At 44.8% G+C, this 110,915-nt stretch overlaps 2 protein-coding genes and 1 pseudogene across 2 annotated transcripts; 1 reads left to right on the top strand and 2 right to left on the bottom strand.

Annotated features, from left to right (window-relative positions):
* Positions 1–2,479: 2,479 nt before the first annotated feature.
* LOC142560813 (FAS-associated factor 1-like) lies at positions 2,480–67,210 on the bottom strand. The gene is made up of 18 exons (XM_075673179.1): positions 67,054–67,210; positions 59,215–59,283; positions 55,272–55,404; positions 53,822–53,907; positions 52,697–52,791; positions 49,989–50,073; positions 49,123–49,212; positions 46,247–46,327; positions 45,679–45,775; positions 43,212–43,275; positions 41,388–41,469; positions 30,483–30,631; positions 28,318–28,454; positions 12,339–12,427; positions 11,317–11,397; positions 9,742–9,852; positions 6,552–6,773; positions 2,480–2,601 (listed from the first exon to the last, which is right to left on the bottom strand). The coding sequence occupies exons 1-18, from the start codon at positions 67,090–67,092 to the stop codon at positions 2,503–2,505; spliced, it is 1,809 nt and encodes a 602-aa protein (XP_075529294.1). The 5' UTR covers positions 67,093–67,210; the 3' UTR covers positions 2,480–2,502.
* Positions 14,678–23,140, bottom strand: LOC142559835 (uncharacterized; annotated as a pseudogene).
* Positions 67,211–67,825: 615 nt separating the features above from the next.
* Positions 67,826–101,662, top strand: lft (Limb expression 1 family member lowfat). Its single transcript, XM_075673177.1, has 4 exons — positions 67,826–68,446; positions 75,282–75,424; positions 82,115–82,255; positions 91,778–101,662. Exons 1-4 carry the CDS (start codon positions 68,188–68,190, stop codon positions 92,180–92,182), a joined length of 948 nt encoding a protein of 315 aa, XP_075529292.1. The 5' UTR covers positions 67,826–68,187; the 3' UTR covers positions 92,183–101,662.
* Positions 101,663–110,915: the final 9,253 nt, after the last annotated feature.

The following is a 110,915-nucleotide window of genomic DNA, read 5'->3' as shown; positions in this document are numbered from 1 at the left end:
TTAATTTCTCGGATCTTTTCAGGTAAACCTTCTTCAGTGAGGTAACTCCAAAATTGTGCTGCATGCTCAATATACTGATTTGTTGTTGGTTTGTGGACATTCTGATGCACAGAAAATAAGTAGTTTTGTTGTATGTTTGAGTCTTGTTTAGGTCATATTACTTAAAGATTGTCACTTATGTTTACCATTCCTGTGCATGTCCTGTACTTTATTCGTCTTGTTAACGTCTTAATTTTTCTATGCACTAACAGCAAAGTTATTTTAATGTCTACAATGTTATATCGCTAAATTGCAGTGTGCCATCTCAATTTATGAAGAAAAATAATTCGGTTGTGACCATGGGATTTCGCTTTTACAAATACCAAATTCTGCACTGGTTCAGTGTAGCGAACTGTTATATATTCTTATTTCTTAGCACTGAACCAAAACTGAACTGGAATAAATCACAGTGCACCAAACCTTAATCAAAACCGAAGTTCTTTTTTTTTTTTTTTTTCCGTTTCAGCACCCTGCTATCCATTGCATGCAGCAGAACATAGTTGAACCTTGATATAATGAACAAGGGTATAATGAATTATGAGATACATTGTAAATGTGAAATCATTTTTGCTAATATCAGCACAGTATGCTTATAATTAAACTTTTGTGCTAGATGAAACTTCATTACAATGAGCTTTGATTAATATGTGAATCGCATGTTCACGGCAATGTTGTCTACAAATCTGGAATCTTTTCTTACTGTGTCCAAAAAGTGTTTCAGTGCCCCTTTAATATAAAGTCCAATGATATTAGAATTGCGTTCTCCAAAATGTGCTGCAAAACACGCCCTCATGCCACTAGAGAGAAAGCTTAGTCTCAGGAGCTCCCGCATTTGAACGCATAAGAATGCAAAATTAATTTTGTATAGCACTACTAAACTCCATCCACTACATATATACCACATTTATTCGAATATAAGGCAACATTTTTTCCCCAGAATCTTTAGCCTCGAAGTCACCCCCCCCCCCCCACCCCTTATATGGAGTCTGATAGATTCAGTTAATGTTTTAATATGGCGGCAGCAACGTTACATTTCCAGTGATCCTGATTTTAGACTGCAGCACAAGCTGTTGCAACACATAGGTAAACCTTGGCAGGTTAATCACTACCAAACTTTTGCACACACAGCCTGCACGGAGAATTTAACTATAATTAAGACATGGGGTGTGAGTTATATTGATGGCAGAGCGTGCTGTGCTACCGCGAAGCCACACCTCGAGGTACAATTTGCGCCCAACACCTCAAGGCACCAATTTGCACCCGCGCCGATCATTCCAAGGGCTTCTGATTAATCAGCATTTCAGGCAGTCCTCGTAGAGTTTGAATAATCCATCAGCTACATCTCATATTGAGACTGGTAGTATTGGTCATTTGTCAGTTATCGCACCATTCGGATATTTTTGCTAGTGTGTGATTGAGCAGGGCGTCATCCTCATGATTACGTATTTCTCTGTATATTATGCTGTCATTTACAAAGAGTTAAAGTCAATGTTATTTGTAATGTCATTGATAAAAATAAGAATAACAGCAGACTCATTACTGAGCCCTGTGGGACCACTGATGTAACAGGCACAGGAGCAGACTGGATGTTTTTGATGACGAAAATCACGATTGGTGAGATGAGTTTTTTATCCATGCAGTAATGGGTCCACTGCCAATCACAGCTGTAAATTGAGCTGTTAGTTTGGTATGGCACACACAATCAAATGCTTTATTGAAATCTACTAAAAGTAGGTCAGTTCAATTATGATTATTAATACTTAAAGCAAGATCATGTACCAGCCCTGTTAGCCGAGTGACTGTTGAAAAACCTCTCCTAAAACCATGTTGGACATCAACTAGAATATTTTATTCGAAATACTGTATGGTTAAGTGCTTGAGAATAATGTGTTCCAAAATTTTACATGATGTGCTGGTAAGTGAAATTGGTTTGTAGTTAGGTGGTATGCTAGTGTCCCCTGACTTATGAATCGGTCCAATTTTAGCAATTTTCCATTCTTCAGCTAGGTCTGACATCAAAAGTGACTTGTGGTAAATAAGGTCAAGATATTTACTATTACATTCAGTATATCTTTTCAAGAACTCATTCGGGATGTTATCGGGACCACTTGCTTTCTTTAAGTGTAGCTCAAGTAACTGCTTAAATATTCCAGAGTCGCTTACTGTTAATGCGTCAATCGAACAAATACGAAAAATTCATCACTATACGTTCCAGAGCAGCTGGAAATGCCCCCATCAATTAGTGGCTCTCACTGGCTCAAATTACCACTCTGTTAAGCTATGATAGAGCCAGCAGGTCTTGCATGAGAGCAAGGCCTTCACAGGCTTAGCGAAAATCCCCATCACCGGTGAGCAGTAAAACAACTCACACGTGGAAATACACAAATGTAGCAGGGTCAAGTGGCTGCAGCCAGCTGAAACAAATGCACAAACGCACACGACAGTGCCATAATGTGTTTAATTTCAATCGAGGCTGACGGAGGGTCGTTCTTCAAGTGTCAGCGTCTCCTTCGGGAACAGCTGAAGCTCTTTCAAGGTCTTGTTGCCGTCTACCTCCGACAGCTGCAAACACATCGGAGAAGCACCAGTCATCACACCACTTACAACTCTAGCAGGCTCACCAGTGCAAAAATAAAAAAAAATAAAGAAACGCATGGTAGAGAGAGCATTTCCTTATGAAAACTGAACTGTTTTGAAAACTATCCACAAAAGCTGTTCGGTCTCATCAAGCATTCGTCAGATCATCAGCCAGCTCTATTTTTGGATTGATACATGGAAAAAATGATGTGAGTTGCTGGAGAGAGGGTTGTGATGGTTCAAGAGATTCACCTAACTGCTATCAAATCAATTGCCTTCGAAATTCTCAAACTCCAGTGAGTTGAAGAAGTTGTATTGCTGCAACGTAATAAACATGATCGCTGTTGAAATGCTTCTGTAATCTGACACCACGTGCTTGTAGCACCACCTTTGATATGTGACAGCCACCCGTCCCTGAAAGTGACCAGCCATGAAAATCATTCCAAACACGTACCACAAGAGCCCCTTTGAATTGCTGTACGATTCTTAAATGTCACGCTAAATCACACCATATTTGGTTAGGCTATTGCCGTGTTCATATGTTCTACGCGGAATGTTGTTGCATTCCTTTGAGCAATCCATCAACATGATGCTGTATGTTGCAGCATTTTTCATGGTGCGAGACAGGCATTCATTGGTGCTGCAAGGAAAAGATGTTTACAAGGGAAACAGTTTCTTGTTCTTCTTCTTCAGATGTCTTGCTTAAGTGCGGCACACTGCTAGTGTAAGCACACTGTTGAAGAGGGTCCCACAACCACCACACGAAGGCCTTTGAGATTTCAATAGAGTTCCACACAAACTCCACTGAAATAATGTGCTATTGACTCAACGGCCATTAAAAATGCTCATATAGCAGGGCCTACTTTGCCACTGAGTCGATGGGCAATTGGTTCAAGGGCCTCCAAGAGGTCCATGCGACTCCAATGTAATCCTCTTCAAGTGCATGGGTTCAGATTCCACCACTGCGTTCATGCCACATAACCAAGAAATATGATGGACTGTATGGTTCTAGGGTGGATATTTACATTAATCTCAAGAACTGCATAGTCCTAACAATGGCTGTGAGAACAGCCGGTTGTTGCAGGGAATGCACGCTCATGCACACTAGGTTATTTTCAGGGTAAAAAAAAAATGCATGCAAAGCAATTTGAAGCGAGAAGAACATACAGCAGCAAATTCATTCTTAGGCATAGGCTAGTCACACCATTAGAAATAATTGTTAGTTGAGTACCTCCTATTTAAAATATGCAACAAGCTTTGTCCTGTGTATATATTTAAACATATGGTGTCTGTGCATGGTGTTCACAGTGGAAATAAAAAGAAATGTTGGAAGTGAAAAAATACGGATGAGGTAGCCGCCTCCGGTGCTGCTAATACACTTGTCCTCATATTGTCAGGATTTGCATAAATAAAGCGAAAGTATGAATTGAAATCCGTGCATGTCCGCGCCAACTATGATGCAGTAAGCATTTAGCCACAATAAAATTTTAACTGAAATGGTAGAAGCAGTTCAAAAGAAACCTCAAGTGATGTGGGTAACAAATCTATGGTAATGACACTTCTGGACAATTCTCGATTTAAGGCCACGAAATGCTTCATAAATGATTCATAAATGAACAAACCATCTCACGGAACAACAGATTCCTCTGGAATGAATTTCAGAAATGCATATTGCTTTCAAGTAAGCAAAACGATCCTATAATCACTTTTGCGAATACCATTCCACTTTTATGCTGGGATACACTGCATGTTTGAGCGGCTCCGATTATCCAAAATATAATACAGTCAACTCTGGTTACAATGGACCCTGATAATACGACAAAAGACGTCCGTTTTATCCGGAGTCCTAATATCCGAAATGTCTCACTTGCGAAAATATTGTCGCAATGTTGAACTCTGTTGCAAAGAGGGAGTGACGAATGTCCAAAGTAAAAAACAAGCAAAAAAGTCACAGTTTCGCCCAACAGGTGAAGCATTGATTGCGATAGCAAGCTAGCAGACAGCCATATGAAGCAAGGATAGTACTCTTATCGGCCGTATCAACTCGTAAACGTTCGCTCGTTAACTAAACGTGTCAGTGCGCAAAGCAAACACGAACACGTCACATTGAATGACCGCGGGCACTCGGTGTCAAAACGCTGGTGTGAGAGAACACGGCAGCAGCAGCGAGCGAAGTGACATTCGTCCCCTTTATCGCTTCAACGCAAAGCGAGCCCCGAGAGCACACAGCACGCACAAAGCTACGAGCCGCTGGCACACCTAGACTCTGCCTTCCATGCAGACCGCTCTCAAGATACGGCCGGGTGACCGCGCCCACCTGCCACATGCGCAGTTGCAGCCAGAGTAGAATGCCGACCCCCCCCCCCCCCCCCCGGTGCCTCGCAACGCTAAGATGGCAAGCTTCCTCTTCGCTTCCGTTCCTCTCGTGCGGGTGAAACTGAGCTGCAATCATCATGTCCCCTCAAATGCTTTCGATCGCACACACAACGTAGCATGCGCAGCTATGGCGTTATCACCCTTGGACTTTACACGGAACCTCACGGCAACGACGACACCGACAACAGAAATGTGCTTGGAGTGTCCACATAATTTCAACTGCAATAAAGTCAGCATTGATTGCAATATGTAGTTCATCTGGAACCGCAATGTACAAACTACAGAGAAGCTAATTCCGGATATTACTTCGGTTTGATAATCGCCTCATTAAATATATAATAATACGTATTAGTACTATATGCTGTACTATATTAGTACTACTATATGAGTATTATGCTCGTAAGAGTTCTTTGTAGCCATCAGTAGAAATTGATAAGTGTTACTGCATCTAGATTAGAGCTGTTGCCAACTAGTGAATGTGGTGAAATGGTACATTTATAATGTTTTGTCTACTCCAGAACTTAAAAGAAAGAAAGAAAAAGAAAAGAAAGCTACATAGACACCAGGAATTGGATCCATACGTTCTGTGTGTGGGAGGCAGAGACGCTACCACTACACCAACATCCAACAAAGAGATAGCAGCTTTCTGACGGACCTTTTGACACATTTAAGGCACGTTCAGCTGCCTTTGCAAAGCTTTCTTGGGGGATCTCGGCTTGTTAGGGTATTTTTCTCCTACGTTCTGGGCAAATTCTGCACAAAGCATGGCACTCTGACAAATGCTGAACCTGTGGTTACTGCTAACAATGCCTTTCTTTTCACAACTGCAGGTGATCAGTGTGTTGAGCAAGGAGGTTGGTGTCGACATCGACGTGGAGCACTCGCATCTTCGACAGCGTGCAGTTGCTGTAGTTTACTCCTCGCACATGCCTGCAGTGAAAAATAAGCGCGATACAGCACTGGTACCATTAACGTTCCTGCCGCCAAGGTAGACATAGCTGCTCCTATTTTTATGTAAGAACTACCTCCGCATCCTCAGTCAGTTGAGCTTGCCAGAGCAGCAGCAGATGATCCACATTCTCAGGTGGAAGTGGGCCACCGGTTTGATGAAACGTCTACATTTGTTGCATTTCTGTGCTTACTTTTAAAGGTGCACAAGTTACGATCCATAATTATGCTATTAAAAATAGGTTTAATGCAGCAGCATCTTTCAAGCATTCTCGATGACGTTGCATGGGTGGTCAATCAGACTGCTCGCCTGAGTGACATCACTTTCCCACAGTACGTAGCAGGGGAAGGAGCGACTGAAAACGCAGGGGAGTGATGCCGCAGCAATCGTTAGCGATGCCACATGTTTACAACCTTAAATAAATTACACGCTTTACGCGAACACTTAAATCTGTCTCTAAATGATCAGAACTTACCGTACCGACTCAGTACGACTGCACGCAGTTGTTGAAATCATTTCAAAGTCCCTTTAAAGAATGCATAAAGGTTTCAAGGGACAGAAGGCCCCGTACTGAAAGAGACATCAGAGGGGGACAGAAAGGAGTACTCACATCTCGTCGGGGCCACGAAGCCAGCAGACGGTAGCGTTGCATGGGGTAGCCGCAGGAGGCCACGTACAGCATCAGCTGGCTGAGCGGGGAGCTGGCCAGAAAGCGCCGCGTCAACACCTCACCCGAGGGTAGCCGCACCCGCAGGTGTGTCACGGGCTCGTTGTTGTACCCGTCCTCGGGTGGTTCGGCGGGAACGAGCGCTGCTAGGGACTCCAGCATTGCCTGCATGCATGCAACAGGAGCATGTGACCTGTAGTCTGATGACAGGTTGTACTGCAGCAATGTCCTAATGGCACCGCCAAAAGTTTACATGGCATGGGGTTTGTAGAAAACCTAAGGTCCAATGCAATTTGTGCCTGCAGTTATTAGAGCTTTAGTTTGTTTACGTAGAGTACAAACTCATTAAAACACCAAGGGATGGAAGAAACACCTAGGGACTGACTAATTGGTTTCATCCTTATACATGCTTTTGCGCTTTCCATACGTGCTAGAGCCACATTGTCGGGTGATCACCTTCGGAGATAGTTTCACTTTTGCGAGACTTGGCAATGGACGCACCGATGTATGCAGCCAACAGTGCTCTTGGCACGGGGGCAGAAACGCTGTCAGCAGCGTACGTGAACACATCATACGTGACAGGTGCTGCTGAGGGAAAACACCGAGGCACAATGAGACGGCAGCGAAGGGACAAAAGCTGGCGGCGGTTATGCAACGTGAAGAGGCGTAGAGAACTAACAATGAGAAGCCAACGAACCAGGAGGGAAGAAAAAAGGAGGCTAGGGGGGAGCCCGGGAACAAGTCGGAGCTTTCCCCAGGTGAAGGGGCACTCTCCTCTTCCTGTCGGAGGGGACAGTGAGGGAGCTGCCAGAAGCTGATGGCACTTCTCAGGCGTCCGCCACTGGGTTTGCAGTTTCGCGCAGGTCGTTGTATGAGACGGGATGTGCGTAATCTCGTGTCATATAATCAAGATTTTGAATGCATTGCCTCTATGGGGAGTTTTCCCGGGACTGCACTAATCCGTCGTAAAACTAGGGACATCGTAAAATCGGGGGACCTATAACCAGGGTTTCACTGCATCTGGTTCACCAAAAGTGCGTGTTACATGATTAAGTCGTCCTCGGATGCGGAATTGGATGTTTCGCCACATGAAAGGTTGCACGATGAAAAGGCTGCGGGTGTCTTCACTTAAAAAGATAGCCCCTACTTATGTTTCTGGCGAGACGGGAGCATAGAAAGCTCACTGCACCAATGTATACAGTATGTACAAAGCACTAAACCTAATGCAAGGTTCGTACAGAAACTCCAACGCAAAATTCAATGACAATTCAAGGATTTCCAGTTTGCTGAACGCCAAAATTCAAGGAGGCTGAAACAGACTTCAGTCATAATAAATTAAAAATAGTCAAATCTCCTTCTTAGCTTCAATTCTTTATAGCTAAGCAGCTATTAAATTGCAAACCCGTTTCAAGCTTTTCAGGTGACCTTCGAAAGTCGAATTCTCCATTTGAATCATGTCAATCACCTTGCCACACATCACAAACGTCGCTCAACAAGGATGAGCGCTGTCCGGCTTCGCCCAAAGATACTCCTCATGTTAACGCCCAATGGTTGAAACTTGCTTTCCCCCAGGTCTAAAACACAGAGACATGTTGGCTGCAATGTAGACCAGCTAGCAAAACAACAAAAATGCTGGCACAGCTTGGACACTTGATCCGGCTTCATCTAGCACCATGATGGCAATGGCCGTTTAAATGAGTCTGTCACCAGTGGCTGTGGACACGCTACACTGAGATTGCTTAATGAAACTCTCAGAAAGGAATATAAAGGATAGTTTCCCGATAGACATGGCACAGAGTCAATGCAAACTTTGTTACTTTAATGTTCCGTTGCCCCCAAAGCCAGTTTTCAAGGAAATCAAGGAGCGCATTTCTTTTTAAGGAATTTTAAGGGCCCTTGAATCTCTTTTCCCAAATTCAAGTGTTTCCAAGGATTTCAAGGAGGTATGAACCCTGCCAACGTGAACTTGGCATGAACTCAAACACAGTGCTACACAACAAGTCATAGGTTGCCAGGCTATGAATTTTGCTGGTGCTTAGTCGACAACTGCGGAAGCAACCAAAGAGGAGGCTGTTGGCCGTACAATACATCTCTGCACCGTGCTGATAGCATACAGCTCAAAAGTGAAGCTGTTCTCTGATGCTGTGCCTAAGGCTGAATAAAATACTTTCAGGGCATTAAAGTGAGATGCGGCAGGAATGTTGCAGTTGAACACCCACGTAGGTCTTGGGCAATGGCGTACACACAAAGCAAGAAAAGCCTTGTGAGCATTGTGCGTATACAGGGTGGTACAGAGCTCCCTACAAGTGACGGTGAAGCCAGAAAGTGCGACTGCACAAGCCACAAGGTGCCAGGAAATGAATTTCGAGACAACAGCAACAGTTAATTCAATTTCCTGCCAGAAGATCATGAACTGCGATAATAATTTGGAGGGCGCTTGAGCTTCCAAGAGTGGAACGCTTAAAGACCCCTTACTGCTTTTCATGCTTCCCGGCAACTGCAGCTTATGCAACCGTAACGTTTACTGGGAAATGCTGGCTGAGAACGCTATACATGACGGCAAGCTTTCTGGTAAAAACACGGCCTAGCGTGGGTCAATCTCCCATTATTGCTTCGCACTTTTAATATTTCAGTTTGAGAAGAGCTAACATAAAGGACATGTGCTGTCGGTGTATTTTTTTTCCCGTTACATTTGTTTGCGGGCTGCCATTCTCAAATTTCGAGGAATAACTTTGTAAAGAATGAAAGAAAAAGTGTGAGCCACTTCGGTGGTAGAGGAGTGGTTAAGTATGCATGTTTCGAAATTTGTTTCGAAATTCTTTTTGCCAAAATGACGTGCAACGCTAACGCGGGACGCAGATGCGGGGTGCCGACACCGGATTTCCTGCGACACAGGTTCCTTAACGCTGTCGCGTTAATAACTCAAGACCCATACGCATCTGTGTGCAGTGTCAGTACCAATGTGTCCATGGCGTATGAGCTGAGTGCATGCTAGAAAGAGGCTGCAGGTCATGCAAGAATAATTTTTTTTTCTGAAATATTCAGACCCAAATTTATTGGGACGGCCCTTTACACAGGAAGATATGGTATTTCTTCAAGAAGCCCCAGCCAAGGGGCTTGAGGCACTGCTAACCTTTTGCAGTTCCTCCTGGTGGAGCTTTTCGTCCCGCTGCAACGCCTTCTGTCGTTCTTCTTCGGTCTCCTTCTCCAGTTGCGCCTGCTCTAGCTTCTGCCGTTGCTTGTCCTGGGCACATGACGATGACGATTAATGGCACAAACCCACTGCAGGGGATAGGCCACGAACCGGGCGGTAATGATTCAAAAATGGAATAAATTAGTTAGTAAATAAGTAATAAAAAAGGGAAAATAAATGAATAATCGAAGATGAGAAATAAACTGATAATAAATGAAATAAAGTAGTGTATAATAACGTAGTTAGCCTTGCCTAGATAGGAATAGTAACATGAACTTATTAATAAAGTACATAAAGTAAAGGACAGACGTAAAAATGAGCAATTAAACTTTGAATAAAAACATTATGTTATTATAACAGTGAATTTGTGTTTCTACTTTCTGAATTTTCTAATTCTTTAGTTTATTGGAGCAGAAATAAATCAATCGTGGTAAATGCAAAATATTAATAAGGCAGTCTTTTTGTGTCACAGAGGAAATTATAAATGGCTCGCCAAACGTTCCTGTGGCTGCATCCTAAATACATCATGCTTCGCTCGAACTTTTTTTTAAATTTTTGCCAAGGACAACAGGATGCGTAAACACTAGATCAGGAAAGAACAGTGGGCGTTTCATTGGTACAGGCCAAGCAGCAAGCAAGAAACATGAACAAAGGCACACATAAAAATAGAAATTTCTTGAATGTTGTCACCAACCCTACATCGAAAGAGCCTCGTCTAATCAGAGTGACCAGCAATGCAAATACCGCTCGTAATTTTCAAAGGTATAGGAGCGTTAGCAACAACTGTGGAATGTACTGTTAGACGTGTTCAGATTATAGATGGCTCGGAGTTCAGATTCGACGATCGACGGCTGTGCTCACTAACATTGATATTTTAATGTTGCTTGTGCGATAAGTTCGCCTCATAAAAGAGTTAACTCATAACTCACACTTTTGGCAGTCTTTTGTTCTTAACAACATGACAACATGTGGCAGCACTTGTACCACAATCTGCGCAGGCAAGAAAGAAACAAACAAGAACCGTACTTTTGCAAATCTTCTCAGCAGGCAAAATTTTAATGTAGCCACATTTTCAAAAATTACACAACTAAGAATGTTATTCAAAGCTGCAGTGAACAGCAGCGAAAAGTCTCAAAGCAGTCTTCTGCTCTTTCTTTAGTACTACGCCTGCTTGTTTAGAATAATGCAGCTTGTCTACATAGTACTAGTAGTTTCTTTTTTGTATCAGTAATTTGTCAATCACAAATGCGAAACATGTGACCTGTATTTTGTGCCCCCGTGACACACTCTGCGAAGACTAGCAACTCTTCCGAGAACTGCAGAGGATAGTATAACTGGCACAATGCATACAACTGATAGAAGACCCGCTTGCTAGAATCCGCTACGATGGGGAACACAATGGCGCAGTGAAAGAGAAAAACGGTGACAATCGGGAAACCCAGCAAGAACACATGTGGCAACGCTTTTGACACGAACCGAATGCACCAGACACGGTGACAGGCATCTGTTACCCACCTTCTCCTGGTCAGCCTTGAGGGAAGCCACGTAAGCCGCGTCCTGCTCCCTCCGAACCTGGTCTCGGGCTTCCCGTTCTTCCTGTAAGCATGAAATAACAAACTGTTATCTTCAAGTGCACCAGAACGCTCAGGCAGCATGGGACAGATTACATTCGACCGATTGAAATCAAGCGCTCGGGACACGTTCGGCTGTTTCTTTCAGAGTGCTCGGAGGCGCTCTCACTCTCAACCTAAAACCGAGAGTTAACGGAGTTCTGGTCAAGTGGCTCCTGCAAAAATGTAAATTGAATCTCATCTTGCCAAACACCATTGTTCAGGCTGCGTGCGCAATTATTCGCGCTGTCGCTATGCCTTGTCTGTCCCTGAAAGTAGATTGGAGACTGCAGAAATAGTCAACTCTTAATTCAACCATTGTGGGAGTGCAATATTTGGGTGAATTATGTGAAAGATCAAATTACCAAACAGTAGATTTATGAATGAATTCAAATTTTTTTCATTGCTTGAAGATGCCTGTTGCAGTCCACAGACTACTTCAATACAGTATTACAATAACTATACGTCAGCATCAGTCACTGGCCAAATGAGCTCAACACTCGCGCTCTGAGGTCCTGAAAACACAAATTTCTCGTTTTAAAGCTTTTAGTAACCCTTGCACACATGAAAGGGAGCTAGAAAGATGGGGGGGGGGGGGGGGGGGGGAGGTCCTGAATTAACCAAAGCAGCACTTTTTTTTTTGTGTTCTAACCAAACAAGTTTTTGTCCCATAGGCCCACAGTGGTATGGTTTCTTACTGGGGCTTTCCAGTGCGATCAACCTAAGTGAAAAGTCGAATTAACAGGATTCGACCGTATTGCTTGCACAAAATTTCACCTATGATAATGCTTTTGGGAGCTAACATGAGGTTCACTTTAAGTGCTCTTTTACAATGCCTACTTCTAGCAGCACAGCATGCAAGGGACAAATGACAGAGCTTGGCAAACACTCCTTGTCATCAGACCAGACACATTGAGCAAAGCTCACCTCTTCCCTGCTCTCGCTGGCCATCTCGCTGGTGAACACTTCAACCACTTGCATGAGCCTTGTCATGAGATCATCCAGCTCTACATTGCCTGGAGGGTGAGGAGAGGGGAACAGAAAAGAAGTCAAAACCAGATCACACATGCGCAGTTCTCCATTTCTTTTTTCTACATTATGTGTACAGCTTTTTGTAGCAGGCTTGACACATCTATCAACGAGCCTTCTCGCAACCCTTACGTGGCAAGTGCGTGAACATACTTCCATATCCTGGCACCCACCACATCAAGCTTCCATCGCTTGTCTTCGAAGCAAACGTCTGATCAACTGGCACAGAGGAGAGGCAGACAAATATGCTGGTTCTATTCCTTTACAATGAACTACTGTTACTGCCATGGTCGGTGCCAATCATGTCCATCACACTGACCGTGTGGCACGGTCCTTGTCCCTTCTGTCTAACTATGTTTAGAGCACACTGCCAAATGGCGCAACCTCTCTTGGTAAGACGGCAGAAAAGCATGGCAACAGATTATCATCCTACAGCCACAAAACAATTTAGACAAATATAATTCATCCACTACAGATCTGAAAGGTGAAATGAATACTTTGATAAGCAGTACCCATACAGCATACCTCTTTTCAAGCCGAGTTGAAAGGCACAAGAAAATTGAGCTTTTTCTACTTCTGCACTCTAAAAACTTCTATTATAGGGCATATATGCTGTCGCTGATCAATATTCTAAACAAGGATGGAGCTGCAAAAATGTCCCAATAATCAGGCAGTCTGAAAAAATTAATCTCGACGGTAAAATCAATTTCACTGTCTTTTACAGTGTCAGCACAGACAAACATTATTTCACAGAAACTCACTTTATGTTTTGATCCCCTGAGATATCTCTGACATTTCGTGATGGTCAATTCCATGGCTGCGTATTGCATTCGCATGTCATGTAGCTCGTTCCATCTGTCCCTCCAGCCCATATTATCCCGCGTAATTGCCAATGTAGTCTGTGGGTGCTAACATATCAAGGGTGAGCTACCTGCGACTATAATACTACAATCAGGACAACTTGCCACCTGCCAAGCCAAGCATAACTTTGATGGGAGTTGGTCACCTGAGACATCGCCTCAACAATGAAAGTGAAGGAACGGGCAGCAACTTTGTTCACGAGTGCCATGTTTATGGCATTGTGCATGCAAATGTGAAAAACTAGGCGACACACAGTGGGGCACCTAAAACTGTGGTCGCTGTTACATTTTACAATGGTTTTGTGGTATTGGCAGAGGTGCCACAAATAAGTCTGAATAATCGAAGTCTAAAAAATCAGGTGCCTGAAAAAGTGGTTTGTTTTTAATCGTGCTGGTTTGTTTCCATTTCACATAAGAAACTGAAGGAGGTGCTTGGAATAAACAATGAACTTAAGTGGATTTTCTCTTTTTGGCTATGTTATATATAGCTTCAGCCCACCAGCATGAACTAATCTAAAATAAAAAATCATGACTAGCTACTGGACTACTGACTATACATTTTTAATGGTGAGCATTTGGTATGTGCTTTTGATCCTAGATACAACGACGTAGTACTTTTCGGAACAAATTTCGTTATATCACACACTTTGTTGCATTGAGGTTTGTTTATCTCAGTTGTACAAATGATGCCACCGCATTCCTAAAGCCCTCCTGTTGCACTACACTTTGCGTATGTGCATTCGTGAAGATATTACTAACGATTTTAGAAGAAACATGAAGCAAAGGAAAGGGCGAGCATAGTACAGTCAGCAAAAAAGTATCACAAGCTTCCCGTTATGCTGCAGCAACTTGACAAATGATAAATGTTTATTTTGCAAAGTTCGCACAAGGCAATCCACTTCATACTGTGTTTATAAAGTCTGTCATTTTTGCCTGACATATGCTGAAGAGCGTCAGCATTATGTGGTGCTCGTAGGTTGGTATGGCTACAAACGCTTGTTAATGTTCTTGCACTCTGGCATACCTGCACAAAATGTCGATGGCATTCAGCACTTTTGTAGTCATAGACACGTTTATTGATTCCTTGGGGCGTTGTTCAATGTCGGCCCCATCCTACACTATGATTTTTTTGGACGCTTTAAATTATGGTGACTAGCAATGACTGTCTTAGCATGTCTTTAAGTGCAGACAAACAAAATGGAAGCTCTAGACATCCAAGATGTGACTCTCAACGTCAAAACATCACATGCGCTATTTGAACGTCTGTACGTCTGGGTGCCGCAAAGGGGGAAATCCCCCCCCTTTTTTCTTGTCTCACTTGTGCAAACAGCCTTCATTCTTTACAATAAGTAAAAATGCTTTTATTTTACAGATGCTGGAATTTGGCGAAATTAGCTTTTTATGCTCATGAAAACTTCACTGTATAAAAACTGAGGTGCAGAACTACTTCATCAAATTGAGGGAAGAAATACATGCATTTCAAAAGAAGCCAGAAATGCAAATGAAAAAGTTCATCACATTGTGAACTTCGTTACATAGAGGTTCGACTGTACATCGTAATGCAATTGTAAACCATAGGTGCTCTCATCGGATTTCTGCTACAAAAATAACTCTCTATTTCTTTGTCTAGCCTGACAAGTTATAACTGCCATAGTGCTCTGTTATTCAAACAAGGCATAAAAGCAAAAAAGGCTGGCCACAGCAGCACAAGCAGTGCAGCTGATCAATTTAAGACCACCTCGGCTTTTTTATTGTACACCTAAATGTACACAAGTGTTTTTTTGGATTTCACCCCCACTAGAATATGAGCGCCACAGCTGGGAATCAAGGCCTCAACAACATGCTCGGCAGCAATGTAAATCATGTAACAATATTTAACTTCTGGTCTCCTGTGGCATCATTCAGGCCCAATACTATGAACAAACTAACAAAGTGGACTGGCACAGTCCCAACACTCAGTTCAATGTGAGTGGGTAGTGAAATAATAACAATATGCCTGAGAAAGCAAACAGCCTCACATATTGGTCGCTGGTTTCACAACTGTGTCTGACTGGATAATGCCGGAAGACTCCTTGAAGTCTGACCCAAAACCTGACCCTGGCAGCAGCCAGTGAGAGATCAGATGCTGCCAAAATTAGCACCCGCCATTACACTTCTTCTTTCTCGTTCACTACTCAAGCACATAACTGCCAGCACTTCCTCTTCTTTGCTTGCTCGAAATTTTCTTTCTCCTCAAATCTGACAGCACTTATTTAGCTATTAATCACACACTCACATGCACATATTAAAAAAACAAAACAAAAAAAGAACCGTCAAGCTTTTAAATTTATGGTGGTGATACATGTAGTGAAGATGACAACAAAGTATGGAATGCTACCCTATTCTGTGGAGATGTTGAGATGTTTGCTATTCTTTCTTTGTCGGCATTTCTCTAGTTTAAGGCAAGGCATTTTAAATGTACTGTTTGGCAATGTGATGTTAGGAATTTCTTCGCAGACACACAGATTTTAAAGAAGGGCACTCTTTAATAGATAAATAAAAGAAAAAAAAAAGAGTTCAAGACAGCGTGACGACTGCCTTCCTTCGTGGCCGCGACCTCCCCTCCTCTAAGCTGCCAGCCTTCACTTCCGATTCCGCTAACACTCGGCCATTCTGACAGCAAACTGTCCTCAGTTTACACGGTATAGTCCCGCAGATACAAAGGTCTTTTGGACACACGCGTGCTACGTCTTGGCACGCTGTCTTCCTCATCGGTGCTTCATTGGTCGGACAATTCTTGGCATCTTCCACCCCATCTCTTCAGTTGGCTGACGTGGGCAGTAGTCGATTAGACCCTTTTCTTTCCATTCATCTCGGTCAATCTGTAGGTGTCCGCTGGGAGTATTTCAATCACAGTCAGTGGACCTCTGAACTTCTGGGTTTTCGTTGGTGCGCCGGTGTGCTCTGGAACGCAGTTCATGACCACTATGTCTCCAACGCTCAGCTTGTCCGCTGTGAAGTGATGCTTGTCGAGTACTGCTTCGACTTTCCTTGCTGGCTCACTATTCCTTTTTGAGCCGTCTCTTGAAGTTGCTCCAGAATACCCACTCATTATTCTCCCTGTTTAGCCATCTGAGGATACCATCCTGCATCCTTGGTTGATATCCATGCAGAAGCCTGAAAGCGCTACTGTATTTACACGATTGTAAGTCAACCACATTTTTTAAGTTTGAAAGTCTGAAGTTGGGGGGTCGACTTACAATCGAAACCAAAACATGGCCCCGCCAAAAAAGCGAGACCAACGGGAGCTACAATGTAGTTACAATTTTATGTTTGCTCTATGGCCCTACCCGTGTCTTTTTGCTATACCGCGTGTTTGTTCGCTTTTTGGAAGGGTTTTTCAACATCTTTGAGAGTTTTGCAGTGCATGCAACACTCATGGGGGGGGGGGGCGGGGTCGATAATTGATGGAAGCGCCGCTGTTCCCATTTGCGGCGGCACCCTCAGAACCATAGAGAAAGAAAAATCAGAATGACGGCGCTTGCAGGGAGTATCGGTAGTTCGTGGAAGAGCAGAAACCGCTCGCGGGTTTCTCTTTCTCTGTTGAAATGATCCGTTCCACTTGGCTGCCGAATACGTGCTACTTTTATGCTTCCCCAGTCGTCATGAGTGCTCCAGGCCCACTAATCGTTCGGCACTCGTTCACAGCAGCGTTCAAGAGAGCTGCCATCCTTTACGCCGAAGAAACAAATCACTGTGCAGCGGGCCGCAATTTCGATGTTTCTGAACGGGTGGTGCGAGAGTGGCAACTGCAGCGAAGCGAAATTTTCACCTGTGACGGCAAGTGAGAAATTTCCCTCGTGCCGAAGTCTGGACGCTTTCCGGAGCTGTAGGCTAAGCTTGCGGCGTACGTCGCTGAAATGCGTGATTGGTCCCTGCCAGTGAAGTGCGACATGGTCATGAAACAAGCCCGGACCTTCGCCTTAATTTTAAGGCCCTGCTCCGCCGTGAGTATGAGTGGCTGGTGGCAGAAGACCGCGAAATTATGCCAACCGGACCTGTCAAAAGAGCCTCCTTGACGGCTGCGTGTGGTTGGGTGCATTCGGCATGGGCTGCTGTTCCACAAAATGTCGTGGTGCGGTAATTTGCAAAATGCGAAATTTCGCTGGACCACGACGCGCTGTTGGACCCCAGCAACGATGACGATGGCAGCACTAGTGAAGACCAGTAGTCCAGTGACCATGTCGGCTACTAATAAATTTTCATTATCGAATGCGCCCTCGGGTATACTCTCTCTCTATTTTTTTTTTTTCCTGTCACGCGATATGGGGGGTCGATTCGAGTCGACTTACAATCGTGTAAATACGATAGTGCCTGTTGAAGCACTATATGCAGCATTTAGGTAGCTCTCTAACTCCTTGATGTTCTGATCCCAGTTCTTGTGAGTTGTGTCCTTGATTGTAGCCATAATACGTGGTACCAGAGTTTGATTCACACGCTCCACCTTACCGTTAGCCCTTGGATGGTGAGCACAGTACAGTCTGTGAGCCAAACTATTTTCTTGACAGAAGGCTTCGAAGCTATGGGACGTGAAACAGGAACCACGGTCTGAGATTATGCGCTCCGGTAGTTCGAACTCGGGTGTAAAACTCTGTATGCACCGTAGTACAGTTCTCGCTGAGGTGTCTCGCACAGGGTAGGGACATACAAACTTGGTCAGATTGTCCACCAACACCAAGATCCATTGGTTTTTCTTGAAACTTCTCACAAATGGACCAACATGGTCCACGTGTACAACTTGAAATGGTCTCTTCCCAGGTGGTATCGGGTGCAGAAGTCCAGGTTTCTTCCCTCCTGGAATCTTTGTGAGCAGACACTCGCAACACCTATGGATGTGCTGGTCCATATAGCACTTCATCCGAGGAAACCAATAAATTTCCTTGATTTTTGCCACTGTTCGGTCTGTACTAAAATGTCCCTGTAAGCTGTGAAACTTGACACAGTGTTTTACGCATGCTCTTAGGCATCACAAAAAGAAGTCGTCCGTCTTCTACCATGTAAAACAACCTTCCATCCTTCAGTCATAGGTTTTTGACCTTGACACTTTCTTCCTTGGTCCTTTCCTTGATTGGCTTCTTGAGAATTCGTGCGAGGTTAGCCAAGTCCGCATCAGATCGCTGGATGACCACAACTTGGTCCTCTAAACTTAAGGCAAGGCACACTTCGATCCTTGTCTCGACAACCTCATCAAGCGTTTCCTGCGGCGCTCCCATGGGTTCATGACTCAAATAGTCCACGTGTGCCATTTTCTCATCTGCTCGGTGCTTCACCTCGAAGATGTATTCTTGAAGTAGTCTAACCACCTTGCTATTTGTCACTTAAGAGTCCGTATTCAGATACACAATTGCTTGGCAATCTGTTACCAGCGTGAACGGAATGCCTAGGAGAAATGGACGAAGTCTTTCCACACTCCAGACTACTGCCATCAGCTCCAGTTTTCCCACATGGTAATTCTTCTCAGCCTCAGTGGTGTGTTTGCTGACAAAAAACACCAAGTGCCAGCATCCTGACTCATCTTGTTGAAGGATCATTCCCGCAAGTGCATGTTTCCTTGCGTCCGTCTGGAGTTCTGTTGGAGCCGAAGGGTAATACAACTTCAGAACCGGAGGCACTGTCAGTTCTCTTCAGAGCTAGTCGAAAGCTTCCTGTTGCTCCACTCCCCATATAAACTTTCTGTCTTTCTTGGTAACAGAAGTAAGTGCTTCTGCCTTCAGAGCATAATGGGGAATGAACCGTCTGAAAAATCCTGTCAGGCCCAGAAATCTCTCGACATTGTGAAGATCAGTTGGCGTGCTGGCATCTTATAGCTTGTTGCTTCACTTCACCTGGCTGCAGGTAGCCCTTCACAATCTTGAAACCTAAGTAGTCGAGTTCGTCACTTCCAAACACACACATGGATAGCTTCAGGGTTAGACCAGCAGTTTGCAGAGCATCCAGAACTTGTTTGAGCTGAACCAGCAAGTCTTCCCAGTCCTTGGCTGGAATCAGCAAGTCGTCCATGTTACACAATACTACAGTGTTACGCAGAGATCCGAGGACCTTGTTCATTAGATGTTGAAATACAGCAGCAACGTTTCTAAACCCGAACACCATACGTTCAAACTGCCCGGTCTCATCAGGCGTGATGAATGCAGTTTGGGCCTTCGATTCCTCACTCAGTGAAGTTGAAGGTATCCGTTTGCAAAGTCTAACACATAGTACATTTGTGCTCCGGACATTCATTGCAGCTGGTCATCAATGTTTGGCAAGGGAAAGTGTTCTGGCACTGTCTGGCTATTTATCCGTCAATAATCTATGACTAGACGATTTTCTCCATTTTTCTTTTTCACGAGTAGCACAGGACTACCGTATGGCGAGGATGTTTTGGTTACAATGCCAGTCAATTTCTACTCTTTAACAATTTCTTGGATTGCTTCTTTTTCCTATGCATTAGTCATGTACGGTTTGCAGCAGACTGGAGTGCTTCCGGAATACTCTGTGATAGTCACCTCCAGTTGGTTACAACACCCCAACTCTGACAAATTCAGTGCAAAGCAGTCCCTGTATTCATTCAGCATCTTCACCAGTGCATCCACTTGTTCTTCACTGACATCTTTCCCGACATTCAGCATGCTACGATCAATGGGCTTCGGCTGAGGCACAGGTCTCACGGGGCTTAACTCTTCGCTCCCTGAAAGCAGTTCAGCGTGAGCCAACAAACTTCCCTTGATCAGCTGTTGGCCTTCATCCTTGTTGTTCAACATGGGTATCTCAACCCTTTCGTCTTCGATGTGAAGTTGCATTCCCTTATGGTGGATCCACACGACGGACGAAATCCATCTTTTTCGCGACGCACGGCGCATCATGTGACTGCGCGTCACGGATTTGTGCCATCCGCGCGTCATCCGCGACCCCCACGGATGGAAAATGCCGAGCTATTTTTCGCATACGGATTTTGGGGGTCGAATGCTGCGGATTTAGCCTAGCATGCTCTACAGTCTGGCAACAACTTCGGCTTTGGGATCTTTCGGAAACAGCTTCATCGCTGCTGACACCATTCGTGTCTGTTCGCGCGCACGCGACTTGCACACGAGCGACTGAAACCGACCTGCGCGACGAGGCAACTTCGTTCTTCTTACATCTCGTGGAGCAGTTCCCAGCATTGTGGGACGTGACTCTCACCGATTACGCGGACACGAGAGTGTAAGAAGCCCTCTTTCGATGAAACAAGCACTCGTCATCATCCAATTCGGACAAAACAACAGCCGTTGCGGCCAACCGTCGTTTCCTTTCGATCTCCATTTTCATTCTGAGTGAAAAACATGTATGACAAAGTCTGGATGGATGGATGTTATAAGCGTCCCCTTTGGAAGGGGGCGGTGGGTTGCGCCACCAAGCTCTTGCTACTATGCTGCCTAATGTCCTACCTAAGTTAAACAACAAAAAATAAAAAATAAACACTATGAACTCCCACACCATAATTTTCTGATCCCCCATTGCTGTGCTTTTGTACGTTTCCGTTTTTTGTTGTTTCCCTACTTTTCGTCCACCAATCCTCCAATCGCATCTTACTTAAGTCTTTGTTACACCAATGGTGCCATCTAGAGCAAGTAGAAACAAGCAATCATATTAACTTACGGCCACCGAGATCCACCCGGGCCGCTGCAACATCTTCGAGGCCATGTTCAGCCTATACATCCACTTTAAGCCTACATGCCAAGAATCTGAGTATCTCTTCCAGAAATGGTGCCCACTCATTACGAATACATTGCTGTAGAAGCTTCTGGACACAAATTTAAACCAAATACAAGCCTCAGTTTGAAAGTTATGGGCCACACAGTGGACGACGACGACTTGACAGGTTCGAGGCGGACGGCAGTCACTTCGGGCAGTGCCGCCATCTTTATTTTTCCGGCGAGGTCGTCTGCTCAGTCCGTCCGTTGTCTGGATGCGCTTCGCAGCTGGACGGGCGGCGGAATAGGCATCCACGGCACAGATTTGCGCGGAGTCGTCTGTTGTGTGGACACACCATTACCAGGCCGACTAGGTAAGATCAGATTTCCTTCACTCTTACCGGTCTCCACTGTCACCCAACACACAGTTCTTTTAGGCAGTACAATGGTTTCCTTAACACGAAGTGGTTCCTTGGAAGGCTTCCCCTGGGCAAGGTCGATGTTACAAAATGGAAGATCATCTCGGTAGCCAATCCTGAGTTCATCTCCTATGCGTAGGTATGCAATGTGGTCTTGTTCCATCCAGGTTCTACCAACCAGCATGTCCATGGGCAAGGCACTGTTGTTGACGACAATCACCTTGACCTTGCGGCATACCACGTCATCGATTTCTACATCCACCTCCGAGGTCCCGATAAATCGAACTGTAGATGTGCCAGTGTTCCCAAACCCATACAAGTCTTCAGCCCTGCACACAACTTGTAGGCTGCACTTTTCAGCCGCTTGATGATGCAATATACAGTCTGAACTTCCCAGGTCAATCATAACTGAGAGCTGGTGAGTTCCATCGATGGTCGCAGTTTTGAGGAATTTTGATGGACCACTGTCGCTTGTTGGATTCTCATTCACCACGAAGTTACCAACAGGGTGTGTTTTCGGACAGTCTCTGGCTATGTGCCCATACCTTCCGCAACTGTAGCATTTTCACTCTGCTTGATCACACTTCGGTGGCTCTGGCGTTTTCTTCGGTGGTCCATCATGACTTGTTTGGTATGTGACACATGCATTAGTGATCACTTGCTCAGGTGGAGGCACGACAGTGCAAGATCTTGAGGTCGGAAGCTTGGCACGAGGTGTTGTGGCACCTGGATCACCACCTTGTGGCTTGGCCCCAGGTGGCTTTTGCATTCTAGCTTCACTTATTCGCTCCAGTCTTCGCAAGTCTACCAGCAATTCATCCTCATCCTTGTGTTCCTTCACCGTCATGGAGATGCATGAGTCTCTAAACTGCAGCGCCACCAAAACTTGCTCCTTGGTATCTTGCATACCGAGGCCCAATCCCTTGCATAACAAGGTCTTTTCAAGGAAGTATGCCGTGATGGACTCTCCCCTCATCTGGACTCTTTCCTGCATTTGCTTCCACTTTTCGGTCGTGCTTGTCTGGCCCACAAATGTCTTTTTGAAGGCAACCTTGAAGTCCTCCCACATAGTGAGGTCATCGATACGGGCCTGAAGCCAAAATCGAGCAGGTCCCTTCATGTGAAGCCTGACGTTTTCTAGTCTGAAGCGGTCCAACCAGCCGTGCAGGACTGCCATGGAATCGATACTCTTCAGCCACGCCCCGGCTTAACGGGATGAGCCCTCGCCATCGAAATCGGGGACAGCTTTATTCAGGTCCGTCATAACGTGGAACACTTCAGGCTTCCTCTCGAGGAGCTCCAGTAACCGCCGGTTTTGCTCCAGCAGAGCTTGCATCATTTGGTTTTCGTGAGTTCCACCGCCGTCTGCCATCTTCGGGGTTGTCTAGGCGGCTCCCTAGCGTACACACAGTTTTTTGCCTCCAGCTGAGCGCCTAGGCTAACGACGTCACACAGAGCGTCCGCACACTAATTTCTGAGGCGGCACGAAGACTCACGTTTTCGATGTCGGCACTTCACAAAGACAGTACCGTCGCCTCTTGTAGACATCGCACAGAGCGTCCGCACGCAAGTTTTCAAGGCAACACAGAGGTCCCTTTTACGGTCAGTACCTCACGAAGACGGCACTAACGCAGCATCCGTTGAAAAGTCGGCGAGAACCACCATCCACACAATCCCACGACATGGGCTTCCAGGATCGCTTCACCACAAAGGTTTCGGTGTATCCCACTTTTGAGATGTTAGGAATTTCTTCGCAGACACACAGATTTTAAAGAAGGGCGCTCTTTAATAAATAAATAAAAGGAATAAAAGAGTTCAAGACAGCGTGATGACTGCCTTCCTTCGCGGCCGCCATCTCCCCTGTTCTATGTTGCCAGCCTTCGTTTCCGATTCCGCTACTAGTGGATATAAGTTTTGCATGCCTAACATTCTTTCTCCAAGAGCCTCTGCTCTTGGACGCTGTCATAGGAATGCTTGGTCAGATGTTGAGGAATTTCTACTTGCTGCTTGTTTCAAGGTGCTTTGCTTGGTAACTTCTTAGTACAGTGGAACCTCAATATATCGAACAGCGCGGTGATCGCGAAATAGTTTACTATAGCCAGAATTCGGTACATAAAATCACATAAAAAATGCATAGAGAACTTGTACAAATCAATGAACCAATCCTGGTGCAGTATGTGCTCACTTGAAGCTTCGCACAAAGTATTTATTCCTTTGGCTGAAAGTACTGCAGCAATGTAGCCTGCTTCTTACTGGCAGCCACATGCTTAAACACGGAGCCCTCAACATAGTCTAAACGATCCACAAGCGATAGGCCGGTGCCTTCTATTGCACCGCAGTAGCAGCATAGAAGGACCAGAGCAGCTATAGGCTCAGATGAAGTCGTGAGCGGGGCAACATCAGCACTTGTGGGATCAACCTCGGCAGCGTCTTCATGTGGCCCCTACTTCCACTGCGATCTCTCAGTCCTTCAATCGAACCATTTTGAAACACTGTCAATAACAAAGTATCAAGTGGCGTGGGGTCTATGACTGAGCCCAGTGAACGCGCGCTGTCGTGCATCTTTGTGGAAGCAAACCACCATTCCTCACGAGGCACGGCAGGTGCGGAGCGCAGCACCGAGGAGGAGTCAGTGCGGCAAATGCAATGCGCCGTTGACGTTGTCGAACTCGTCAAGCCACCGCTTGCGTACGCCGCTACGTTCAACTGGCGCCCTCGGCGAAATCGATGTGTGCTCCCTAATGTGAAATTTGGGAGCACCTCTATACATGTTTTCATTTTGCGATATATTGGCTGGCGCAGACAATCTGTATCGTGCGGCACGTTGCAAATGGAGTGAAATGTGGCACTACTGCTTCACTAATTGGGACATCACGAGAGGCAGTGCGTGGGCGCCATTCACAGCAGCCGCTGCAGACCGACCTCCGCTCATACAGCGCTTTGTTTCCATACAGACGATGCATGCTACTCCGGTGCCATCTCGTAGCCATCATCGCCACAGAGCCTGTTTTGCACAGCACTATGCTTTTCTTCTCACGCTTTCACCATACCCTCCTCCTCCGCGTTCCCCCTCATGCTCTCTTCACTATCGTCGACTTTCATTCCACTGCTGCGCTCACCATTCACTTTCATCCTTCACTGTGCTCATTCGTTCTGTTACGACAATGCAACTGCTTGCTGCAGGAATGGGCGCCCAAGAGCTGCGCTCTAAAACACATGCACTCACTATAGTTGATAGAATACGGTGTCAAGTTGCCCCGTTTTTGGCACTTTGATGCTTCTTCTCTCGAATTACCCCTGCCGATCACTGAAACTTACTTGCGTACACTGAAACTGAATTATCCTGGTTGGTCTGGATTGATTAATTCCCTTTAGTAGACAGAATGATGAAACTGCAGCCTCAGTTTGACAGAGGAACAGGGGAAAGAAAACACAAGGACACACACACTCCATATCTGGCAGTCCACTCCAGGCAAACGCACAAAAGAGGAGCACCACTTCAGCATGTGCACTGTTGCTGGGGGGGAATATTTTTACTCCATGATGGATCACTTTCTCTTTCTCTGCCATTCAACAGGAAATACTAAGCTGGGTTGTGTTTTGCTGGTGGCTCATGACACAACTTTGGCTGCAATCCAGTGCATATTCAGATGGGAACAGGCTCAGCTATGTACACAGAGAAAGGGAAGGCACATTTGGCAACAGCAACCAAATGGCTTAGGAACAAATTGAAGCCCACAGAGTAACAAAATTGAAAGAGAACTGTATCAGCGCGCCATCTGTTTTGTTTTTCTATGAGGAAATGGTGCATTTGTCTACGAACCTACGACTACAGCAGCCACGCACCGTTGTTTTGCTACAGGTCCTAGCCTCTTTTCATGTGTTCATGTTTCTATGCCTTAGACGAAGCGTTCCAGCATAATTGGAGGTTTGTCGCAAAAATAAATCAGTTGTCAGTTGGCGCAACGTGTCGCTGTATATGTGCCTTCAGCTTTGTTTGCACCCTTTGCGCTGTTCCCACCTGGGTATGGATAAACAACTAGCCGATGCTTTGACATTAACAGTGAGGAGTACTGTTTCTTTCTCTAGCAAATTAGTGTCTAGGAAATACTGTATTTATTCGAATCTAGGCCGGCCATGATTCTAAGCCAACCCCCAAATGTCTGCAGCCCAAAAAATAAATTACCTCGTATGTAGGCCAAACAAAAAAAAAGTGAGGACAGCGTTCGCAAAATGATAACAGCCTTTATTTGATATGAACATGCCGAGCTCACTCTAAGTCGTCACCATCGCTAGCCTCGTCCCTACAGACCACGCACACACGCTTGCAGTCGCGTGCAAGCTCGCATCCACGTGCCCATGTATGCGCAGACAGTGCAGCATCGCATGCTTTGAAACGTGGCGTGATCTTGGTGAACAGCGTCCCCCTGTTACTGTGCACTTATCTTCATTTTCGCTATCATCTCCTCTTTGAGGTACGCATAAAGGCGTATTTCATTGCCCCTTCCAACGATGGACGTTTTTCTCATCAATGCTGAAGTCCAGCCTGGCCTACTATGCCTTTGCGGCTAGCACAACTTTTCTTTTGCAAGTGGCACTATAGTGGCATCATCTGTTTGGTGCATTGAGATAACGCCACAATGTATGCTGATACCATAGAATAGAGAGTTTTAGGTTAGGGGATGCAAGCGGTTTGCGTACGCAAGAACTAGGGGCCACAGTATTGCGCATGCGCAGACCCTTACGTCTGGGTCTACACATCTGCAGTGCCGTCGTACCTAGTTCTTGTGTACGCGAGCCACTTGCATTCCCTAACCCAAATCACTCTAATAAAGAACCAGCCCCGACACGACACAGGTAAATGCACAGGCCAAAGCGACATCACTCATGTACTTCAATTGACCACTGGCTCGGCTAGTAGAGGCTGCGATACTGAATTTTCTAGATGGCGCTAGCTATGCACCAGATTTATCACTTTCACTTGCAAACTGGCACGTTTTTTAATATTCTCGAATCTAAGCCGACCCTAGAGGTTCGTATGTGATTATTTGAAACTATCAGCCTAGATTCGAATAAATACGGTGTGAGCACTTGGTCGAGGATTCACGCAGTCCCTCTGAAACGACAATAAGAATTTGCCTTAAAGGTGTCTTGAACCACCCTAGTGACTAGGCTTGGCGAAAAAACGCTGTCCGCATGTAGCATATGCTGCTGTGAACATTTCAGCCAAATTTTGCAGTTGTGCGCAGTGCATGGAGCTCACTAGCAGAGCGCGAAGTCACCGTTTCCTCAAACACCTTCTTTTGAACAGAAGCCTGCTCCTCACTCTTTTGTGGACGCTTCATTTCATATAATACAAGATCCCCATAAGCAGCTGCTATTGGCCAATACCTGACATCAATCAAGAAGGGTGTCTGGATCACTGCGCTCGTTCCTACTGTTCAATCTTTATCAATCAGTCTTTATTTCACATTCGTTCCATTCACTTACAAAAAATGAACGCTGGGACAAGAACTAAAAGCTGCTTTTTTGCAGCTTGACAAGGTTCTTGCCCGTATTCAAGGTTCTTGCCCGTATTCCTGTATACATTCATTGATAAAGTTCAATAAACAGGCCAAAGTAAGCAAAAATCTGTTTTCAAATTTCTATAATAATTACGTACTTCCAGAAGAAGCCAAACATTGTCTGCTCGCACTTGGCTACAGCCCCCTGCGTAAGAATTAAACTTTGGCCACCCTGCTTACCTGTGTTGTCGCTGATGGGTCTCGCTAATTTAGACTAGTTTTGAACACTCCAACAGGCACAAATATGCAAAACCTAAGGTAAGATTATTCACATGCTTGCCAGTGTGCACTCCCTCCTGGCCGCTCCTGGTTAGACGCCTTGGATGACTTGGCTTCGTACTGAGCTATTCATAGCGCTACGAAATGTGCAACTTGCATGTGGCTACTAACCTCTGGTCAAGCTGGTGCAGGACAATGCCGGTCCACGCTGTGTCACACAGTCAGACAGTAGCATAAGTGCGCACTCAAGCCCTGTCGTGCACAAAGCAAACGCTGCGCTTACGCACTACAGTTGTATGTAGATGCAGTCTGTTACATAGTGTAGATACCGCGGCTGCTGCGGGCTGCTGTGACGAGTCCACCGACTGACTGACCGCACTGTGGCTCGCTAAGGGCAGTCATGTTTGGCACGACATAGGTGTCAAAATCGTAAGTAACAGCACCTACGTGAACATCCAAAATCAGATTTGAACTGCACGCCACAGTGACATTCTGTAGGCGGAGCGCTGTAGGAAAGCTCCGCTCTGCCGCAGTCTTTGCAGTGCAAGTCATGGAAGGAGGAGCGGAAGTGCCGCGTAGGGCACATTTGATTGCCAATAGCTCCACTTCTGCAGCACGAATTGAAGTACTTATTGCGGCAAAGTATTTCTGAAACAGCCCTTTTTAACCTCAAATGCATTTCCCGACTTCTATAAAAAGTGGTTCAGGGTCCTTTTAAGCTCGACAGAAATGCATCTTTCATCGGATGGTACTGTCGCAGAATGAATCCACGTGGTGCTGCTTTTCACAACTGTCGGGGTGCACTTTGAACAGAAGTGCAGCAAGTTGGATAAGTGCACTAGTTGGTGACTGCTTCTGTTTAGCATAACAAAAAGACAGAACATAGCAGAATCGCAGAACAAGGTGCTTACTTGCAAACCGAAGTTATTGATGAAGCTTCATATATAGACACAAAGTAATTGTGCACGTGTAGCCAAGCATGGGGTAAAAATAAAACCGATATTGATAGTCAAATGTGAAGAAACGTACCTACATGCTAAGAATTAGGAAGCACAAGGTCTGTCTTTTTGCTGAGCTAAAGAAAAGTACTCATGATAAGCAGAAGTGGTTGGCCGTACACTCACCGGGGATTAGTGAGAGCACTTCGAGGGAGCCCCGCATTCTCGACAGCACCACCAGTGCCGGAAGGCAATCGAGGGCGCTGCTGCGAACTGCACTGACCGCACTGACCCCTAGTGACCGGCTAATTGACTCCAGAAACCTGATTGGGGAGACAAAAAAAAAAGAAACAGAAAAGAGAGAAAGAAAGCAACATGGGTGCGTGAGTTCCACATTGCTGTCTTAGAAAATTGTTTAGCGATTCATTCTTAGGGTTTAATGTCCTGAAAGAACACTGGGGCATTAACCCTCCAAGTGTCGACAAAAATTTTTGAATATGTTCACAAAATAGCAGTGTTTTAGCACATGTGGATCACAAATTTTTTTTCAGATTCGATATGTATATGACATGGGGGTAATAAATTCGCAACTTGTGCATGAAAGCACCCATATTTAAAATGAGGAGGCACTGGCGGAAGGTTCCGTCCATCTGACCTTGTTCACTGTCGTGCCGTATCAAAACTATCGTCGCAGTCGGCGACGTCAAAGTCACTTGATGTCTCTATAGCCCAAAAAACACTGCCAACGCTATCAATGCTTTCATGCAGAAGCAAACCATCTTTGGAGCTTGAAGACTCAATCAAACAAAAGCCACGCTTCCCCGACGAGCAAGGCAATACGCAATTGGTGGCCACCATATTTAAAAGTTCTTCTTGACGAATGCAGATGAACAGAATCTGTAAGCCTCCTAGCAGCCAGTCTTTGCATAAAACAGAAAAAAAATACAGAAGAAAAAGAAGAAAAACAAATATGATGCACACCTTTTTTCAGAGAAAATGGATGCAAAATTTGCCTGCCTGCAATCAGACACAAAACCAAAAACGCGTTTGCGGCATTGGCAACTGCCCACCATCGGAGCTGTCAATCGAAGTGTCACCGCCTGGAGATGGTGACGGAGCCCGTTTTCGAGAAAATTGCATGGGTTCATTTTGTGCTCGACTTTGATTTGGAGCAGTATTCTTGGAAAATACTTCTGGTACCGGATGTGTAGGCACTGGATACATCAGCAAACATGGCCGCCAGCCTTTCTGGTGCTGTACGAAGCTCACTATCTGTGCACAGCACCAGGAATGCTGTCAGCCGTATACTTCGGCAAGTCTGATGCAGAGTCATGTGAAATCTCATGAAAGCAATAGTAGGGCATGTTCAGATAAGTTTGGCTGGGCAGGTCCAGTGACCACATTTAATTCTGATGAAAAAATTGTAGCCTGTCGCTCGGGTGCCCGGGACAATGAAATCAGTCTTAATTTTGCAAGAAAAAAATTAGCCTCAGCGAAAAAAAAAAATGGAAACGTCTGGCCAGTCAAAAGAGCTTTTTGCAAATTTTGCCAGATCTTAGTTATGGTTGTGGCTGTTGTGGCTATGGTTCTAAAATTATTTAGAGATATACTGGGGGTTAATAGCATTGATTTTAACTATTTAGCATGAAGATTGCAGTCATGATGTCGAGAAAAAAAATCAAAAATATGGAACATTGCACAATATTGTGCAAAGTCCAGATTCTTTTTCTCTCTGCCACTGTGAAGAGCACGCTTTTTACATTTATGTCAGTCTGCTGCCATGGCAATGGCTAAAGTGCGAGGCAAATACTTTTGCCGTAGTCTGCACAAAAATTGCTCAAGAAGCACTCAAGTGCTCACAGACAGCTAGTGAGAATTACTCAATTTTCCAAGTTAACATCAGCCAAATACACAATCTTTTAGTACAACAGCTTACTCGTCTAATCTCTGACCATTCACAATATAATTGTGATGTTCGAACACGTTAAAATAACCCAAGTTGCTATTTAATAAATGCATATGCATATCATTATTCAATATTTGAAGCTAAATGTTCGTACTCAATTCGTATTAAAAAATTTTGGTATTCGCACGCCCCTATCTAATTTCAATGATTACACATATGAAATTTTAAAAAAAAAAGAAAGATTAGACAAAGAAATATGTCACTGGTTTGTCTTTGACGAAAGCATACTGACGAACTGAACAACCACACACTGCTGGCAAGGATCTAGGGAATACATAAAATTTTAAAAATCCAAGTCGGGGAAACATCGTCTCTCTCTCTCCCCCCCCCAAGGCTGGCAGAAATTCCCCCCCCCCCCCTTATGCATGCATGCATGCGCATGTACCTGTCCCGGTTAGAGGGTAACGTCAGGTCCCATGGCCAGAGGATGAAGTTCAGCGTAAGGTAGGAGACCACCGCCTCGGAGCAGAGTAGTTGGCCGCAGAAGGAACCTGCTCCCTGTTCTTGATGCAGGTAGAGCACCAATGGCTTCCGCTGGGTCAGAGGTGAAGGGTGGCAGTCAGTGAGACAGGGCCCCCACCAGGATAGGACCTTTTTCAACCAATTTTTAATTGCGAACGGTCGAGCCAGTTAGTATATAGTGACTTGCACTCTATTGGTAGAGTAATCAATACTGTGCTACGAGGTTGCATGCGACACGAAAATAGCTTCTTTATATATGTGATATTCATTATAGGCACATATGTGCTACATGTTAATATTGGCAATATACATTCTATGTTTACTTCTATATAGCATACGGAATATAAAATTCGTTATGTGTACAGTTAAACTTTGATATAGTGAAGTCGGTAAAATAGGCAATTTGCCTTGTTAAAGGGACACTAAAGGTTACCAGAAACTCAAGTTAAAGTGGTAGAGCAATGTTCTAGAACGTCTAAGGCGTCAATATAATCGCGAACAGAGCTTTAGTAACCGAGAAATTGAGGTAAATGCATGACACGATTTGAGACCCCCCAGCGACATTCCGGTACTAGCCCGATGACGAAAGGTCTCCTCATAATTTGTGTTACTAATACTCAACTACTCGTATTAAAAATATCATTTCATTCGATTATAAGCCGGAAAAAATGCTACTTGTCTACGTCTATTCGATTCTAGGAAAAAATAACATTTTGACGTTACCCTTCAGTAATATGGGTGTTCGAAAGGTTTCGTTTTCGCTCGACTCTGCGCCGCGCACGCTTTGGAGTTTCAGTAGCTTCGTTATCGCGTCGTGCTGTGAGGGTTCTGCTCGCGAAACTTTCATTTGGAACAAGCAGCGAGAATGCCACGTCCATGTGATGTCGTGGGAAGCCCTCGTTGCTTTCCCGCTCCGGAGAGCCGGTGTCGAGGCCGCCGTCGTAGTACGCAATGACGCCGGCAGTGCGAGCCCTCAGAAGCAGGTCGCGCTCGTCGGTGCTCAAATCGCTGAAGTTGAGCCCACCATCGCGAGCCAATCTGTCGGTGTCAGGGTCCATTGCGACGAGCGTCGAAGTTAGCGTCATAGAATGAAGTACCAGCTTATGGGCGTCTTGCGCTGGAGTGTGAGGTATAGTAGCGGCGCCTGGTGGCGGTGCGGGAAACGACATCTGGGTCGTGCCAGCTTGGGTTGTATTGAGCCCTGGCTGTGGCGAAGCACGTTTCTAGGCCGAGTTTTGCGTCGATTCGCACATTTTTATGCCCTGTTGCGAGTGCGAAAAGGCTCGTCGCTTCTCATAGACCACGCCGACCACGCTGCGAGCTCGCTGCAGCCTATAGTTTAACGAAAACGGACTCTCCGTGTGCCGTGGGACGTAACGTGGGACGTAATTCGTTTCTCCTTCCGCTAGCCACCATACTCCCGCTTTCGCTCTGCTGTCGGCTCTGTCTTGGCTCTGTTTCTGGCCGCGCGTTCGCGTTTTGCGCAGAAAAGCCGTAGCGCCGTCTGCGGACGCCGTTCTACTCACCGATGGCGCAACGTCACTATGAGACCATGATGTCAGTTCTCCTCGATCGGAGGGCGGGCGATTTGAACTGCGCTAGAGGTACGCGGACGCTTCAGAACGCATTTTCTCTTAAAATAAGTCTCTCCTTGGCACGAAACAAGCGTTTCGAGGTTTCTGGGATGGTATTTCAACAGTCCACGTTGACTTAATAGTAACCTTTAGTGTCCCTTTAAAGTGAAACGTTGTTATACTGAATTTCAATCTTTTACGCAAATAAGTAGTCGCCGGGAGATTTTTTTTCACACGGAAGGGGCCGCGACATTTCCCAAATTATTGGGATTTCAGTGAAGGCAAACGCAAACGAGAAGAAAAAAATCATTTTGTTAAATTTCAGTGTCAGCGACGATGTCTTCACATCGGCAGTACAAAGCGAAGCCAGCCACCTTTTCGCATCCACACGGCTGATAGTGTTGCCTGCAGTGGGACGACGCTACCACGAAAATCGCCGGCCGCGGGGAGCGAATGCTTCGTTCGCCTTTCGCTTCAATGCGTCTCCGAAACTCAAGGCTGCGTAACCTCGAGCACTAAACGCGATGCCTCGCCCAGTCTTCGCACACGCAACAGATTACCCCCAAAGAACAAAGCGTGAGCTCAGCCACGCACAGTCACAACGACGCTAGAGAAAGAGACGTGCACAAACCTGTCCCTCACTCTACCAGCAAGATTACGCACCACAGCTTGGGGCATGTTTCGTCTGTGGTAGCACGAAACGCAACGCTGCAATGTGGCAGCAATCATCACACCGTGATTCCTGAGCACACACCAGCTGTTGCAAATCAACCACGCAGCAGCACGTTTATTCAAATGACAGATAATGTGCTCGTCACGTCTGCTAGGCTCACCAACATCAGTGGCTGTCAGTAAAGTGCACAGCAAGCACTTGCATAACTGTTCGCGTATCTGGGATCTGTACTTGCTGCACCACTGCTGTGTAATTACAGTGCCATTTAAAACATTACTGTACACTGTGATTAAATAATGAAAATCGCCGCGGATCTTTTTTGGTATTGCAGTGAATCCAACATTGGCCCGTGCACCTTGGAGCAGTGTCATTTACAGCTGCCGTTGCAAGCCGTCGTCTCGCGTCACTGTTTCAGGGAGTGTTAGGTGTTAGGTGCACTGACAATGCACTTGCAGAGGGCACGAGAGAGGCAGCAAAGCACAATAAAAACAGGGTGTCTGCTTCCGCACTCAACACCTCGCATCGATTCTGCGCATGGAAGTGAATGTAGAGCGTTGTACCATCGGCACAAATTGGAATGCAAACAGGAAGTAACTCATCAGGCCACCTGGCACATGTATTGGATGAAAGATGTGTCAACCTCAATGTTAAAAACCTCGTTAATTTTGAAAATCTAATAATCTGGACTCATCCTTTGGTCCCGGTAGGCATATGCATAACTTAATTGAAAAAAAAAAAGAACAGAACTCATCGTAATTAGAATGTATTTGTCCACATACCGGTTAATTTGGACAACTCTCGGAGCTCAGCGAGCGCCAAATATGTGCGACACAGAAGAGCAAAAGTGGTGCTGGCGTTCAAATGAAACAAAGTGACAGAGTTCGCATCACCATATTTATCAGTGGAAATCGTACGTGAACGACAGGAATGCCGGAACGCTCTGTGCCTATTTGTGCCTTCACAGCTTTTATTGTGTTTGCTTCCGTACATAACACTGTGTTAGCCGTGCGCCTTCGTAACTGCCTAGTCGCTACCCATGAAAGTGTTAATAGCGACCATGGTTTCGTCCGCAGCGACTGCGGCAAATAGTAGTTTCGGTTTGACACAGTGCACTAACTGTTCACGCAATGCCACAAACACGGAAACATCAGAATGAATGGACAATCAGTTGGCCACCATCTCAGTAGCAAAAAATAATCAGGATGTGCACACAGTAGAAAACACTTGTCTCGAATGAAGACGTGCACCAAGTAAGTTGCGAGACCTTCACCGCGGCAAATGCTAATTAGTCATGAGATGATGAGAATTGCAGTTTCTGTACTGCTTCGGTGCAAAATAAAAACAGGATTTGTTGATCCAGCCAGTAAATAAAAGCATGTTGATGCAGTAAGCATTAGTTTATTGTTCTCTTGATACCCTCGATAATTTCACATTTGATTAATTTGGACCTCTTTTTCAGTGCCGTGAAATCCGAATGAACAAGGTTTTACTGTATGATATAGTTTTTGGAATATTCCTGAGAGACCAAAAGTCCCCCCTCGTATTGTATTCCTGGTCCCATTATTTACATGCAAATATGGTAAGTTACTGTTACATATGCAGGTCGACCTGGAAATGAATCAGTGCATTGTAGTTCTTGCGTTTAAATTTGTGCTGATCGTAAGTACCTTCACGGCATTGTATGCAGTTGCATAGTGTCCATTAGCTTCGTCAATTTGTAAGTACAATAAACCTCGTTAAACCGTACCTGCTTAAATGCTAGTTTCGTTTTAAAAGCAGTAAAGTCAAATCCCCGACTCAGCGGCCATTGAACATAATGTGTTTTGTATCGGCATAAACCGCACCAGCTTATTGCGTACGTATCGGTTTACATGTAGTGTTTCCACTTTTCGCCGCACAAACACTACGGTGCGTCGTTTCCATCGGGCGACCCAGCAGAACAAGCCTCAGAGATTGGAACAGCCTCCAAGCGCCCTTTACGTTTGCGCGTGAAGCCACATCAACATCAACATCATTTCGGCACTGTGTCAGGGAGTGTTGTGGCATCGTGCAAGCAGGAGCTCACGTTATGCAGAAACTCTGATAAAAAAGACGCCGGAAGCTTAGCATAAAAGAAATATTAGACATTGTTCGTGGTATCGAACGTGATGCGAAAAGTCGGCACTGGCACGCGACATGAGTCTACTGTTGACTATGGTGTCTGGCATTTGGAATGCGAAGAAGTTGTTCGGTAGCGCCGCTGCGACCACGAAGAGATGTCGGCTACGAGGTCTGACTTTTCGCCATCGTTGCCTCTGTTGTTGCCAAAGTGTCGCCTAGCGACAGTGATGAGGACGACACGAAAAGCGGCAGCACGGGTGATTCAGGCCCGACAGTGGCAGAAGCTGTGCGTTACGTTAGCCTCATGAATGCAATCGTCGCAATGAGAACAGCACCCTGCAATGAAAAGGTGCCCTGCGACTTCTGTAACGCTACCATGCCTGTGTACGGAGAATATGCAACGCCAACGAGGAATCTGCCATGCGAGTCTTTGCCGTGAAGAGGGGGCTGGCTGAAAAGCTGGCTCACAGCTTCAGCAAATTTGAGGTCGCTGTTGTCGCTGCTAGGCTGCTGCGGCATCAAACGAAAATGGCACCTTTGTCACGCGAAGTAAATAGATACTGCATGTTTCTTCCCCTTTTCATCACACTCTCTCCGAGTTCAGTTTTTGACAGGTAAGTGGGCGATCTCATGCTATTTCGATTAAGCAGTACTACCGTTTAGTACGTACTTTTTCCGAGCTCCGGCTACAGTTTAACAAGGTTTCACTGTAGCGCAAGGACTTGTGTATCTTATTTTGATGATCTCAAAAATAAATTTTGTGCTCACCGCTGCTTTGCTCATGCACAAATTTTGCTACAGTATTTCGCTTCTTTAGCTCACCCTGTGAAACGTAACAGTTTACATAGTTAACTGGGTCCAAAGATATGAAAAAGCATCATTGCATGACCAACACGCTGAATGGATACAGGCTGCTTTCATCACCTGGTGCCAAGCTACTACCGTAAAAACCCGCGTATAATACAAGGTCTTTTTCCTATTATTAGCGTCCCAAATCGTACCTCGTACTATACGCAGATCTGAACAAAAATTTCAGTCAGAAGCTTGGGCTAGAAGTTTTGGTTTCGTTATTGCTGCGAGGCTATGGCTTGACTTCGTTATTGCTACGTGGCTACGGGTTGGTTTCGTTATTGCTACATGACTACAGCATCGTTTCTTTATTGCTTGAGTGCGCACCTTGGCAGCACACGTGCAAACCACACTTCACGAAGCGTATCTTTTTAATTCTGCATTGAAGGACCATGATATGCAGACCATGAGAACAGCACTCGGCTGCTTTCAAGACAAAGGCTATTTCAGCCGCACAGGACATTGGCAACAGTGAGGCCGGGAGGCAATTTGGCGTCAATGAGGGAAGCATTCGCAGATGGCGTCAACAGAAGGAAGCCCTTTTCGCGTACAGTGGAACGTGAATAAGCTTTCGCAGCCTGAAGAGTGGGACATTCCTGGAAATCGAACTTGCCCTGACGGAGTTCGTACGCCAACAGCGAGCCGCGCATCTAGCTGTAAGCGTGGAGTTTATGCAGGCAAAAGAGAAAAAGGGCTACCGAGCTATGCCTTCAAAGCAAGCAAGCACTAGATTTATTGCTACATGTGCCGTGCTAGATTTTCCTTATGCTGCCGAACTTCGATTTCGCAAAAGCTGCCCGAATCGTTCGAAGAGCTGCTTGTAGCTTTCCAGCGCCACGTTATTTCGCTGCGCAAGTCCAAGAACTTCCAGCTAGGCTAAAGCGGCAATGCTGACCAAATGCCGGTTCATCTGGACATGCCATCGCCCCTCACCATGCACAAAAAGGGCTCTTAAACAAGTTGTCCGGTCCACTGGCAACGAGAAAATGCGAGTCACCATCATGTTGTCGTGCATGGCAGACGGACGTAAGCTCCCGCCCTATGTGATCTTCAAGCGCAAGATAGTGCCTAAAGGCGAGAAGCTGCTAAAAAATGTGGTCGGGAGATGCCATGAGAAAGGCTGGATGAACAAGAATCTTGTGCTTGACTGGATAAAGTGCGTCTGGTGTAGGCGGCCCGGTGCACTGTTGTCGTTCCCGTCCATCCTCGTGCTGGACGCATTTCGTTGCCATTTGGCCGACTCAGTGAAGAGGCCGTTGCACGAATCCGGCACTGAACGCGTAGTTATCCCGGGTGGGATGACGTCTCAGCTGCAGCCATTACATGTTTGCGTGAACAAGCCGTTCAAGGATGCGGTCAAGCGGTGTTACGCAGATTCGATGTGCTAAGGTGAGCCTGTAGCGACGCCGACCGGGCAGCTGAAGCGGGCTTCGCCAGCCACGCTATGCAAGAGGACTGTGGACGCAAGGGCCAGCATACCAGAGGACCTTGTGTGTCACGCACTCAAGTGGTGCAGCATCTCGAATGCGCTTGATGGCACAGAGGATGAGTACCTCTGGGAAGATATGTCCGACAAGGGACTATCCGAAGAGAGCAGAGCTGAGGAAGACAGCGAATGAAGTGCGGAGGGCAATTTAAATAAATGTTTTCCTCGAGTTTTCCTAGCTCGTGTTATACGTGGATAAAAACTTTTTTTTTCCATTTCGCGTCCCAAAAATTTCACCTCGTACTATATGCAGGTTCGTATTACAGTCAACGACTGGTTTTTCGGACCCTCTAGGGAACGTAAAAATGTCCGAAAATTCAGGCAGTCCGAAAAAATGAATGCATGCAAAAAAATGCACCCTTTTTCTTTTTTTCTCAGAACTAGAGGTAAAGGGCGAAGTAACAGGCTTCCGAAACCCTGCCACAGCATCAGTGAAGTGGCTATAAAAAAAGGCGTTCAAAATCTCTGTATGCAGCCGCCTGCCAGTTTATTATGTACATGTGCATCGTCGGGCAGCCGGTGCTATTGCTGCAGTGGCTAGAAGAACTTGTTGATTGTTGTTTTGACGGCGTTCCGGTTGCATGCGATCATATTCGCCTCGATCTGAGCAAGGGTCATGTCAGCACTGTACAACGATGAAAGAGTCAACAGTGCTCGCGTCAACTCTGCACTTGTAGGCGGCGCAGGCATTGGCTCCTCATTTTCAACATCGGAGTCTTCTGAATCCCCCACAACCTGACGGACTATTTCCTCGTCAGTCAGTTCTGCGCTGAAGTCGAGCTCGTTGTCAGCGTCAACAAACTGTTCAAAAGTTATTTCTGTGGGTATGGAAACCCCAGCAGAGCGGAGGTTGTCGATCACGTCGTCCGACGGTACTGCTTTCGGCGCTTCGATGCCATCGGAGAGGATGACGAAGACGGAGTGGGCGCCATCGAAGGCAAGCGAAATCCACAAGTTGTGAACAGTGGAGTTCGCTGACGAGCGCCTAAGCCTAGCGTTGCAGAGCACACTTGACACAACAACACAACCACACACCACGCTAGCCAAAACGTGGCCTGCGCAAACAAACAAACAAAATGGCGCCACTCCGGAAACTCCGCCGGAGGCGGAAGTGCGGCGATGAACATAGCCAGCGTGGCCAGACCAAATCGGTGTGTGACGGCTAGATTCGGCTAGTTGTGGTTCAAAGCGGTGATACGCTTCGGCTGCAAGTGGATTTCCTTCGCAAGGGCGCTGCGCGAGGAGCCAAAAGACCTTCCGTCCGTCAAAAAGTCCAGAAAATTGGACGGCGGGGGGTTCGAGCGTCCGAAACTTCAGATGTCCTTATACATTGATTCTATGGGGCTCGTGGCGGTGCCGCGAAGACGTCCGAAATATCAGGCATGTCCGAAAATTTGGGCGTCCGAAAATTCAGTCGTTGACTGTATACGCGGGTTTTTACGGTAAATGCAACAAAATGGAGGGTGAATACAACTCAGTTACATTGGAAGGCACTGGAAGTCGTAAGGGAATACATCTACTTAGGACAGGTAGTGACGGCGGATCCGGATCATGAGACGGAAATAATCAGAAGAATAAGAATGGGCTGGAGTGCGTTTGGCAGGCATTCCCAAATCATGAACAGCAGGTTGCCGTTATCCCTCAAGAGAAAAGTATATACAGTAGAACCCCACTGTTACGTTCCTCACTGCTGCGTTTTCCCGGCTGCTACGTCGTTTTCATCCGGTCCCGGCATAGCTTCCATAGGATTCAATGTATAAGGAACCCCGCTGTTACGTCGTAGCTGTGAAAACGTTCCCGCATGATACGTCGCAACTTGGCACCCCGAACCCGCCTGGGCTGAAGTAGGCAACGCGCTCCAACCGCCATTTTGGCTTTTGACGAGTTTTGGCTGGGCTTGGCCGGGCTTGGCTATGGAACTGGCTGCAAAAAGCCGCACGGCAGTTCGAGAGGCTGCACTAAGTGGCCATTCGTGAAAAATGCTCTCACTATCATCACTGTGATTAGGGTCACCGCATGGTTGTTGGACGGGTCGACTCACGGAGGAAGGAAACTCGGGAGAGGCCCTCAAGTCACTCTTTGTGAAGCAAAAGTGAAACCGGAAGTTGGCGTTGCTAGTGGCGTTGCTCCGCCTACCGGGACAGCTCTCCTCTCTTGTTTACATTTCTCCCACGCCGCGCCGCGCGCAACCGGGCTGCTCGGACGCGCGCGCTCCGCAGCAATACTAAACAGTCGTTAGCAGGTTAGCATGATTACGCCAAAGAGGGCAAAATTTCCCGCGGATATTCCTTCGTCCGTTGCCATTGCCGTGGCGCGGTGACGACGAGGAGCACGAGCCGCATGATGCCGGACAGTGGCCAAATCCTAGCTTTGGAGAAGCCGTCGCGGCTCTAGACCTCTGCAGGTACGTCGCACCTCACAGCGACGCTGACAGCAATGCGGCCTTCCAAGCTATTGAGAAACGTGTGGCGATTTCTACCGAGCGAAAGAAACGGCAAGCCATCATTATAGGCTTTTTTAAGTCCTAAGCGCACTCTGTGGAAATAAATTGTCTATAGTTGAAGCTGCCCTTTTTTTCATTCATTTTCGGAGCTTTCCTCACTGTTGCGTTTTCTCGGCTGTTACGTTTTTTTCCCCCGGTCCGGTGAAAAACGTATGAACGGGGTTCCACTGTAATAGCTGTGTCTTACCAGTACTCACCTACGGGGCAGAAACCTGGAGGCTTACGAAAAGGGTTCTACTCAAATTGAGGACGACACAACGAGCTATGGAAAGAAGAATGATAGGTGTAACGTTAAGGGATAAGAAAAGAGCAGATTGGGTGAGGGAACAAACGCGAGTTAATGACATCTTAGTTGAAATCAAGAAAAAGAAATGGGCATGGGCAGGACATGTAATGAGGAGGGAAGATAACCGATGGTCATTAAGGGTTACGGACTGGATCCCAAGGGAAGGGAAGCGTAGCAGGGGGCGGCAGAAAGTTAGGTGGGCGGATGAGATTAAGAAGTTTGCAGGGACGGCATGGCCACAATTAGTACATGACCGGGGTTGTTGGAGAAGTATGGGAGAGGCCTTTGCCCTGCATTGGGCGTAACCAGGCTGATGATGACATTACAGTTAGGGGTGCTTTGTGTTTCAATAATGCAAAACTGCCATGTGACCTCAATCAAGGAGTGAAGGCAGAACAGAATTTTCATGTCAACCACAAGCCTGAACAATCACCCTGCTGCGCCTATTATCCTTGCTGTTTTCTTCGGTTGTCACTGGGTGGCAAACTCGGTACACGTTCCTGCAGTAACTCAATTATGCTCATACGACAGTGCTTTTTCATTTTTCCTGGAAAAACGAGGCAAGGATTAATGCCAAATGTTGTTCTGAATGATGTGGACAAAAAAAAAGTGACCTTGCTGCAAAACATGAGTGTGAACAAAGCAGCGACAGGCACAAGGTCTTTTGGAGCGTAGCTCCTAGGCACCCGTTCCTGTGGCGAGCGTTGGCATCAGCGTCCCTCGATGTCCCTTGTCCTACCTCAACATAACCGAGTGAACGAGCACAGCGAAAGATGAAAGCGAACACGGAGCGCAGTGGGGGATGAAAGATGCGAGGAGGAAAGCGGAGAGGGTACGACAAAAGCTTGAAAAGAAAAGCATAGCGCAGCAACGATGGCTACGAGTAGGCCCCAAAGTAGCCTGCGTCGTCTGGGAGGTCTGTTGGCAGTTGCTACTACGAATCACGCCCACGCGTCGCCGCTGCCTCTCGTGATCTCCCATTTGGCGAGGCAGTTGGGCCACACTTCGCTCCATTTTCAACGTGCCGCACGAGACAGATTGTCAGCGCCGGCCAATATACCGTGAAATGAAAACACATATAGAGCTGCACTCAAATTTTGCATTAGGGAGCATCGTAATCGCCGGTTAATTTTTACTGATGTGGTTGAAAAAGAAATGCAACTCACTGTACGAATCAAGCTTAAAACTAGAAAGCTCGCACATTCTGAATATGAAGGCAAATGTGGAAGTTGCGCAAAATTGTCAGCAAAGTCAATTCACCTATGTACACCCTTCTAATGTAATAGAACTTCTAAAAGTGACTGTTTCGTCAAGTGCAAGAGAATCACGTGCACAAGGAAAAGCACGGGAGCCGTACCTCTCGTATGGGCTTGTAGCAGGATGCTTCGATGGCCTGGGCCAGTGTTCCTTGAAAGAAGGCTGGAGAGCACTCCCCGTACCTGCAGTGTCATGCAGTGCTCGTGGTCAACACAAGTGAGAAGCTGCACTAGCCACTAGTGGCTCCAAAGGCTAAATAATAATCCGAGAGCTTTAGAATAACATTATCGTCCTCCTGTTCTCGATACCTTTTGGCATCACTGCGCATGCGCCAGGTTTACCAGAATGGCTCTTGCTGGCTCCCATGATTGCGTAACGACATGGAAGTGCCGAGGCTGCCCACTGTTATACCAGTTTCTTCCTTGCCACTTCCTCTTCATAGTAGCAGGAAGAAATAAACTCTAAAATCAGCCTTTGCTCAGATCTATCTGAAATCACACTGAGATGCCAAAGCAATTGCAATGATTTACGTTACTGCCGAGTTGCTTGCCTTCCACGATGTTAGGCCTAAGACGCCACTGAACAGCGGAAGTGTTCCGATTCTGCCTACCAGATGGCACCACAGCATTTACTGTTGATTAGTCTGTTATTTTGTCTTGTCTTGGCTACAGGTACACCAGATTTTCTCATCAAATTGTGCAGTTTTTTAGATACCATGTCATCCTTTTTTTAGGCCCTAACAGTGCTGAAACAAACGCAGCTGATCTCAATAAGAATGACAAAAAGATTGCCAGTACCTTGTACTGAGCCTGAGGCACCATTAAACAAAGGCAGATTTTACCATTTATTTCTTGCAGCTACAAAGGAGAGCAACTAGTAAGCATGACTTGGCATCGATGTAGGCAGCCTGTGTGCCACCTCGTCGTTACACAGTCCCGGTAACTGGTGGGTACCGTGCCAGCAAGCTTGCCAGGTGGCAATGGTAATTACTGAGAGCTCTTAAAACTTTGCGCGTGCGCAGTCATGGCAGCCAGTAACGGTAACGGTAGGACAGTAACACTACGCTCCAACACTCTAATAATAATAATATTTATTTCCATCAGCACATGTTAATGGAGGAGGCAAGAACAAAACGAGACAATCTGCTTGACTGAGTTTCTGCCCCCCGCACAAAAGCACTGGCAAGAGGCGACACTCAAAACAGTAAGAGCTATGCGCAGCACAGTATATAAGGCCACGGTGATCACAAGACGTGAAGAGTGCAAATGCAATGCAAGTGAGAAAAACATGATCGTGCGCACTATAAAAGTCAGTTAGTGTCATGCACAATTAATACAGGAACACATGGTGAGTGGGCTTGACGACTAGCTCAGTGAGGGGAAGGCTGCAATAAATAACCTGAAAATTCAATAAAAAGTTTTCAGAGGTCAGACAACGCAATCTGATGAGTTTGTTAAAGATGGTAATTGATAGGCTAGGCCGTTGAGAGGCATAATTAGTTTTTGTGAGGGGTAGTATTCGATGAAATTTATGGTGATAAGGATGAGGCGATTCATATATGACAATTCAATATGGACCCTTCAATCAGACAGCTTAGTGGGGCTTATGGGCCAAAAAACTCAGAGGCCTATGAGAGACTCTGTGGGCTAACTTCAACCACCTGGGATTCTTCATGCCAGGATATTTTTGCAAAGGCTTGAACACTGCTTTAGATGATAATTTGTGCGAGTAATATATGCACAAATTTTCCTTTTAAGTTTCATAGAGTGTAACTTGAGGTGATGGTTACATGCAAGGGCAGGTTATAGACACAAAAATACAGCAAGTTGCAGCCAAAGCATGCATTTTTCCACTTAGTAAAAGCAACAGTTGTTCAGCCTCAATGTCGCCAGAAGGCCACCAGCTGAGTTCTCGCTATGCTTACCGCCGCACAAATGCCCGTGAAAAGTGTGCCACTGCTTCGGCCTCGTTCTCCAGACCTTCGGGCACTGCACAAAAAAAGAAATGACGAAGTCTTGTATGAGTGCACAGAGCTGAGGTTCTTCACAGCATGGCATCACTCAGGATATGAGAGAACGTATAATGAAGTCAACACATTAACCTTGTAGTAATGCGCATACATAGTTCCACATCAAGAAAAATTAAAACAACCTTTTCACCTTTATTTCTGGCCATGGAGAACACATTTGTATGAAGAAAAAAAAAGCAATGAAGTTATCTAACTAAATACTTAAATTAGTAATTGGTTTTGCAGCTATCCACAAACTAAACCTTATCTGCAGTCTCATTTAATATTTCATTAGTAGAGTAATAAATTGGTAATTGCTTTTTCAAACCATTCACAACTGAAACTTTGCTACAGCATATCAAAAGTGCCACTTCCCATGCTTAAATCACTGTTTTGACGCATCAAACTAAGCACATCATAAACGATAAGCAGGGGTGAGCAAACATTCAAAAATTTCTAACGTTACAGAATATTACATTTTTATTATTCGTATTTTATTCAAAAACCAGGCATTCGAAAATTTTTCGAGTATCTCACTGGATACAAATATTCGAAACAAATCGTATGTATAGCTAGATGTGTGGGAGCAAACATGGTTCTTAGCGTTTACTTCTATCTAAGAAAGTGTATCTGATTTTCTGCTGAATTTTTAGTTACCGTATTTACTTGCATAATGATCGCACTTTTTTGTCAGAAAAATTGACGCAAAATCGGGGGTGCTATCATTACGCGGGTTAAATTTCCTGCGAAACGAAAAACATTTTTTTCGTCCCAAGTTTGCTGCGGGACACCAAAACAAAATGGCGACTGGCGAAGCAAGCCGAATGTGCCGAACACGATTTTTTTTTCTTCTCGGGAGTACATTACGTACATTGAAACAGTTTCTGCCGTATCAGTAATGTATTCATATCGTTAATATTGGCAAGTCTGTGACAATAACGTAGCCATGTCCACTTTGAGGGGACAGAAACAGATGGGCGCGCTTAGCTGCCAGTGACATAGAAACACATGACCGGCATGCTGCGGAAACTGCGGCATCTGTCTTCACTACTATCCTAATACGGCACGTATCTTAGCTGTGTTACAAGCGTCGGCGTATGAATAGGGTGCACTTTTAACGTATCAGTGTAAACATGGCTACTATCTTTGCCACTCGCAATTTGTTGCGTGCCCACGTGCAGACGAAAAGAATCGAAAGGCGCCTTTTTTGTTGTCGACCACAACCATTATAAAGCCTACACATAATAAAGGCAAGTTTGGTTGAAGCTTTTTTTTAGCCATGGAACTGCGGAAAGTGATGAAAGTAATGAAATTAGGCATCTACTTAAGAATGTTTGGTGTGTGCAGACCGCTTGGTTTGTCTTGAAGAGTCGTTTGCATAGCATTCAACAGATGGTAAGCGTGATCAATATTAGCTAGACTTGGCACACGACATATCGCTGTGGCAAGTTCGGGGTGCGATCATTACACGGGAAATAAAAAAAATCGAATTTTGACGACAAAATTCAGGGGTGCGATCATTATGCGAGTAAATACGGTAATTTCATGCTGCTAGCAAAATTTTGCCTGTAAACACACTTAGCCCCTGGGCATCTAAGCTTTGCAGGAAAGCCAGCCTCTCAGTCTCGCTGTCTCATATTTGTCGCTGATCTAGTGTCAGCCAGTGTGAGCACATCGTCGCTTCGCTTATCACCCCCACCTCGCCCTTCATAAAGCGGTGAACTGCAGTATTTCACAGAACTGCATGTTCCTAATTGCTTAGTTTTGTATCGTTTTCTGTTCTACTCCTCTGCTAATGTAACTTTCAAAACATGTGCTGTTAGCTGTTCCATCAAGTCTTTGCTATTGCATTTTTCCCCCATGTATACGAACGGCTTTGTCTTCATTTGGGTAATTTGAGGTTATGCCTCAGAGACCCGCTCCAAGACCTAAAAAAAAAAAAAAGAAGAACCTGCATCATAACCACCCAGCAATGGCAGGCCACCATACTCTTCCAGACACACTGCCCTGATGTAACTGCTGCCAAAAGGAAGATCTGTCAAAGGCTTCCATAATTTCATAAGGTGTTGGCTTGATAAAAGGCAAAAGGTGAAATGGCTGAGCTGAGTTCCTCCACGTTAACATGTGTTCCAAGTACATGATGAGGACGCGTAGGAGATGAAGATGTGTCGGAGTGGACAGCATGAGTGGCTAAAACATGGCGTGTGTGCTTGGCACAAATCAGTGCCTGACTGGAGCGGAGTTACCTGATGTTAGGGGAAAAGGGAACACAAGCATGTGTTTGTCAAAAGAACCGCTTGCATTGCTCCAGGGTGAATGTTTTTAAAAAGATGTGCCTTCGAGCTGGATCTCCCCTTGACACGGCAGTGTAGTGACCACTCACTCAGAGGTGCTGGAGTCGTGTCCTCAGACGCAATCAGGCACTCGTTAGCATCCTCGAACTCATCAGCATTACTGCTGTCGCTTGACAGCAACTCTGCCTGCAAAGACGCGCACACACATCAGTTTCCCCTAGGTACCACAAAAGATTGGTGTTATATTCCGCAAGGTACTGTCAAATGTCAGAGTTTTGTGCGAGACTACCTTTCATATAGGAAAACTCAAGTTTTCATTCATCCTGGAGGGACTGCTCCAACAAAGTGACAGAAAGGTCTCTGAAGTTCAAGACTGCGAGCTTTTATTCAGCATGCTGCCTATAAGGCCATTAGTGGTGTTCAGCAGCACAGGAGGTAAAAGCAAGATTGCCTGCAAAAGCAGACTGCATGAATTGCACAAATTGCATGATGAAAAAATGCAGCAGTGAGACAACACTAAGATGTGGCTATATGATGTGTCGTCTGCTGGCATATAAATGAAATGCTGTGTAGTTTCTAAAAAAAGGTCAACCTGACAACCTAGACAGACTCAACAGTTATGTATCGTGTGACTTTAACGTCGCAGAAAAGACTCACCGCTGCTGAGCTCGTGCCCCCGACATTCGACACGGTCAGCCAGTGTTCGTCAGTGCGTCCGATGGCCAGGGACAGCGCCATCTGCATCGCACACAAAGCAGACGATGTTGATGATGTACCAAGTGTTGGAGCACCTGCTAAGCATGACACATTGAGCTAAACAACCGGCTTATTATATCGGTTATGCGAAATTCTGCGAATGTGTTTCCCCACACATTTCATTTGAACCAGACAAGATGGCAAAAGCCATCCTATCCTAGAAGCAGAAGTTCATGAATTGGTGCCGCGATTCTTCCTTCGCTTCTCCCAACTACATTCTCGCTGTTTGCTAGCTTACCCTTGGCTATTCAATGGTTCCGCAAGTAGGTGGTCGGCCGTTTTGTGTCGGGGCAACTTAATACAGCCAAACCCGTTTATAACGGACTCGATAATTCTGCAAAAAGTGGCCACTATATCACAAGATTATTAGACATGAACTCGCTCTTAAAAACCCTTTAAAATTAATCAACCAAGATGGTATCAGGAGTTACAATTCAGCAGCACGTTGGTCCGAAAACCACACGTTCAGCGTCATTTTGGTTCTCTATACGTTCTCGCACCTAGCCACAAATTTCCATTAGCAATGTCCATCTAAAAAAAATGAAATGCAGCATCGTATGGCTCTTTCAAAATGGCGCTTGGTTCCGATCAACTGTCATTTCGAAACTGCAAGCGCTGCCGCCATTTTTTATTCGAGAGTATCTTACTACCAGCAGGACATGCCCGTATTCTACACAAGAGAGCGAAACATTCTAGTTGGTGGGAAGCTTCAGACACTACTGTGACGTGCTGCCAATCTGTGGAGGTCTAGGAGTCTCATGGTCTCGCCATTGCGACTGCGTGCCAGCCACACAAGAGTCATAAAATTACGTTATCTATGTCACTCCAGGCAAAAGAGGTGCCATGTTCGAAAAGTTAAGAACCGTTATCAGCAATCGTCAAAGTGTAAACGAAGCCGTATCGAACCGTGATCTTCTGATAACGGCATAGTTATGCAACATAACTTGTGCCCTTCGTAACATTGCGCGACGACAGCGCGCTGACTCGGTCAACATGGATATCGACAGCGACGACAGGAGCACTTGAGAGGCCGTTCAATCATCAAACTAAACCAAATCTACATTTCTAAATAAAGTAAAATAAAGAAGAGCAAGCCTGATTCAAGTTTCTGTTCCCCTCTGTTAAAGGTTGCATAAAGGTTACTACCTCAAACAACTGTTAAATTATGCTGTGCACTTAAATAAAGAGCGGGAAAAAAGAAAATAGAAAGCGGCTTGCGAGCAGATTTTTTTCCTTTTCTATTACAGGCGTGAGATCTGGACAGAAAATTCTCCAAAAGAACGAACCGCTTTATGTACAGCAGAAAGACCAGGCAACTGCGTTTTCATACATTTGAGGAAAAAAAAGAAAAAACATACTAACCAGGAAGACGTCCGAGCTGAAGTCACTAAAAAATGTAGCAGACTAAACTGTAGTTGACATCTACATAATGCAAAGCATTGTGCAAATAGTTGCAGCACGAGACACCTACGCATGCCAAGCTGGTCGTTTTGGCAGCTTCAACACGCATACGTTTGCACTCCTCGAATTCGACCTGGGTCAGCAGCTTCTTCAGGCAAGGAATTTTGGCGGTGAGTGCTGACCTGCTTGCCCTGTGCAAATACAGTAGAACCTTGTTCATACGTTTCAGAAAAAATTGTGAGAAAAAAACATACTAACCGGGGAAAACTTACAATCCGAAGTAACTAAAAAAATGTGACAGATTCAACTATGCATTGTTAACTTCTACGTAATGCAAAAAATTGCGCAGATCGCTGCAGCACATACGAGACGCCGACGCGTGTCGTGATGGTGGTGCTCCGGCGGCCCGAAACGCGTTTTGTTGTTTTCCTGTTGAGTGTTGTCTTAAGAGGGCGACGAAAAACCGAAACAGAATTGAGCTGGTGGGCGACGCCAGATGCTGCCGAAGCGAAACGTCATGCCCACATCGAGTCGCCTGAAGCAGGGAATGGCGGCGCTCGCTTGGATTATCGCCTACTAAAAGCGTGTAGTATGCTACCAGTGGCACTGCGCACCATGCACTGTGAAAGAGATAGGCAAAGATGCTTATCGCAATAAGATTGGCGGTGATAGCTGCAAATGCCGCATACCACGACCCCGGAGAAGACTTGCTTGTACCGAAATGACAAACTGAATGAGTGCCGGCGTTTTTATGTGAGACAGGCATGCGAGTATTACGGTGAAGCTGCCACGGCAGGCAGCTATATGCTGTTCTCGATCTCAGGCACATCGTGCATTTTCTTGTTTACGTGGGATCTAGTGGCCGGAAAGCATGTCATACGATCGCAGTTTGGTGACATACTGGAACGTCGGTGCCGAAAAATTGTGTGCTCTGGGAACGTATGAACCAGCAAAAAATGAGCGTAACTCTATCGGGTCATTTTTTTTTGTTCTCGATTGCGAACGTTGGTGCCAAGAAATGTATGAAACAATATTGCATCAACAAGGTTCTGCTGTAATTGCACTCTGAAATATTTTTTAACAAGAACGAAACTTGCAAGCAGAGGCCATATTTTCGACAGTCACTTTCGGGGGATCCCTTTTAGTTTCACAGCAGATTGTCCAGTGTGGTTCATCGCTGGCACAATGAGCAGGCTTGCTGTCAACACACTGGAGAACTATGCGGTATGCAAACAATGCTGAGGGAAGGTGTGCCATTTTCATTCGTTCGGTTACTAGTCGGCTATGTCAGTCAATGCGCACTAAAACGGTGATGAGTCCCGAATGTGACCAGTTTCTGAGAGTAGGGCTCTCACAAGGGGTGCACGGGTGCTCACCTCGTCGGGCGGTGGCGTTACCGACGGCCAACCTATCCACCGCTGATGTCGCACGGGTATGGAGGTCAGGTCGCTCACATCCTGTTTCAGCTGCACAGACATCCACAACAGTTAATAGTCTCTCTGGCATGTATTTCACAAAAATCAACGATGCAGGCCAGTTTCTCTGGCAAAAGCAGAGGTAATGTTTCTAGATTAACTGCTAGTTGCTGAACTGCCACACCAAGTGTGACAAGGAGTTTCCTACAAAGATTACTAGAGGAAGCTCTGGAACTGCCATCTACGAGTATGGCTGTTTATAGCCTGCACCGTAAATGATGGGACGTATACATGGATTTGTCTAAACACCATGCTTCCGGCTCCAAGCAGCTTCAAGATTTTGCAAATTGACCATACTCAACAAAATTTTGTGTGTAAGTGAAACAGTTGGCACATCGTGCATGCATGCATGCAGAGACTAATTACACTGCTGTGTTTGGAGAACATAGAAAGACGAAGCATAAGAAATAGCGTCACAAGAACATCTCAAGCCACAAGCATGAAGTTTAGGCAACTCCATGTACCAACAATCATCCTCATGGTAGCTGAACAATCACAGTGTCAGCGATACCTCTAACAACGTTTGAAGAAAACTCTGTGGCCGATACTCTATAGGAGTGATGGGCAGAAAACCTGTCCATCACTTCTATGTGACAATGTACAAATGTTAAACAAGTTTTCATAAGATTCCTCACTGGCCACAGGGCACTACAGACAATAAAAACTACAGGCTGCCACCATAAGCCATAACTGAATTGGCAGTTCTTACCGTTGCCTTGAAATGCTCACTTAGACACCAATTGTGGCCCCTGTCCTATCCTGCTTACCTCTAGAACAGTCTTGGAGCCAGGGACATTGATGGAGTATTCACTGCCCGAGGTTTCATCCCGGATGTGGAGCGTTACTTGGTTTCTGGAGAAACAAACCACGCAACAAAAATATTACAGCTAAACTTCAATACTGTATAACAAAATTTTTCACACAATGAAGTATTTAACTTTTTATAACTTTTATAACTTTAACTTCTATAACTCCTTGTAAATATAACACCACATATAATAATAATATTTGGGGTTTTACGTGCCAAAACCACTTTCTGATTATGAGGCACGCCGTAGTGGAGGACTCCGGAAATTTTGACCACCTGGGGTTCTTTAACGTGCACCTAAATCTAAGCACACGGGTGTTTTCGCATTTCGCCCCCATCGAAATGCGGCCGCCGTGGCCGGGATTCGATCCCGCGACCTCGTGCTCAGCAGCCCAACACCAGATAACACCACATATTTAGAACCTCAATATAATTAATTTTGTTTATACATGATTTCAAAATAATGAAATTTCACTGCCACAACAACAGAATTCTGGGACAATAAATGTCAGTCCAAATGCAATAAGAACATATCACACCCCATGTGCTGTATGCTCTAGGCGTGAGTGAAGGCTTGCGCAGGTGAGCCGAGAAAGATGGTGGCTTGATAAGCCACGTCTTCCCGCGCGAGCAAGGGCAAAGGGGAAGAGGGGGGGGGAGGGGGGGTTTGCGTGCATTTCATTTTCTAGTGCTCCTGTGGCCGCGCTGTGCATGGCTGTTAGCGCAGATGTATGTTTGTGCTTTCGACCAGAACACAGCAGCGCTACATTTTTTTTTACCTACACTGGCTACACAACCGTAGCTAGTGTAGGAAGCTACCGGTTTTTTTTTTTTTTTAATATGTGTAGAGCAAGCGTAGCTCCACCCACCTACACGAAACTATTCTTTATAGTAAATATGCTAAATACTAGTTACTTTGACTTGGCTTCGAACAAAAAAAAATTAACATTCATACAAGCGTAAAATAGAAAAAAAAAAAACTCAAGGCAGCAGGAACTCAGCTCAGTCAACGAGATCTGCCTGACATGAAATTCACCACTGCCAGCCATTGGTATTATAGGAGTAGAAAATGAGCTGGACAAGACAATCAACATCCACAATTTCAATAACACAGAGAAACAAAATTAAACTTTCTGTTGTATGTTTGTTCCTTGCAATGTTAACAGCTAAGTTTGCTAAATAAAGAAAGCTTCCGTCACACATATATATCCCTGTGACATCCACGTTTGATACTTACTTGTCCGATGCTTCTTTTTTTAACCTATAGTGGAAACAGTGTATGCATACAACAAAAAGGGAGTGGTGAATTTGCATGCTTTTGTTCTTTTAACTTGCATACAAGTGTTTGCTTTCAATAAAAACCTTTCAATAAGAAACACTTGCATCATGCCACACTGCGCAATGTCCACACAGAACTTGGAATGGCCCCTATTGTGGCAAAGACAGGCTCTATGCAACATGATTAGCCCAGCCCTAAAGAACCCAACCTTAACATTAAGGTCAATCCTACATTGAATCTGTCTAAACAGGAGTATTGGGCATATATACATGACCTCTTCAGCTAACCAACTTAGCTGCACTAAAATGTTGCACAGAAGTAGCATTTCGTGGTTGGTTCAGTTGAATACCGCATTTTGCATGCATTGCTTGCTTGGTTCATCGATGATAAATCTAAAGTGTGTGTTGTCTGCAGTGACACCACTCTAGAAATTTTGGTGGTGCCATCTGTCATCCTTATGGGGGAAGGCGCCTTCTCATGTAGCAATGGCGCATGGTGACACTGTCCGATTGCATCAAATCACTTTTTTTTTTTTTTTACTATGCAGATGATGCACACTTTGGATTTATTGACTTTCTCAAAATTTCAGTCCACACACTTGAAAACAATCCAATGCGAACAGAGCAACCACAGTTTTTATTCTCAGCTTCCAACGAATAACACTCCTACCAGAGCTTTGATGTTTCACATCTGACAGATTTTCTTGTGGATGCAACAAGTCTGGTGCATTGCGTTACAATGCAAGGTAGTTATAGAGGCTTTATGCAAACATTCGAGTGAATGAGCACTTCTTCAGGGTAATTAACTCAGGTTCAAAGTGCATGTCGGCACAAAGTGAGGCTCAGTGAACATTTTGCTTTCAAAGCAGTAAGACCCCTGTGAATGTCACCTGAACGAATGTCCAAGCATGCAAAAACTTGCTGACTAGGCTTTGTTGACTCATGGCATCACAGTGCAGTTCTCTGTTCATTAAGCACTAAGCAATGAAGGCCACTGTTGCATTGTAGTTCTGAATAACCGCACAGCGACAATGGCTGAGCCTCACAAAGTACAGCCAGACTCACAACGGCCCCTTAACCAAGATGGTGGAAATCACCAGTGTTGCCAGACGAGTATGCATTTAGAACATCCCCATTTATTGCATAATTACGAGGACTCATTAGAAAACGCACAAAGCAGCATCCTGTCACCTTGTCTTTCTTGCAACACAGTGTCCAGTGCCTTGGAATAATGTAAATTTGACACATCTATCAACAGTCCATTATAATTCGTGCCTGAAGGGAACACACTCAGGGGCCATGTTTAAGCAACAGACTGCAGCACCATTTGACCATGTTGCACACAGTCTGCATCATGCACTAGTACAGCTATCCTTGTTTAAGACTCACCCTCCTCTGCTGGGTACAGCTGCGTCTGCGTACGGCTGGCTGTTCCTGAGCATGATGCTGCCACCAGGCGCCAGCTCTGATGCCACGAAGGGTGTCTGCAGGCCAAGTGTGCGTTCACATTCAAGTGTTACACAACACCTTCAAGCGAACCGCACACTCATTTGATCGCGAAAGTCATTTTCAGCTAACAGCAACGCCAGCTGCAACAAAACTTGGCACCCCTTAATTAAAAAGCCCAGTTGCAGACAGCACAGATATGGAGCAATTCCAGTGTGAAATCTTACGCTTGAAAGACGAGTGCATTCGTCACGAAAAGCTACCAAAAATAGACACTTGTGTTGCCAAAACTGGGGAGAAAAACAGCGCGGCCATTATCACTCAAGTGGCCCGTGACTAAGAACACATGGCTCCTTGGCACGGCCTCCAAGATTAGACAGTGCCCGCGGTGGGCTGTTAATAAGAAAATTATACAATTAGCAGACCGGCCAAGACTGTTTCAATGGGATAGACTACTCATCTTTAACCAATTTAGCCAAAGTGAAATTTCATTGCAGTTGGTCTTTAATTATCTTTATGTAGCAGTGAACTAATAAAACTTAATGCAAATGACATTAAATATTTTTGTCAAGAAGGAATCTGATGCTCTCATTCTTCAATAACTTAAAGGAACACTAAAGAGATACACTAAATCAGTTTGAACAATTAAAGTATTCTTTTAAAGCTCTATCATCTTTAGCTTCATAGCAGTGGGTAGATTATAACAAAAATAAAATTAATGTTCTGATACTTAAATTTGGTGCCATAAATCCGATCAGCAGTGTAGTCAGCATGATGTCACAGGTGTCAATATATATTTGTCGCATGTGGACTGTTGAGGCTCAGTAAAGGTTCTTCAAACTTGCCAAGTTCACTGCCTGGCTCTTTTATACAATGCAGCTGAATTTCGCCGACACAAAAAAAAAACTAGGCCAGAGATGATGCTGTCCATATCCACGACATCACGGCAAGCCAATGCGGAAACGTGAAGGCAGGTCCTGGCACACTGCACAGGTCCTGTCAGCCTTTCTCAGGCACCACATTATCGACACAGTCGGCACGCCCCCCCCCCCCCCCCCTCCAACCCACCTCGTCTGTGACGTGGTCCCATCCCAGGAGTGCCTGCCGGCATGGTGGGATGCAGGTCTCCTGTGCAATCAATTGCCGTACATCGCCTGGACAACAGAGAGTGCAGACAGCAGAGTTAGGGAAGTGCAAACGTGAGAAAAATGCAGAGCTTTTGGGTTTCACACGGGTAGAGGCTGGTCGGATGCTTCAACTGACTGACAACTACAATAACGACGACTAGTAGTTAATACAGTACACTGCATTTTACACATAGCAAGCAACACTAGGAAGGCTCAAGAGACTTCTCTCGCTGCTCGCATTCGCAACCAAAAAATACTGTGTCTCATTTGAAAGGAAAGTGTAAGGCAATTCAATGTAGGATTAAAAAGGCCTTGAAACCCTTCTTGAACACAGTAAAAGAATGTTGCCGATCTGTTGGCAAGGCACCTGTGAACAGGTGAGCCAACTATTATTGCAATGCATGCAGCAGGGAATCTACGATCTTGTATAGAAACAGTGAGCAGTCGCTTGCTCTCGCTTCCGCAACGTCATCAAAAGCAGATGGTCTACCAACTCTATTGGCCGATTTCGTGATCATGAGAATGTTCTCAGTAATACATAATTGTCCTTTTTTAATTTATTAAATGAAACATATACATGTCTCCAATCTATCCCAAAAAGACAGAAAAAATAATTTCATCTTTGCAGCACGCGTAGCTGCGTCTGCTGCACGTGGCCTCCAAGATGGCAGCAAGCATGCTGCGTAGCAAAGTCTATTGTGGCCGCCACAGTTGCTGCGACAAGCCCTTTCACTGCCGTGACACTAATATTTTGGCCAGGGCTTTGCCCTCTTGGCTCCTTCCCCCACTGTGCAACTTCCAGCACATTAGCAGAGACAAAAATAGAGAGAAAGCCGGGTATCGGTGTGATAACTCCACTTACAGTTGAAGGATGCGAAAAAAATTTTTTCGGGTCGAGATTCGTGGGACGACGGAAATTTCAACCACCTGGGGTTCTTTAACGTGCACCTAAATCTAAGCACACGGGCGTTTTTCGCATTCCGCCCCCATCAAAATGCGGCCGCCGTGACCGGGATTCGATCCCGCGACGTCGCGCTCAGCAGCCCAACACCATAGCCACTGAGCAACCACGGCAGGTGGCCAAAGAGCAGTGGTGTGGTGCAGAGGCTAGAAAAATTTCATCACGGCAGCCAAACAGAAATCGACAAGAGAGGAAATCACTTCCCCAATAAAGTGAAAGTAAAGGCTATGGCCTCAATGGCAGCAAACTCGTTCACAGCAGCCATGTTTTCAGCACAAGCGTACAAGAATCAAGTATGCGAAATTGCACACTGGTTTTACAGAGCAGGCGGCAGTGCCACCGGAAAGTCCAAATAATCGAACAGTTCCAGCGTCTGAAAAAGATCTGCTGGCAACGGCAGCAGCACGAACGTTACAGAGCAGCAACTCACCGCATGTGAGCCCACGGCGTGGAAGCGCCAGGGCCACTGCACGGTCCCGGTACATGAGCTGAATTCGTTGGACAGAGTCCTCTTCGGACGGCAGTGACTGTGTTTCCCGAGGCAGCGCATTGTGTACCGCATCCTGCGCAGTTTCAAGGCACCGCAATTTTCACACCTCACAGCACTGCTATAGCACTCGACTTTAAGAAGCACTTTGTCACTAGGATATTGTTGAGCCCGAGGAGGTCAACATTAAGGAGAATTTTAGCAAAGCACAAGCTAATACATAGAACCCGGCTACATTGAACTTGCAAAAAAATGCCTATCAGTTCGATATAGGGCATAATTCGATATGAGCCTGCTAAAGAATTGGACGTCATAAAAACACATACCATTTATAAAATCACTTTACTGATGAAGCTACCCTAGTTTTGCATTAAATAGTCCTGTACTTTCTCCCGCTTGGGCAATTTCGCTACATGCGATGCACGCACTTCTCCACATTGTCTAAAGAGTCGGAACAGCTGAGGCCGCAACCTTCCACATTCCCGCAGAAGCACCGGACTAGTGCGAGTGCGCCAATCACCTCGGAGGATGTGGGCAAAGGACCGTCATTGCTTTCCTCATTGTGCCCACTTTCACTTGTGCTTGGTAACATGTCGGCAAAGTAGTCTTCATTTTCAGGCTCCCCCATGGTCGCGACATCATCTGCACTCCCAACCTCATCAACCATTGGCTTGTTTGTCAACGGCTCCTGGAAATTCTGACAGCTCGCTCCAAACTTCGGCAACACCGGCAACGGCTTCGTCGCGCTCATCAGAATTTACAGTGGTCACTGGGCACGCGGAAGCTGTACACGGCCTTGCATATGCATCAGGCGCCACGGGCACCGGGTCGCGAGTTTGTCCACTTTAGCCCTAATCTCCCCTTTCAATATCGTGCTGAGAGTGCTCCGCGGAATCTTGCATGCTGTGGGGTCATCCGACTTCTCACCGCATTTGACCCGATTTACAATTTCAAGCTTCACGGTGAAAAGCTAATTCTGCCGCTTCATCACGGCAGCACTTCGGGAGAAGGCCCAGAAGGCACAAACACAATGAACCAGAAAAGCAGCGAGACAACTCACACTTGCGCCATCTTGCATGATCAGGGCACAAGAGGCTCTGATTGGCTGTCTGAGCAAGCACTGCGGGCGGGCAAGGATAATGTTGAATTCCAATGGCGGAGTCAGAGCAGCCGACGGACTCCGCGAGCGAGCACTCGACTCTGGCGCAGAGCAACGCCTCCAGATCCGCGAGTGGAACACAACCTGCACCGCTGGAGCAAGGTGGAAGCGGAACTTCTATCGCAGAGTTACCCAGGATGCCTTGCATGTTGTCATTTCCTTCCGCTGTTTGCTTACAGCACTGCCGCACCGGTCACTTGTCTCTTCAGCGTCGTTCACCTGTTGTTTTTTTAAAAGTGCGGAATGGATATCTCGCCAAGCGTGCAACAGCATTTGCTTGCTCGGGAGTCGTGACCGGTGGCGCCTCCCAGCAGACAAACGTGGTAAAGGAAATACGTCATGCAGAGTTCCGGTCCACTCCACCGATATTGGCGTAGCATCTTTTTCTGCTCCACGGAGTGACTCCCGCTCTGAATCCACTCCGACTCTCTCATTGGAACACCTTACTCCAGCCCTCACTCTGTCATTGGAACAAACTTGCTCCAAAACGAGCAGAATAACTTGCTCCGACTCCACCATTGGAATTCAACATAAGTTTTTTTGGACGGGAGTGTCCACGGCTCGCCTGACGCAGCACGGACACGGTAGGGAGAGAGGTTGAACGAAGCCGCACTGCCGGGTTTCCCTGCCGCCGCGAGGGAAAGCCAACTTCTGAGGGCACTTTTGCGCTGCCTGTCGTTCCATATATCAAGAGTCACTGCTACGTTTGTTCGATGTAAGCGTAACTTTTGCTATATATACTCATTGTAACTATACCACGTTCAGAAATTGTTTAATATACAGAATAATTCTATGTAAATGGATTCGATATAGTCGGGTTCGACTGCAACAAGAGAACAATAGCAAGCATTTGTGAAAAATAATGCTGGTTGTTTTTATGCTACATGTATCATGCTAAGTTGCAATGAGCATTTTATAATTAGTAAAAATGTGTATTACTTCATATTTTAATGTGATCAGCATTTCTGGGAACTTCGGATGATGATGATGATGATGTCCTTGATGAGTTTGGCGCTTACCCACTCGCGGGGATTGGCCAAGAATCGGGCAGACTTTGCTTAAGTGTGCAGAAAATGGAGGTAACAACCTAAAATTTTGTTACATGAATTTAGCCGAGAGAAAATCGAAACGGATGTTTTGTGGCATGTATGTTTGTATCTAACTTCTTTCACATATTCTTAGGTGACTGGGTGTGTGCCACTATATATATGTATATGTGCTCCTCCTTAATGACAAAGAAAAAAATCCTTGAAATTTTTTTTTTTCATGCTGGGCAGAATAAAACCGCCGTCATATACAGGGTGTTTTCTTAAACCATAGAGAATTTTTAAATATTACGTGTGTAAACAAAAAGGGTTCTCTACCGCGGACTCAGCTAGCTAACCGCGCACTTGGTTACAAAACTAGCTCTGGCCGAGAGCGGCCCGCGAATGTACCACTGTGGGCCAGAAAACGCAACGCAAAGTAAGGCTCACGCGTACACTCGCCCCAAGTGGCTCTCACGCAACAAGGGCGCCTCGCGAACTTGGGGGAGCAATCAGGCACACAACCTTTCTCTTTGAAATGCAACTTTACTCTCTGCGACACAGGCCACTGTACACCGCCAGGGTCGTGAAACGCGGGACTCGGGGCGGAGAGAGATGCTTGCGGTCAGCGAAGGGGGGTCGAACGGGGGGTGGCGGCGAGGCTGCAGGCATGCAGCCCGCCGCTTGCGGGATTGTCTCCTCAATGTGTTCGAGGCACCTCGGTTTCCCAGAAAAACAGGACCTGGTAGTGATGGCGCCGTGTTCGTTGCTTACACATGTGGCACATAGCGTAATTGTAGTTCTTGAGTTGGATTACTCAAAGTGGAGAACATTAGAGGACAAGCAATCGAAATGGACAACCAACTAATTAGTAAAAAATCACAAATAAAATTTCTAATTAATTATTTTAAGGCATACATGGCAATTCACTAATTTTAGCCGGTGAGATTGCAGGTGTTTCGTGGTATGCGCTGTGAAACTTGTGCCAAATATGCATTATTGTTCTAATTACATTTTTTAACAGACTGCCGTTTTATGTCTTGAAGCACAAAAATAAGTTGATCGCCTCTGTATTTCATTGCACACTTTGGGAATGAATATCTTGAAACTGGTGTCGTAAAATTTGTTTCGAGTGGATACGTATCGTAGCCATGCGAACTCACCCGCTGCAATTGGTACATTGCAATATGTGCCATAACGTAACATTTAATTATTGATTTTGTGTTAATCAGTCACTTATGCAGTTCAATATCTCATACAAGTAATGTCCACCTCTTTGAGTAATCCAGTTCAATGACTAGAATCATGCTATCTGTGCCAGGCTATTTTTAAAAATCCCGTATGGCCTAAAAATAACACCCAGTATATTCAGACGATCTTGTCTGAATATATATTGAAACACATGTCGTGTTTGAATTTGCAGCACCGTCACTCGATGGCGCAGCTTGTCCCGAGGGCAGTGCGAAAGAGGAGCCCAGCTGCATGCTTGCATCATACATGACGCATTTCGATAGTGCCAACACGGCGTGTCGCTGAATTGCTTCCATGCTAATCGCCTTACCGTTGACATTCATCACGAGATGGGTTCTGCCCGAATATTTATTTCCGTAGTGTTGTTCTCATAGCCGTTCCTCCCCCTCCCCCCCCACCTTTAATAGCAAAAGGCCTTGAAGGTAAAACAAAATAAGTAAAATAAACTCGCCAGCAGGTTCCAGTTGGCCTGTTCCAGGAACATGAAACATTCGCCCACATCTTCAAGACCGGTACAGGCCTGCAGAGAGAGAGAGAGAAGTGTCAGCTTGCTCATTAAATCATGCCAATCATGCTTTCGAACAGCGACTACTTTTATCACTGAATGTCGGTAAATATTTTTGTTTGTACACTTAAACAAAAATTCAATAAGCGGGATTCCTTAAGAAGACGTCTGCCTAGCAAACAGGAGTGAGAGAGGTTCTGACATAAATGTTTGAAAGAGTTGCTGTTAGAATAATGATTAAGCATTCTCTTTGACAAAGAGATGCAGAACGTACCATTGTGGACAAACGACAAAGTAGAACACTTCTCACAATAACTTGACAGCAAGATCTTGCACCACCACTTGTCCAATGGCCAAAAAAAAATAGTAGAGGCCTCTTACTAACTGTACAACAGAAATCATGCTGACGTCACATGAATTAGTAAAACCAGAAACAAAAGAATGCAATTCTGGTTAGCCCTAACTTGTTGGCATTTCAACTGTGTAAGATATTAGATCTATGCTTCTAAATTCTTTACCCACATTAGCACATTCATTTGCTCTGCAATGCTGCCTAGAGGCACTACCACCTGCCTTTGTAAATCACTACAAATATCAATCACAAAGCAGTGATATTTGGTGCATTGAAAGGACAGTTTGTGTATCATCTGAGAGGAAAAATTATAATGCATAATTGAGTCATGGCGGATGTACAGTTGCCTATGGCAATGAGAAATCAGTCAAATTCGAAATTTCCTTGGCTACATTATTTTGTAATGTGCTGAACATTCGTTAACAAGGAAGGAGCAATAGGCAAGACAGGTAGCAGCTAAATTAATGGACACTAAAGCTAAAATGTAAGTCAAGCTAGAGTAAGAGATTAGTGCACAAAAATGACCAATGTGTCACTTCTGCTGTGACTAAAGACTTTGCGAGCAAGGAGTGCTATGTATAGGTAGAGAAAGATTGGTGCCACCAGTGTGAATAAGTAAATAAACGAACAAGACCCCAACTTAATGGCACCTTTACGTCTCACTCATAACTGGTAAATAGTAGTAATAAAAAAGAAAAGAAAGGAGCTACTGCATCCCATTTGAGCATGATAGAACATTGTCTGGCCAAATTCATACAAAAAGAACTGTGATGTTACTTTCTCTTGACACTGCTGTGTTAGTGCTACTAGCGGGAAAGTGGCACCTTCTGACTGGTCCTTCTGAGTGGTCAAGGTGCCTGGAGGAGCATCACCTCCAAAACCACTAGCACCAATCTACGGGCGACATATCCTTACACGTTTTGTCTAGCAACCAACTGTCTTCAAGAGACCTGCCGGAGCAAACTGCAGCTGTCTCAGAGACTACGTCATGTGCTGGTGAAGAGAGAAACGCCAGGGGAGTTGTTTCAGGACTGCAGTTTATTACTTTGTCTAGACTTCACATGAGCTGTAAGTGCCCCTTTATCATAGTTACCACGGCAAATTTTGCTTTCACTGAACTGCAATGTTGCAACGAATGCACAAACCACCCCCTTCGGCTGCTTTTTTTTTTTCTTTAATTTACTTGTATGCTGGATAGGATTACATTTTAATCACAGAGCCCAGAAACAAATGAGCCTCATTAATTAACATCACAATATGAAATCATCATCATCATAATCATCCTATTCATGTCCACTGCAGGACGAAGGCCTCCCCCTGCAATCTTCAATTACCCCTGTCCTGCGCCAACCGATTCCAACTAGCACCCGCAAATTTCCTAATTTCGTTGCACCATCTAGTCTTCTGCCATCCTCTACTGCGCTTCCCTTCTTTTGGTACCGATTCTATCACCCTAATGGTCCAACGGTTATCTAGTCAGCGCATTACATGACCTGCCCAGCACCATTTCTTTCTCTTGATGTCTATTAGAATATCATGTATACCCGTTTGCTCTCTGATCCAAACCACTCTCTTTCTGTCTCTTAAAGTTATGCCTAGCATTACTTGTTCCATCGCTCTTTGCGCGGTCCTTAACTTGTTCTCAAGCTTCATTGTCAGCCTCCAAGTCTCTGTGCCGTATGTCAGCACCGGTAACACTGATTGTATACTTTCCTTTTCAATGATAACGGTAAGCTCCCAGTCAGGAGTTCGTGTCTGCCGTATGCAATCCAACCCATTTTTATTCTTCGGTGAATTTCCTACTCATGGTCAGGGTTCCCTGCGATTAGTTCACCTAGGTAAACATACTCCTCCACTGACTCTAGAGGCTGACTTGCGATCTTGAACTCTTGTTCCCTTGCCAGGTTATTTATCATTATCTTTATCTTCTGCATATTAGTCTTCAGCCCCACTTAAGGTCCTCAATCATTTGTTGTAACTCGTCTGCATAGTTGCTGAATAGAACAATGTCATCGGCAAACCGAAGGTTGTTAAGGTGTGCGCCGTCGATCTTTACTCCTAAGCCTTCCCAGTTTAATAGCTTGAATACTTCTAAGCACGCAGTGAATAGCATTGGAGAGACTGTCTCCTTGTCTGACCCCTTTCTTTATAGGTATCTTCCTACTTTTCTTGTGTAGAATTAAGGTAGCTGTGGAATCTCTGTAGATATTTTCCATGGTATTTACGTAAGCAGTCTGTACTCCTTGATTATGCAATGCCTCTATGACTGCTGGTATCTCTACTGAATCAAATGCTTTTTTTGTAATCTATGAAAGCCATATAGAGAGGCCTATTGTACTCTGCAGATTTCTCGATAACCTGGTTAATGCCATGGATGTGATCCCTCGTAGAGTAACCTATCCTGAAGCCAGCCTGCTCCCTTGGTTGACTAAAGTCCTGTGCTGTCCTTATTTTATTGGAGATTATTTTGGTAAATATTTTATATAATACTGGGAGTAAGCTAATGGGCCTATAATTTTTAGTTCATTAACATCACCCTTTTTGTGGATTAGTATAATGTTTGCATTCTTCCAGTTTTCTGGGACCCTTGCAGTCGGTAGACACTTCGTATAGAAAGCCGCCAGTTTTCCTAGCATTATGTCTCCTCCATCTTTGATTAAGTCGACTGTTATTCCATCCTCTCCTGCCGCTTTTCCCTGTTTCATGCCTTGCAAGGCCTTTCTGATCTCACCTCTAATTATAGGAGGAGTTTCTGTATACTGTTCATTATTGTTTCGAATAGAGTGCTCCTGAGTCCTCTGGGCACTGTAAAGGTCAGTATAGAATTCTTCCGCTGCTTTTACAATACCTTCGAGATTGCTGAGGATATTACCCTGTGTATCTTTCAATGCATATATCTTGGTTCGTCCTATGCCAAGTTTCCTTCTCACTGATTTCAGGCTATGTCCATTTTTAACGGCTTCTTCAGTCTTTCTCACGTTATAATTTCTAATATCACTTAATTTCGCTTTGTTGATCAGTTTTTATAGTTCTGCGAATTCTATCTTATCTCTTGAGTTCCGACTACCTCAACTGAGCATAAGACATAGCTCAGTAAGATAATCTCGCAGGCGGCTAGGCTACCTTGTCGCCGATAAGTATGGCCCGGGGGACCCTACGTGTCTAAGAGATCCACTAATTTGTCCGCCCTTTGCGGGTTTTTGCTGATCGGCATAGGTTGCACAACATAGTGTCATTATGAAACAGACTACCATATTTGGTAGGGTTACACAGTCTTTCCTTTTAATCCTTGTATTTTACACAGCAAAGGGTGCTGGCTATATCTGAGGGACTACCACATAAAAGAAACATGTTCGCCCTGCCACTCAAACAATTTAGGTGACATTATCGAATGTTCATTACAGAGGTGCTTCTGTTTACGTAAATTTCTCATGAAGAACTTCTTGTACTTTTCAATTATTTCAACTTTTATGTGCTAAATTTTGATCTTGTGATAGGGTTTTCAGATGTGTAGACATCTCAAACCTGTAAATACCATTTTTTATTTCTGCACTTGCTATTTCGATTGAGTGTAATCTTATTTGAATGCATTACGCTAACACTTTGACTGCTGACTAAATTTTTGTTGCTCTGCCATGTATCTACTTATATTTGGCATCAGGCACACACAAAGAACACTTTTGTAGGTTTAAGCTCGCTGTCATTTTCCCAGTTTGCTGCGTGGGAAAAATAAAAGCGATTTTTAATTCAATAACTGAATGTATGGGGAGAGGTAGCAGCGCAGAGCTCTGGTATAACTTCAACCACTCTGGGTTCTTTAACACGTGTCCCAAGCACAGTAAACTAGCATCATTTGCCTTCTGCTCGCACTGTTACGCAGCCGCAGTGGCTAGGCATCAAAGCTGCAGCCTTGTATACAGCTGTAGAACACCATAGCCACTGCAGCAGGTATCTGAGCGATTAAGTGAAAGACTAACTGCAACGAAATTTCACCTTGGCTAAGTTGGTTATAAAAGAGCAGTACATAGTACTACTGGAGCAATATTGGCAGAGCTGCAGGGCTGGTAATTGTGCAATTTTTTTATTAGCCGCCTTTAAACTACACTTAAGCAGACGATGCAGGCATCTGACGGTTGGCAGTTATACCCCATTGCCTCCAAGATTTCTCAGTGCACCGTGGGAAGCCGTAGGTAACAACTAATCTCACCCGCTGTGGCAGATTAGTGGCTGCGACTTAAAAGGATTTTTGGAGGGCCCAGTTGGTACATACTTGACATGATTAAAGAGTGGGGGAAAAGAAAATAATACAGTTGCAGCATGAAAGAAAAGGGTAGACACTGGACAAGCTTGACCTGTGTCTACCCTTTTCTTTCGTCTGAGTCTCTTTTTTTTTTTTTTTTGCTCTTTAACCATGTCAAACAGTGTTTATGGCATTGTACTGCTAAGCACGAGCTCGCAGATTCGACTCAACCGCAGCAGCCGCATATGCATGGGGGCCAAATGCAAAAATTGTTGTGTACTTAGATTTAGGTGCCCGTTAAAGGAACCCCAGGAGACAAATTTTATCCCAAATTCCCCCACCCACTCTGACGAGCCTCATAATCATATCATGGTTTTGGCATGTAAAACCCCAAATTACATTTTTGTTAAGCGGATAATCTCCGAGGTCACACCGGGGAACTGCGCTTTCTTAGTCATCTGTTGCTTCTGGCAACAATAAAGGTGGGGGGGGAGGGGGGGGGGCTTTTCTTTTTTTCTTTTGCAGTTTTGGTATCAAAAGCATCTACTTTTGTGATGCATCCACTTGTATTTAAAACATAAGATTTTCCACAGAGGCTGCTCTACAATCAACGCTGTCTGAAACTAGACATTTATGCTGCCCAAAATTTTGTTGCTTTTGGCCTTTAAAGGTGTGCTGACACACATAAAAAATTTCATAAGTTGTAGAAACTTTACTACACAGTTCTCGCATGCAAAATGATGGCAAATAACAAGCACGAGGGTTCACGAGGGTTAAGAAATATGAAAGTTTAGTTCCCTACTAAAGTTGGTCTCGAAATACCAGACCTGGAGCCATCAACATTATCGTGACATCATGGCACAAAGCAGTATTTGCCGATGTGATGTAGCAATAAGCCTAGATATGACAGCGTTCTTATTTTAAAAAATAGAGTGCTGCACATGTTTCTTGCAGATGCGAAATGAAACTAGTCAATTTATCAATGTATCATGACATATCAAACTCGTAGATACCGAAACAAAAACTGGTCTGCAAGAACAAGCATTACACAAGTATTATGAGTATAGCAAATTACGTAGGGTGCTCTGACACTTCCTATAATCTTCCTAGGGTTTAAAGGACTTGATCCTTCATTTGAAGCAAAGAAATGACTAGTTAAAAATGTTGTTTCAGTACTTTTTTCAAAAAGAAACTCTCTGAACGATGCACAGAAAAATGCAAGGTGTCAACATATAGCTAATCAGCTCTGAACAAATGTTTGAGAACGATGTCCAAGCAAACATTTCTTATGCAGAAATATGATGGCAAATAAAGAATACAAGGCATTGCCTTGTGAATCAATAACAAATGCTTCAGTTTTAAATAGCAGACACTGCTTGCTGGTTCAACTCGAATGCACATATGTGCAAGTTGAATAGGTGTATGAAATTATGCTTAGGTTCAACTCGAATGCACATATGTGCAAGTTGAATAGGTGAATGAAATTATGCACATGGCAAGAGCTTTTGCAAAGGTAGGCAGTATCTTGGTGTGCTCTACAGAGGTTACACTTTTCAGAAAAGCAGGGTGCATATCTCAATAACAGATGGTGGCTCGGGATGTTGAAGGCCACACATCATCAGGTCTCATTAGGCAACATTATAAAATGCTACAGTTTAAATAAGTGATAGCAGCTAAGTGAAAGTCTGTTTCGGATGCGTGCTAGGTTCATTTGCAGTAATAATGATCGTCCTTAACTATGCGTTGTGTATTTTAATGAAGCATTGCAGGCGAAAGAAAGCTTTCTAAGCTAATGTTCTAACGAAACAAGCGCACTTCCGAATGAACGGAAATATGGGTGATTTGGTATTTATACTGAAGCAGTGCACGTTAAACAGTAGGGACTGCAAAAGTTACAAAGACCAAACACTTGTTTCTGTCACTTCTTGCATGCCGTTTCAGCGTGACCACAGTTCTGTTTTAAAAGCCTGCAGCAACTTGTGCACCCAACTTTGATTTGAGATGTCATGCCATCGAGTCACACTTTACCAGCTTCCTAAACTGCTTCTCCATTCTTTCTTTCTTATTGTACTACGTGAGGTCAAAGGCTATATCATAAAGATTGCAAAGCACGTCAATGACACTTTTACAATGGCTTCAAGGCAACTTGGCAAGTCTTTCATAAAAGCAGTGATGAATAAATAAGTGGTAGCCGACGTATTTTCCTTTCGCGTAAGCATCAAGGCAATGTGATCCTACACCAACGGTCACACAAGAATTGATGGCAAATTGGAATTAACTACGATCTCATGGGGTGTTCGTCAAGCATTAAACATAATGTGCCCCACACTCCAGTTTCTCGCTTTTGAACGTGCCAACTCCTTTGTCCTTGGCTATTTATAATTCCTACTCAACATAGTAATTTATGCGCTTCGTCAAATTTTACACGAGGCTCGGCTGCTTATTTTAGAGGAGCATTTATGTCTGCTACGACGTTCCTGTAACGATGAGACTTTCCGATACAAGGCGAACTTCGTCACAAGCAATCGGATGCCTAAATTCCGTCGCACGACAACATTCCGAAACGCAGCGCGGAGGTCACGGCGACTAGTGTCGGAGATCTCGCGCGTCGTCCGCGAGAAATCGCGTGCCCCACAGCTGTTCGAATTCCTCGTACGGAACAAAGAGACGGGGGCGAGCGCTGACGTTCGTCCTCAAGGTTCGGTAGAAAAATCACCGATTGCACAACGAGTCGCGCGTCGCGTCAGGTTTTTGCGCCACAGGCAAACCAGGGGCAGCGCCGAGCCCACTCACAACAGGTGAACGGACGGAGTCGGTGTTCCCGACCTCGCGAAGGTTTCTCTCGCTCGCGCTGCACGCTTTATCAATCAAAAGAACCGTGCGTAAAGCTCGCACGATGCGCGCAATCAGTCTGTCCGCGTTTTGAGGCCGCCTGACGCGCGTGTTCGTAGGAGATTACAGTCCGCGAGCTGCCACAGAGGCCGTGCGTGGTGGTGACGCTGCGCTTTCCGAGCTCTTCGCCGGTCAGGGTCGCGTTCTCGCTGGTGCGTCCGGTGCGTGTCAGCTCCCTAGACGCGAAATCCTTCCCAAGCCCACAGAAACTGCTCCGTGAGCGTCCGCTCCAGCGAAACCACGACTGGTACGGGGCGAAGCTGCCGCGGCCGGCTGGTGCCCTGCGACGGGTGCCCCTCACCTGAAAATCGGCCAAGATTTGGTCTCGTTGCTCAGTCATCACGTCCGTGCTGAAAGGGTCCGCCGTAGCGACCAGAAACTAGCGACCATGGCCGTGTGATGTGAACGCTCATTCTGACGACGGGCCGGCCACTGTTGCCAACGCAGGAAGAAGCGCCCACTGTTCCTGGCCGTGACTCAAACAAACAAACTATATAAAAAGTAAAAATAGAAAAAACTCTGTATTAAAGCGACAAAGAGGAAGAACACAGCTGTGGCGTTGCCATAGCTGCCTAAGTGGACGATGTTGTATCTACTATTTTATTTTCTGAATAAAACGGTGGAAGTACAAACGCCAGAGAACGAAAAAGAATGAGGTGAATATATATATGATTTAACTCGTACCTGCTGGTGTAATGAAGTCGTCCCGAATAACCACTGCATTTCTGTTTGTTTAGTTTAGCGCCTTATAGAAACCAAACCGAGCGTGACCGCGTAACTTTCCAAGCAGCTAGAGAAATTAAGCAGGATGCTCTTTTAAAATAATCGCCTCTGTTTTGAGGATAACATAAAAAAAGTATCGTTACTCAAGCGAACCTAAATTTTGAGACCATTCAATTTTTGAAAAGTAAACAGCATTTGACCAGTGATCATTTGTCACTTTGCTTTGAAGCAGTGTATGGCAGCACCTCAATTTTTACGGTTTATTACAAAATGCTTTCCGCGCGGTTCGCCCATAAAAATTACCATGGCATTTGCCTGCTTCAGCACCTAAACAGAAACAGACAATATTACTCTATGTAGTCCTTCTTTCTCACGTTTCTTTCTCTCTTTCGTTTCGCTTCGCCCTCTCTCCGGCGCTCCGCCAACTCCATTTCCTCCTCCCTTCGAACTTTTTCTCTCTCACTCCGCGCTGACCCCTCTCTTCTGCGCTCCGCCAGCTTCGCCAGCGCGGAGAGCGTCTGCAGCGTCTGCGCCCGCGGTCGCGACGGGAAACATCTGTCGGCGGAGCATCTGTGTGTTGTGTGTTTTGGTGCTGCTCGGACAAGGGCAAGGGACGGCTCGACGACCAAAAAGTGCGTTCTCTCACGTGCGCGTGTGGTGTGTGAGCTCCCTTTCGCGGCGTCGCTTCTCACGGCACGCTCCGGCTGCGGGCATGATGCGCGCGGCTGCCGCGGGATTCGGATGGAGCGCGGCTGACGCCGAGGCAGCGGCGGCTGCGACAACGGGCCCGTCGTCGTTGCAGTGCGGTGCCAGCGGCGGACGCCGAGGCGCCGGCGGCTCGTCGACCTCTTCGACGCCGACTTCCCAGCAGCAGCAGCGCGACGCCGACCAGCGTGCCAAGGCGATGCTGCGCGAGGCGGTGGACGCCGTAGTGGAGAGCTTCGCCCGGGGCCCCCAGGGCTGCAGCCGAGGTGGGCCAACGCGATCACGCCGTCGCCGCCCCTGACCCACTCGCCATAAAGGGGTCGTTCGTCTCGGCGCGGCCGACGCCGCCGGCGGCTGCACAGGGTCGTCGGCCGTCGCTGCCGCGGTCGAGACCGGTTATTCGGGTGGCAGCGGCGGCACGCGCACGTGCGCGCGCGACGCCGCACCCGCTTTTTTCAGCTGGGTATATATCTCGCGAATGACGGCGGACGCGACGGTCGACGACGACGGCGCGTCCCGTAACGACTGTGTAGCGGCGCTGCGCGCGCGCGATCGCTCGGCAAACTTTGGGCGGACGGGTCTTCATTCTGAGAGCCGTACGCTCGCCTATGCGGTATACAGACAAACCACTGCAGGGATGGCTAGCGACACGGATTAGTGCATGCCTGCCCCAAAAATTTGTGGCTGCCATTAGTTGACGAATTTAGCGTATATATAAAACCGGCGACATAATTTTGTTTCTCTCTGCACGTACTTATATATTTGACAGAGCGTCAGGAAACGCCCGAACTGTTGCTTAATTGTATTGCCCTGTTTCACGTAAAGTGTCATACGTCGACTGCTAAAAGAACCATATTGCAACTGTCGAAATAGGTTGGCGCTGTAACTAAGACTCCTCAGTAAATTAATGGGGAGAACCTGAAGAAGTACAGTTGAACGCCTCTACAGCGAAATGACCTGTATAAGGCAAGATTGACTAATCCCTGGCCCGATTTCTACCTTTCACATGTATTTTGAATGCTTGTACAATGAATACCGCTACCGTGGATTTGCCTGTACAACGAAGGAATTTAGCCATCCTCGGCGGCTTATTTGTTGCTTTGAGATGAACGTCACATAGCGGAGCCGCCACTGCCCTCCTGCAGATGTCACAAAGTGCTAGTGATGCATTTGACAAGCATGCCGATATCAGAAGTGGTCATGCTGCATTGTTCCAGGAATCTCTGAAGTCGTACGTACACTGATTGTTGTAACGCACCAATGGATGCGACGGGTACGTGACAGAAATGTTGCAGTGGATGACGGCGAGATGATGTTATAAGTGATGACGGACGATGTATTCCAAGGGACACAAATGTCAATGAAGGCGACAGTGTTAAAGATCTTGTAAATGAAACAAGAATTTTGGCAGTTGGAGATGTGATAGCGGCATTTGATGATCTGCAGCTTTATGTTGTGTAGCTGCTGCGTTTCACTGTGGCAAAGAGCGGGAACTTTAGTGCAATAAGCTTGACTGCACTCGCGCATTCTGTCAGACAATGTGCACAAAAAAATTTGTGGCTTATTTCACTAGTAGGTATCTCTTGAATTCATGGTAAATAAAGGTTTTGTTGAACTTGCTTAGCCAGCTCTAATGTAATCAGTAGCATGCTTAACTTTTGCGACGACGTGACCTATATAACGAAGAATTTTGGAGATCCTGGGCACTTCACTATAAAGGCGTTTGGCTGTATATATAACTACACAAGCTTTTCAGCCTATATTTCAGTTTAGCTTATGGGAATCATACCATATAGCTGCAAACTAAAACGAGAAGTTCAATCGCATTTTGCAATAGTTTCATGCTCCTGTGCTTTTTAAAAGCAACTACTCCATAATGTGATTTGAGGTCGTCTTTGTGGAGTACAGAAGACAGCCTCACTGGAAATGCAATGCATCTATGCACCATATACTCAGCCTAGCACCGTCCATTAATCGTAGGACACAAGATGATGTGTGTTTCAGTATTGTCTGGGTCTGTTTCATTCTTCCATAGCTCGACTAGCTTTTCATCAGCTGCACTAATTGGCTTACATTATGGAGTAGCTAATCCTGCTTAATTCTTGCCCCTGTACCCATGAATGAGCCTCACTTTGAAGCTCTTTTTTTGCAATGTTTTGTACTTATCAGGCAATGCTACGGAAATAGTTTTATTGTAGAAGTCTCAGTCCTCTTGTGCATTTGTTTTTGATATCCAACATTTTGTATGGATTAATTACTTCACATATCACAACTTGCGGATGCAAGTCAAGTCAGAAATTATTTGTGCACCATTGTGCATCCCGAATGTGACAAACAGTGTTTTCATTGTGACGACGAACGATGCACTGTGGCTGCTCGTGGTAGAAACATTGGCATTTGGCAGTAAGTAGGATCAGATCTGCAATGCCTTCCATGGAATAATTACATCATATTTTGAGATGTAAATGTATATGGGATTGATTTAATATTTCATTGAATTACATGACACATTATCCATATCTTTTTTTATTTTTTGCATGCGCACTATATTTTTAGTTGTGAACCTTGAGCAACACGAGTTGGAGTGAGAGAAGTCGTACAGTGCGAACACAAGTTAGATAAGTCCCTCTAGCCTAGTAGCGTTGCTTGCTACTGAAACAGAGCATGTTATGTAGGATGGCACTAACCCTGGCCTGACATAGGTTCTGTGCTTTTGTAACGACGCTTGGCAATCTCTTTGATATTGAGCAGCTTGAGACATATGTCTGCATTCCTGTAACTTTAGATGGACACTCCGGGTGCCAATTTGCAAACATCTAGCATAAGAACCACTAGAGGAATGTTATTGGAGTCATACCCCCTTCATGAGAACGGAAAGGCCACACAGAATGGAAGAATGTTTAAGAATACATGGATTAGTGGGCTGTTGGGATTACTTGATGCAAAAGAGAGTTGGACCTGCAGATAGACAGTATGTTGGACATATAGTACAATAGGAACTCAACCAATTACTCGCCGAATAGAAACCAAAGATAGGAGCATCCGTGTCTGACGATTTCTAAGTGGAGTTACCTTTAACCATGCAACGGCAAAGTTGCACCTTAGTAACTACTGCTTAATAACAAACTAGAAAGTTTTCATCAATCAACATCTCCGTATCAGCCATATGGTAATACTGTCACCCTCTTCCTTAGCATTTGCATTCTTGCAGAATGAAAAGATTTATCCTACTATCAGTTAATTTTTTTTTTCATTAGTAATATGCAAGTAAATCTTTTTCATGTCCAATTGGGATTGTTTAATGGGAATGATAATCTTAGGTTGCTTGGAGCTGTCAAAGCAGTAAGGAGGGCTAATTGGTTGTTAGAACTTGCATTCATATTCACAGCATAAAATTGAAGTAGACACATACACACACAGGGAAAAAAATGAAACTGATGGAATGAGTGCTGGTTTACATCAAATGAGGTAACTACACTTTTACAGTATGTGTGCAGGTGCAAACTTTGTACACAAGCGAAGGGTGAAACCTAGCATAGGGCCAGTAAGAATCCAATTGGAACCATGCTAAACAAACTGAAAACTGCTTGGCATTGAGGTGAGACCTCTTAGACCGACTGGCTATGAGTTCAAATGACTTGCAAAGTTTTCAGCCGAGTTTTTTCCACTCACTCAAATTAACCAGATTGTATGGTGTTTCTGTATCCAGTTTAGGGATCAAGTTATCATAGCAGTAGAATCTTTTGCTTAAGCCACAGTGCACGACGGTCTATCAGGCTGAGGAAAATAAAGTCACATCCTTGTACAAATTTCAATTTGGTCAGTGTGACAAATGCATGCAGTACAATTGCACATTATCTTGTGCTTGAACTTATCTACAGCCCACGTAAGTGCTTGGGCTCAAGTCTAAACATTTGCTTTACCATATACCATATGTGTAATATTTAAAGAGAAACAGATCATTGTTTACAAAAATAGCCTGTGACAGGTAGCTCAGTTATGCAACTTCTGGTTGGTTATGTAAATCGTGGTTATGCAACTTTCGAATTTCCCACAAAGTTTACGAATTTGGGCTCATTTTATGATTTGACCAATGTTATGTCAAGTTTCACTAAAAGTCAATTATTTTTGCGAAAAAGTCTCGCTCGCCAGTCTCCGACCATAGCTTTAGAAGTCTTCTGATTGTGAATTAAAGGACACGTCAGAAACCTGCTTCAAGCAAGTTTATTCAAACAATCTGCCGAAGCAGGTGGAATCAAGAAAAGCGTTAAAAAAGTCACTGCAATATTTAAAAAAGCGCATTTCTTGTCAGTTTGCAATTATTATTGTCTACAATGGCCTCCTGTTAGGGGGTCTTGACGGTAGCTCTTCAGGATCAAATAAAGTTCGTTGTCAGTCTGTCTGGTCAGTTTGTGCTATTCCAAGTATGCTGCTCCCCATGCGCTGTATCTAAAAGTAAATCATTGTTAATGACATGCGTATGCGTCTCATAAAGGCTGTGTGTGCTCAGGGCAAAATTTTAAAAAAGGGTGCATGCTAGACGCTACTCCCCTCTCCCACTTATGGTGTGTTCACATGAATGATTTTTTTTTAAAAATGTTATTGTTCACATGTTGGTAGGCGTACAAGAAGCACATAGCCCTTTTATACTGCAATAAACAGACAGCCTTCGAGACCAGAAGGCAGATACAAAAGGTTAAAGAGAAGTTGCAGTAGAAGCATTGCTGTGGACAGGCACATCCCCCAATTATTTCCTGGAAATGTTCAAAATTGTATTCCTGTCAGGGTTACCTTGAATACGATTTGAAAGCTGCGAGGACTAACTGGCATCATGGCGTCATTACATCTAGCATGGCTTCATAACTGGCATCATGCACTTTGAATGTGCCAACGGTCGGTCTATTGTGCAGCCCACTTTGTCGTTATTTTCTCTGCAACTCAGTTGTCTGCTAGCTTCTAGAAGGGCATTATAGTGGTCCAAATTCATTTAGTCCTTGCTCTGCACATCCATTTAAAATTTAACAACAATCATTGCACTCATTGTGCTACTACTTTGTGTTACGTGACCACGGAAGGTACTTGCAAATATTCTGCCAGAGCATCTGCAAAATTTATTTATTTATTTATGAATACTGCAATCTTGTACACAAGATCACAGCAGGTGGGAAACATTGTGTTAAGATACAGAATTACAGACACAAAGAAAACAAAATTGCACATAGAAATTCAACAAGAGAATACAGCGACGAGGTCAATTAACAACAATCAATTCAAATGCTCTTGAAATGAATGTAATGATGTCTGTCTGACAACATCATCCGTGAGGTTATTCCAATCAGTGATGGTCCTTGGAAAAAAGGAATATTTAAAACAATTAACTCGCGGATTTAATGGTGTTATAGAAAGAGAATGGTGATTTCTAGTTTGGTACCCCGAGGAATACGTAAGGATATTGGAGGTGTCAACTTTGAGATTATTATTAATTAATTGATAGAAAAACTTTAAGCGACATATGCGATTTCTGTTAGGAATAGAGGGTAAATCGCTTCTCCAGGACTTCTCCAGGAAAACTTATGCAAGAGAATTTCTGCAAAATGCTTCCAGTGTGTCTGTAAGAGGCCTGGATTCAGGCAGAAGACACTCATGCTCAGTAATGGTTTGTTTTATGTAAAAAAATGGCGCATTTGAGGCTGGCGTTGTGTTGCAAATGAATCTTGCACATACATATATCCACCAGTGGGAACTGACTGACGAAACCCAATTGAAAGTAAAAATGACAACGAAGCTGTTAGCGGCCGCACACATCCAGCCCATGTGGTCACATATTGCATTGATCTCAAGCGAATTAACGAAATGCGGGGTGAAAATGTAGCATCAATTCGTGCATGTATAGTGTTTTCTGGCCTGTAGTTTGTGTATATAATTGATTGGTATGAATTCTAGCTACAATAAAATTACTTCTTTTAAAATTTAAATATTCCAAAATATGGTCTCAATTTGGTTGAAAGTGCACTGCCATTGAAGAAAGATGGCACTTTTCCTGTTATTTATTTATGGCAAGCAGGGTTGCACATCTGCATCACAAAATTTGAAAGTTTAAAACTTGCCATATTTGGTGTTGCTGGCAATGTTCACCAGAAAATTTAGAGCTGTTGTTGGCAGGAATGTTGCCAGTGCGAATTAGGGACAATCATTTCAATCAGGACTAGTACTGCTCCAATTTGTCTCAGTACTGATTGGCCCTCGTGCACTTTGGCCTTGTCTTTATCTACTGCGCATGTAGAAAAAAAAAAGATTGCTATTTTTTTTTACATTCGCTCGAGGACTGTCTGGTTATAGGAGGCCAGTGTCAAAAATTAGATTGCAGACCACTTATGCTATGCAAAGTTTGTGCATCATCTCAGGGCGTATAACTTTGCAATGTATGCACTTCTGAAAGGGGGAAGTGTTGAATCAGTTTTTTTGTACGCTGGATTGAAATAATCCATCTCCTTGGTGTCTCTTTTTTAACCCCACAAAGTTCAATGTATCACTTTTCATAGACGAGTTTGATATTTCTTAATACCTCTTAATGCTGGCTTAAGCATTGAAAATTAATGCAAAACCCATAGTAGCATTTTTGGCATGCTAGAGTGGCTTTTCAGTTTGCAATAGTTAAAGTGAATGAATTACTCATTTATTATGGTGCTAATTAATTTTTAAGTAAAGCAACATTTAATTGCTTTTTTTTCTTGGTACAAATGTGCCTTCCATGGCCAAAAATAAATGTAATAAAGTTGCTCCAATTTCTCTTGATGTAAAATAGTGTTCGGGCATAGTGGAGTTAAAATGTGGCTTGTATAGTACTGTGCAGTGGGGTGTTTGTCGTGTGAGCTGCCCTCTTCACCTTCACGCTCGATGACCTCAGCTGTTCACGCACTAATGAGGGCCCCTCCTGCATTCTTGTCTGGTCACTGGCTGCATCACGTGGACTATCTTGTAATGCAAATCGAATGCTCAATACTCCAGGTCTTTCAATCTGCAATGATGTTCCGATAAATTGTGCTTGTTGAAGAGTGAAGATGCGTGCCTTCATGCCTTTCCCTTTGGCCTTGCCTGCAGTGAACGTGGTGGAGGCCCTGCAGGAGTTTTGGCAGATGAAGCGTCCCGGTGAGCCTGTCACGTACGAGTTGGTTCCTTCCTGCAGCCCGCCCTACGTGTGCTACGTCACGCTGCCAGGTGGCAGCTGTTTTGGCAGCTTTCAGGTGAGATCGTTTGGCCAGGGCTTCAGTGTTTACATAGGATCTCTGTCGATTTTAGTGAACATCCTAGTCCCGCAAAAAAATTCCTTCTGAATCACTTGACCGTCATGGTATGGTGCTGCCATCTATGGCAGGCACGTCAAGCTGTTGTGCATTGTGAAGCACCAAAGTGCAGACGTAGTTGCACTGAATGAACTGTATATATTATCTGAAGCTGCTTATCAGTTAAGTTGGATGGATGACCCAAGTTTATCCAAAACACAAAGGAGTTGGAGATCACCAGGGTCTCCGTATTAATTGAGAGCAGAAGTGTGCGAGTATTCAACATTCCAAGAATGAATTGAGTCCTTCTGTTTAGAATCGAAGCATATTATATGACCAAAAAAGCATTAGTCTTGATTTTTTAAAGCGTATACCATTATAGCTGAACATGTGCGGCTACTATATGCTCCATCTAATGCATAGCAGGCCATGCTAAGAATGCAAGAGGCACTTCTCTCACCGCTCACATTTGCGAACAGGAGATTGTGCATCACATGTGAAGGAAAGGCACAAATATGTGTCATGTAATTTAATGTAATGTTAAGTCTCATACTTTTATGTCACAAATAATAATAAAATGACGAGTGCACTGACACATTGCAAGCACCAGCCACGGTCCACTGCTTGTGCTAGTGGCCAGGACATAGCATGTCGCATACTGGAAGCATAAGGATTTGCACAAATAATATTGCGATATGACAATACGGGATCTGACATAACCTTATGCACACAACTTGTAGTTCTATTATATGAAGTAGTGATTGTGCAGAAAGTGTCGCAGAGCAAGAACAATTGCACTGTGAAATGCACGGAGTAAGAATTGTATGACCGCACTGTTTGCAAAGCTTCTGCAGTATTGCCTACTGAGTATGAAATGGAGTACTATAGGACTATTCTCACCTACTCGCCATGTGAAAGGGTTCATTCACATGCCTTACCGGTCACTTCAAGTGCCCAGCGTCAAGCAATCAATAGCTTTGGTGACCTTTCATTTCTTGATCATTGACAAACTGCCCCCTTTTGGATGGACTTACAAATAGCTTTGCAGGTAACAAAGAAAGTGAACCAGTTTTTGTCATTTTACTTTTCCTCTATGCTTTTCTGTTTCTTCTTTTAGAGCAGAGTCAACAAGACCTTCATTTAATATAGTTTGGTAAGCCATGAAGCCCCTCAATTCAGAGGCTGGCTGGTAATGGGCATCATTGCTGATTCATTATGTGGCCAAGTACCGTTGACTTTTCTTGGATCTGGCCTGAGTCAGCCACTCGGCAGATGTGGGAAGGGGGGGGGGTCGAGTTTTTAATTTTTTTAATTTATTTATTGAATACTGCGGACACGTGGTCCAAGCAGGGAGGGCGACGTATGGTACATACAAAGAAAACCAGTTTGACAAAACAAGCAGAACAATGAAAAACAAGATTAGGAAGTAGATTCAATTTATACAATTCCATTTGGTTACAGTTCGAGGAAAAAAAGAAAACTTATATGTGTTTGTTCTTGCAAAGTAAGGGGTTAATGCATCATGTCTGCGGTGGCGTGTAGTTCTGGTCAACAACTGCGATAAATGTTCAGATGGGTCAAGGGATAAATTGTTAGTGTGAAGTAGTTTAAGCAATTCAAGTCTCTGTTTTTTTCTTCTAAGTTCAAGTGGTTCAAGGTTGTTAATTTTCATAAGTTCGGTTGGAGAATCACATCTGGAAAATTTGTTAAATATAAATCTGACCGCTTTTCTCTGAATTCTCTCAAGACTATTGATATTAGTTTTTGTGTATGGATACCAAACTATGCAAGCATATTCGAGCTTAGGTCTAATTAGGGAGATTACAGATTACGGGAATTAGAACTACAGTGACCAGCTGTGTGACAGTCGAATACCCTCTTCTGAACCCGTGCTGGAAATTAGTTAAAATTGAATGCTTTTCTAGATATGTGGTTATGCTTTTTACTATGATATGTTCGATGAGTTTGCAGCATGATGACGTTAAAGAAATAGGATGGTAATTATCTACAAGTAGACGATCTCCCTTTCTGTGAATTGGTGCTATTCGGGCTGTTTTCCAGTCATTCGGTAACTCAGACGACAATAAGGAAGCACGGAATATTATAACAAGAAACTTTGATAAGGTTACAGCATATCTACGGAGAAACAAATTAGGGATATTATCAGGCCCACTTGAACATATCGGTTTTAGGTTCAGCACCATAGACTGTACACCAGCATACAATATAAAATTCACATCAAAAGGTTGGTACGCTGGGCAATTATGTGAACAATTAATGGGAGTTGAGAAGACACTGTGAAAAAACATATTAAAGTGATGAGCAAGTTCAACGTCCTCCGTAACCATCTGTCCATTTATTGTCATTTGGGGTATTGGTTTCTTTTTCTCGGCAATGTAATTCCAAAGTTTACTTGGATCGTTTGTAATAAAATTAGGCAGAGATGAGTTAAAATAATAATCCTTTGATTTACGCACGGCAAGTGCAAGCTTGTCTTGTAGTTCAGATATTAAGTTTGGCTGCGTATGGGCCTTCTTTAATCTCTTAATTTTACGTTTCATATTTATTTATTTATGTATTCAAAAAAAACCTTACAGGCCCTATGGCAGGGCATAAAGTAAGGGGGGCATATTAAACAGTAAAATGTATAAAAAGTACAAATTGCCAACAGGAACAGTGCTATAAGAAAATTACCGTGTTACACAATATTGAAGGCACTAGGAATACAAAGCAATATCTGAAGGCACACGAACACTTGTTACTGTTAACCGAGCAAAGGAATACCGTTTATGAAAATGATATACAACATGGCAAAAATGCACGATAACATACACTAGATTGGTCACTCGTGAACGGTATTAAATAGGAAAAGCATGAGTAACTGAGAGCGGAACGTGTCGGGATTAGATATGGAGGCTATGTTATCAGGGAGGTCATTCCAGAGATGGATGGCACGTGGTAGTGCCGATGAATTAAATGCATATGAATGCTTTATATGAATGATGTTGCGATTGATCCATGGTGTTTGCTCGTGAACTTGTCTTTTCTTATTTGGTATGAATTTATCAAGGCAGAAATGACACATGTCCTCAAAGCGGACCCAAAGTAAGTTAACATTATTTTCGTCAAAATCAGTTAGACAATTTTCCAAGTAATCAATCGCGCCTGCGTCGTTCGCGCGAGAATAATCTTTGACAAAATGGACACCTGGTTTTTTAGTTTTAGCATAGGAAACAAGCTGTAAGCCAACACAAACAAGACAGTGGTCGGATAGCCCCTGCTCAATCACCACCGTGAATTCATCGAATTTCCGAGCTAAGAAAACAAGGTCCAAAACTGAAGATGAAGAACCTTGCACACGTGTTGGTTCAAGAACAACTTGTCTGAGATCATGTGTTAACATGATATCAAAGAGTACATTAATATTCTGACTGTGATGTGGCCCAGGCTGAAGGCGCATCCAGTCTACACCGGGCAAATTAAAATCGCCTAATAGGATAATCTTACTGTGTAAATAGTTATTCATACGAGACCGTAATTCATGCAAAAATTCAGGAGGGGAGTCAGGAGGTCTGTAGATTGCGAATATAATGAGGGTGTAACCCCCAAGAGATACCTTTATGCATATACATTCCAACGTAGGTATTATGTCCAGAACGACAGCCTCTATCGGATCTTTAATTAGGACCGCCACACCTCCTCCCCTAGAAGACCTATCCACGCGATAAACACTGTAGCAGGGAGGAAAAATGTCTTGGTCGTTAATATTTTCGCAAAGCCATGTTTCGGTAATAACAGTAATGTGAGGGTCGTGTTGAAGTAATAGTATTTCTAAGCAATCTGCTTTATTTACAATACTTCTAGCATTAATATTTAATAATCGCACTTGCTTATTCCTTGAGGGTTCATTGTTTCATGACTGCGTTTGCAGAGAGCGACTATCTGCAACCTGTACCCATTTGTTCTGCGATTCATCCCAAAAGAAAACATGCCTGTCTACTTTGAGCTTGTCGTGTATAAGTGACACCTTCTTTCCTTGAACTTTATCGTTTCTTGCACTTTCCCACAGAAGCTTGCGCTTCTTTAAGGTAGATTGCGAGTAGTCGTTCTGGATGAAAATACTAGTTCCCTCCAGTTTTTTTTTGCATTTTGCAGTATTTCTTTCTTTTCATTAAAATTCTGAAGATACAGAATTACCAGTCGCTTGTCACCTTGCTTTCCTAATCTGTGAATCCGACCGACAGAATCACACTGTACATTCAGTTTTTCTTTAAATATATCCTTAACAACTTTATCCTTGAGTGCATTTTCTGTCTCATTTGGAATTTCAGGTATCCCTTGAATTATCAGATTTGATTGTCGGCTTCGATCCTCAAGATCTGTAAGCTTTTTAGCCTGGAAGCTGATCAAGTGCTCAATAGACTTTAAAATATGGGTGTTTGTTACTGGGGTATCAATTGTTTGCATGATTTGCGTCTGCACTTTGTTAAGCGTGCTGTAAAGTTCCAAAACCAGTTTCTCAGTTTTCAAGAAATGCGTTTTCAGTTCTTGTATATCGTTACGAAGAGTATCCTGCCCCTCTAATAACTGCTTAAGCATCTCGGTCTGTGTAGGACCGGGATTTACTTCAACATCACCGCAAAGTAGCAATTTACACACAACAAGACATCCATAAGCCATAGCAACGCATCGCAGTGAGCACGGCAGGACCATAACACCACGATAATCGCTACGCGAGGAGCCTGTATCGCAACCAACCTGCACAACGAAGAACAAGGCTCCCGTCAGTGTCATGGCAGTTCCTGGTCCGCCGTGCCCACAGAAGGAAAATTCCTGCGGCGCTTCTTTTATACGGGTGACCACCGATGACGTCACAGCGCTGCGCTAGGAGCAGGGTTGCGTCTGGAGATGACGATGAGATTTGAGGCGCGACATCACCGCCGATGGTGCATATGCGCACATCGCAGAAAGGATGTTTGCCGAGACGTTCATGAACAGAAGTTGATACCACGGCGAATCCAAGAAAGCCCTGCACAACGAAGAACAAGGCTCCCGTCAATGTCATGGCAGTTTCTGGTCTGCCGTGCCCACCTTGGGTTTTGGTGGGAAGTGATGGCATTTTAGATCACGTTCCCGCAGAATATTGTCCCATTGTAGTGACAGTGAAGAAATAGAGCTGTTAAAAAATCACTAGTTAAAAATGTAACTATATTTTGGGCAAACCTGTGCTCGGCAAAAATGTGCGACACTCGAAGCACTGTGATAGTGGCAAGCACACTTGTTGGTGTTCGAAATCGCATCTATGGGTCAAGACCTTCGGCTATGTATGCATGACTCGTCGTACCTTCCAGCATAATCGCTGGTGCTCATGTATGTTCGAGAATGTACACCCCATTTCGGCCATGCATGCACTCTGATTAGACCAGGCTCTTCCACAGCAGAATTGGCAACAACATTCTGGAAATTTTACATACATGAAGGGGCGTCTTGCGCTGAGTGATAACTTTGTAACAATGGTTAGACGAGAAAAAAACAATCACAGAAAAAGATAGTTGTTAATATCTTTTATGCTAAAGTGCCTGATGCAGTGCTTGCACTATTTTTTTTTTTCATGAAGCTTGCTCTTTGGCATAAATGTTTGTTTAAATAAATGTGTGGAGGCCCCTCTCATGCAGCATTTGCAGTAGTCGCTTTGCAAACTCATTGTTCATAAGCCAATGTCTATAGTTGTCCGCCTGACTTGTTCGTAGCTTGCTGGCTAGCAGTAACCTATCTGAAATAGCCCTTGTTGCTAGGCAGAGCCTCAACAGGAGGTAAATATCCGCTGTAGAAGCTGGAGCAGAACACTTTGGACAATTTATTGGGTGTTGGACCCCAGGCCAGCATAACCTCGAATTCAAAGTTTCAACCTGTAATAGTCTTTATGAGGTACGCAGCAATCTTTTATATTTAACGGAGCAGAAATTCACATTTGTCGTGCAGCCCGTGTCCCCAAAAAACTTTTTTCGCCAACTGTACATCAAAACACTGTCTTTCAGCCACCAAATAATTCTGTTTGTTAAAAGTTTTCTTTCACCCCATTTTTTCTGTGTTCAGAATCATTAAAAGCATACAGCTGGAGAGCAGGTTGAGAATTTTGGCTTCAGTGAGTTTTGTCAAGTTTACAGAACCTGAACTCTAATGCAACTGCTCTCTACAGGAACATCAGATACGAGAATATCCAGCTATTTCATGTCTTGCATATACCTGGGAAGCACCTGTTCAGCCACTTGAAAAATATGCCTGATGTGAAAATTGTGACAAACAATGAGAGAAGTGATCATATACTGACACAATGACATACTGATACCCCAAGTGTCTACTTTCCATGTTTCTTTTTACTAATACACTTTACATGCGCTGTTCAAATTTGCAGCACAGGTCCAATCAGAAGTGTTTAAATAAGTATGGAACACACTTTATCATTATTTCCATCTGTGCTTTTCCTTTTGATGCACTATATCTTGGCGTCCATATTTATGCGCACTGTGCCTGAAGAGGTTAATCAGGATCATCACAGTCTCAAAGTAATATCTTTGTGATTATCGGCTCTAGTTGTGGACTCACATTGTTGTGCCTGGCTTGACAACCATCGCATTTCTGTTATTGCAGAACTGTCCGACCAAAGCAGAAGCTCGCCGTAGTGCAGCCAAAATTGCCCTGGTCAACTCTGTCTTCAACGAACACCCCAGCCGCCGCATCTCGGACGAGTTTGTGGCTCAGGCGGTGCACGACGCCAGGGCTTCGTTTGGCGTGAGTCAATGTGGCGTGAATGTTCTGTTTCTTTTTTTACTTACAGTAATGGTGCCTGCAAGGTAAAAGACATCATAAACATCAAATAGAATAATGACTTTAAGTGTAATACAGGTGCCGAAACTTTAAATTAGTATTCGTTGTTGCCAGGCGCATCCATACAGCATATCAGCCTCCCCTCGTTACGGCAGCCCATGTCGAGGATGATTCCCCTTATAAAGCTCGTCAAATTGGCACCGCGCGGTAGCAGTGCTCTCTCTTGTTATTTCTTGGTTGTTTTCACCTTTATTTCCATTCACAGAAGTGATATCTTAAGTAAAAGTTGATTTTGTGCCTTGACTCTGCAGAAATTGTGCATTTCTATGAATATAGCACAAAAGGTCTTTTTTATTTTTTTTATTCACAGCTCTAGACAGCACATCATGTTACATTCAGTACTATACTTTGACCTTAACTCGATTTCCCCCCCCCCACCCCCCCAACCCGCTTCGTGTCTCAAAGTACAGTGCACTCCACTACTATGCGTCTGAGCTACGTGGGAAAGTTAGCCTCTTACTGTTCTCTGGCAAATACACTTGAACCTCGTTATAACAAAATGGGATTTAACGAACTAACAGCCATAAGGAAGTGAATGCAATACCCCTTGGAATCCCTGCAAAGATCCATGTATTTTAGACCTCGTTTTTACGAATTCGAATTGTTCTGCAATGGATATAATGAACTAGATTGATCGCGGAAACCAAAAGTACTGACCGCTGCCCACCGGGAATGTCACCGGTTCAGCATGCGTTCTACGTGGCAGTTCAAAATTCCCTTGGCGAGTATGCCATTGCGCAACACTGTTCTTTCTCACCGTGGCACGGATAGTGGCCACACACGAATAGCGCTTCTTTCCTATCTTATCGCCCCTCTGTCTCGATGTTGCACATAGCTGGCGAAGCTGGGCGCACCCACTGAGATCACAATCTTGGAGGCCATGTCTAGCTACGCGGCACGTCGATGACGATGCTTGCAGCATTTAAAAAAACAGTGCCTGTCCTTCTCACTGCGGTGCGCCGTGGGGTGCTGATGCAGCTGGGTATGACCTCCGAGATTGCGGGAAACCGGCACGAACTGGCCAAGCCAGCGCGCTCACACAGCAGAGCCGCTGAGCCGTGATAAAGTGGCAGATCAGGTATAGTTTCCTTTTCAAGGGCTGACGGTATCCACATATCTCGCACTGTGCCAAACACTGTCGGCCGTATACTTCCATGGGTTTTGCCGCGACAATATGAGCGAGCCAAGTGGGAAGCAGAAGTGAAAGACCATCCCATCGGAACACTAGGACGCCATCGTAATGGCTGTCATTTCAGGTGCTAAAAAACTGCATCTTGCACACGCTGGAGAGTCTTTTGCTGTTGTTTTATAGAATTTTCATCATATACGTGGCTGCATAGCAGTTCGGTGGGCCGTGGGCATATACTACACTGAATGGCAGTAGTCGGTATAATGAAGTAATGGATATAACGAAGCGATTTTGGCTTCCCCTTCAACTTCGTTATAATGAGGTTTGAGTGTACAAACATGCAATTGCAGGAGGGGGCGTGTGTACAGATGCATACACTGTAAAGCTTTATTTATTTATTCAAAATGCCCTGAAGGTCAAAAGACATCACCAAAGGTAGTGATTACACAAAATAGCTGTAACAAAATGTGTTGTAAATGCTAAAGCAAATGTTGCTTCAGAATAATGAGAAATATACTAGAAATAGTTATATAAGCTTAATGAGAAAGACACAGGCAAGCTTAATAAATATGCAATGTTTGGCTATGAAAAAAGAAATACTACAGCAGTAGTACATCTTATAAAAAGTAGTTTACATATTATACAATGTTATTGAATACTTTCATGAATGCTTCGTGATCTTCAGCTGTAACTAGTGATGCGGGAAGATCATCATCATCATCAACCGGGGTACGCCCAATGCAGGGCAAAGACCTCTCCCATACTTCTCCAACAACCCCGGTCATGTACTCATTGTGGCCATGTCGTCCCTGCAAACTTCTTAATCTCATCCTCCCACCTAACTTTCTGCCGCCCCCTGCTACGCTTCCCTTCCCTTGAAATCCAGTCCGTAACCCTTAATGATCATCGGTTATCTTCCCTCCTCATTACATCTCCTGCCCATGTCCCATTTCTTTTTCTTGATTTCAACTAAGATGTCATTAACTCACGTTTGTTCCCTCACCCAATCTGCTCTTTTCTTATCTCTTAACGTTACACCCATCATTCTTCTTTCCATAACTCGTTGCGTTGTCCTCAATTTAAGTAGAACCCTTTTCGTAAGCCTCCAGGTTTCTGCCCCGTAGGTGAGTACTGGTAAGACACAGCTATTATACACTTTTCTCTTGAGGGATTATGGCAACCTGCTGTTCATGATCTGAGAATGCCTGCCAAACGCACCCCAGCCCATTCTTATTCTTGTGATTATTTCAGTCGTATGATCCAGATCCGCAGTCACTACCTGTTCTAAGTAGATGTATTCCCTTACCACTTCCAGTGCCTCACTGCCTATTGTAAACTGCTGTTCCCTTCCGAGACTGTTAAACATTACTTTAGTTTTCTGCAGTATAATTTTTAGACCCGCCCTTCTACTTTGCCTCTCCAGGTCAGTGAGCATGCATTGCAATTGGTCCCCTGAGTTGGTAAGCAAGGCAATATCATCAGCGACTCGCAAGTTATTAAGGTATTCTCCATTAACTTTTATCCCCAATTCTTCCCAATCCAGGTCTCTGAATACCTCCTGTAAATATGCTGTGAATAGCATTGGAGAGATCGTATCTCCCTGCCTGACGCCTTTCTTTATTGGGATTTTGTTGCTTTCTTTATGGAGGACTACGGTGGCTGTGGAGCCGCTATAGATATCTTTCAGTATTTTTACATACGGCTCGTCTACACCCTGATTCCACAATGCCTGCATGACTTCTGAGGTTTCGACAGAATCAAACGCTTTCTCATAATCAATGAAAGCTGTATATAAGGGTTGGTTATATTCCGCACATTTCTCTATCACCTGATTGATAGTGTAAATATGGTCTATTGTTGAGTAGCCTTTACGGAATCCTGCCTGGTCCTTTGCTTGACAGAAGTCTAAGGTGTTCCTATTTGCGATTACCTTAGTAAATAGTTTGTAGGCAACTGACAGTAAGCTGATCGGTTTGTAATTTTTCAAGTCTTTGGCGTCCCCTTTCTTATGAATTAGGATTATGTTAGCGTTCTCCCAAGATTCCGGTACGCTCGAGATCATGAGGCATTGCATATACAGGGTGGCCAGTTTCTCTAGAACAATCTGCCCACCATCCTTCAACAAATCTGCTGTTACCTGATCCTCCCCAACTGCCTTCCCTTCTTGCATATCTCCCAAGGCTTTCTTTACTTCTTCCAGCGTTACCTGTGGGATTTCAAATTCCTCTAGACTATTCTCTCTTCCATTATCGTCGTGGGTGCCACTGGTACTGTATAAATCTCTATAGAACTCCTCAGCCACTTGAACTATCTCATCCATATTAGTTATGATATTGCTGGCTTTGTCTCTTAATGCGTACATCTGATTCTTGCCAATTCCTAGTTTCTTCTTCACTGCTTTTAGGCTTCCTCCGTTCCTGAGAGCATGTTCAATTCTATCCATATTATACTTCCTTATGTCAGCTGTCTTACGCTTGTTGATTAGCTTGTAAAGTTCTGCCAGTTCTATTCTAGGTGTAGGGTTAGAGGCTTTCATACATTAGCGTTTCTTGATCAGATTTTTCGTCTCCTGCGATAGCTTACTGGTATCCTGTCTAACGGAGTTACCACTGACTTCTATTGCACAATCCTTAATGATGCCCATAAGATTGTCATTCATTGCTTCTACACTAAGGTCCTCTTCCTGACTTAAAGCTGAATACCTGTTCTGGACTTTGATCTGGAATTCCTCTATTTTCCCTCTTACCGCTAACTCATTGATCAGCTTCTTATGTACCAGTTTTTTCCGTTCCCTCCTCAGGTCTAGGGTAATTCGAGTTCTTACCATCCTATGGTCACTGCAGCGCACCTTGCTGAGCACGTCCACATCTTGTATGATGCCAGGGTTAGCACAGAGCATGAAGTCTATTTCATTTCTAGTCTCGCCGTTCGGGCTCCTCCACGTCCACTTTCGGCTATCCCGCTTGCAGAAGAAGGTATTCATTATCCGCATATTATATTCTGTTCAGCAAACTCTACTAATAACTCTCCCCTGCTATTCCTAGTGCCTATGCCATATTCCCCCACTGCCTTGTCTCCAGCCTGCTTCTTGCCTACCTTGGCATTGAAGTTGCCCATCAGTATAGTGTATTTTGTTTTCACTCTACCCATCGCCGATTCCACGTCTTCATAGAAGCTTTCAAGTTCCTGGTCATCATGACTGGATGTAGGGGCGTAGACCTGTACAACCTTCATTTTGTACCTCTTATTAAGTTTCACAACAAGACTTGCCACCCTCTCGTTAATGCTATAGAATTCCTGTATGTTACCAGCTATATCCTTATCAATCAGGAATCCGACTCCTAGTTCTCGTCTCTCCGCTAAGCCCCGGTAGCACAGGACGTGCCCGCTTTTTAGCACTGTATATGCTTCTTTTGGCCTCCTAACTTCACTGAGCCCTATTATATCCCATTTACTGCCCCCTAATTCGTCCAATAGCACTGCTAGACTCGCCTCACTAGATAATGTTCTAGCGTTAAATGTTGCCAGGTTCATATTCCAATTGGATATTCCAATTGGATGATTTCGCTTAGTTGAATGTACTTCATGGTAGACATTAATTTGAAAATTAACTCATCCTGCAACAGAGAACGCAATCTTTATAACTGTGATCAAGTCTCTATAATACATAATAACATCGCAGGTTCAGGCTGCAGTGAAGGTCACATCACGTAGCACTAGTTTACATTGATGTTATAATGTAATTTACAGCAGTAGATTTCTAGGTTTTTTCAGCTTCCACTGCGTCTTTACATCCATCTGTAGGCTGCACCTTAAAACTATAGTGGTCTTTTAAGCATGATTTAGAACTTGACCATGTGCTTATTTGTTAGAAGCTGTCCTGCAAAAAGAAAAGTGGCTTTCACAATTCCAGCTTGCATCATGCCAAACCCAGTGCACCAGAAGTACATTGTGCTATGTTAGTCGTTCAGCAAATAATGGTCATCTAAGCTGTGGATGAAAGCCAATCACAGATGAAACTAGCTTAGTTCCATCCCAAAAATGCCACAGTTAGTTGTCCTTTCCAGCACACTTGGAAGCATTTTGAAAAGCTTGTGCTGTAGCACAAATAGGCAGGGTGTTCGTGCCTTTGTTGATCTGTATATTTGTATCAGAATACTGGCTTAGCTAGAAACAAGGTACCAGCTAACCTGGGAAAGAGTCATTCTTATCGAAGGGTGTTTTTCGTTTAGTACTTGCTGCAGTGCCCTGTATGCCCGTGCAGCTCAACAACGTATGACTTCAGGTTGTAGGATTTATAGACTCACATGAGGCATATATATGCAGCTCCACCTAATCTGCCAGTCTGGCGCATGTTTTATTTTGGATGAGACCAAAATAGGGGCTGGCAAAGAATGATCATCAGCCCGTAATTAATGCCCAGCTGGGACCAAAGGCCTCTCTCAACACTCTCTCCATTTACTTACCCCTGTCTTGCGTGTACCCATGCTACATCTGCAAACTTCCCAATTTCATCATGCATGCCACCTAATTCTGCCCATCCTTGAACTCCATTTTTCTTTCGCTGGCATCTGGTGCTGCTACTTTATCCATTACACGACCTGCCTCACTCCATTTATTTCTCCTAATCTTTATTAGAATGTCAGCTACTCCTACTTGCTCTTTGATGTACACGGCTGTCTTACTGCCTCTTAACGTTAGGCTTATTGTCATTCATGCCATCGCTTATTGCACGGTCCTTATTTTCTCAAGCTTCTTGGTTAACCACCAGCTGGTGAGCTTGCTTTCACTGACCCTTTTTGGTTAAAACTGAACTACCTTAAAGTTGGCTTACTTTCCTTTGTAGCAAACTCAAAATGCTGAACACTAAATATAAACTTCTTGGCTGCCTCTGCCATGCCAAGGTCACGTGGTCCGTGTTGGAACACGTTGTGCGCAAATTATCCTATAGCATGCACCAATGCTGCTGGAGCAGTTGCAGCATTGGTGGGACAAGGAAAACAGATTAATGCATTTGCTGGAGTGTTTGTGAATTCATTGGTGCCTACCGTATTTACTTGCATAATGATCACACGCTTGAATTTTGTCGTCAAAATTCAATCTCTTTTCTTTCCCGTGTAATGATCGCACCCTGAACTTGCCGCAACGATATGTTGTGCGCCAAGTTAATACCTAATGATGATTGCGCTTACGATCTGTCGAATGCTGTCGAATGCTACGCAAACGACTCTTCAAGACATACCAAGCGGTCTGCACCAAGCATTCCAAACATTCTTAAGCGGATGCCCCATTTCATTCCTTTCATCGCTTTCTGCAGTTCCATGAGGAAAAAAAAAGCTACAACCAAACTTGCCTTGGTTTTATTACTTGTAGGCTTTAGAATGGTTAAGGTCAACAACAACAACAAAAAAGGCGCCTTTCGTTTCTTCTCTTCTGCACTCGTGGGCACGCAACAAATTGTGAGTGGCAACTATAGTAGCCACGTTTACACTGATACGTTAGAAGTGTACCTTATTCATACGCAGACACTTGCAACACAGCTAAGATATTCACCCACCCTTAGCGGAAACGTGCCGCATTAGGATAGTAGTGAAGACAAATGCTGCAGTTTCCACAGCATGCCCGCCATGTGTTTCTATGTCACTGGCAGCTAAGCGTGCCCATCTCCTTTCTGTCCCCTCAAGGTGGACATGGCTACATTACTGCCGCAAACTTGCCAATATTAACAATGTTATTCATTACTGATAGGGAAGAAACTGTTTCAATGCATGTAATGTACTCATACAGAAGAAAAAAAATTCTCGTTTGGCGCATTTGGCTTGCCCCGCCGGCCGCCATTTTTGTTATGGTGTCTCGCACTGTTACAGTGGCAGCCGCTTGTTTGTTGACCTGTTGTCATTCCGCAGCAAACGCGGGATGAAAAAGAAAATTTTTTCTTTTCGTGGGAAATTTAACCTGCGTAATGATAGCACCCCTGAATTTGCGTCAATGTTTTTGACGAATAAGTGTGACCATTATGCGAGTAAATCCGGTATTTGCACGTCGGCATATAATTCCTGCAGTAAGTCATAGCTGCAAGTGGGAAACTTTGTTTTAGTTGGCTATCATGTGCCTTCAGAGTTTTTTTTCTCCAGCTAAACTGTGTGCGTGTGTGATGGAGTGTGAGAGTTGGTACGAACTAGTATCTGTCCATTCTAGTTATTAAACTCCCAATCTACTAAAACGTCATATGTGGGCTGGCCTGTGACTGCCATTACCATAATACATTAATTAATACATTACAATAATACCTTACAACAAGTAAACTGAAGAAACATATAGCTATTGTGAGCTTGCAGGACTCGCAAAAGGTTGCACCTGTTATGAAAGACGAGTCTTTACTAAATTCTTATGCAGGAACAAGATGTACCTGTGTCCTAATTATCAAACACCCAAGACCAGAGTACTGCATTTCACTGTCATGTCATCTTTTCACTGATAAGCCATCTGTATGGCATGATTCGTTCTTAAATACTGTGGTCTCCCCGCGACGCTCACGGCGCGCACGCTCCGATTCCGCGCGCGACGGACGACCACCGCGGGTTCGAGCACTCCGAGCCGCCACGCGTGCAGGGCACCGCGTCCGCGCCTGCTCCAGTCTGCTCCGTGTGCCGACGCGCAGCTGTGCGTGTACGCGCCCCGCCAGCCCCAGCTTAGGGGAAGGCGAGACCGCGCGCGCAGCAAGGGAGACCCTAGGCAAATCTCTTTAGAAGTCACAAAGAACATTTATTAGGCTGGTACTCAATACAAACACACATTTTAACATCACGTCCGAATCTAAAGCTAATTAATACAGAAAACATGGCCAAATAGTCGCCGGTGGCTGCTAACGGCGCACCACGACAGAGAGAGAACAAAGAACAAAGAACCCCAGCAGTAAAAGACGCTGCCTATCCTTCGGTCAGCGCCTGCCATCGCGCGCCCCACAGCATAGAAAAGGGAAATAGAAAGAAACGACAGACGAACAGATGGGGGCACGATCGGCAGACGCTGCCTCAGGACATCGAGACGACGGAAGAGTGCGCGCGCGCGCCGAGGCCGGGACCCCGACGAGCCAAAGTAACCATCAGCCGGCGGCGGACAAAGGGGGCCGCCGCCGGCAGAGAGGAACATGTACGCACCTTCCGACGCCCCCGATGCGGTCTCTCCAGGCCCGGTCTTGCACGTGCTTACCCGGAGTGCACGCAAGCAGGGCTCGAATCCTGCCAAAATGTCAGCCAATGGGAAAAGCCTATTGACCTTTGTGTGGGCGGGATGACAGCAGAGCGACAGTGTTTTATGACCCGCTGCCACCCCGTCCAGGCAAGGAGGAAGGGGACATGGAGCCCCCCGGCAACACAACGCAATGGTCTCCACACAGCCACCGCGAGAGCCCGAAACCCCACATCACCTAACTGGCAATAAGTGATGTATAAGTTCAGCACTTATTAAATTTTGTCTGCTCAAAGAGGCAAACTTGACACATCAGGTAGAGATCTGTGCATAAAGATAATATACAGGATGTCAGCCATATTTTAGCTGTAATTGATGGCCCAATACTGACACGTCTTTTAGAATTTTTCATAATGTTTACAAATTCGGGCTTGTTTTACGAATGTTTTATTAAGTTTTATAAATGATAAGGTGTTGGAAGATGGGACAGTACAATGTGTTAGAAGTATATATATAACAAAAAAGAAAACAAATTGTCACAGTACTTATACTGCAATATTTGTGGCACCCCAAGAGGGTTTACACGGGAGAAGTATCATCAGACAAGTTCTATAAAGCAGACCAAGTCAGCAATAGTAAAGTGACTTAAAAATGTCACTGGGATCAAAACACAATGTATTGCTTTTTAGTCTGTGCTGTTCCAAGTTTGATGTTGCTTGTTTGTGCTGCATCTAAAGGTAACTAATCATTCATAAAGCGCTTATGTATCCCACAGAATGTGTGTGCTCAAGGCAAACTATAGAAAAAATGCATGTCATTGTATACGTGGGATTTTTACGAATATGAAAGTTCACAGGTTGGCAGGCATGCATGCTGCACAGTGCTCAGCTATTAAAATGAAATAGGTGGCATTGCGGCTGGCATTGTGGTATTGCATTGTGTCACACGATGGAAGAGGGGGATCACCCAGTGATCACCGGCGGCACAAAAAGCGCCAGCCCCCATGCCTACAAATTATCTTGTTCGAATAGCTGAGCACTAGACATGATGCTCATCAACCATGCGCCGGTATCATGAGCTTTGCCTTTCGCGCCACGGCAACGCAGGGAAGCCAGGGAGTGGAGGCGTTCCGCTTCATGCTCGAGGCGAACAGAGGGCGCACCATGCTCGAGTTCCAGGAGCTGATGAGCGTCTTCCAGCTGCTGCACTGGAACGGCTCGCTGAAGGCGATGCGCGAGCGCCAGTGCTCGCGCCAGGAGGTGCTGGCACACTACTCCCGCCGGCCGCTCGATGACGAGCTGCGCACTCAGATGGCGCTTGACTGGGCAGCACGCGAGCGCCAGCTGGGGCCCACAGGCCGCGTTGCTGCCGAGGCTGCAGCTGCTCGTGCCGAGCTCGAAGCAGCACGCCTCGCCGGCCGCGAGTTGCGCTTCCCGCTCGAGAAGCAGCGTATACTTGCAATGGCGGCCCGCATGAGTGCCGACGGCCCAACTGTGGCCTCGAGCCCCTGATGAGCGCAAGTCACGGCAGTCTATGGTGGCTGCCACTGTGCTTTATTCCAGACAGAGAGAGTGACTTTTGCTGGACTACGCAGCCATTCGTCACGCTGATGCCGTAGCATGATCCGTCCATATGGGCCATTCAAGTGCCTAATGGCCCTGAGTTTCGGAGTGTCGGAGTGCACAGCAGCGACCTCAACTGCCCCCGGGTGGCCAGTGGCACCTGAAAACCTGCTTCTCGGTGAAGGCTGGAGGATTGTCCGATCTCTACTGCCATTCATGCCATGCGGCACCGTCTGGCCGTGCAGGTTGTTGGATGCGGTCATCTTGACCCTTGAAGTGCCTTTGCTGCTACTACCCACTGCTAAGCTTCTGTTGCTGTAGTGGATGGTTATGGGCTTGCAACAAGCTTCGGTACCCCCCTCTCTTCCCTCGCTCTTCCCTGTCAATGCAGAAGGCTGTTTAGGTTACTTTGCTGGAGTGTATGCATTGAGAAAACTTGACTCCAATGGAGAACAAATGGAAGGCACCATCTGTGTCATTGCCTGTTGATACTCAACGTATGCTGTATATTCAAGATCCTTTCAAGTACATATTTGTTGACAACCAGTGTGGCTGGAAGAAATTCGGCTCTAAGTCAACTTACCTGCCATGTTTGTAATGATAGACTTTGCTGTGTGCATCACATGGCCATGCTCGCAGTGATGGGCTTTAAACCTGTGTTGGCTTTAAACCTGTGTAGGCGGTGTTTAACTTGATTAATTTATTCAGCCAAGCCCTGCCATCCATAACCATCTGATGACTTGCTGTGCTGCCTTGCCAAATTTAACAAGTGCCTTGGGTAGCAAAGTGCCAACCAAATCATAAAACGAAACAATCTTGTATTCTGTTTGACCTAAGCATGCAGCAATACAAGCACTTTATTGTAGTTCATGTGCCAGTTGAGATGTGATGAACTCTTCAAGCAATAGCAGACAAAAAAAAACGCATTCTGTCTCATCAGTTTCGCGCAGTTAAGTGAAGACTAAGGGCTCATGTCAGCCAACCAGTAATGAGAGTTGTCTGCGTGTTATGAGAATGGAGGAGGGCTCACCAATTTCACACCGTTGATCCTTACAGGCAACTTCAATCCAGTCGGCATTGTGCAAAGTGCGATCAGTTATAGAAAATGGAAGAGCGCTTCTTGTGACTTTGAAATCGAAAGTATGATGGAATCTCATCAGGTTGGGACTGAACATGAAGCACGAAGATAAAGACTGACCAAAAATGGTTTAGCAGTGGTAATGCTTTGGCTCCGACATGGGAGACTGGTTTGCAGTGAGACTAAAAAGTGATGAAACGCTTGCTTAAGTATGTTGTATAAAGTGACCGAGACACCTAGCATATACTTATAGGTGGCAATTCATAATCATTTCCATGGTAGACACTCTTGACCAAAATGATGCTAATTTGCTACCTGTATATGCTAAGTGTTGCAACCTTATTATGTGATGTACTTAAGCGACTATTTTGCCACTTTTTAATCTTACTGTGAACAAGTTTTCCTTCTGCGAGCCAAAACATCATCATTACTAAAAAAAATCCATGTTTGGTGTTTGTCTTACCTTCCGTCTTCTGACTCGTTGCTTTGGTTGGCTGATGTGATTGACAGGCTTCACTGCGCCGCGCAACATTGATGAGAGGAAGTATGGGCTTGGGAGCCATATTCCTCTAGCAGTTCTTGCATTTTTACAGAGAGCTACTGGATTTTCCGTTAGGTAAGGTTACTGTAGTGGCTCTAGTGGTTCTCATTAACACTAGCATAGCTTTTTAGTATAATTATCTACATACATGCAGGGTTCCTGCCTTATGTGCCAATTCATAAAAGTTCTCCATTATGGAGGGCCAGTTGTCCTGTCAGTACTGTGTAATTGTGGCAAAGGTTGTGAGGAGGTTCATCTATTGTCACAGTTGCTGTTGGGATCTCATCTGTCCACTCGAACATCTCTGCTCGAACATTGCAGACTCGTGGTCTGGTTGCTTGATTCTTCAGTTGAATGCTGTGGTTGAGGGAAAGGTCTTTTATTACCGTGTCCTAAGCAATTGTGACGACAAGTTAAAAAAAGAAAGAGGCATGGCGGACTTGATACATCCACTGCCTTGCATATAGTGCCAACTTCTTGGCCTCTCGTGTACCTAGTTTCTTTTTTCTCTTTTTACACTGGTGTAGTGAATTCAAGACCTATCAGTAGCACATGTAAGCATAATTTTGGCTTTATATGACTCTCTGTTTTTCACTTAACGTTTGGGCACAGTTTTGCGTTATTGTCACCTGACCATATCCATCAACCAAGAGTTCCAACACCAAAAGGGGGACAGTCAGTTTTCAAGGACTTTCAGCCAGAAGTACAGGCCATGACCTTGTAACCTCACTACACTGCTCATAGTTTTCACTGTTGAAAAAAATGGCAGTGATTTGGCGAGCGAAAAAAATCCGTCCGTGTGCGGCCAATCTGGCCACAAGTCAACAGCAGTGTAGACAACTGGCGCAAAGAAGCAAGGATATTAAGCTGCACCAGTGGTTTTTGTTGAAATGTATGTTTGCTAGTGCAATAAGCCGAGACAGAGGTTAAAAATGTAATGGACAACCGCTAGTCTAGGACTAGCATTTGTCATCTTTAACCTCTTTCTTTGTTAGCATCTTTAACCTCTGTCTGAGCTCTGTATAAGTAAACATGCATGGCATAAAGATGTTCCAAATAAAAGTGCTGACATAATGTGTTTAAAAACTTAACAACCCTATCCTTAAAAATCGACAGGCAACCTATAGAGAATATACATGAGAACTTGAAGATTTGTTCATGCTGATAATCGGCACGATTCAGTAATTGTGAGTTAATTGTAAGATTCTCGCTTTTATAAGCAGCATTCTAGTGGAAGTATCATGTGTGTGCAAATGAGCACACTTTCATATTGTGCTCTTTAGCTGTGGTTTTAAAGGGGCACTTAGAAGAAATACCAACTCAAGCTAGATTGGTAGACTGCAGTCATGAAATTTCAAATAGGTCAGTTTTATTGTGATCAGACATTCGATAAGCCACTAAGCCAGACAAGTCGCAAAAGTGAGGTGGGTATCAACACCATGTTGAAATTCTCGCCCCAACTCGCTGTGATGTCGTAGATTTCCACAGCATTTGTTCATTGCTGGCAACTTTTTTTTTGTCAATAAACAGTTTTAGTATGATGTACACAATACCCTTGTGTACGCTATAACTTAGTGGGTCCAAAATTTGCATACGCAGGATGCTATGAAGAGCTTTGCAGGTTACATACGTGCACTACCTTTTGGATTTAGCATTGCGGGCCTTGCCTAATTCGCTTGGATAGCATAACGACATGGCAGCGCTGAGGTCACTCGCTTTTATCTGAATTCGGTCTTGTTACTTGCTGTTCATCATGCCAGCAAAACGTAAATGGTGAAATAATCTTTTGCCTAGTCTTATCTCGCTTCAAGGACCAAGTACTGGTGATGTTTTGTTGTGATTATTGAGCTTAGCCATCTGTTCTAATGCTGCCAAGCCTAACTGAACATGGTGCCATTGCTGGGAAAGTAGTTTGACTTCTATGTACCAGATGGTGCCACCGCAATTGGTTTTTGCCAACCGTTCACCACGCGGGACGCTAGCAAAAAGTGTCATCGAGGACATGCGTGCAGCGCGGTGATAGCCATATTGCATGTGTCTACATAAATGACCAAGCTGCTATGTTTAAGTGGTCTAGTAAGTAATGATTACATGGGTTTTAAATGTAATCAGAGGAATAAACCTAGCATTTGGGGACTTTTTTTGTACATGACCCACAGTGGTAGCTCACTGGCTATGCCAATGTGCTATTGAGCATGAGGTCACTGGTCCGATTTGCAACAGCGACGTTACAGGGAAGGCAAAATGCAACAACACTCGCATAGTGTGCTTTGGGTGCTCGTTAAAGAATCCCAGGGAGTCAAAATTAATGCGGAGCCCTCTACTGCATTGTCCACCATAGCCCACTCCGTAATTTCAGGACATTAAACCCTACATTCATTTTTTTGTTTGTACATAAATAACGAAGGTACACAAGAATACTGGGAAACCTGCAGCATCATGGTTTGCATGTGAAATTTAGAAACAGAAAGCTTCTTGTTTTTTGTTTTGCTTATGGCATATTTCTGCCACCGAAGTGTGAATAAGAGTTCTGAAACATTATCGATCTAAACTGATTTCGTGTTTCTCCTTGGTGTTCCTTTATGGGTATCGGGGAGGATAATCCCGACGCTTAAGTCTACCTGCTTAATTTGCAAATCCTGCTCGTGCTTGATTGGTCTTAGCTCATAATGCATATTGCCACTGCTCGAGCAACATTCCAAAGTGTCTGGTCTCTGTCTCTCAACCGAGATCTTTCATTTTAATTACGCTGACATTTTTATTAGCTGTATAGCCATTTTGCAGTTCAAATGTGCTTGTGATGTTCGTTGTAAGTTTATGGGACAGGTTGAAAGTATCATTATATCATTGTTTGACACAGAAATGTGTTGCTGATATTTTACTTTTAATACATTTCATTCCCAAGTAACAAGATCAGAATGTTAATTGGCATGATTTCTGTCGGCACACGTACATGCAGGCACCGAAACAGCTTCTTGCAGAGGCCACTTGTAAGTGTGTCACTAAGCCCATCAGAAAATTGATCTTGGAAGTTAGTTAGTCATTGCCCCTTGGATATCCTTCAGACGTCCAATGTAGATTTGTGTGCTAAAAGTTCATCCTGAGCATAATTAGATGGCCTGCGATACCCACGATAAACTATCTGTATCTCAGTCTGTCATGTTGCAACTTGTCTCATTGTTAATACTTGGCAGCTTGTGTATATAGACACAGAAATATGGTAAGTCATTGACCTGCAACACTCTGTCTTTGTCTTATATTGTGCTTTATTGCATGCCGCTTCTTATGTATTTTTTGTTTTGTTTGTCTTTAACATCGGTATTGATTGGCACTTGGCATGTCAGTGGGTCTTGAAACTATGGCACCATGGCAATATTTCATTGCCATGAAAGCCACATCATGTGCGAAAAATGTAGAAAAAATTGGAAATGCCCATCCACATAGGCTCTGTAGAAATGAAACTGTAGGTATGATATGTGCATAGATGGCTGCCCAGCTTACCAGTGATGAGCCGTCAAAGTGTGTACGATGATGCACGATCGTGTTGATGATAACGCAGTTGCGGTGACAAAATGACGATGAAGAAATGCTCATTTTGTGCTGACGTGACTTGCAACGTGGGCCCAGTGCCCCTTTTTGTGGGTGAGACCTGAATTTGGTGGACGTTTTGTGATGCATTGAAGGCTGGTCATTGTACGTAGTGCGATTGTTTCTACATATGATGGCAACAAATATGCTTTTCTTTAAGCTATAGTAGTTGTGCTTATTCTTGCTAAAGAGAGAGTAATGGCCATGTTTTGCTTCTGCGATTCATTGGCCGTATCTAACTGGCATATTTATTTTATTCACGAACCAGTGTTTGATGATTTTTGAAACTTTGGCCACATTGTGGTGCTTGCATGTATAGAGCACGGTGTGTCATAGGTTTGAAAAATGCAGAGCTTTAAAGATAATTGTTGTTCAAAGTTGCATGAAAGCAACAGATGCGTTTAAAATTTCTCTTACTGTTGATGACAGATATCCGTAACTGCTGCTCTGTGTTTCAATGGAGTAGGAAAGAGACACGGAAGAGTTAACTGCAGGCTTATTTTGCAAATCTATTTCCAGCGTGCTAGAGAGTTCCGTCACTGCAGTGTTTGCTTTCTTGAAAAGACCAGTCTTCTAATACCCCTGTCACACGCACACTTTCAGACTTTGTTCACACTGAAGGCAGTTGAAATCTGCAAGCCCCATTGGCTCCCTTCCGAGTGCTTGCGCAAAAGAGCCAATCGTGATCAATAAACTTGATCCCGATGGAGCTCGATCACGGTCAAAAGTGTCCTTGTGACACTGGTATGTGGCTGCTGAACTACAAATATGCACAGTAAATGATGCCTGAACTTGTCGGAAACGTACCTGTTCTCTTGATGAACGTGAAAACATTGCCTTCCTGCTACATTTGACATGTGTTTGCGTGCTAGAAGTTAGAACGCAGCAGATGTCCGTGCTTTGAACATTGACCATCCCACTTTAGCCGAAGGGGATGCTTGTAGTTTTGCCTTTGCAGCTCTATACAGCATTTTACTTATAAATATTATATGTATACACACGCTTTTTTTTTTCTGCGGAATGGGAGCCTTCTTGACTGCGAGCTGGATGATTGTCGGCCCAGTGCTAAGTGATAGTAAATGGATGCATGTCGTTGTGGCCACGCCTTGTTCGATGCCAGATTGCACCCCTCGCTGGGGTGCCTTTTGTGCTGTGGTAATCTAGTCTGTGATTCGGTTCATGTGCTCATGAATCGCCGCCGGCCATGTGAGTGGTTTGTGCCACAAGAGGGTCTTGGGGGACGGTGATAGTAGTGTCAAGCCACTTGTGATTGCTACGGCGTGCTTCTCGGTTCTTCCTAGTCCGCAGTTCCTTCTGTAGTGATGTCCCGACTCAGCGGTGTGTAACTGCCGTCTTCTTTGCACTCCTGTTAAACGACATCGCGCTGTCGTTGCGTTTCTTGTTCATCTCGCATTCTTGTGAAATCTTCGCCGTGCCTTTACGAAGGTACTGATTGCAGAGAACACTGAGGGATGTGAAGGAGCTCTGACATCAAATTTTGCAAATTCTTTTTGTTAAATTAGTCATTATTCAGTGCTTCCTGTTTGATTGCTGTGCGATACTGTGTTACATTTAGACACATTTTAAGCACTGGTCATTTTGAAGTGATCATACCAGCCTATGGCCTACTATTATGCATCACTATAGGAGTGGCATCATACTTTGAGCCATAAGCTTAGCAAAAATATTTTCATTTGTGGGTGCTTTACATGGTTTAGCACTGCAAATAATTTTTCGCATATTTTTCTTGACTATTTAATTGATTAGCGTTTAATATAACATTTAAATTTGATGATGTTGATACTAGTAAACGGTATGAGAGATCCTCTCTGCTACAGTGACTCGGTGGTTATTTAATTCTGCTCTTGTGCATGAGGTGACCAGTTCTACTTGTAATCATGGTAACCATGTTCAGGTGAAACTTGTAGATTCCTGAATATTGATATTTTGGTGCACATCAAAGAACTGTAGCTCACCAAAATTAACTCGGTGCTCTTTAAAATTGGGTCTCTGATAGCCCAGGAGTAGCTTCGGAATGTTGAACCACACTTATCAAAGAATCTAAACGTAAATTTGTGCAAACAGGCTCCTCTCCACATCTGGCGCGCTGCACCGATAAGGTATGGCATAGATGCATCGTCCAGGTCCAATGTGGCCAGCATTTGCCTTAAATCTTGTGCCCATAGCACAAGCCAAAGGGTTGCTTCACAGTACTACTTGGAGAGAAAATTGGCGCCACTGTATGTGCAACTTCGTAACGTGTCCCATGGCAATTCAAGGATATGGAATGTTAAACATATCTTGAACGCGGCTTGGCCAAAGCTATGTTTATGGCTACGTAGTTTTAAGCATCACATGTTCTTGCCATTAAGAAAGAGAGGGGAATTTCACTGGGAGAAAGGTGGAGATGTCAGCCTGAGTGCCCTGCCTATGGTCTGCTTTTTTGCCATCAAGTCTCCTTTAGAAGTCTTGGTGGCCCCGTAATATATCCCACATTTATGCTTCACTACTCAGAACATGCAAACAATAAAAACGGATAGATGTGCTTGAACGTACCGCACAATGAGCGCAGACTTTCTCAACCTTTCTCCAAACTTATATACTTGGTAGTGACGCTGTTCATATTTGATACAACTTGTACACTCTGGTATGACAACATAAGCTTCAAAAACAAATAATTATTATATAATGAAGCAGCAAGAATGCCATCTTACACGCTGTTCTAGGAGCAAGAAAATAATTGTGACAGACAGAAAACTATTTGAAAACGTGCGTTTAGCATTTCCTGCCTCCCCAAAAAGATGGCAATCCAAATCGTCCCTCTCCTTGGCATACTCAAGTGTACAAATATGGAACAGCAGCACCACTCTTTCCTCTAGGCATATACAAGCCTCAATATAATACAATATCATAACAAATTAGCAGATATAACAAAGCATATTTAAAATGTTTTCCGCTGATATTGGCTGGTAAGAAATAGAAGCTTATAATGAATTTGGATAATAACAGGTATTTTTCTGTTGGGCACAATCTTTATTTAATGAGACTCAGCTGTAATAGCTTTTAATTTTGCATAAATAACAGCTAAAATGCACACTAAGCAGCAACATTAGACTTAAATTGACTTGGTAAATTATACTTCCGGAATACAAGAGACGGCAGTCTTACTGCATTGAAATTCTAGGTTAGTCAGAAAATATTTAAGAAGCTGAAGATGGGCTTCAAGATCCCACATTATAAATAGCCGCTGGTGATGTCACGAGATTTGGACAGGCTCTGTTTGGGACTATAGTTATTAATTTGTCAATAAGCAAAGATTATGTTGCGTTCAATAAGAACCAAACAATAACCTTAGCAAATCTCAACAACATTTCTGAACGAGAAAAGAACAGGCCACCATGAAAATATACTTCGAAGTTCGTGATGTCATACTCAATACTAGGATTGTGGCTGATGTGGGATACTATTCGAAAACGAAAACTTTGCCCTTCAGAATTTTGTTTAGGAACCAACGGTCAAATAAACACGAATTCATAATTTGTAAAATGCACTTCACCAGAATAAACTAATTTAGTGTTGCCATTTGGTGTATCTTTCTCATTCTTCTAAGTCCTCTCTTGCTGGAAACAGGCCATATTGTGCTTAAATATGATAAGTGACCTGCCATGATGCTGTGATGACTTTGGTGTGCTTCTGCTAATCACAAGGTCATAGGTTCAATTCCCAGCCATGGCAGCTATATTTTGAGGGGGGCGGAATAGATTTAGGTGCACGCCAAGGAACACCAAAAGGTTCAAATTAATCTGAAGGACCCCCTACTGGGTTCCCATAGCCTGTGTGTTACGTTTGAGTGTTAATTTAAATCCCAAATAAATTGGTCGTCATTTATTAAGGACAGCTGTTAAATAACATTCACATGTGACGTACACAACTTTGAAAAATTCTGTCAGAGCTCCTTCATATCCTTGATGTCTTTTCTTTCTTTTTCATGTAAAAATCCAGTTTTTCTTTATGTATTCTCATTCTTCCCAATTCTAGTATTGGTTTGCCAACATTATTTTTGTGGAAAGGGAGAACTGCGTTTTTTTTTATGTCGTCTTGTTATAGCGAGTGCACTGTGTAGCTTTTGGATTTATGTGTGTACTTGGAAGCTGTACGAAATGGGCTGACAATTTAGACACAGTCATCAGTAAGAAAAAAAAAATAAAGTGCTTTTACAGTATGACTTTGAATTTCAATTACTTCTTTGTTGCCGAGCTTTGTTGCGTACCTTCAAACACTTTACAACTGCTTGCAAGTATTTAGGGCAGGTTTTAGAATGGTATGCAGCTTTGTGGAACTACACAACATGTGCTTTTAACTAAAATTTCCACAATAGGTCTGACGTCTTGTTTATCATGGTTAAGCATGCAATCACATGACTGAACCACCTTGTTAAACCAGTTGGCACATATTAGTAACAGGAACAACTGCAAAAATGAACATAATGTATTTGACTGCACACTCTGCGATGCAGGTCTCCTGTCCCACAAAAAAAATCTCGTGCAGCGACACCAAATGTTCCTCAGTGGTTTCAGTGCCCTACGAAATTCTGACACTGATTACGGCAGCCTCAAGGAGTTGGTGATATGGAAAGAAAAGCCATCCCACAAATCCTTTGCATAATGTGAGAATTTCGCAGAGTGGCATCAAATGTTCGTTAGTGGTTTCAGTGCTTGCAGAATTCTGAAGCTGATTACGGCAGCCTCAAGCTAGGTGGTGATACGGAAAGAAGAGCCATAAGCAGGGATTTGAAAACATGTGCAGTGATTGATCTATAAAGTGCTAATAAGTACGATGCAGACTCATTAGGAGATACTGGGAATATTGATGGCACCACCCTTCTATTCAAAACCATTTGTGTGTTCTACCCCTCGATACCTGAGTTTGGCAATTTGGTTGACTTACAGAAGCACCCACAGACAGCAGGAATCGACATCCAGCACTGCACCCTAAAGCGCAAATCATAAAGGGTGTTCTTGCAAGAGGCAGTGCATTGAAGTGGTGCAAAAGACTATCTCCCAAGCCACAGCAAAATGCAAGCAATCAAGTTGGGAGAGAAGTACAGTGGATTATATAATGCCAGATAACACCGGGAGAAAGAGCAGGAGACACTTCCCTGACCTCTACAGTACAGACCAGAAGGCGAATGTTTGAATGCCTTGAACATTTTTACGGTGAGACGGATGCCCGCTAAAGGACTATAAGAAGGTGACATCGGTTTTCAGCATCAGTGAGCTTGTTTCTGCTATGTTTGAAACCATGGAAAAACTAAAACGCTGACTTCTGGCCTTGCTGAAATAGAGATGAGGCAACCTGAAGTTTCCACCCGTGACACCAGCGCCAATTGCTCCCCGAGCGGGCAGATTTGAACGTCGACAGTCGGCTCTTGTCCTAACCATACTCACAGACTCACAAGCAGCATGCCGCAACTACCTAAACGGCAGAATCAGCCACAGCGCGCTCCGCATCCTCCGCTCAAGTGGCAAAACCGTCAACAACCAGGCCAAACACACGATAGTTTGGGTGCCGGGACATACCGACATTACGGGAAATCAGGAGGCCGATAGGATAGCTCGAGGGCACGCAACAAACCGAGCATCCAACAATCCCAACCCCGCTGAGGAACCCGAGCCGGTAGCCCAAAGCTATTCAGAGATACTAAACTACTACAGAGGCATCAGACGAAAATACCCGCCCCCTCACAAACAACTAAATAAAGAAGATGCCGTAGCATGGCGTCAGCTACAAACGGGAACATTCCCGTGCCTAAACATGCTAAGCAAGATCTACCCCACGCTGTACGAGAGCAAGTGCCTATGGTGTGGAGACAAACCAACCCTATACCATACCACATGGGCTTGCCAGAAAACAGAAGGGCTAGCCATAATAAAAAATCCGAGTGCGGAACAGTGGGAGAGGATGCTATCCAGCGACATCCTGAAAGTCCAACAAGGACTAGTAAGGCGTGCACGCAGGGCAGCTACCCTCAGCGGAGCCCTGGACTAGGGGAACCGACCCTGGAGAGAAGATGGAAGACTCCATCTGAAGCCGCAAAAATCACTGCAAAATAGAGCAAATAAACGTTTTTCATCATCATCATCATCATCTTGTCTCGTCGGAGCGACTGTGCAGCTGCTTTATTCCATGGCACCCGTTTGTGTTGGAGCACGCATATGGGCTACCGGTTGCACTTCCACCATAGCAAGCGTGGCGTCGCTATCGCGCAAGCTTGGTACACATTTATTTATTTTTTTACTCGAAAACACGAAACACTGAGACCATATTTTGGGGAAATTCGCAGATTAGACAAGCGCCGAGCTGTATGAAGAGTCAAATCACGCATTTTTATTTTAATTCCCATGCTTTCCTTTAATCCGTGTCGTGTGGATATCGAGTGGCCCTTACGTGCACAGAACAGCGGTGGAACAGCTGCGCCAATTGCACTAAACTGCGCCGAGAGAACCTTTTGCGCCATCCTGCGCCAAAACGACATTTTAGTGGAAAATTGCACCGAGCCTGCGCCAAAGCATATGTATAGAAACGAAACCCTCCTTCCGTTGAGCTTCGCAAATAGCAAAACTGATGTCAAAACCAAGAGCGCGCTATCATCATCATCATCATAGAAGCAGAAGCTCGTGCAGAATGAACGCCTCGCATGACGTCTCATCATGCAGAGGCCCGTCTATCAGGTTTCTCTATGCGCCCGTCGGAGACATCCGGTTCGTCGTTCGCGCATTTTTCTCCGACGGACGTACAGTTTAGTGCCGCTTTGCCCTCTTGCTAGCGCTTTATTTCGGTGTTCATCGAACCCACGTGGTACCGCGCACTTTGCCGAAGGAGGATTCGCCACACTCTAGGATTAAAGGGACACGAAAGGAAATAACCAAGTTGACGTGGACTGCTTAGCTGCCATTCCGGAAACTTCGCGACGCTTGTTTCGTGCCAAGAAAAGACTTAATTTACGAGAAAATCGCATCCGAAGAGTCCTAGTACCTTTTTCGAATCTCCCGCCACCCAACTGGGGGTGTGGTGACGTAGCATATACGCCATCACCGCCTTTTGCTGCCGTCGGCGACTAAAACGGCGCCCGACAGACGGCGGTACCAAGCCAACACCAGATAAAGCCCCTTAAACTTCGTAAAGTAGTGCCACTCTCCTCCTCCGCCTTCACTCCTCGTTTCTCCTCTCTTTCGCGCTCCCTCCTCGACCGTGGCGCCACCTACACTACTCGAGCGTAGCAACGGCCCCAACATGCACTCCTCGCCACTCCGTATACGCTTCTCGAGCAAAAATGGCGCTGAAGCAAGGCGCGTAGGCCCACGTGATGCTATTAGGCCAATAGCGACGCGGCGGCGCCCTCGCCAGAGCGCGCGAGGAGGAGGCGGCATTCTTCAAAGCGTGGCACTACTTTACGAAGTTTAAGGGGTTTTAAACACAGATCACGGCCGAGCTAGAGGGGCGATGCGCACGTCGCCCCTTGTTGTGACTTTGGGGTGTAGGACTAAAGACGGACTCTTTCCGCAGACGGAGAAGAAACGAAAAACTTTATAAAATATTTAGATACTGGATAATAGCGTACAGGTCATTGTGGATAGTGAATCATAGCGTACAGATGATAGGTACAGGAGCAGTAAGAGCGCATCAGACCGACTGCGCCGGCTGGAAGAGACTCTCTCTTCTCACAATGAGCCGGTTCTCTCTTAAGTCCCTTCGGCGACCCCTCGTCGGCAGGAACCACTTTGGGCGAGTTCTCGTTTGCAGGAACCAGGCGGGGCAGGGTCATGGCGTTGCCCACGTCGATTTCTTGATTCTTCGCGGAGATGGCTGGGCGCATCTTGAAGTCGCCTCCCGTGTCGAATTCTTGATTCGTCGCAGAAACGGCTGGGCGCCGCGGATATGCCTGGGAGATTCTTGAAGTCGCCTCCCGTGTCGAATTCTCGATTCCTCGCGGAGAAGTAGGAGTTCCCGTCGCCTCGCGGTTGCCACGTGGTGCTCGTAATATGGCACAACACCCTGTAGCCTCGTCGAGCACAGATAAAGTGAGAGCGGCGGATTCGCCGCTGCATCTGCTTTTTGGCCAATGGCGTAGACCATCCAGGCATGCCGCGACTTCACATGGAAGTTGAATTCTCCGCTACTTGCAGTTTGTGCCAGTTTCGCGAGTCAGCAAAACCAGCGCGCAGCACTACGCGACAACGAAACTACTGAAACGCGAAAGCGTGGCGGTGGAGAGTCGAGTGAAAACGAAACCTTTCGACCGCTCGCGTCGTTGTCAAAGGTAATTTCTATGAGTTCATTTTTCTAAATCTGAAATAGAATTGGACAAGTAGCATTTTATTTCGTCATATAATACAGTGCAAGGATGTTTCTTGCATTGAGTGGTTGAGTGCTAGTGACAGAATTTAACTGGGGAGTGCTTTCGTCATCGGGCAAGTGCTTGAATGTCCCGCGGGAGTCTCTAATCATGTCCAGCATTTACCTCAATCCCTCGAATATTAAGGATCTCTTCGCGATAATATTGACGCCTTAGAGATCCTCAAATACTAATCTATCACTTTAGCTTGGCTTAATATTTGCCTTTAGTGTCCCTTTAAAGGTTAGCTTGTTCGGTGTTTATGGGTCATAGCGGGACTTTGCAAAAGAGCCGCCGCGATCAAACTCGCACGTGGTGCATAGTTCAGAATGGTATTAGCAAATGTAAACGGCGAGAGCCGCCACTTCGGTGGGTGCCGCCAGGTTCACTGACGCAAAACTTTCGCGTCGAGTTTGGGTCGCTGCGCTATTTCAATGAAATAGCGTCGCCGACGCAAATGCAAAACCGTATTTGCGTCTCGCGTATGCGCAGTGGCGCTGACGCTATTTTTTTTTTTTTTTTGCGGCCGCAAAGCCTTTGCGGCGCCTATTCGAAAACTCCCTAATGGTCATGGCATGACATTAGTACATTGAACAATGTCATGTTGTCAATGTCATGTCATGCCAACGGTACTCGATTGCTCACAAGCCGTGACTGTCGCACTGTGTCGCACCCTGGGTTAATAAACACGCGTTTGTTGGCGACCTTTCTGTGATGCCTCCTCTGCGCTGTATCGACAAACCCGGCCATAGCGCCATTTATGCGTCGCGTCCTTTTCTGAGTGCGCTTGCAGGGTAAGCCTCGCGTACACCCGTCTCCACGACATATCAACTATATCAGTTAATATTTTCATGGTATATGGTAAGCACCCTGCGCCAAATCGGCTTTTTGTCTGCGCCATGATCTGCGCCGAAAGGTGAAATGGCTGTTTCACCACGGACAGTGATAAAGTTTAGTAGCTTCTTACGTATGGGCGCGTTTACTGAATGGTGGCCCCCTTCAGGAAGAAGTGCGCGGCAGGATCAGCTGATCAGAAACGTTGTCGTGGTTAAGTGCGCACTCAGAACGCTGCAATAGCGATAGCGTGTTTTGGCAGCAATGAAAAGAACAAATATGTGTGTTTTCTGTGAACTCAAGCCGCGGTCGGCGAGCATTCAATTGCGCGCTCTTTACCATTGAAGCACGTGGTTTCTTTTATTTATTTGATACTGTGAAGCCCGTTCTTGGGGTCATTATAGGTAGGGTGTTGTGTCAAGAATACACGATACATAATTGTCATTCTATGCAACATACAAATTCACTTACGCTATTGGCAATTAACAGAAAAACAAGGAAAAAAGAAGAATGATCACACAAAAAAGCAACAAATAAATAAATGCGCGTAAAACAATACTTAGTATACATCACCACAAAAAAAGTATCTATACGTATTTTCATAATCGGGAGACCCCTCATTGCTTGCAACTGCGTTAGGCAATTCATTCACATTTCAATTATGTCAGGAAAAAAGGTGAAACGAAAAGCATCAGTACGTGTTAAATTGGGCTGGATAGCTCTGCTATTGCTTTGACGATCGCATCTTCTTTCTGGACGTTGTTGATATAGACTCTTCTTTATTTTTGTTTGCCCACTCATGATTTTAAAAAGAAACTTTAGCCTATGTTTACGCCTGCGTTTCTCCAGAGACTCCAGCTCACACAATTTTAACAAGACCATAACGGACTCCATGCGCCAGTATTTACCGCATATGAAACGGACTGCCAGTGTTTGTATTGTTTTTGCTTTGAGGACTTTCTGGTGAGGGGACCATGCAACACAAGCGTACTCCAAGACTGGTCGCACAAATGTTTTATAGGCTGTTAATTTCACGTCCAGCTTTTTTCTTTCAAATGTATAGTTTTTGGTTTTCATTGGAACACATATATTATCAATGCGTGAGTGCCACTGCAATGTGTGCATAATACTTACTCCTAAGTATTTTAAACAAGCTTCGCTATTGACAGGATTGTTTCCGATGCGGTACATGAAGGGAAGTTCGCACCTACTTGTGCGAACATGCGTAAATGTTGTTTTGCTATAGTTTCTTTCTATGAGTGAGTGAGTGAGTGAAACAACTTTATTTGGTCCACTATAGAGGCAAGCAAACTCAACGTCACCTGGCTAGCCCACTCGGGGACCATCAGGTGAAACCTGACGGCCCTCTCGCGATCCCTCTGGACTGCCAGGATTTGAGAGGTCTGATCCTGGGCCCTAATTAGCTTCATCATTTCCTCTTGGGTGAAAGGGGGGCCGGCAGAGGCGCAGCCCCACAGGACATGTTCGAAGTCCGCATAATCACCACACAGAGGGCAGCCCGGGCTTGGGAACCGTTCGGGGTACATTGTGTGCAGCGCCGCGGGGCTCGGGTAAGTGCTTGTTTGCAGAAGTCTGAGAGTGGCTGCCTGGGCCCTGCACAGCGAGGAGTGCGGCAAAGGTAGGAGTCTCCTTGACCGATAATTATATTTGCAGATTTCGTTGTACGAGCAGAGAGGCTCGGGTCGCCCAGGAGAGTACGCGGCGTTACCCAGCGCACGGTCAGTCAAAGCTCGTGCAGCCGAGTGCGCCTCCTCGTTGGGGTTGATCGAGGCACCCTCAATGGTTCCAAGGTGCGCAGGGAACCAGGCCAAAGTAACTGAGCATGTGTTGGTGGGCTAGTTGGTTAAGCATGATTACAAAGACGGCGCCGACGGCGCTTGTCTCGTGTCCCCCTTCTTCGTGTGTTGTTTTATTCGGCGCCGTCTTTGTAATCAGGCCAAAGAGTGATGTTTCATGTCTTTAGCACTTTGGATGATACGTAGGGCCTGGGGAGCCACCATTCCCATCTGAAAGGCCCTGACATCAGCCTTGGAATCTGAATAAATCGTGTCATGTACACTGTCCGCCAATGCAAGAGCAATAGCAACCTGCTCTGCAACGCTGGAATTAGAAGTGCGGATGGTAGCGCAGCTAAGGATCTTAGAATCACAGTCGATGACCACTGAGGAAAAGGCCTCTTCTTGAACGTACGAAGCAGCGTCTACTAAGCATGTTCGGTCCTTGTTCAAGCTGGCACTGGCGAGCAGAGCTTTGCCCCTGGCTCGTCTTCGCCCTTCGTTGTAGGTGGGATACATATTGCGTGGCATCCGGTGTATGTAAATCTTGGATCTTACGTCGTTGGGCAGCTTCACAGCGTCGAGAGTGACGACCGTGGGGTTACGTCCCAGCTTGCCAAATGTGGCTCGGCCCGCTTGCGTTCCGGAGAGTCCGACAAACTGGAAAAACTCTTGGGCTTCGACGATTTCTTCGAACGTATTGTGAATTCCCAAATTGAGGAGGTCTTTTCTCTGCGTTCGGATGGGAAGGCAGAGGGCAAGCTTGAAGACTCTTTTGATTAGGGCATTGGTCTTGTTGCGCTCCGATACGAGCCAGTTGTGCATAGCCCCTGAATAAGCGAGGTGGCATAGCACGAAGGCGTGGATAATCCGGATCAGATTGTCTTCCCTGATTCTGCGGTACCTGCTGGCGATTCTTCGGATCAGGCCGAGGGCGCTTTCGGTCTTGGAACAAATGCGTTTGAGGGCGGCTCCATCGGCCCCGTTCGACTCGATGAACATTCCTAGGACTCTGGTAGTGTCTACCCGCGGTAATGGGGAGCCATTACCGGTGAATAATGTAATATGGCTCTCTGTTGCTGGCTTCCAGGACCGGTGAGAACCGCCTCTGGGCCTCTTCTTGTAGAGCAAGAGCTCGGATTTAGCGGGCGAGCACCTTAGCCCGGTGGGGATAAGATACCGCTCCGCCACATCTACGGCCTCTTGCAAAGCACCCTCGACCTGACCCTCACATCCGCTGGAGCACCAGATGGTGACGTAATCCGCGTAGATCGTGTGGTTAATGTTCGGGATTTTGTTCGAGGCCCTCGACAGGTTGATCAGGGAGTTGTTCCATGTCCCATTTTAAACACAACTGTAAATGCCTGTAAGCGTCTCTTCAGGTTAACTTGGTCACCTTCGGAATTAGGTTATTGCGGAATAAATCGAACAATCATCGGCAAAATGTTTCATCTATTGTAAGCCTTTGCTTTAGTAATTGCCCATAGCCGTCGCCAAAACAAAGACAACTTATTCTTTTAAGTATGTGATACTAAGTGATACTAAGCGATTTTGACCTACACAAAATCGGATGTACCCAGTGAACCACCGATATCCTATTAACATCTAGGTATGTTCCATTCGTTCACGTCTCGATCGACTTAACATCTAAAGGACGTCCTACACTAACATGTACTTTGCAAATATCAAGTAGTCGATGTTTTACTCACGTTTATACTAATTTAGAATTATCGTAGGATATAACTTAAAAAACAGCAGCTGGGTTGTTACTCCGCCACCCAATCACAGAAGCAAACAAAATCGTCGTCATGCGACAATTTCAAAATGGCGTCGTACCTGATACCTCCGGAGCGTCTGCTATTCTTGAGAAGTCTTTTCATCGGTGGAAGCGATGAGTTGTGCAACAGACATGGACAAAGTGTATGGAGTCTGAGCATTTCACTCTTCAAAAGTCCGCGGTACAGTTCATTTCACTGCTGTCCCCGTTTCAGTCATGAAACTTCACTGCCAACTGAAGTGAAACTTGACGATAAATAGTTGCAGCAAAGCATGCGTTTTATTTCAGTTTACCGTTCTACTATAATAGACGAGTGAAAATGTGCAAAATTACGCGCTTATAATTGTATTTTTGTGGTTACCGCCTTATTTAGGTAACAGAGAAAGTTTGAAGTACGAACTATTTGCAGCCTCGCGGAGGAACACTGGCTGGCGGTTATGAGGGCGCGGGAGGTTTCACTGCAGACTTAAGTGGTATCCGACCATAGACTCTTTATGGACATTACATACTGACATCGAATAGATGTATGCGCTACGTCATATTGGGTGGCTGCATTTTAGTTTTTATTGAAGATTGATTTAGGATACCATATCGTGTCGGGGTGTAATCAGTTTTGTTGTTAGTTTTATGCGACATGATGTTTGAAAACGCTAATTCTCCGAGCTTTATTGCG

This window comes from Dermacentor variabilis, chromosome 10 (assembly GCF_050947875.1).
Source record: "Dermacentor variabilis isolate Ectoservices chromosome 10, ASM5094787v1, whole genome shotgun sequence".
NCBI lineage: Eukaryota > Metazoa > Arthropoda > Arachnida > Ixodida > Ixodidae > Dermacentor > Dermacentor variabilis.
Note: the sequence above shows the minus strand (reverse complement) of the source record. Positions and strands in the feature narration are given on the sequence as shown.

Bases quoted from the DNA above. Each gene is read 5' to 3' on its own strand.
- LOC142560813 (XM_075673179.1), bottom strand. From the start codon at position 67,092: ATGACTGAGCAACGAGACCAAATCTTGGCCGATTTTCAG. The intron at 59,284-67,053 runs GTGAGGGGCACC...CTCTCTCTGCAG, and splicing joins AAATCTTGGCCGATTTTCAG to GCCTGTACCGGTCTTGAAGA. The intron at 6,774-9,741 runs GTTAGCAGTGCC...GCATGCATGCAG, and splicing joins ACCAGGAGGAACTGCAAAAG to GCAATGCTGGAGTCCCTAGC.
- lft (XM_075673177.1), top strand. From the start codon at position 68,188: ATGATGCGCGCGGCTGCCGCGGGATTCGGATGGAGCGCGGCTGACGCC. The intron at 68,447-75,281 runs GTGGGCCAACGC...CCTTGCCTGCAG, and splicing joins CCCCCAGGGCTGCAGCCGAG to TGAACGTGGTGGAGGCCCTG. The intron at 75,425-82,114 runs GTGAGATCGTTT...CTGTTATTGCAG, and splicing joins GCTGTTTTGGCAGCTTTCAG to AACTGTCCGACCAAAGCAGA.